The 102434-nt window shown below is 40.8% G+C and overlaps 5 protein-coding genes across 9 annotated transcripts; 3 read left to right on the top strand and 2 right to left on the bottom strand.

Moving 5' to 3' along the window:
- Window positions 1-10720: 10720 nt before the first annotated feature.
- CCDC152 (coiled-coil domain containing 152) lies at window positions 10721-23374 on the top strand. Its single transcript, XM_054283888.1, has 8 exons — window positions 10721-10807; window positions 11827-11932; window positions 18113-18181; window positions 19239-19303; window positions 20757-20859; window positions 21568-21695; window positions 22607-22693; window positions 23240-23374. The coding sequence occupies exons 1-8, from the start codon at window positions 10721-10723 to the stop codon at window positions 23360-23362; spliced, it is 768 nt and encodes a 255-aa protein (XP_054139863.1). The 3' UTR covers window positions 23363-23374.
- Window positions 23375-23422: 48 nt separating this feature from the next.
- Window positions 23423-30302, bottom strand: SELENOP (selenoprotein P). 2 transcript variants are annotated; one of them, XM_054283872.1, is made up of 5 exons: window positions 30202-30302; window positions 28458-28661; window positions 27070-27282; window positions 26109-26226; window positions 23423-25250 (listed from the first exon to the last, which is right to left on the bottom strand). In XM_054283872.1, the coding sequence occupies exons 2-5, from the start codon at window positions 28646-28648 to the stop codon at window positions 24588-24590; spliced, it is 1185 nt and encodes a 394-aa protein (XP_054139847.1). In that variant the 5' UTR covers window positions 28649-28661; window positions 30202-30302; the 3' UTR covers window positions 23423-24587. The 2 variants fall into 2 exon arrangements, with proteins under 2 accessions (XP_054139847.1, XP_054139856.1); XM_054283881.1 differs by having other exon boundaries at window positions 24606-25250.
- An 11385-nt stretch (window positions 30303-41687) lies between these two features.
- On the top strand, window positions 41688-57932 carry ZNF131 (zinc finger protein 131). 3 transcript variants are annotated; one of them, XM_054287659.1, is made up of 7 exons: window positions 41688-41768; window positions 45355-45493; window positions 46873-46974; window positions 47945-48089; window positions 49928-50616; window positions 54062-54192; window positions 56496-57932. In XM_054287659.1, the coding sequence occupies exons 2-7, from the start codon at window positions 45370-45372 to the stop codon at window positions 57156-57158; spliced, it is 1854 nt and encodes a 617-aa protein (XP_054143634.1). In that variant the 5' UTR covers window positions 41688-41768; window positions 45355-45369; the 3' UTR covers window positions 57159-57932. The 3 variants fall into 3 exon arrangements, with proteins under 3 accessions (XP_054143634.1, XP_054143642.1, XP_054143651.1); XM_054287667.1 differs by lacking the exon at window positions 41688-41768 and having other exon boundaries at window positions 42518-45493; window positions 49928-50291; window positions 50394-50616; XM_054287676.1 differs by lacking the exons at window positions 41688-41768; window positions 45355-45493; window positions 46873-46974; window positions 47945-48089 and having other exon boundaries at window positions 50213-50298; window positions 50394-50616.
- A 19677-nt stretch (window positions 57933-77609) lies between these two features.
- NIM1K (NIM1 serine/threonine protein kinase) lies at window positions 77610-87260 on the top strand. The gene is made up of 3 exons (XM_054286171.1): window positions 77610-77983; window positions 83667-83935; window positions 85856-87260. Exons 1-3 carry the CDS (start codon window positions 77692-77694, stop codon window positions 86603-86605), a joined length of 1311 nt encoding a protein of 436 aa, XP_054142146.1. The 5' UTR covers window positions 77610-77691; the 3' UTR covers window positions 86606-87260.
- A 979-nt stretch (window positions 87261-88239) lies between these two features.
- On the bottom strand, window positions 88240-99463 carry HMGCS1 (3-hydroxy-3-methylglutaryl-CoA synthase 1). Of its 2 annotated transcripts, none has more exons than XM_054287590.1 (10): window positions 99343-99463; window positions 94557-95014; window positions 94062-94187; window positions 93383-93547; window positions 92527-92695; window positions 92242-92412; window positions 91361-91467; window positions 90889-91014; window positions 90455-90618; window positions 88240-90057 (listed from the first exon to the last, which is right to left on the bottom strand). In XM_054287590.1, the coding sequence occupies exons 2-10, from the start codon at window positions 95002-95004 to the stop codon at window positions 89965-89967; spliced, it is 1569 nt and encodes a 522-aa protein (XP_054143565.1). In that variant the 5' UTR covers window positions 95005-95014; window positions 99343-99463; the 3' UTR covers window positions 88240-89964. The 2 variants fall into 2 exon arrangements, with proteins under 2 accessions (XP_054143565.1, XP_054143555.1); XM_054287580.1 differs by lacking the exon at window positions 99343-99463 and adding an exon at window positions 96207-96234.
- Between the last annotated feature and the right edge of the window lie 2971 nt (window positions 99464-102434).

Below are 102434 nucleotides of genomic sequence, written 5' to 3'. Positions count from 1 at the left end.
GTGAGGGGCTTGGAACACAAATCCTGTGAGGAACAACTGAGGGAGCTGGGGGTGTTCTGCCTGGAGAAAAGGAGACTCAGGGGTGACCTTATCACCATCTACAGCTCCCTGAAAGGTGGCTGTAGTCAGGCGGGGTTGGTCTCTTTCTCCAGGGAGCAACTGACAGAACCAGAGGACACAGTCTTAAACTGTGCCAAGGGAAATATAGGCTGGATGTAAGGAAAAAGTTTTTTATGGAAAGAGTGATAAAGTACTGGAATGGTCTGCCTGGGGAGGTGCTGGAGCCAACATCCCTGAATGTGTTTAAAAAAAGACTGGATGTGGCACTCGGTGGCATGGTTTACTTGAGGTGTTAGGGCGTGGGCTGGACTAAATGATCTTTAAGGTCTCTTCCAACCTAGACATTCTGTGAATTCTGTGGAAATGTTTGGAGCATGATATTATTTTATTACAGAAGAAATGCAAATTTGGGTGGTGGGACAAGAAGTAAACACTACAGAATCTTAGTTTTGCAATACAAATTTTTCAGTTTAACTCAGAATATCTATTTCACCAAGATGATGGAATTGGTAAGAATTTAACCAGCTTTTATAATCAATTAACTTTGAGATGCAAGTGGATATGTTCTCTCTTGGAACTGACTCTGTCTAAATGTAATTTAGCAGTACAAATTCTTCTTTCTGACTAATCATTATTAATTGCTACACAATCAGTGCTTTAACTGCCATAGAAACCATGCCCTCAGGCCACAGAGAAGCAAGATGTGGTCCAAATCCATTTCTGTGATTAGTACACTACTTAAACACTCTGGCATAACTGTATTGAGCGAGTGCTTCCTTATCTTCTCTAATCACGGCAATTAGAGTAGGTAACATGCAGAAGCAGAAGAGAAACTCTACCAGTGATGTCAGAGAAACAGGCACAGCAGAGAGGCTGCCAGCAGTCAGCATGATAAGCAGATGCAGTTATTAAAACCAATGCATCTAGTAAACTGGCACACTGTTTGACAGGTTTAATTTTTTTATCACTACAGTATTTTGTATTCATTTTGCATAATATAAGCTTCTTTAATATATGAAAATTAGCTGACTAATGAAACATTAGCTTCCTGCAATCAGTCTGAGCAAGCAGATCATCCCACATCATGTGGTAATTTGTGAGAAAACATAGGTGAACTCCCCCTTGACACTGGAAGAAACAAAAGTCTGCAGAATGCTTAGTGGGAGTAAAAGCAAAGTCAATGAGCTTATGCTTACAACTTTCTGTAGCTTCCCATCACAATGCTACAAATTATGGTCCCACTACTGTCCTTGGTCTGCTTTTGAGCTCATACTGAAGGAAATTAAATCTGTTACATAACAGACACCTGAGACCTAGACATTCCAGGAAACTGATTTGTCTCTTTATTTTTTAGTAGAAATTTCAACAGATTTTTCTTTTTAATTTCTATTTTTTCCCTTGAATACAAAACCTTACTAGAATATTATACTAGAAAGACATAAAGTATAGAACAATACAGTATCAGTTAACTTCCTCATACTAAAACTTTTCAGATCTATTTCCTAGCAGCTGTGTAGCATGTACTGTGCTACAGTCTCAAGTTACAGAAGAAATACCAACCTTGCCCTTCTGCATTAAAAACTCCTTCAGGAACTAATTCTGTGAGCCAACTAAATGTACTTTCCTTGGAAGAGTAAGTCTCAGGCTTGGAAATTTAGTAAAGACAACATGATGTCTAGCGAAAACTAGTGGTACCAAATTAGTTGGTCCAACCCTTCTTCAACAGACATCTGAGCACATCTGAGGTATAGTTGCTACCCAGAGATCATGATGAGCATCCTATCCTCCACCTGTGGCCTAGCTGTGTTGGGTTCCTTAAGCCAAGATTTTAACTATGTGGTGGAATTCCTTCTTTCTCACAGCATATTTTTTGGTGGAATGAAAAAGATTTATTGGTGCCCTGAAATGTCATGAAAATTTTAAGTCACATTTTCCAAATCAAACTACTGCTGGAACAATGTGCAACTGTCGACAAGCTCCTGTGTTAACTGCAATTAGATTTGTAAACCTACTGTGTTTGAAAATGCAAAATTTTATTTAGATAGGATTATACACTTTATAGTCACAGTCAGATACCAAGAACAGATTAGCCAAAGAATGACCTATTTTATTAAAAACTCCATGTCTCCAAAAGACACGTGGTCTCTTGATTTTATAGTATAAATAATGGCAAAATTGTGTCACCTCCTTTTGAACGTGGTTAGTATTAGTTAGCTGATTCCTACCAATCACCAATCGATCAATTACAAAAACCTTCTGAATTTACTTTGTTGAGGAATGTATTAAATGACTATTTAGAAGCAAGATGCATGCTTTCAGCTTGGCACTGAAATTGAGAAATAAATAGAAATAAAATAGACTTTAGTATGTCTTTACATTCCTGATTCCACAGGGAATGATGCAGTAAATTATGCACAAGTATTCCTTTCTCACAAGACTGCCCCCAACTGTTTAACTTCCACAGGAGAAGGACTAATAGTTAATGGAGGGAAAAGTAAGAAAACAAAGAAAATACTATCCAAATGGACAGCTTCAGATAGGATCAATAAGACAAGATTTGATAATTGCTGGAAAATATACTCCCTAACAAAACATCCTATGGTTACTGTTAGAGCATGGTGCTAACACTGAGATCACAGGTTTGATCCCTACATGGGGCATTCACTTTAGAGTTGGTGATTCCTCTCAGTCCCTTCCATCTCAGAATTTTCTGTGATTTCAGAGAAATGTATTTCAGATAATATGTTCCTTGCCAGACGTTTGCAGGGTTTAAGCACTCACTACCAACCTGGGCTTTTTTAGGTGTACAAGAAAAACTAGGTAAGAAATTCAACATTATTTTAAGAGAACAAGAGATCAAGAATTACAAATAAATTGTAAGAATATAATTGTTACATTTCTGCTTAAAATTGAAATTATAATAGTTTGACCCATCAGCATACAACAAAAACAGAAATCCAATGTAGATGGGAAAGCACAGAAATACATGTGAGCTTAATTAGAAAACCAGAAAGCAACACAATTTCTTCTCTTGAGTTTATTCTTTCTCTATTATTCTTCATCTCTGAGCTCCATCAGTCATCTTTGTTATATTCTATTTAAAGTGGATAGAATATCTGTTAAATGCTTCCAAGAAAAGACTGAGTTTTTGTAGGCTTGCACCATGGCTTGCAGGATAGAGTTTTGACACAGTTGGAATGCTGACATGGATGCAGTATAAAAAGTAAACAGTAATTTGCAAAGTGAAAATCTTCTGAGGATAAAATCATACTAATGACTTCAAGATTTTCAGCAAGATCAAGAATCTGGTTTTGCATAATTATATTGTCTATGGAAGTGCCTCCAAATGGATGATATTGATACACCAGGGAAGAATACTTGACCACTAAAGAACTCAGGGCACAAGAATAACTGAATATAGATAGACACTCTCTTCCCTGTAGCATAGATTAAACTTTTATTTTAACATAGTTAAATTATTTAGTCTAGGTATTTGATTTCTGTTTTGCCATAGATACTTACACATCCAGAGAAGCTGTTGCTGTCCCATCCCTGGAAGTCTTTAGGGCCAGGCTGGATGGAGTTCTGAGCAACCTGACCCAGCAAAAAGTGTCCCTGGCCACACCAGGGGGGTAGGAACTACAGTGCCTTTAAGGCCCCTTCCAACCCAGGCCATTCTATTATTCTGTGATCTATGAAAAAAAAAACCACGTCAGAAAAAGAACAACAAGCTCTGCTACAAATCAAAGCTTTCCCTCCTGCTTGGGTGATGGTTGAAACTTTTAAAACAAAAGCGTTGTTCTGACCAGCTAAATGACTGCAAAGGTCTAATGGCATACAAGGGGCTTTTTTTCCTCTTGGAAAAAGCACATACCAGTCTTCACAACAAAGCACTGGAACGGGCTACCTTCATTCCATATGACTAAGTACTTTATTATGAGTTATGCTGCAGATGAACACAGGCTATTCCAGAAAAAGACCTGTAGACAGCAAGATACAGTGAGATAGTTTTCCATCTGTAGTAATTTGGGAAGTTATTTCTCGAGGCAAAAAAAGCCATTTTATACTGAGCATGTAAAAGAGCTCACAAAGAAGATGGTTTCACAGATTCACAGAATGATACACATTTTAGGAGATTTCATTTGTCATTTAGCTAGTGTTTACTTTCTTTCTTTTTTTTTTTTTGTTCATATTACATCACACAACATTCCTGCTAAAATTGCAAGGTATGGGATTCATATAAGGAAGATAAGAAATTTACTGCTTACCAGTCTCAAGTTACAAAAATTGAAACTTTTAATCATATCAAAATCTCTAATGCTAAACCTTTTTTTTTTCAACTACCGAAGCTATAAAGCAGAGATTAGGTCATCCTTTGACAAGCAAAAGGACACCTGAAGAGAGGAAAAAAATACTTTGTGAACAGAAATTTCTGTTCTGTTTCTGAAGAAAATAACAGCTAGAACACATGCTGAAAGTAAGCAAATATTTTTTTCCCCCTTAAGACTCCCACACCAATACTTAGGTAACAAACATGAAATCAACATTTTTTCCTGAGGTGATTTTTATGGCTAGAGACACCGTTTTAGCAGGTATATTTGCTCATAGAAATAGATATATTTATTTATATACTTATGTATTTAAATGTGTTCTACTATATTACTATACTCAAGAATGTGGTGGGTTGACCCTGGCTGGATGACAGGTACCTACCAACGCTGCTCTATCACTCCCCTCTGCAACTGGACAGGGGGCGGAAAGTAAAACAGAAGGTTTATGAGTTGAAATAAAAACAGAGAGATCACTCACCAATTATCACGGGCAAAACAGACTTGACTTGGGGGAAACAGACTGAATTTATTACAAATCAAAACCAGGGCAGGATAATGAGAAATAAAACAAATCTTGAAAACACTTTCCACCCACACTTCCCTCCTTTCCCAGCTCTACTTGCTCCCCACCAGTGGTGCAGGGAGACAGGAATGGGGGTTATGGTCACATCACCACATGTTGTTCCTGCTGCTGCTCAAGGAGAGGAGTCCTTCCCCTACTGTAGCGTGGGGTCCCTCCCATGGGAGACAGCTCTCCATTAACTTCTCCAGTGTCAGTCCTTCCCATGAGCTGCAGTTCTTCATGAACTGCTCCACCATGGGTCCTTTTCCATGGGGGTCAGTCCTTCAAGAACAGCTTGCTCAAGCATGGGTCCCCCACAGGGTCACTGGTCCTCCCAAGCAAACCTGCCACACCATGCCAGGAGCTTGCTCCGGCATGGACTTCCCACAGGATCACAGCCTTCCCTTGGGCATCCTCCTGCTCTGGCACTGAGCCCCAAGGGCTGCAGGGGCACAGCTGCCTCACCAGGGTCTCAGCACGGGCTGCAGGGGAATCTGTTCCAGCACCTGAAGCACCTCCTGCCCCTCCTTCTGCACTAACCTTAGTTTCTGCAGAGCTGCTCCTCTCTCATATTCTCACTCCTCTCTTCTCTGAGCACAATTACAACTGCACAGTAACGTTTTTCCTTTTTAAATACATTATCACAGAGGTGGTTCTACTGTCTCTGATGGGATTGGCCTTGGCCAGCAGTGAGTCTGCCTCGGAACCAGTGGCACTGGCTCTGCCAGACATGGGGAAAGCTTCTGGCACCATCTCTAAGGACCCACTCCTGTAGCTCTCCCCACTCTTCCCCTGCTACCAAAACATGGTCATGCAAACTCAATACAAATAAACACGCATTTGTATGTATTTTGTGTATATTTCTGCTTTCATTGTTTGGAAAAATTTAAACATTTTGGAGAATGCAACAGAAATGGGTACTTACCAAATACCCTTTCTGACAGCTTTCATCTCCTAAACCAGAAAAACAAATCCTTTTGTCAAAAGGAATATAACATGTCAAACAGTACATTGATGCCCCAGATACATGAGAGTACAATTTATATTCCCATCATATTAAGCTACTCTGCAGTCTGACGCTAAAGTCAACGTAATACTCTGCCAAACACTGGGATGAGTGCTCTGGCAGTCTAGAGCAGGTTAAAACCTGTGCTATTCCTTCTGTGTGTTCTTCAGAAAAAGACAAAACAAGTAATTTTGTAAACTGCTTTGAATGTTGCAAAGTTTAACTCCGTGAAAGAATCTGACACATCCATTTGAGATGGCTAGGGTTGTACAGACGGCTGTATAAGACCATCAAAACAGCATGAAGATCACTAAAACACTGCTCAAGCCCACGCCTAGCCATGAGATTTTAAATGTACATAGACTGTGCTGTTTGTGAGAAACAATATGAAACAATGTCTTGTCACAGGTCCTTGGTGCAGCAGTTTCTCTTACAGGGATGCTCACAATGGCAATAAAAGGCATCAGTATTTTCCATACGTGTTAGAAACTCGCTGTATGTTGCAGTATGCATCATCAGCTACCTGCTGCTTTCCTGCCTCATACACATTGGATGTCAAACATTTTTTCAGTGACCACCAGATACTTGAACTGCCTTGTGTGAGAAGTTACTACCCTATAAAAGAACAAAAAAATTGAGAATGAACTCTAAATGAACTACAGATAAAAATCTCATCTTTTGGAAGCATGCAGTGTTAAACTGCTTATTTTAGCAGCAATATTTTAAAAGATAAAACAAAAGAATATTTGCTGACTGTTTAATCTTTTACAAGCTAAATGTTCTACCCTGGGCTTATAGACTTCATTCCATGTATTTCTGCGTCAAAATCTGTCAAACATTTTTCCCTCAATGTTTATTTTCTGCATTTTTGCCCAGTCTGTTCATAGTAATCACCTTCCCAGAAGTCAGATGACATATTTACATATGGGTCATTTAGCATAGCATTATCACAAATTTAACATGTGGATACTGAGTAACATTTTTGTTTAATTGTAAGAATAGGATTTTAGTCTTCACTTTCTGTCTTCCTATGAATGTAATCCATACAACAAAAATACAGCTAAATAACACAAAAACCAGTCTGTGCAATATGCTGTGGTTTACTGTGTGGTAAAATGCTCATTACTCAACAGTTTGGTGGGGTTTTCTCTCTTTAGTAACCGACAGTGGACTTTTTTTCTAGGTCTAGAGGAACATTAATTTCTGTGATTAATAATTTTGTTAACTTAATTAAAAAAATTTAATTCTAATTTTTTGAAAGTACCAAACCTTTTGAAAAATTTGTGCAATTTACAAGGACGATTGAAACTGTGAAAGAGGTTTTGTAAAAATTGGTATGTGAAGCAGGGAAAGTGAGCTAGAAAATGTGAGTAGCGTGTACCAAGTTCCCTGAGTACCTCTTTCTCTATTAATATCTGCCCATGACACACTTAGCACTGCGTCCTTTCCCCACTGATATGTCAGCTGCAGACCTTCTATCCATGAAAATTATTTTTATCAATTTGCCTAGTCAATGTCCCAGTGCACACAACCAACCCACAGATGTTCTGATAAAGCAGCTGCCTGTAAAAACAGCACGTGTGACTCTGACTGGTAGGTTGTTATTTCTCTGGGTGTTTGCAGGCACAAAAGGTTCTGCATGCACTCACATCTTCCGATTTGCACAGCAGACAGTTCTGATCATGGGGACAGCACCAAAACACATTCAAGATGTAACATCTTCCCACTCTATTACAGACAAAAACTGTTTATTGGAGAAAGCTATGCAGTATTTAGCATTTTGGACAAGAAGTTGATTTATACTCTAGAATCTCAGAAGATAAAGGTGTATGTCTCGATGCGTATGTCTTGAATACGGATACCTGGAGGGCTGTGGAGCCAAGAAAGGACAGCTGGTAATAACAGACAAGAATTGTTGGTAGCAACACAGCGTGAGAAAGAACAAGATGTGGCTGGAGAAGGCCTTGTCGAAGTAGCGCAGCACTTTCCAGGACAAAGTTGTTCCAGTTTCTGGAGCACAATCCAGCACAGTACAAATGCAGGAATGAGGCTAACAAATGGACATGGACTACAGGGGAGATGAAGACGACCCAAGCCTCGTTCCCTTCCCTTCCCTTCCCTTCCCTTCCCTTCCCTTCCCTTCCCTTCCCTTCCCTTCCCTTCTCCTTCCCTTCCCCTTCCCCTTCCCTTCCCTTCTCCTTCCCTTCCTTCCCCTTCCCCTTCCCCTTCCCCCTCCCCTTCCCCTTCCCCTTCCCCTTCCCTTCCCTTCCCTTCCCTTCCCTTCCCTTCCCTTCCCTTCCCTTCCCTTCCCTTCCCTTCCCTTCCCTTCCCTTCCCTTCCCTTCCCTCTTATCCCTTTAGCCCACTGCCATGTGCTTACAGAGTAGGTCAGGAGCTGACATACCACTTCACACTTTTGCAGACCCCCCTGACTTTTGTCGTTCTGTTCAACTACAAGCATTTATGAATCTCAGCTACTCCCTTCCGCTTAAGGGTGAAATGTCACATACTAGAATGCACCTTGGGCTCCAGGAATGCAATATAAAGCCTATTTTTGTAAAAAACCTAGGTCCATAAAGTAAATTAACAGCTAGCCAAGTGAGGACACATCCCCGTTTTAAGCGGGAGCCCCATCGCACCTGAGGGGACTCTGTAAACAGCGGAGGTCGGCCGAGCCCACCAGCGGGGCATGGGGGGATGGCTCGCCCCCTGCAGGGCCGGTAGTGGTACGCTCCGCGGCGGGGCGAGGTTTCCCGCCTTGGCGGGCGCGCGCGTTCCCCTCAGGTGCCTGAGGGGCCGCGGCGTAGGCGGGGACCGGGAGAGGACGGGGAGCGCTGACCAGCCTGCAACTGAATAATTCCTACATTCAGTTAATGTCTCTCTCTCTCTCTCCCTATATACATATGTTTTACTGCCATATGCAGCAAAAAAATGGAAAACTTGACTTTCAAAACGGGATCACCAGCTACAATAGTTTCAAAAGTGATACTGGGAAAGCATGGGTGGCAAGGGATCAAAGAGGCATTAAAGGAAGGTGTCACAGCAATCAAACCCACGATTTAAACCTGTAATTTTTTCCTCAGTGACATAAATACCGTTCAAAACAGGAGTGGGAGATTTGACAAAAATGCCTCTTGAAGACATAATGTGTAATAGTAATATGAACAAAAATAACAGTGATGAGTTTTCCTGCTGGAAAAAAATACAACATTAATAATACAACATCATTTTTAATTTACTGTTCCAGTTCAGCAGGAGTTTTGTACCCAGTGGTACTGTTGCCAAGTACTGAGCACATCCTGTCTCCGAGAAAACAAGTGATGCCATAGAATAAGGAAACACACAAACAAAACACGGCAGCTCCCTGAATTCTATCCGCTGTCTAAATGTCTAAACACAGTTTTAAAATTATAATGAAAAAAATGGCGATTGACAAACAAGATACTGCCCATGATAAGGATTGGAAAAGTCAAAGGACCGACATTCATAGTGTACATTTAGACCATCAACTAACAGAATATTAGGATGGGTAATTGTTTTAAAAATTTGAGTGTTCTGAATACATATTTTAAACCCCAACTTGACAAATAGTTGCATTGTAGTAAGCTGTAAGACACTAAGATTACTTATTAATTAAAAAACAAAACCCCCATTAATTTAACTAAGATGCATTAATTTTTCAAAGTTTCCTATATTCTGTTAATTTAAAACTGTTAATGGAAAAAAATGAGCTTTGGCTTATGAATTAGTTTTAGTCTCACTGAGGAAGGAGTGGGCACAAGGAAAAAGTATTAAACACACAGAACCAATATCTTACTGCTTTGTTCAAGAAGTTGCATATACACAAAAGCTTGTAAATATTGAATGATTAAGAAAATTACTCCGTTATGTAATTTTGGTTTCTGCTTAGTGTTGTGCATTTACCTATTTTTGCCTAACTGTACTGCAAGTATTTCTGTCTGGAAACTCATTCAGTTTCTGGGTAGTGAACACATTTTAACTTCTAGTTCATCTCTCTGATTGCAATTTTTTTGTTATTTGTAAAAAGGCTGTTCACACATTTCCACATAGAAGTGGTGATTTTGTTTGGACCACATGGTTTACTAGTAGATATTGGAATTTTTGTCTCATGGAGCCTGATGTTGAGAAATAGTTTGAATATTTTTAGAAGCATTCATGTTGTGCATTTCAGATCCATCTTGCAAATACATGTTGAAGATTCTGTAAGTAGAATTTACAAAAATAGGGGTTATGTTAAAAATCTGGAACTATATGGGTGCCTTTCAAAATACTGTCTTTTTATTCTGCAGCAAGGTTTATGTGCCTATCCCTGATTTGACACTTGTTGTTTATAAGAAAATATGTAAGTACCTTTAAACCTGAGTATCCAAGTATTAGAGCATCTACACAGATAAAAGATGCTGAATTAATATGTGCCCGGTGCATTATTCTGTCTATGGAAGTGAATCAGATTAACTTTTTTAATTACAGCAAAATTTCCAAATTCAGCCACAATATATCAGCTTGGCAGGTATTGTTTGGGCTTTCTGACATTCATTGTATTTCCCAGAAATGCAAGATCTTAAATAGGCTGAAGTTTATCTTCAATGCAAAAATAGTTTTGATTTTAAAAAAGAGTCTTCTTTGTTCTTCTTACATTTTTGCCTTAGATTTTATGTTGTGTGAATGATAAATATATTAATTTATAGACCTTTTTTTTACATATATCTAGTCATCATTTGATTATACGTTCCAGAAATAAATGAATCATAGTGATGAAGAAACTATGAAAAAAACCAGTATAGTGAACCTTGATAAGCTTTTATATGACTTCTCAGAGATAGAAAAAGTAAGTGAAAAAGGTAAAAAATGTTGAGACTGCCACCTATAATTATTGTGTGACATTTTCAAAAATTTGTTGAAAATGTTAAGTTGTATCAGATTACTGTTATGCCTTGCAATACGAACTTCCTTTGGAAAGCTCTTTGTATTGACTGTATCCTGGAGACATAGGAGTGGACTCTGAGTGAAATCTGAGAAGCCTTTGTTTCTGTGCTAGGATTTTAATCATCCAGAGGCCAAATTGGCTTTCTTAGGAAGACTCTGGAAGATGATGTTGAAGATTAACTGCATTGCACTGCTTTGATAGAATCACAAAATGGTTTGGGCTGGAAGGGACCTTATAGACCACCTAGTTCCAACCTCCCCTCGCTAGACCAGATGGTCTAATGCTGGGGTATCCTTTCAGAAGTTGTTCCTTGTCCTAGAAAAATGCCATTCCCTTATCAGGAGCACGAATTCCTACATTCCATATGCATTGATCTTCCTTTATCTTATGTGTGTGTCATTTCTCAAATGATTGACCCTCTGAGGAAAATCAGTACTGCGTTTCTTTTAGACTGATGTTGACCAGCTTTCTGCGGATTCCTGGTCAGCAAATCCATACTAGAGGTAGTATAAAAGGAGCACCTGAAATAAATTTAGCATTTCTCTTGGAATAAACTTATTATACCAGTTCCTATTCCCACGTATTGTTCAAGCTGTTGCTTTGCAAGAGTGTTGACAGCCTCATATGCCAAGCAGTAGAAAGAACCTTGCAGAGGATTGACCCAGACTCTGGGCTATATGACTGAGAGGAAAATAGTTTATAACTCATTATGTAAGTCAGCATTCTTAGTTCTGCAGGGTAAACTTGGAACAGTAAAGGATCTGAAGTCTAGTATCATTTTTCGCTATAAAGGAATATCCTGAATGGGAAATATTACAGGCTTGGACTGCAGTATTGTGGAATTGTTAAATTTTTTATTCACTTAAAACTCAAAACTTAAAACATGTTAATATAATGTTAGTCCCTCTCCAATTTTCTAGAAAATATCAGAAATCAATGATGCAAATAACCTACTGATTCATCAGCTGGAAAAATGTAACAGATTGCTAGCATTAAGCCAATCAAAGGAGGAATCAGTAAAAGAGGGTAAGTTACTTTATTAGATAGGTATGATTTTTTCATGTATTCAAGAAATTCTGAGAGATATTTCCATTATTTTCAGCCATAAAAATAATATGGGGAAAAAATGTGGAAAAAGCAGTAATGCCTAACCCTGAATGGTAATGAAATCCATCTCATAGTAAATACTAATATTTATATTAATATTATGAGGATTCAGACTGTTCAATGGATGCTAATAAAACTTCATTTACCATTTATAAGTGGGAATTACAAGTCTATAATCATAATGAAAAAGTTGTGAAACAAAGGAGGAATTACAGGGAAAACTATAGAATTAAGATTTGTTTTATTCTAGAACTGTTTTCAGATGAGTATTTGAAATGAGAAACAATATCTAGTGCTTAGCATGGGTTGTGGTTGCTTATTCTTCTGTAGTTTGTAAAGTAGCTGAAATGTGCATCTTTTGTGGGACTTCCATCTCTGGGAAGTCAGCCTGCTAAAAGTTGGGAAGCAAGGTAGGAATAAACTTAGTTTCAAACAGGAGGGAGATTGCCAGTCGGGTTTTATTTTAATCTTCACGAGGACTTGGATAATTTAGCATGATCAGAAATTGAGCAAGGAAACTGAGCTATTGAGTGAGTAAAGTTTGCTTATGATGATAAATCTCTTCAGATAGACCAAAAACTCATGGTACAAGATGACTGGGGAGATGGAGACCAGTAGCACCACAAATGGGAGACATTTTTTATAAACAATGGTTGATGTTAGTCGGTTGCTTTTCAGGAAAGAGGTCTTGGTGTCCTCTAAACAGTTCTCATAAAATATTTTTATTCTCTTAAAATATTTGTATTCTCTTAAAATATCAGTAGACAAAGAAGCAAACACTGTGGTAGGCAGGATGATGAAAAAAAAGAGAAATAAGCATTGTGACTCTGTAAGGTCTGTGATTTTTATGTCATGTTCTGGTCCACACATCTCAAGATAGACAATAGCACAACTAGAAAAGGTAACAGGGAAGGAGGCAAGGCTTGGTATTGCTAGGAGAGAGCAAGGTACAAGGAATCAGCAACTACTCCTGTAACAAAGACCATGGATGTAGGGGCTTAACCGTGCAAGGCTCACTCCCACTGTGCCCATGCAGGGCTGGCCCAGCAAGGACTACCACGGTCAGCCAAAAGTCTACATTAAAAAACAAGTCTGTACTGATGAGAGTGGCTCCGGAGGCTGAGTCAGAATGGAGTTCAGAAATGGTAACAAAGGCCAGACATGGCCCAAGGATCTCTACTTAGTCCCAAGTGAAGAGGCAGATCTGATGTCAAGCCAGAAAATCACTCCCTAGGTCATGACCAGGGTCTAGTGTGTGCCTGTCACACAACTGCTGCATAGGCCAAGGGCAAAAACCTCTGTTTACAAGCAGCTCCCATGGGAAGAAGGGATGGCTGTTTCTGAATCTGCTCCAGCCTTTTTTTCAATGTCGCCATCTATACTCTTTCTGAGATGGCCTTGTGTCCAGCCAAACACCCAGAAGGTGCATGGGGGAAAATGCACCTGGGGCTTTCACAAGTTTGGTCACAATTTTGGGACATTTGAGGGAAGACTCGTTGGCTGGGAATTTTTCAGCCAAGATAAAGAATAGAGCTGATATGACTCATAGCTGTAAAACTGTGAATGGCACAGAGAAAGTGATTACAGAATAGAATATTCATTTTCTAATGTAATAAAAAAAATAGATGGAAATAAAACTTGTATATTGATTTAAAGCTAACAAAAGGAGGAACTTTGCCACACATTACAAAATAAAGTTAAATCAGTTCCACAGAAGCCTGTGCATAACAGGAGTATATATTAATTTTTAAAAAATGGAAAAAAAATTAAAACCAACAAACTTTTAAACACAAAGACAGTATCTCTCATTGTACCCCTTCATTCTCTGTTTGGGAAGTTGAGAGGATGTACTAATGATAGCATTTATCTAGCTTTTTTTTCGTCTTTCCTGAATTATCTCATAGTGTGTATTGTGAAGTGGCATAGTGAAGTGGATGGAACTTTGGTTTGAGTCAGAAACACTAGTTTCTCTGTTAAGCACAAAAGTCAGACAGTGCAGGACAGTCACTCAGAAACAGAAGAGGCTTCTTTATTGATGAAGCTAGAAAGGAGTGGGTTGATATAAAACAATTTGTAAAAAAGGAAAGGAAAAGTTGGACAAAAAGAAGAAATAATTCTTACTATAGAACCTATGATATAAAGGGTAGCAGAGAAAATGAAAGAGACAACTTAGGAAACCAGAGCTGCTGGGATGACTGCAACAAGAGGAATGGACTGAAAACAGAGCAAAGTCAGAAGAGAGATTTGAGCTGTGTAAACAGTATTGCCTCACTTTCATGAGATAAGAGAGAAATTATTAGTTGAGATAGTTAACGCTGATATAACTGAAGAGAACAGGCTCTGGAGCTTCTTTTGAAACACAGGACGAAAAAAAGAAGCGTGGGTGGCAGAAGTCCAAGTAAAAATACCAGAGCAATCTGCCTGAAATATGAAGTAATGTTTCAGCAACAGGGATAGTCAGGAAAAAAAAAACCTTAACAATATTGAAGTCATAGGAATAGTGCCGATATAGACAGGAGACAGAACTGCTGTAAGACAAGGATCCTGATCAATGAGTAAGAGTAATTGCAGGGATATTAGTAGCATTGACAAAAAGAAGTGAAAAGCGGGAACTTGGAACAGTGTGAGACATCCAAGAGGTGATTCTGAAAGCTATTTGATGATAATGAAGTAAAATATGAGTAAGACACCAAAGAGATAGAATTTATTTAGAAATAAAGACAATTATCACAGCTGCTCTGTTAGGTTAAGCTCAGAAAGGTGGAGGAGTCTCCCCCACTGAAGCCATTCAAGAACCATCTGGGTGCAATCCTGTGCCATGTGCTCTGGGATGACCCTGCCTGAGCAGAGAGGTTGGGCTGGAAAACTCAGTAAGGACCCTTTCTGTGGTTCTGTGATTCTGTGAGTCTGTACTTACCAGTAAGGTAAACTATTAGATTAATGCACTTACCAATAAGGTAAACCCTTCAAATATCAGGATATGAAATGCTTGTAAGTTTATTGTTCTGAACTGTATTCAAGTAGAGTTTCAAAAAAATCTTGGACAGAAAATTGACATAAACTGTAGCAGAGACTATTACAGGAACCTTCAGGAAAACAGTTAACATTTTACTGGAGATGAGCAGAGCCTGTGAATAGTAGTGATGACATTAAGAGTGTTTCAAAAAGATGTGAAAGGCTGGTGTAGTGATTATAAATTAGTAAGTCTATAACATTTCTAAACTATTTTTATTTTTATTTTTGCAATTGATAGAAATGGTCTTTGCGCCTTTATTAAATTGACACTGACCCTTCAAAAAAGGTAATAGCATATGTGGTATTCAGAATCAGAGTAATAAAACTTTTGCATCTAATAGTTAAATTCTTTATAAAAACCTTTTGAAAGGTCAAAGCACTGTGGGATTAAAAGAGACACCGAATCCCCTTTAATATTGATGGGGTTATAGAGGGGTCCCCTGAAGCACTGGAGAGGCACAAGGAACCCAATACAGCATTGATACTTCCAATCTTTACTCTGGCAACAGTTGTCTGAACAGACTGTAGTAGTGAGAATGGCTTTTATAGAGTGATATTGCCAATTGTGGCTTGGAAAAAATATTTCTCCTAGCCTTATGTCCCAAGCTGTTTCCCAGAACCAACTCAGCCACAGCCCCTGAAGTATCTTTTGAAGAGTTGGTCCAAGGCAACAGATATTTCTTACAGCAGAGGAACAGGAAGAAAGAGGGCTGTGGAAGGATAGGGTGTTGTTCCACCTATCCTGAAGGGTTTGCGGCTACCACTGGTCATGGAATGAGGAAGTGAATTTTATCCTGGCTGAAGAACACACTGTTGTTTCTTTAAGCAACAACAAAATAGTATTTCACACCCCAAGAAATCTTCAACAAGTGAGACCATGGGGAGTCCTTGATATCATTGTCAAAAGTCTTTCCTAGAACTGTTCAAGGTAAAAGGAAATTGGAAATTCTGAAAAAAAAAGACAAAGGAAAAAAGAAAACACCTAAAAATCAAGGGAGAGGGCAGTGAAACACTTATATCCAGGATAACATGAAAAAAGAAAGGCAGATTGGCCTGCATGTACACTCTCTGAAAGGTCATAAATTAATCATTTTCTGTTGATACGTTCTTTGCTAAGAAAAGATGAGATTCAAGAAACCAGTTTTTGTTTTGCGTACTTAATTGCAGATTCATTTTAGATACAAGTCTGACATCTTTATTTTCTACTCTTAAACATTTTCTGTGGTGACTAAATAGACTCTTGTGATGCTACAGTTCTGAATTAAATTCTAATGTAGTTTTCTAAAAGAAAGCACATTTTTGTCTGAAATACTTAAGGAGGTTCTATTTAGCATCTTCAGGGTTGCGTATTTATTTATTTGGCATTTCTAAGGCGTTAAAGGAAAAAGTGGTTGATGTAATTACCCTATTAAAAAATCAATTATAAATACAGATGAACACTTATGCTGTTCAGTCTTTCTTTATGTAGGCAGTATTCCTTACAGGGAATAAGCTACACAGGATCCATAACAGAGGCTATGACAGTGATCTGCAAGGCTGCAAATATTAAGAAAAATTCTGCTTCTCTTCCTTAATGTAGGCAAGCAAAACTTGTTGGTTCCCAGAATTTTTTTTTCTTAATGTAGGCAAGCAAAACTTGTTGGTTCCCAGAATTTTTTTTTCCAGTCACAAAATTAAGTACATATGAGATTTGCAAAGATATATCCTTTAAAGATAAGAAAGACAAGCAGATATTCTTGGGACTGTACAAAAGAGTGGCTTACACTTAAAAAGTTGTGATTCTTTTTAAAGACTAGCTGCTGCTCTACTGTTGACTCAGATGTCTTTCCAAATTGTGCATGAATTACAAGCATCTGAGTTAATTTCCATACATTTTCAAATGGGAAGAAATTTGTAGTACAACTAGTTGGTACAGACGGGCATGCTGATCTCGTCATTCCGACTGTGAATAGGGTTTTTCCACAGTTGTTTTTGATCCGGCACAGGAACTGAGGGGCAGGCAATGTTTCTGTGCTGCTCGTGCTCCCTCTGCTGTGTTTTTTTGGAAACACGGAACGGAAAAAGGTATCTGGCTAACGTGCTGGGCTGCCTGAAAAGACTTGATGGAAGATTAGGCTGACGATCAGAAAGACTGAGCGGAAAACTGAACCTGTTTGCTGGGATCTTAGTTCATCTTCCTCACTTGTAATGTAGTCTTCAGCGATATGCTAGACAGTTTTCAAAAGAGCTTTGGTTTGATAAGATGAACAACTTATTTAGCAAACTTTTATGTGTTGTGGAAATGAAAAGCCATTTAGGAAACACAGGAAAGAGAAAGAGAAGTTTTAAAAGTAAGCAACCTCTGTTGTAGAACCTCTGCTGTTCTCAGTCTTTGACAGTTTTGTGACTACTGATAAACTTACAATGAACATAAAGGATAAAAGTCATATTAATGAAAACTAAATCCTGTATTACAGGAAGTACACATGGTGTTTGAATATTAAAAATTCAGTTTTAAAAATAAAATTATGAAATACAACTGTGTAAACTGATAGGAGCTTGCATATATAATTCTGTTGTATAAAATGAGATAATGGAACCATAGCACATATTCTGAATCTCTCAAAGCTTATGTTGAGCCATAAGATGAATGTTATATGCATCAAGAAAGGGGTAAAAAAGGGGTGAGAGACTGCAATGAGTGGATTCTCTTGGTCTTGTTGAAAAGAAAATTGGCAAGGAAATACTGTCAGGAAAGCAAGTCAGTTTCATTAAATACATCAAATTGCTGGAAGGCTGATATGGAAAACTTCTAGTATTGCCCAGAAAACAAAAAGATACTTGTTTTCTGACTAGAAACAAACATTTAATACTTTTATGAAATTGTTTGTATTGCTTCATAAAATTGATTTTAATCAATCATCAAACTAAAAGCTAAAATTAAGCAGTAACCACGTCATAATAATCTATCATCTCTACAGTCAGTAAAAAGACTTAGAGTAATATTTAAAGAAAATTGTTATAAAATATTTGATAAACTTTGTGAACAAAGTGTAAATTTGCAAAGACACTATTGAAAAATACTGGGTCTTTAATTTCTTTCAGAGTGCAGTGCTCTACAGAATGTGATAAAGGGTCTAACACAAACCATTGAAAACCAGTGTAACATGAAAGGTAAAGGCAAAAAATGCTATTTTATATATATGCTGTACTGTAATTTCGAATGAGCAGGCATTTAATTTTTTCATTTAACTTTATTGAATTTTTTCAGACACAGAAACTTACTGGCAGGCAAAGAGAAATAAAAAACAATTTCTTAAATCAATCGTGTGCAGTAATAAATGTCTATTGCCATTATTGCCATAGTTTACTTAGTAACTGCCTCCAGGAGGTTATTTTAATCAATTGTTGTGCTTTAAATTCATTGTAGCATAACACAGGCAATTTTACAAAAGGTGAGAAAGTATCAGTCAGCTGTTAGATTGTAGACTATTCAAGTGTTTATGCACAGTTTTTATCACTGTGTTAAGCCAGCATGTCTTAATTCTTAGTATATAATGTTATTAAATTTATTGCTGTTATCCACATTGACAACTATTGCTGTTATTGCTGTTATCCACATTGACTACTCATTTTTACTTGAAAAAAAAAGAGTGTTTGCTATATTTTTATACTACAGCTCAGCAACACACCATGAAGTTAATTTTATAACGATTATGCATTCAAGGCATATTAACTTATATAAATAAACCTCTAGCATTGGAAGTATACAGATATTTTAATACTTAAATTGATACTAATAATTTTTTTTAAATCTATTTTCTTTTAATTCTGTGTTTGCATAGTTTTCTGATTTTTGGGAAACAGGTACTTAAGAACTTGCATCTTCCCATTTGAATCTGTTGTAGCCATGATAATAGTCTTTTATTTTCTGAGTCAAAGAACTTTGCATTTAAATTTTCCTGAATGCATCATTTATTAGGAGACTAAAGAAAGTTCTAAGTAGTAATACCAAGTAAATTTTATGATTAAACCTAAACTATGATTTTTCTTGTTAAAAAAATGGAAACAGACAGTATGTGGTTCTGTAATGATGATTATGTCTACAAAAATAGTTCCTCAAAGTTCAGCAAAGTCAAAAAACACAAGTAATTTCCTTATTCCTCTTTCATGCTAAAGAAATTGTAAAAATGTACTTTGTAGTATACCATATTTGTTTTTGTTTATTTAGATGAAAATTATAGACTGAGGGGAACCATTCACATCTTGGAAGATAAATTAAAGACTTGTGAAGAGGTATGTCACAAATTATCATTCTTTAGGTAAAGGAATAACACTGCATCTCTATTATGCTGTACATCTTTTTGTTTAGTGTCTGCTATTGATACTCTTATTAGTGCTCTTCTGTTAATATTTTTCATGTGTGAAAAGAGAAGGATTGTTCTCATGACAGTATCCATGGGAGAAGGTGTTAGAAGAACTAAGAGGTCAAAATTCCTTGGTGCTGAATTTGGCTCAATTTAAGATGCACTCGGGGTTTATTAGCTGTATTTAGCTTTAAATTCAAATTCATCTTCATCATTCTAATCCCTTGCACTAAAAAAAAATTTCATGTGGGAGTAGGGTTTTCACATTGAAGATGTCTGGTTGCGCTGCCAGAGAATCAGACGTGCTCTGAATTTTGTCCTGTTTATTGAGGAATAAATATTACAAAGATTGTAAATCTCTATTTCTTATCTGTACCTCATAATAAATTCCATATATGTTCTCTGTATCTATGGCACTCATATTTGCAAAGGAGGTAAAACCAGCAGCACTAGTCATAGTTCTCTGTTTTCATAGTTCTCCGTGTGGAGAGTGCAGATGTGTTATCTGTTTAGGATCCGGAATCTCACTGCTGATTTCCTTTGCCTGTGTTTGTGCTATAAGTTAAACTTAAATATTAGTACCAGTAGAGCTATTATCTTGACTGTTCAAGTAAAAAATGAGTATTGCCTTCTGAAGGATGTGATAAACTATTATTTCATCCCTTAAACACATGTTAGCATAGTGGGACTTCCTGGTGTCATTCTGAAGGCACCTGACCACGTTCCCATATCCTGATCCCCAGTCAGTGTCTGCCTTGGTGAGTGTCCCCAGGCACTGTTCTGGTGAGTGGCCATCTTGTCAGAAGGCTGCAACAAGAGCTTTGGAGTCAGCACCTCAACAGTAGCAGCTACAGACAATTCCTTGAAAATTCTGGAGTCCCTACTGGAGTAAATTTATAACTGGCATCTTCAAACTTTGAACATCAGTGGCAGTAGCATCACTGCTGCTGGTGTCACTGATGTGTCTCCTGCTGCTGTGGAATTCTTTGTGCAAGCAATACTAACAAAACACACACTTGAATCATGCAATCCTTGAGTCAAAAACCCACAAAGGCGAAACTGTTGTCCCTTAACTAACATCATTGTGTCAGATCCTGTTCTCTGGAAGGGAATATTACCTCTCCATTTGCCTGTTCTCCTAAGAAGTACAGTTTCCAATTTTATATTAACAGATAGCTGTAATACAATGAAATCTGCTATGTTTTTAATCTGTGGACTCCAGCCAGACTGTGTAAGTAATTGGGCATTTAAATTTACAAGACTGAGGATAAAACAAATACTGAATTTTACAGTACTGTATATTTTTACATGATGGTTGTGCTTTGCAGAAGGCTAAGAGCACAGAAACTGAAAGATCTTTACAAAACATTTTACCTTCACAGGAGTATAAGGATCAAATTGAGAAACTCATGACAGAAATTAAAAACAAAGAGGAAGACCACAAATTAGAAATAACACAACTGAATTGCGATACAAGGAAAAAATGTAAGTTCTCTGAAGACTGAATGCTTTAGCAATGGGTAAAACATACTGTCACCTGTAGATGCTGTGTTTTGTCTAGGATAAATATGAGTTCCTCTTCTTGGTGGAAGCATGTGAAGGCTAGAAGTGGGCAGTGTTTAATACAATTTTATCTTCGATGAAGAGAGCAGACAGCGGTAATGAAGCAATAGTACAGCAACACGGGATGAGTAGAAACTCCCAGATAGTTAGAACAAATGCTGGGAATGTGGGCATAAAGATCAGAAGGAATGAAATTTTGAATTAAATGTCAACTGGAACCTTTGAACTGTAAGCTAGATTGCTGTTTGAATCTTCTATCTGTGTTCAGGAGAGTAGAACATTATTTTCACAAATAAATAGTACTTCAGTGAGGAAAAAACTGATTTATATGTTCATTTGCTCCATTAGAGATAAACTTAAAAAGTAGGATTTTTTTGGTCATCCATATGAAAACAAGGAAAGTTTTTGTAAATTATATGCCTTTATTAAAAGACACCATCTTACTGGTGTCTTTTTAAAAGGACAGTGTGGTTTTCATATAGTTTCAGTATGGTTTTTGCTTGAATTGTCTTCCACTGAAATGTTTACCTGATGTTCAGGAAAGTTTTTTAATTTGGAAAATGATGTTAATTTTTCATCTATATTATTTCATCTATTATAATAATAATTTTGGTGTTACTGTGTTACTAGTTGAAGTAAAAGAAATGGAGTATAGAGAAGAGAGAGAGAAAAAAGAACTGGAAATATTAGAGCTAACTAGACAGCTGAAAATTCAAAATGAAGAGAAGCAGAATGAAATAATTAAACTGCAGATAGAGGTATGCATTACAAAGCTGACTTAAAGATGAACTGGGCATTGGGTAAACTTCAAAGAGACTGTGCAGTGAAAAAATATTAATTAGTACTTAACAAAGTAATATGATGCAATCTAGAAAACTTAATTATTTATTGTGTTTATGAGAATCAGTGGCAGGTACTCCCTTCCACAATGGTAACTGACTCCTGCTCCGGAGTCAAGTTCCACCTACTATGTAGGGAGACTGAAGGTGGCTCTCTTCTTGTTCCAAATTAAATTACTTAGAAACAGTTTTAGATTTTGAGCTATTAAAAAATGCAACAATGTTTTCTGCTTAACTTTCTTGGTTTTAATTTCTGAATGGTGAGAATACATATATTTTAAAATAAAATTTAAAAAAAATTTCTAATCCTGCAGAGATTTAAGAGAGAGCGTTCAACATGTATTTCACTGCTCATATTTTAAAACACTCTCATTAAAGAAAGAATTAAGGAAATACGTCAAACCTTTCACACAACAAAAAAGAAATAAGATGTGGCAGTGTTCAGGCTGACTTGTCCTTGGAACATAAGAGAAGAATGATGGTTCTGAAGGATATTAGCACCTCCTGTAGATATGTGGCTGAGAAGCCTTCAATTTTATTCTTTTTTTCAGAAGCCTCTTTTTTATCTACATGGTTTTAGTTGATCATGTTTGTACTACTTTTGCAAAACTTTGAGGCTTTTTTTAAAGAAATACAGTTTGTAACTGCATTCTTTTTAAAATAAATATAAGCAGCCTTGTTTCTCTAGACTTAGTAGAAAGGCTTACTGCTACTACGCTCAGGTAAAAGAACGCAATTAATAAAAAGTGAAAATTATGCTTGACATATTTAATATACCTTCCCCTGCCCCCGTTCATTCTCACCGTTTTATCTTTGCCTGATTCTTTCAGTTCAACGCTAAATTAGCAAGAGCTCAGGATAAGACCACCAAGTCCTTTTCAGACACTTCAGTCTTGCCACAAAGTATCTATCGAAGGGTAGGTGCTTTCATAGGGTGCAGCACATAGATACTGTTCCAGGGTGTTTGAAACAGGAGTTCCCCGGGGTTTCTCCATGTGCTCTCTCCCACACGCCCCTCCCACCTCTACATAACTCAATTCATAGAATCATAGAATAATTTAAGATAGAAAAGGCTTTTAAGATCATCAGCTCCAACTGTCATGGCTCTTGACATACTGATCCTACCACAGGAAAGCAACAATGAAGAGCAACATGTGAGGTTGTTTTACTGCAGAATTGTTAACCTGGAAACTTAGATCTGACATCAGTGACACTGATACAATACTCTGCATATGCTTGGGGTTTGGGTTTTGTTTGTTGTTGTTTGTTTTTTTCTTTTTTGTAGGCTTAAAACTTTGGGATGGCAGAAAAACAGGATTCTGGGGAAATAGTTTTTGTAATTTTGTGATACAAAATACTGAGGAAAATATTCTTATTAAAATATATCTTACTTGCAGTAGCAAAGCAAATTACACAATTTTATGTGATGTTTAAGAATGAAGCCTTTGCCTGTACTTTTACAGAAGCTGCAGCATCTCCAGGAAGAGAAAAACAAGGAAATTGAAATTCTACGAAACACCATAAGAGATTTGGAGCAACGTCTTAATAAAGGTCAAGACCTGCCCTTCAAACGGAGGAGATTCTGACTAAATGACTTGAAGTATTTCAGTGTTTCAAATTCTGCATCTCAAAATAAAAACAAGATATGAAGAAAGTATGTTTTATTGAAAACACTCTTGTCAAACATTCCAAAGGCATGCATTCTGTATGTATTCAAAGCTACTCTCTTGCTAATCAGCATTCACAATAAAAAGGTTCAGGTTTTGTAGAAGTAGTAATTTCCCTATTAAACCATCATTAATTATGGTGTATGCTTTCATAGCAGTTTTCTTTTCATGAATATTCTCTTCTTCATCCAGGATCCTTCGAACAACTGAATTTACTTCCATTCAGTTAATCAAACATTAGGAATGCTAGGCTATAGACAGAGAAGTGATACAAGTTTAAGTGGTATATTATGTTAATTGATATGGATTGCTAATTGGTACAGATTTATCAAATTCAGCACTGTTATAAACCAAGATCAACATTACACCAAGATTAAACTTGTTTCATCCCACCTTCTTTTTGATTCTGACTCTCAGTTGTTGACACTATTTCTCACTTCAGGATGATCTAATTGATTCAGTAGGATTTTACATGCTGTAGCAGTATGTATTAATGGACACTCTTATTGTACCTAAGAGCCACAAAGCTCTCAGCTTTGTTAAAAAAGCTTTGTCAAAGTTAAGTATATCAATCTGTTACTTAAAAATAAAGCAGTTACTGTCTATATATTACATTTTTATGTGGAATTATTCTGTCACATTGCTTAGGAGTAAGTTTTACTTGTACATGATTTGTATCCCCAGGTTAGAAAAAAAAACAAACAAACTTCAAATCTATTGTCTTCCTAATGAAAAATGATTAAAGTATCTGTCTTGGTTTTCTTCTGTTCTTGATTGCAAAACATCAGACAGGAGCCCCTAGGTCATAGTTTATGCTCCTGTCCTCACAAATGCAAGCAGAATGTTAGAAGAGAAACAAGAAAGACAAATTAATCGAGAATGCAGACACCTTCCCAGTGGAACCGAAAAACAAACTAGGGGTCAACCAAATTCCTTTAGATCATGAAGATTTTCACTGATGGAATTAGACAGATATTCAATCATTCTAAGAGCGCTGCTCTAAAAATACCCTTCTTTGCAATTTACCCATACCTCTCAGCACAATTTTGAATTTGGGGCAATAAAAACACTTAATCTGTTCATTTTTCTGCTCTTGCAAGTATATTAACTGAGCTAGTGTGACTCCCTTTTTTCTGGAAGGTGCTTAGTTTGTTTTTCAGGATCAGTTCCTTGCCTTTTCCTGTCACTGTCAGGTGTCACTAGTTTCACTTGCTCCTGCTGGTGATGAATGTCAGGCAGCAGAGAGCAGACGGCACTGTCAAGACTCAGTGACATCCTCTGCTGCCAGCTGCCCGCGTCACCTGCAAGAATTTGGTAGCGCTCCGCGACACTGTCAGGTGACAGAATTCCCTAGCTCTTCAAACAGAAGGTGTCGACAATGACAGGATCAGCTACCAGAGGTAGAGTCTGATCCTGTCTGCCAATTTCAGGTTAACTGGTTTTTGCAGCTGTTTTTCCCTTTCTTTCGTAGTTTTTTATCTTGTGGAATTTCCACAATTTCTCCTGGAGGGGCAGTGTCTACGTGCTCCTGACTACCTGTCTGATCGTGTCTGTGACGGCCAAAAAGCCTGTGGCGCCAGGCGCTGTGAGGATGATGTCCATCAGTTTCAACAGCAGCCTGGTGGTTCTCGTGTTTGGGATCACGACTGCCCTGGTGATGGTGGCGGTGGTGGTGGCGGCGGTGGTGGTGTCCATGTCTGTGCGGGCTGGTCTGGGAATGCTGGTCTGTTGGCTCAGGTTCTATCTCTGACAGCTCTTCAACTGCTTTTTTAGTGATGTTTTCACAGACACCATCAATATCAGGTTCCTGCAAAACAGATGCTTGCATTAAATACAGGGCACTGAATTCAATTAAACTAGATGTAAAAGATTAACTGACATTTTTGCAGAGCATGAAAGACACTTTTAAGTTATTAGCGCTATTTTGCTGAACATATGAATATATAAGAAATAGCCTTGTGTTGTCACACCACTGTCAACTAGACAGGGCTTTTTAGCAATTATAACTCCAGTAATTGCTAATAACAATTATTCTTATCCTAGATCCTACATCTGACCTGTCTATGGTCTACATTTAGCTAGAACGCTGCGCAATGGGATCAAAAACTATTATTTTCGTTGAACTTTCATGAAGTATATACATTTCTTGATAATCTTTAAAAGTATTTCTGGTCTGGAATGAGTCACTAAAGAAAGCTACCCTTCTTTTATAGCAGTAACAATAATTTGTCACCTTGTATTATCACTTTTTTAAAATAACTCCTGTAGACTGTGTTTAAATGCAAACTACAATAAATAGTAACACAAACCAGCTAGAGTTTGATTCCTGCGTTTAAAAAAAATATGTACTTACCCATCCCACAAAATTAGAGTAGTTAATTGCTCACTACCTCTATAGCTCTACAAACAGAATTACTCTCCAAGATTGGATTACATTTCTGACAATTACTTGCATTTCTATCAAGGACAGGAATTCAGATAGGCAATCAGTCTATTCGAAATCAAATATAATTTGCTTAGAAAAATGCTTAGAAGCTATCTGTCAAGATGCATGAAATATGTAAATTCAAAATCATATATTTTTTGATTAAACACACTGAAATAATTTTTTAAATACCAATCAAATCCACTTTTCTATTATACACAGAATGAGACAAGAAAATACCATGTAAGAGCAGTTTCCACACTTGTTTTTGCAGTATGCAATCTTAATAGATTCTTCCACATATTGAAAATGCAGGAAGGAGTAGGGCATACCCAGATGATACACGAGACGGCCGCATCTAAGGAGAGAAAGGACTCTGTGGTTACAAATACCTACAACTAAATCTCTTTTCTTATGATCTCACTTTACTTGCACCAATCCACCCACAGTGTACAGTTCCACAAGGAGTGTTTCTGTTCCAGTTCACAGGCAAATCCAGTATCTCCCTTACAATGCTTGCCTGCTCAGCTGCACTGGCCAGGATGTGAAGCATCATTTCTGGCTGATGTGGTAGCTGCACTGCCAGAAGCCTTGTCCTAGAGTGGCACTAAAGACTGGCAGAGGTGCACTTGTTACAGACCCATTGGGATAATGAGAAGGGTTCTTTGCATAGTGGTCGCTGCACCCTAACCAGGTGTTTTTATGCAGCCTGACAGGTATTCTGACTGGGATGGACACTGCAGCGCACCTGCAAAGCAATTTTCTTCTCAAGTTTTAAGTTTTACCTAAAGTTTTGTCTAATTTTTCCTTATATCTACGTGGCATTTTCAACATCTCTCCTCAAAAAGTTTCCATGAGATAAAAGATTCTACTTTGACATGCATGGATGTAATGAAGTTAATATGAAAATAAATATGCTACAAAAAAATGAACATGTTACCAAATTTTTCACTCACTCATGTTCATCTAAATCCATGGCAATTATAAAGAAAAAAAATATTTATTCAAAAATTACTTATGTAAAAGCAGACTTTGCTTTTGTAACTTTGTTTTTCCAGTAAATACCACTTTACGTAGTTCAGCTTAGAAGCTGAGCATGATGTCTTTGTTTTTTGCATATCAATGACATGTTATAGAGATTTGCAAATCATTACTCATAATACATGCAAATATTTTCCCATGTTTGTCTGTAAGCACACACCTGTCATAGATAAGAAAGTCATCCTTGTTTCCATTTAAAGTAGTCCACACATCCTCTTGGTGCTCATCTTGCTGGTAGACAGTAATGTAGTCTGAAACACGTTCTTTAAGTAGGTGAAATTCCTTCCGGGATTGAGCTCCCTGATGGTTGACAACCACATACGAGATGTTGACCAATCCTTCATTCTCTAACTTTACTCGCAGGTCCTCCAAACTAGTGGGAATGTAAAGAAGCAAGACCATAAATCATTAGAGAATCATGAGATTTGACACAAAAGTTAATATGCTCCATCTTGCTTTTATTTGACCTGTATGATGTGGAGTTTCTTCCCTTTCAATTGTATTTTTCCTATGGAATTGCTCTAGAAAACTTTTATTTTTCAGCTATGAGAAACAGTCTAGAATGTGGAAGATTCTTCAGTTTTTTTCTAAAATGTAAGAACCGAACCCAGCTACTTTGAAAGCCAAACACAAAGCCCAGTGTTAACTTTGATGGAGCCACAGATGTTTTAAAATCAAATTCTTAATAAACTTGCAATGCCTATTATGATATGTAAGTGCAGCCTAGAGAAGCAAACTAAGGTGTTCTCTGTGACTAAAATCCAAATCTGAAACTGGCACTATGAATTTTTAAACCAAAATAATTTCACAATTCCTAAATGAATCAAAGATAAGAGCTTTATGCAATTCCTGTTTGGCTCAGCTTGAAATTATTTTATTGCTATTTTATGCATTGTTACTGTCATGATAGCTAATTATTTGCAAGGAGTAAGTTCTAGAAAATAGAGTACCCATGTCCCAGGTCTTGGATGAAAACCTAACACTGATGACTTCCTTGAATGCTTCATCAATTTTCTGATAGGACAGTATTTACCTTAGCTTATGGATTTTTTAAATATATATTGGATCTCTGAACATAGGCTGAAAAGCCACATGAAAAGCACATATTTTAGTTTATTTTTTTCCCTACAGGTTTTACATAAGAAATCAGTGATCACAAATCTCTCTATTTCAGGTGATCTAACAATGTTAAAGAATTGCGATATTTCTTGGCTTCATCATTTTTGCTGCATTAACCATCTGTTGCTGTTTCTGTTGGGTGTGCCTGTGGTTTGGGTTTCATTCATGTCAAGTTGATCATACTATTTATTATGTTGGAAAGCTAATTTGGAGAAGATGATCTGCCAGTCAGGAGTAGGTCAAGAGATAAAGGATCCTGCCCACTGGCACAGAACCCTTCTGCTGATAGTGAGCCAGGTCACTGGGTCACACATGCCAGCTGGGATGGTGGCATTTGGGGCAGCTAGAGTCCATCTGAGTGCGTCTGTGGCAGGGCACACGTAGCATTCTCAGCTGGATAACAAAAATCGGGACGAGACCCACGCTTACCTGGAAGCCTGCCGCAGGCACAATAATCAGCTGGCCTGGAGGAGAGCCACCACGGTCACCGAGCCTCTGGAGTTCCACATGGGGTCCTCCTCCCCAATACGCCATTCTGGGGCCTCCTGGCAGTTCTGGATCTCTGTCCCTCCTCCTGGGAGGAGACAGAGGGCCAGAACTAGCCCCAGATGTGCCCACATGGCTGGGCTTTACCTGACAAGAGACAAAACAAACAAAGTAAGGCCAATGCCTAAACAAAGTCCAAACTCTGAAATTCCCTTAAGAAAACAAGGCAGCATATTGGCTCCATTCAGAAAGAAAAGAAAAGAAAAGAAAAGAAAAGAAAAGAAAAGAAAAGAAAAGAAAAGAAAAGAAAAGAAAAGAAAAGAAAAGAGAAAAAAGAGAAAAGAGAAAAGAGAAAAGAGAAAAAAGAGAAAAGAGAAAAGAGAAAAGAAACAAACCCCTCTGAGAATAAATTTGAGTTCTTTGTTTACTGCTCAATTTCTTTGATTTTTCAGTAGAGCTCCTCTCTAATAGAGGCAGGTGTTTTTTCTTTCTGGTACTCGAAGGTTTTTGTGGGTTTTTTTGTTACTGTGTTTGAACAGCTACAAAGTAAACATTCAGAATAACTGGAATTTTTTTCAGCACTACTAATCTCTCTCTCTGTAATTTCTTTTTGACCATTTTTAACACTTCAGTGATTTTAAAGTGGCCTTGTTTCTTGTTTTTTTAAATAAATTGTAGCAAGCCTGTTTATGTCAGGAAGAATCTAGACCAGTTCACTCCAGTTACAGAAAATTCCACTGTCTTAAAAGTACATGCACCAACGGCGGATTTCAGTACACAGTAAGTGCTACAGAACATAGCAGAAAATAATAAAAAATACTTCAAAATATTTACAAGTCAGTCTGGAGTATCTGAATACCATTGAGAAAAAACTATGAAGAAGTCAGGCACCAGAAACAGGCACCGGAAACTGAATTTCAGGAGTCCTCAGATCTTATAAAATCTCATATCCATACTTAGTTCAGTTAATGTTTATGAAAATCAAAGCATATAAGAAATTCTATCATTATCTTTTCATTTTATTCCATTAACATCTCAGTTTTGGCTTAAACACATATTATCAAGAAATACTTAAAATTATAAAGTTGCTCCCCAACATGTCCTAGGTTGTGGAATTGTACAATTTCACCACTTACATCAAAGTCTGACCATAAAACAGTTTGGAAACAATAAATTCTGATTAATAATACATGTTTCATCCATCTTGTCATAGCCTAAAAGATTAATAATAATTGACATTTTGAAGCAAGAGTGATTTGTTGCTGCATTTGTGAAATCCAGCTGTGCCTGACAGTTCTTTCCTGACGTTCTAGGTAAAGTACTTTGAAGACTAAACTGTGGTCCAGTATATACCAACACAGCCTTTTTCCATTCTTTCCATGCATCAGGAAAGCAGCCTGCCCTTATATCCATTATGAACACATGAGACTCTCACGACATTTTTATATCCTTCCTTCCCTTTCCAGCAGCCTTCTGCAGCACTGGCATGCAGCGCCCAGCAACAGCTGTCTGCCCGGCAAGCTGCAGGGAAGCCATGTCCTGCCTTATACTTCTCTTCATATTTCAACTTTCAACTTAGTTTCCAATGGAAATTTCCACAGTCAGCCTTTTCAGCCAAAGAAACAAGCAAACACACTGCCAAATCTTAAGTCATGAAGCTCTTTCACAGCAAACCCAGCACACTTACCCTTTTCTCCTCCCCCTTCTTGGCAGCTCTGCCTGGCTCCGCTGCAGAAGGAAACAGTGTGGGGAAAAGGGCTGTGGTATTTATATGGCTCTTGTTTATCTCACTTTGCAGATACAGTTCAAAGTTCAGGGAGCCTTTTCTGAATGACCCTGCAAGCAAAGGAAACCCCTTGGGCAAAAAGGACCCAAAATATTTCTCCATTAACTAATCCCAAGTGGAAACCATTTCTTGTGTATAATAGTGAAGCATTTTTACTATCATGACTTTAAATATTTTGTTATGCAGTTTGTCAGTCACCCCAGCCAGCTGGTGGTAGTGGTACAGTCAGAGGAGGGGGAAGGGCCGAGGAGTTATTTTCTGAACACAGTGGTAACCACAGTGAGGGGGGGAAGGTACTTCTCTAATTACAAAAACGCTGAGCTAGCAGGTTTTTTCTCATGTGCTTTATCTGATATTTGCCTCAGAGAATGTTGTGCTCCATCTGAGGGCATGTGCATACTGAGCTCCTTTGGCCCAGCTCCTCTTGGTTATATCATTCTGCTTTCAAAATTTTCTCTGTAGAACCTCCCAGTTCTTCAGTTTTGTTGAAAGCTAGAGCCCAGAACTTCAGACATTTAATTCAATGTTGCTACACGAAAGCCATGAAGCTCTAGCTACTGGCAGTAGGTACTTGAGCCTCTATATTTCACTTTTATATTTTCTTAACCCCAGGATCACTGAGGTACCTATGGACATCCAGGTTAAACTGTTTCCCTCCTCTCTTTCCTTGGTGAGAGAATTATTTATGCATGATGTTTTACTTCAACAGCAGTTTGCTTTGCTTTGATTTCCTCCAATGTACATGTTACATGTGTTTATGGGGAAATCAGTGTTTAAAAAGGTGGTGTGCCCTCACAGTTCAAGGTGGTGAGATTGATACTGCTTAGATCTATGGCTTGAGGCCATCTTCTGCACAGATAAGCATTTTGCTTTAGGCTGGATGCGAGATAGGGAACTGCTGACCTCGGGGGTTTCTGCTGCAGAAGTCCTATGCACTTCTTTCCCACTGGTGAGTGGAAAGACAGAAATCTCTGAACTTCTGTTCAGTGGTCTTGCAAGACAGAATGCAGAAAACAGATAGACTTCATACTAGACCTGAAGTTCTTTTAAGAAGTGGAGTGTGCTTGTATTCCTTATATTGCTAGGGAAACACATCTTGTATTCTTTGCTGGGCTGGTACCAAACCCTCATATGTGCAGTAGTGCCCTTTACTGTTTCAATTGATAGACACTTTGCTCACCTCCTGCTTCAGGTGTTGAGGTTCATTCCCAGAGCTGATAAAATCCTGTAAGGTTGGCTGGAAGTATTTGGTGTGCACCACATCCACCAATTCTTGCATGAGCACAGAGGCAGCCAAAAAATGAAGCAGGTACAGCTCTGTTAACAGGGCTAATAAAAGTGATGCAGCTCACTGGTGACTGACAGTTGTTCTCTTGCCAATTACAGCAACACAGGTGGAGACACCCTCTAAGGAGGGTGTCTATTGCTCTAAGGAAGAGCAATACTCAATCTCTATCTCCATTTCCTTTTCTTTGTGGGGAGGATGTGGAGAAGGTTTGATTAACAAGTGCTGAACCTATAACCTATAGGTAATGCCACTGAGTGCTGCTGAGACATGCAGCTCACAAGTACTGAGGAACTCAGAGTTCAGGAATAGTAAACAGAGCTGAAGCAGCCATCATATAAAACAAGTACCTTGCTCTGGAAAGCACACTGAGGATGGAAATGGACAGTGGTCACTATGGAAAAGTTAGTATTTCCTGCCATACAGTGTGCAGAGACACCTGCAGACCCTCAGATGCCTTACTGAGAGATGAGAAGCACCTGTTGCTAGCAATTATCCCCATGACAATAAATACTGTATGTAGTATTATTTATTATTACATTTATTATAACCCTTATAATATTAAGATGACTTCAACTATATTCAAAGTGATAAGCCATAAGCATCTCACTTTTTAATATTCACCCTGCTTTAAATCATTGCTCTGCCTCAATAAATATTGAGGAAAAAAGTTCCTGCATCTTAAAGCTAGTGGTAGGAAATATTATAATCTTGGTTGTAGATTAAAATAGATGTAATTAATTTGGTTTAGAAATGTACAAACTAAATACATTTAAACTTCAGTCTGAAGCATTACTGTTTCTGAGAGGAAAAAAAATCTGCTTCCACAGGATGTTCTTAGGAACATAGATAAAGCTGTTAATAATTGTCAAATTTTTAAAAGTCTAGGAGTCTGATCATTCAATTTCTTACATTAATTCCCTTTCTGCTCATAGGCTTCTGTAGTCCTTTGTTGATAGATTGCAAAGAAACAATAATCTTAAATATTAATTTTTGCTTTCCACTGCAAATATTTTCTTAGTTGTTGAGTTTGGTCCAATATCACAGCAGGAGGCAAGTTATGAACTCTAATATGGACAAGTCCTCCATTTGGAACAATAATTTTTTTAATGATCATCCTGCTTCTATTCACTTTCTTTCTTCTTTGGGAGAGGCTAATAGTTCTGGTGGAAATAACAGTGCCCTTCCTTTCCTATTGAACATCAACTTTCCCATTTTCTGACATGTTCCAAACTTTTCAAACCATCAGAGCACAGAAGTATCATTTGTTGTTTCTGTTATCTAGATTGGTAATGTACATACTTCTAGGGAAGAGAAAAACCAAAAATACATAAAAAACCCCAACACAATGCCACAATTCCAAAGAACAAGGAATTGTGGCTGTCAGAATTCTGGTAATGCCTGCTGAGGAGATTTGTAACGCACAAATAATGCAAGAATGGGGGCAGAGCACAGATTCAGCATGAACCCTATTCTGAGGCCTTAGTCTTCAGTGCCTGTTTTGCTCTTGTGACTGAAGGATGTCATAAACACAGAATTCAAAGTCCACTTGCAAATCTTAATTGTTTACTGGTTCTTCTTGTCTTCTCTGACAACTGTGTCAGCTCAGGGTAGTTACTCATACTTTAGAGTGGAAAATATGGCAACAGCAGAAGGCTGTCATGTAATGCTTATAGATATATAAAGAAATTTCCATCAGTTTATGAGGAATAAACATGAATAAATGCTGTAAAATAAAGGGTCACTTAAGTGAAGGGCAAAAGATACACTGAAGTAAATCACAGCATAAGGTAACTAAATGCACACTTTTCAGAATTCAAAGGAAGGAACTAAAGCTGACATCCTCTGAGGTAGGCCTAAAGATTGCTTCAGTGAACAAAGGAATAGCTGATACATGCCATTGTCCACTTATAAATAAAATGAGACTTAAAGGATCCCTGATCTAGCAAAATGTTTGGGTTTTCTGCTTGGAAATTCCATTACAATAATGAAGTACCTTTCCCTGCTTGAATCTATCTGAAGCACACTGTAAGTAGGAAGGGAAACGTTTTACCAGATGTATCTTCAATCACAATAATTGCACAGATTACAGAGGCAAACAGACCCTAGCTGCTGAATAGCTACATCTGTTCTGAGCTCCTTACAGGCTCTGTTTACTTTCTGCATGTATCCTGCAATAATTCTATCCATCCACAAATTCTCCAAGTCACTGCAGTGAGCTTAAAACCAGTGGTCCTCTTATCATTTGAATGAAGTAAAAATTTGCTGATGGTACCCAAGAGGTGGTTTAGAAGATCACAGCTGTAGGAAATCTTCCACATTTTTGTATTTTTCCAGTATACTTAGTAATACTTTGCAGTCCTGTGATCTATAGAGGAAAATAGAAAATTCCTTCAGTTTGATGTGACTCTGCTGAGGCTCCTGGTGCCTGGCATAGTAAACCAAAAAGCAAATGTCATCATGCAGCGCCCAAAACAGGGTATGTGTCCAGATCTCATATCCCACACAATGATCCTCCTGCTATGGAATGATGCAGTTGCAGCAGGAATTTAGCAGGCAGCTGTAGGCTCTCCAATACAATTCACTGAGTGAACACATAATATGGTTAGGGATCTGGACCAATGAACACACAGAAAGTTTAAAAAACCTCTCTGTTACATTGCATTCAGACATTTCTCTTTACATTAACAGATCAGGTGTCCAAGAGTGTGTAACTGTAGAAGTACCATCAGCAATACATAAAATTCCTTTTAACTCTTTATACACAAAAAACCTCCTTAGGAGATGTGGAGGAAAATGATTCATCAGCTAAATCCACAGTGGTTCATTCTAGGTGACTACATTTAAACGCTTCTCACCAGAAATACCTGTTCAAGCAAGTTGTTGTTAATGATTTACAATAGGTCATGCAGGCACAGTTCACTGCACTGAACCCTAGCTGCAGAATGGAAGTTAAGGCAGCCCACTACATGGGATTCAGTGACCATGTACAGTCAGCCTGATGGGAAGTTCAAGACTTTTGCTTGTCTGTCCTTTGCTTATCTGTTGTGAAATGCACTAAAACTGAAGTGAAAACTGGTTCCAGCTAATGAACAAGAGATGTTTGTATATAAAAAAATTCATCTTTCAAGAACTGTTGAACTGTGATTAAAAAATGGATTATGTGGTTTTGGTTCAATTTTTCTTTGTGGCTCTGTGTTGCTCTCTTTTCCTGGTAATACAGAAGTGGTTATGAACATTATGGTCAGCAAGAGATGTTAGTAGTGTTTTTGGGCAGATTCAGATATCTGAGTGCAAGATGGAGACTGTCATACGTGGAATGAAATCTGACAAACTAAAATACTGATGGCTTCAAATACATTATATTGACAGTTGATTGCTGATGATACTTCTTTTCAAGTAGCAGGGCCAGAGGAGACCACAAAGATGCTGAGACGGCTGGAGCACCTCAGCAGCAAAGATATGCTGAAAGAGTTGGAGTGAAAAAGAGAAGGCTTCAGGGACATCTCACTGAGGTCTTTCAGTACCTAAAGGGGGCTGAAAAAAAAGAGAGAGAGGGACTTTTTACATGTGCAGGTAGTGACAGGGCAAGGGGCAATGGTTTAAAACTGAAAGAGTTTCAGTTAGATGGTAGCCTGACCTAATGAAAGTGGGCTGACTAGATGATTCTTATGGTCTCCTCCACCACAAAACCTTCTATAATACTGTGATTCTATTCCATACTCTAATATTATTGTAAATCATTAACAACAATTTAGCACTTCCAGAAGGTTTCCAAGCTTTTCCTATCTCATGAAAAGTTCACATTTTTGCTGGAAATTACAATTATTAACAAACATAAAGTTATTTTTGTGTATTTTGGCTGAAATATATGTAACAGAAGCCTTCAATCTTCTGATATTACAGCCCTGTATTTTACTTTCCAGAGATGCAGTTGTTGAAAGTAACAATGAAGGCAAAGTAAAATTTTGAATACAAAATATGACTTTTGTATAACATTGATAATGGGCCAACAAAGACACTATATCTGACGGATATTCTTTGACACTGGCAGTCTTCCTGTTCTCCTTACAGCTTTGGGTTCCCAGTCTTTGGAAAAGGCAAAATTAGAGTAGTAGATCTGCACTGTGTTCCACAAAAAAGGATGCAGAATGCAATGCAGAGGAAATAACTAAGTGTTTGAAACAAAGAGAAGTGAGAGAAGATTTGAGGACATTTTGTCTGAGGACATGTTTGGAAGTCACCTGCACAAGCCATCACACTACTACATATCACTACAAATAGCAAAGATATGGGAAAATCTGCCCTGCAAAATTCAAGCAGCCACTACTGGTTGTTTTTACAAAAGTACCACGATTTCTTAAGTTCACATGTATTTGGATGGACTTCTTGTTCTTGGCTCATCTGAGAATTCACACTGGACAGGCTTTGTATCATGTTGTCTAATTAAAGGCAGAAACAGCAACACCCACTTTTGCGTCTCCTCATCCCATTTCAAAAGCATTGGCTAAACCTGTGGAACTTGAAAGGTAAGTCCTGGTGCCATCAAGAAACAGCCGTCATAATGCCTCAATAGCTCTTCAGTCAGTGAGGCTTTGCATGGATGCTCATTTGTAAGGGCTCATCTAGAACTACAGCAGAGACGAGTCCCAGGTTGGCATTTTACTTTGGTAACCCCTCATCTCTACCTGGCCTCTAGTTTAATTTTTTAATGTCTGCCTCTTGGCAGGAAGGCGTTCATAATATTATTCACGTATGCCTTGTATTATTTACTAATTATTATTTATATATCATGGACATAACAGTCTTAAGGATTGTATTTATGGAGGTGTAGTACCCACCACAGAGCCCAGAGTCTGCATCCCACAGCTGTCTTTGACCATCAGCATTTCATCCACCCCATTAAACTGCAAGATGAAATTTTCTGATTTTTTTCTTGTCAGGGGAAAAAAACAAACAAAAAATCAAACCAAAAAACCCACCAAAAAAACCACAATATCAAAAAAACCCACCTAAGTAGGGTTTTTTTTCTGCTGATCCTGCATCATAATCCTTGCCAGATTTCCTGTACGAGCTTCAAAAAAAGGAAACAAAACATGACTGTGAAGTGAAAAAAAAATTGTAATGATTTAAGAATCATGGCAGTAAAGTTGCTGAACATTCTCTTCAGCTAACAGGCTTTCAGGAAGAGAGACCAGAAAACAAAATGCAAAAGTGATCCCATGACTGCACAAAGTAATAATTAACAATAAACACTCTTTAATTTTATTCCCCTTTTTGCAAAGGTTTCTTGCTCGTAAATGTTGTTGTTAACTTTTGTTAATTCCTTAACACAGCTGTCTGCCTACGTAAATTACAAAATACAAAACTAAAGGACAGTGAGGAATTTCAGTAGTCCTGAAGCCATGGTAGGACTTCAGTCTCCACTGTTCAGGCAAATCATTATGCAGTCAGCAGCTCAGGCGCTGTTTGAGGCGTACAGTGTGGATCATGTGTGATCCACATCAGGTGGATCATGGCCTTAAGAACTGAAGTGACACAACAGACAGAAGCTGGGTGGTCTTCCAGTAGCATGTGTGCTTTGGTAGCTGCTCAACCTGCAAGTCTAGAGAGCGAGTACTCACACAATAATCAGTGCAGTGCAGTCAATGTGACACAGAGCACACACTGTCTTGCACAGACAGAAGATGCACTTGATGGATGGAAGACTGTGCCAGAAATAAAAAGTTCTTGAAGGGAAAATATTCTTCTAGAAAACAGGAAGAATTCTAGGTTGCCCAGCTTTCCAACTTTTTATTGCTCTTAATCTTATCTTAATTGCATGTGGAATGACTCTCTGATTGTCTCCAGGTTCTGGAGTAAAGTTTATAGTGAACATTTTATGCCCCTATCAACCAAACATAATTTCTCACAGCAACAGTATGATTCATAGGTCTACATTTTTGTAGGAAGATTACCTGGCCTGAAAGAGGAGTAATAGAAAATGATCTGTTAATGTTTCTGCATGTATAATACATGGAAGTACAGTTGTGGGCTAGGTCAAAATTTTTTCTTACAATTTAGCTTTAACCCCTTCCAGACCCTGTAGATTTTCATGGATTGTGAGAGAGCTTGAAAAAAGCCACCACATTTCAAATCCTGATGCACTGTGACCACTGTTGCTTATGAAAAAAACCCCACAAAACAAAAATATTTTTGCAAATCAAGTTAAAGATTTTGCTGAGGAACATTTGGGTCATGTCTGAAGAGCTACTAACTAAATACATTAAATCTGTAGTAATAATGTCTGCATATGTTATTTCTACTCATGATGCACAATGCATTTCCATGAAAAAATTGCCCAGTTATATGTATTTTAATAATAAATACAGATAACTTTTTAACAGAGGTTTTCTTTAAGATGTTGTCCAGACAAATCCTGATGGAGACAAAGTCCACTGAATTTATATGATCTTCCAACACAACCCATTTTATATTTATATGTATGGTTCTATATTATGGGATTAAAATAAAAAAAATAGCTAAGTACTCTACAACTCATTTCTTTAGGCATGCTTCTTATAATCCTGCAGAATCCTACAGTTTATGAAACTGAGGGACAGTAAGTTGCTGGACTTGCTTCTTCCCCCAGACATTTAAAATTATACAAAAAAAATATTTAGATAAGAACTAGAATTCAACTACCATCGCCTGCAGGGTTCAACAGACACTGATCTTCCTGATTTCACCAGTCAGCTGCTCTTTCTAGGGTCACAAAAATATGAAACTTGTAAACAGTAGATAAGATTTGGCATGGAGCTTGTACGTCAGCAGATAATACTGAATAGACATAAATGCACATCCTGTCCCAGTTGGACATTTCCTCTGAAAATAGATAACGAAGGAACAGGCTGACATGTTTGTGTCACAGGACTAAGGTCTAAATATTTTTTGACATCAATCCACAATTCTACACATTACAGCTTTCAAGCATTGCATTTTGTAGTTACACTATAATTTTTACTTCCATTAACTCCTTACATCTTCCCTTTACTCTGGAATGAATAAAGAAATAAGGAGGATTAACAGAACAGCTCTCTGTCAGAAGCACAATCCACGTTTATTTTCCTTTAAAACTTTTTAAACAGACACTGATATTATTGCCCTCGGCATACCTATCAAAGGGGCCCCACAGAAATGTTTTCCTCTTGCATAACAGCACACATCTGGCTTGCTCTAGGCATGACAGCACAGCCTTCTCATGCACAGAACAAGTACGGTGCGAGGGAGACGTACTGACTCGCCTGATACGGAGATTTCTCGCAAATGATTGATAACACTACAAATGATTGATAACACAGGAATGAGCAGTTTATTTCGTAAGAATTTCTCTAATAGAAGAGACCAGTACAGGCCACATTGCAGCTACCTGTATTCTGCCAGGTGAATAATTTGGATTTGATGTGGGAGATCTGGGTGTGCCATGAGTGCACAAAGGAGCTTTCAAAACCATTTTTGGGAGCCAGTCAGAACTGTCCAGCAAGCTGGATGTAGGTCAGAGGCTGCCAGGTGGATGGCCCTGCACTAGATGAGCTAATGGTCCCTTTTGGCCTTCATATCACCTGCTTTTGGACAACAGTTATCTACTAAACGCTGCAAATAAGCAGGCCTCCTTGATTTCACATCTTCAGTTTATTAATTCCTACATTTCCTCAGACAAAGAGGTGTTTCCTTTATTAAAGAAGAGAAATATGCAATTCACAATTTTCTACGATTAATGTAGTACTCATTTTTGGCTGTTTGGTACTTACAGTTTCCCCTGGGAGAGGCTCACAATGCTCAGCCTGGACAGATGCTCTCAGCCCTGTTCAATGCAGCTGTGAGAGGCTGGAGCTAGAAGAGAACATCTACACTTCAGTAATTTTCCCAAACTCAGCTGAATTAATCGTGTATTAATTAAAATAACGTGGTATGCCCAGAAGATATACCACGTTATTCTAATTAATACAGGATTCTCTAGTGTCATTGAGGTGATTCTGGAAAAGGAAAAAAAAATAGGTAATTTTTGGGCATATAAATGGCTAATACAGATTGAACTAAAGCTATTGATCAAGATCCTTTAAAAGTTTGCTTAACATTCTCTTCCTTATGTAAATAAAATGTACTATAAACCAGGTAGTTTCCAGACTTACTAAAACTAATTTGCATTGTTTTGTAACATAGCTCTTGGAAATCTTGGAGGTAATACTGGCAAATGGCACACCCATCTCTGAGAGACGAAAAGGAGAACATAAGAGTTACAGCTTAGTCAGTGTAATTTTATACTTGAAAAGCTATTAGGACCAAGTATGAACTGTTCATTTAAAACCTTCAACCTAACCTCACAGTAAAACTAGATGGAGGAAGCCATGGGAAAAAAAGAAACACAGCGGAGAATGCCGTGAGAAAAAAAGTAAATGGTCAGAACAAACCATACATTAATCAAAAACAAGCAAGACACTAACACTGGAGAGGTAGAAGGTGCTGGGATGGAAAATTTTAATTCTTGTGTTGTACCCTGCTGCAGTGATAGATTTAGCAATATTTCTATTTGGATTATAAACTATCGGAGATACAGTTCTTCTACTAAAAATTAGATCTCTGCTAGTTTAAAACAAACCTTCATATATTTTTAAATGCAGGAGGCATCAATATTGCTTATCTACTGTTGTGTACCAGAAAACCAGAATGGGTGTGGCAGGCAACTCCTAGGCTGCAAATAACTGTCTGAGCAGACCTGCTGACAAGATCAATAGTACTGTTATGTTAACAAGGCCATTAAGCAATAAGCACCATGGGAAAGGGATGGAGTTCAAAAACAAATCAATTTTCAGAAATTAACATGGGCAAGCTAATTAGAGCCACTGCATGAGGCTGTTCTTGTCTTGTCAGCTTCAGCATGGAGGCTGTCAAAGGGATGATCGTGCAGTTCTGAAAAGTTAAATTATTATACTGGTTTATTTGGATGAGTAGATTTTCATCTCATGTAAGGACATGAAACATGGATGAGCAGGGGTCCCCTGAAGATTCCAGTGCAGAAAAGAAACGTGAGTTTCACATGGTCCGCGCTCAGGCAGGATGGCAGAGGGGCTGCTTGCAGCCAGGGCCGTGCACTTGCTGTCTCACTAAGGTGCCAAATAGCCCAGGAGCTGTGCTGAAGCTGCAAGGTGCTACCTGGGCCTTTCCTTCCTCAGCCGTGGGGACCTGGAGGGGCACAGCAGGATGCCACAGAGGCTTGCTGGGCAGTATTGCACTTCTGACTTTTCAGCTTTTGACACTGCTTCATGACACTCATTTTTGACACAGCTCAATCTGAATTATAAAGTAACATGGTGTTATGGAACTGCATGGAAGAGTGGCTGTGTAACAGAGTCAAGGGACGTGGGATGAAGGGAATCCTGTGGGTATGAGTCCGGTCTGTGAGGGTGTATGGGGCCCTAACACCAGCCCTTCAAAATGTTCTGCCATGCCAGACTAGGGAATGCACTGCAATGTAACTGCAAAGTGCATCTAGAAGAAGAGACACAGGCATTCTTCATCAAGAGGAACAGAGTTGAACAACAAAGGTGATCGAGAAGGGGCTGGAGAATCTCTGCTATGAGGACAGACTGAGGAAGCTGGGCCTGTTCAGCCTTGAAAAGAGATAACAGAGAGGGGACCCCATCAGTGTCTTTCAGTGTCTGCAGGGAGGGGACAGAGCAGGACCGGGCTCTGCTCGGTGCTGCCGAGCAAAAGGACAAGAGGCAAATGGCAGTGAGAGGTGCACAAGAAATTCCACCGGAACATTGGGAAGAACTCTACAGCACATGTGACCAAGTACTGGAACAGATTGCCCAGAGATTCTGTGGAGTCTCATTTGCACTCTGGATGATCCTGCTTGAGCAGGGAGGCTGGAATACATGACCCGCTCTGGTCCCCTCCAGCCCGACCCGTTCCGTCACTCAGTACACGGCGCACCACACAAATGCACTACAACTCCCGGTATGCCCCTGGCCGCCAGGCCCCGCCCCCGCCGCGCGCGCGCCCTGTCGCGTGGAAGGTGAGCGCGGGGCAGGCCGGGAATGCGAGTCGGGATTGGCCGGCGCGCGCCCCTTTTTCCAGCGTGCCGGGCAGCAGGAAGCGGCGGCGGTGGAGGGGGAAGCGGCGCGGCGAGGAGCTGCTCACGGTGAGTCCCCGGCGGAACCGCCTCCCCACCCCTCGGGGCGCCGCGTCGTCGGGCCGCGACCCGGCCGGGAATTGAAAAGGGATCGATTTAATGCGCGCTTTGATGACGTAATAAGGACTAACGAGGCGGCGGCGCTACCGCGCGCCAGGCTGGGGCCGGCAGCGGTCAGGTCCCCTCTCGGGGCGCCCCGCGGGACCCCCGTGCCTGCCGATGCCACCCGCACCGCGCCCGGCTCCCCTGTGCGCGGCGAGCCCTGGGCGCGGGCCAGGCCTTCCGCCTTCGCCCGCTCCGGGCACTCGGCGGGCGCTCATTGGCTTCTGCGCCCGGGGCGAGCGCTGCCCGCGCCTCGCGATTGGCGGGGGTCGCGCTGAATGACACCGTCGACCGCCAATGAGGCTGCGGGTGGCCGCGGGGCGCGCGGGCCGCAGCCCGCGGGAGGCGCGCGCGGGTGGCGGGAGCCCCGGGTGGGGCGGCCGGGGGTGGGGACGCCGCCTAGCGGGCGTTGTGCTCACGATCCCGGCGGGAGCGGCACCGATCCCGCGTCCGCGCTGCGGGGCGAGGGGCAGGATCGGAATCGGGGTTGTGCCTGCGCCATGCCTGAGCGTCGGTTTTGAGGAGAACGTGCGGCAGTGTGCATGAGGAATTCCTGCTTTGCACTGGCCGGCCCGCGGCTCCCCCTTTGCCAAGATGGCGGTGCTGTGGGCCGCCGCGTCGGCTCCTGCGGGTCACCAGAGCTGCCCCGGCGCCCACGCCTCTGGGACCCGTGTGCGCCAACCTAACGTCTGGTGCCCGGAGTCCGAGCAGCTCCTGCTGTAGCCCAGGAGAGCAGCAATAATAGCATGTTTCACTGGGGCGGATTTATAAAAGCAGCTCGGGGAATCATATGCGCATCACGTGAAATGCGTGCCGGGTTACAGGCTCATAAGGCTCAGGCCGTATTTCGATGAGTCTTTCAAGGAAATTGCACAGACAGTTGAAGCGGTCCACTCTCTGTCGCTCATCTGTGAGCCCACTCATAAGTCGGAATTTGGATCGCTTCTGTCCATATTCCTCGGCTGCTTTATTTTCCCAACTGTACTTTTCACACTTTTCTCCAAAGCAGTCACGCTCTTACTGAACATGTGCTGTTTTGTCAGGCCTTTTTGTGCAGTGTGACCGAGGTTTTCAAAATGAGAATGCTCAATGAATGCTGCAACAGCATTTAGATACGCAGTAAACTCACGTTTTTACTAGTTCTGTGTTAATTAATGAACTGCCTAACATAAATTGTATGTTTCTTACTATGTTTTGTAAGAATTCTGAGAAAGAAACTTTTTAAAAGTATCTTGTGTTTGCTAGGCTAAAGTTGCTCTATTATTTTGAGTTTTGGGGTGTTTCTTTTAAGATATCCCCACAGTCAGTTTAGAAGTAAAGCAAAAACTATGGGATATGAAAATCATGTGAGTTGGAGATCGAATTTTTGGTTTTAGCAATTATGCTTTCAATTGCAAGTCATCTGCCCTTTTATAATGTGTCAAAAATCGGCATGAGGAATTAAACTGTGAAGTATGTAGCTGACATCTTCCCACATGAGATTTTATGTGAAATACCAGATGGTGAAAGGAAGGCAGGAATTTCTGGTTGTCTGTCTTAGACCCACCGTTACAGATGAGGTGAAGAGAATGCAGCAGCAGCATTTCCCCTCCCTTCCACATCATCTTCCCTTGCAGACTGGGCTCCTCTGCCCACTTGAAGACACTGGCAGTTGTTTCCGGTGTGAAATACGGAATATGTAGAATTTTCTTAAGGAAGGATTTGCTTTGCTGTTTGATCTTTGTGTGCTGTCAAGCCTCTTCAGCTAGAAAGGAGATTTAATCCATGATATAGAGAGTGGCTGACAAGCTCTTAGTAACGTCCAGGTGTTAGAAAAACAAATTACTTGTGGGTAAAATGGCCTTCTTAAGCTTATGAAGCCATACTTCAGTGATCTCTGACCTAAGGCCAGGCTAACAAAGCCTGCGAAAATGGGTGTGTCCACTGATAGTGGACACAAAGGATCTGGAATTTAGAGGCTACAGGGACATGTAGCGAAAACCTCAAAATAAGGAGCAAACTAATAAAGCAAACTTAGCAATTGTGTTGGAATTGGCTCCAACTTGGTAACAGGTAATTCTAGCTGGGGAAGATTGCAGCAACCAACCCATGAAGCCTCCTGATCCCAAAGAAGAGGGAGGCTGAGCATGTGGACTAATTAGCACGGGAAGCAAGAAAATCATTAACCAGTAGAAAAGAGAATGCTAATTAATTACAGAACTATGCTACTTGTAACCAATGAACACTAATCCTTTTGCTTGCTAAAATGTATAATTAGCAAAAAGTTTTTATAGTTGGGTACTTGATTTGTGGAATTGCACGGGGCACCCAGGCTTGCGCAGCTCTGAAATCGCTAATCTGTGTCCCCTCGAATGTGTGTAGTTATTGCCTCTTTGCACACTAGGTAATGAATCTGACTTTTGTGGGCAGCGTTTCTGTGGTTGATAGCATAGCAGTAACAGGTAGGGCTGGACTTCCCTAAGTAGTTGCGTCTGCTCTACTTATTGTCTTGGCAAAACAACTTCTTCATGGGTGACTTTTTTCTGAGAGACAAGAAGTGTGTTTTGTGGTGTAAATAGGAACTCCGTAATTCTTATTTTCTGCAGCATTCAAAGTGTAAGCCACATTAGTGTGGGAGTTGAAAATGAGCATTGCTTCATGGATCTGAAATAATTTTGCCCGGAGGTAAATTTTTTTGTGAAAAATTTGTGAAGTGCTTTCGTTGAAGCACTTGGATGTTCTGCTGAGGTTCTTCTGCATATGGAGCAGACTACTGTCTCATCCACAGGCACCGAGTTCTGCTAGACCTCTCCAGGTCTGAGATCCTCTGCAACTCCCACCCCCAGCTATGTTCATTGTGTTAGTAAGGGAGGAAGGGCTGCCTCACTGCAAGCATTATACATCAAAAGGCTGGCAAAGAATATTTCGCTTTACAGAGGAAGAAGTGTAAGTAGGATGGATGAATAAGCTTGAGAGTAGATTAAATCCTTGGCAGTTGTCATGCACTCAGACAATAAAAATTGCTGCTGTATAATATCCCTATTATAGGAAGTAAACAACTTGTGTTTATGAGCTGCAAAGTGTGGCTTAAATAAAAGTTTAAAGATAAAGTTTAAAGAACTGTCTGTTAACCCATTGGATTGGTAGGATTGCAAGGACTGTATGAAGATTCTGAGATTATGCTGCAGTGGTGTTGAATGAGTAGCTGTGGAGATGTTGCATCCCTGTAGTATTTGCACTGAGGGTGGTGGATCCCTGCTGAATCTGTAGGATAAAGAAATACCCACTTTGGCTGTTTCTTCATGTGTCCAAATAAGAATATTCCACTTCTTTAACTCTGCCATTTCTACCTGTCAACTAACACTGGATAAAAAAGCAAGCAAGAAATTTTTTCCATTGGTTTTAAAATCCTGGCCAAGTGCTAGTTAGTTCACATTTGTATAATAACCTGACTCTGCACAGTATTTACTGACTGGCACAGTATTCTTTCTCTCATACTACATTTGTTTTGCAGACCAGGCCTTTTGCCATGGAAGCTGAGGAAACGATGGAATGTATCCAGGAATTCCCTGAGCACTATAAAGTTATTTTGGATAGGCTGAATGAACAACGTGAGCAGGACCAGTTTACAGATATCACTCTGATCGTCGATGGTATGTACAGGCCTGACAACTAGTTGGTATTGGAGAATTTTGAAAGCTGTGCTGGGATGCTCTTGGATTTTTCATGGTCACGTGTCAGATGGGGCTGTGAACCAATTCTTGGTTCTTTACCTGTGTGCAAGTTACTTGCAAAGTTTCATCATAGTGGTTAGTAATTTTGCTTCTGCTTTCCCAAACAAGAGACTAAAATGTTTTCAGATAGAAGCCCTCTTCAAAACTGCCGTGGTATATTTAATGTGCTAATGATTCCCAAAACATTGTTTAAATATTTTTCTGTGACTTGAGCTGTCTGACTGCATGCAGAAAACTTTTACAAATACTGTGTTTAAATAAAAAAAATCCTACACCTTGAAATAATATTTACTTCTCATAGCAGCTTCTCTGGTATCTGTCTACTATTTTAATGTTTTTAATGCACACTTTTAAAAGGGTAGAAGCACACACTTTTTGTACATGTTCCAAGAGCATAACAACTGTTTTAAAAGGATGATGAAGATACAAGTGCTTATTATTTCCTTAGAAAAGGTGGTATGTAGTAGATCATTTAAGTCTGCTTCATATTCCAAACATATTTTAGAATGGATGAACACTACAGGGAATATAGGCAGTGTCCACTAGGACAGATTTAGCTGAAGGAGTTGCACCTGATCTTTAAAAGGATAGCAGCAGCTCCCTTGAAGAAAAAGGATCATAGAGTCCAGATTAGAAGGAGGTAAGCAAATGAAGAAAAAAAAATATTCTTCAGGAACAGCCACGGTTTCACTGATAGTGCTTTTCCTGAATGTTTGCTCCTGCTCTGTCATTACCTAATCCATGTGTTGAACTCAGAGCTGGTTTTGTGTGCAGCTGTGTGGTTCTAATCTGTGTGGCTTCCTTTATCCCTGTACCACTGAGCCCCATGAATGTGCATGCCTCCACTGGGGAGAAGAAATACAGACTCTGGAAGACAGAATAGAGCAGAACCACTTTTGTTCTGTGGTGTTTATACTGGCGGTGGTAATAACATCTATCAGTTTGTAGGAGCAACAAAAACATGAGACATACAGAGCTGAGCCCAAGACATAGCAAGAAAAGTTTGCATAGAAATTTCCCTTAATTCATTTCTTAAATATCTGAAAAGAGTGAGTGAGGGAGTGAGTGAGTGATTTCTCCAGTGGTTGAGTTGCAGAGCTTTAGTGAGGTCAGCAATGTCAGCAAGGTTCTGTGTGAGAAGGGACAAGCCAGCTGCAGTACTATCTTATGTTACAAGGAGAATCACTCTGTATATGCTGCTGGAATAATGTTTACACTGGGTGGTCTTTTTTTCTGCATGTGCACTATGAAGGGAGGAAGGTGTTACCTTAAACCAAACTTTTTGTCTCCCTTTGCAGGTCATCATTTTAAAGCTCATAAGGCAGTTCTTGCTGCCTGTAGCCAGTTCTTCCACAAATTCTTCCAAGATTTCACTCAGGAGCCTCTGGTGGAGATTGAAGGTAATCTGACTTGTGCAAATGAAAGCATTCAGAATTGTGTGTTCAAGCTGGAAATTACTGTAGCATCCTGAGTAGAGGCTAGTGCATAGAATCATGGAATGTTTAGGGTTGAAGTGTAGAATGATAAGATCATCTAGGCCTAACCTCCCTTTCCATGGAAAGGCTTGCCTCCCACTAGACCAGGTTGGTCAAGGCCATATCCAGTCTGGCTTTGAACACTTGAACATGCTTGGCTATTGAAAGTTAACTTTCTAGATCTTAGTTCTTGAGTTGTTCTGAGACAGTTACCATCACTGGAAAGAAAACTCCCTGGAGAAAAATCAAAATGAGAACAGTATTAAATATATTGGAAAGGAAAATGTGAGATTATGTGGTGCTTTTTCCCTCCTTCTTTCCCCTTATACATGTCCAGTCTAGGTCAGGCAGACCCTTTATATGTTGTTAGGACTAGCAGTACTACACAAAAGCTTTCCCAGAGAAAAGCCATTCTGGTCAGCTGAAAAAGGCTCTCAGTGATGGCCAATGGCAAATGCCTTAGCTGGGATGCAAGAGCAGGGCAAACATGGGGTAATATTTATGTGATAGGCAGAGAGGAAATGAAATTCTTAGAGCAGCATTTCAGCCTCCAGGAATAGTATTTTTGTGTTTAAATCTATATATTACTGAAACAGCTTTTTGTCCATCTTATCATTCCTTTTATCTTTGTCATGGCAAAACTCCACAGTTGTTCCAGACTATGTTTCTCTAGTAGGTTTTTTTATTCCAACATGGGAGAGGTTGGAACTAGGGGATTATAAAGGTCTCTTCCAACCCAAACCATTCAGTGGAGCCATTTAAGGGTGTGACGTTTATGAAACCGGTGACTACAGTGCTGTTATCAAAATGGTGTGCAGGCAAGTGTGCAAGATTCATTGGGAAGATAAGGCTGCAGAATTGTTAAAGGTAACTTGTTTCTCTTGCCTGTACACAGGTGTAAGTAACATGGCATTTCGTCACCTAATTGAGTTCACCTATACAGCAAAGCTAATGGTACAAGGTGAGGAAGAAGCAAATGATGTTTGGAAAGCTGCAGAGTATCTACAGATGCTAGAAGCAATCAAAGCACTTGAAATCAGGTAAGCACATAAGCCTCTTTTTTCTTCCAGCACTGAAGGAGAGAGTCTCAATAAGGCTTGTGCAAGAGCTGACTGCCAGTATTTTGCAGTCCTGTTCCTTATACTGGAACCTCCTTAAGTTGTGTAGAGCCATATGTTCTACTGTAACATACATTTCAGAATTACACAGGGTAAAACAAGAATGTCACGTTCATTGGGCTAGAAGTCAATGACAAGTGACATGGCTTCTGCATGTTGCTGATGTTGTAGGGCTGTGATTGTGGTAGCTGATAGTTGGTCTCTGTGCTGTCTGATGGCCCACACCTGATTGACAGCTGGCTGTGCAGTGACAACATGTCTCTGGTAATCAGACAACATTAACAAGTTTGTGCTTGTTTTAATTTCATGGTGCTTGTTTTGTTTTGTGGTGTTTAGATTTCGTGTAGCTTTCTGCTCTTTCTGAGAGAATAAACTGTGATCTTACAAGCTCTTGCTGTAAAATTAACCTCTCAAACTTCTTGAATGAATGTAACAGTTTTATCTGGGTTCGATACTCAATCAAATGGTGCTGCAGCATCTGTTATCCAGTACCAGGAACTGTAATCCATGCCAAAATCTAGCTTTAAAAAAGTGGGTGTCAGTCCCATCATGCTGTTTTTTATCCCCTTTCTTCCATTTCACTTCCATAAAGTACTCTCATGTTCTCATTCCTTCTGCATGCTACCCTAGTTGCTTTTGGTATGTGATGCAGGAGCTCCTCGCAATGTGTCTGTGATCTGGTAGACATCAGAAATCCAGGCTATATGAAACTGGGTTTAGCTGCTCTGTGTTCCTGTGTATGAATAGACTAAGGTGCCATTTATAAGCTGTAGCCTGCATTACACGTTAGTTACACATCTGACAATATGACTTGGAGATACTGGGCAGAGTCTTGTCTCTTGTTACTAGAAAGCCTGGAAGTGACAGGGAGTGCATTACATGAAAGGATTCATCATGGTGCAGAAGAAGGGTAAAAGCACAGCTTACTCTAGTCAGTCTATTTGATGGGAAGATAGCCACTTATTTTTGAAACTGATGATCAGTAGTAAAACCTCCAGCACAGCAGTGCTGTGGATGACTTGAAAGCATTGACCCACTCAGCTGTGTCTCTGTTTGAGATGCTATGCCATCCCTGACATTTTGGAGGAAGGGGGGATTGTGTGTGCTTTATGCAGACAGAACAGCACAGAACTGAGGGTTGTGTTTAAGACCAGAAATTAAACTAGAATACTCCTTTCACATCTTTTTTTTAATGTTAGCTATTAGTAGTGTGCCTCCCTGAATTATGGGATATGTTAACGCTTGCGTGTATTAGCATCATGTGAAGTCACAGCTAAAGTATTTTCTCTAAGTACTGCTTGCAGTTGCACACAATCCAGAGGTGAATGGCATAGGAGGGACTTAAACCTTATTTCTGAGTAGGAAGGCCAAAGAATTCATTATTTTAGAGGAGTTTTCTTTCCAAGTAGAGAATTTCATAAATTTCTAGATAAGTCATTAGGTTAACTGCCTTTTCTTCTTCCTAGATGCTTTGTATCATTGAAGCAGAGCTATTTAGATTGAATACTTTAAAATATTTTATCAGCTTTAACAATGTTATTTTACTGCACTAAGGAGTGTAGATTAAGGACAAATTAGCTCCTGTAGCCAGTTCTTCCACAAATCAGATTATATGTCTGATGTGCACACAGATAATGTGGTCATCATTCAACTTCAAGAAACAACTCAGGGAGTGTTGGATGCAGAACCTAGATTACTAGACAGGAATTATTATGTCATTGTTAATTGATCTTAACCGTGTTTATGCAAATGTTTTTCAGGAACAAAGAAAATTCATCACCCTTAGAATCAAATGAAGCACAAGGTAAAAATAAACCAAAAAAGAGGAAGATTGCTGAAACCTCTAATGTTATCACAGAAACACTGCCATCTGCAGAATCAGAGCCTGTTGAAATTGAGGTGGAGATTGCTGAAGGGACGATGAAAGTGGAGGATGACAGCATTGAAACTCTTGAAGAAGTAGCTTCTGCAGAGCAATCCATAAAGTACATACAGACAACAGGTACATCAGATGAATCTGCTTTGGCTCTTTTGGCAGATATCACCAGCAAGTATCGTCAGGGAGAGAGAAAATGCCAGATGCAAGAAGAAGGTGATAGTGCAACTGACCCCTCGTGCAAACAGGTAGAAGGTATTGAAATTGTGGAACTTCAGCTGTCACACATGAACAGTTTATTCCACTGTGAGAAATGTAACCGTTCATTTAAATTGTTTTACCATTTTAAGGAACACATGAAAACACACTCTACTGAGAATTACAAATGTGACAGATGCAATAAAAGATACCTACGAGAGAGTGCTTTGAAACAGCACCTCACCTGTTACCACCTTGATGAAGGTGGTGCCAGCAAGAAGCAAAGACCTGGCAAGAAAATACATGTATGCCAGTACTGTGACAAGCAGTTTGACCATTTTGGGCATTTTAAAGAGCATCTTCGGAAGCACACAGGTAAGAACACTGCTGCAGTCCTGTGCTTGTGGCCTTCCTTCAAGTATTTTGGGCTTTTACATGTTTTGGGGAAATAGATAACATGCTGAAGAAAATCAATGAGTCATGAGTGCTAGGAATACTTGGCTTGGCTTCTAGCTATAACTAAAATGGTGGTATGTCTTTTTGTTTGTTCATTGATTTTTTTTTTTGTTTGTTTTCCATTGATGTTAGAAACTTAGGGGATTGAATTGATTAAAAATAGGCACCTAAAACCAGAAAGTAGTAAAGAAAGTTCTCTATCAAGTCTGTTAAATGTTAGAGATTTTTTTTTCAAAATACTCCCTTAAGTCATGTTCCTTTCCAGTCTAGAGAGTTTCTTTATCTAACAGAACTTCTGAGCAAATGCCTACATAAAACACCCTCAAAGAATTATGTCTTGTACCATCATGTTTAGAAAGTTTCACATTTGCTCTTGTCTCATCTGTGATTTGAATTTTCTTGGTTAATTATGCAAAACTGCTAAAACTGGCAAAACATTCCTAGTCATAATAGTACACTTTTTTTACTGTGAAATCTGCCTCTTTGAAATCTGGGTAGCAAAAATCTTTTGAGTACGAAGTGACTTGTGGTCCTTCCTTCTTCTTTTTAGTATAGGAGATTGCATCTTCATCTCACTGAAAAGTCAGCTGACTGAACAGACATTGAAAATGACACAGATAACTGAATGTAAAATATATGTCATCTTGATCTTGCAGATGTTTTTGTGTAATATGCCAGTCATGAGTCATAAGTAAAAGTTCATTGGAGGGTAGCAGCTCTATTTCTTTTGCAGCTTGTTATTGTTAAAGCCTTGTCATTAGAATGTCTTAATTTAATTAGAATGTATCTGTGTATGGGACTGCTGAGTATTAATATAGGGCAGTGTCCAGTCTATTCCCAATAGTCTCTTAAAACTTCCTTTTATAGACAAGCCTTGGGAAGTCCTTATTCCCTGTAAAGCAGGGAGTGTTTCTCCATTATAAGCAATTCAAATAGGTGCTAAAAAATCAGCAGTTAGAAAAAACTATTATCAAAAAATACTTAGCAAAAATCTATTTGGAAAAAAAATTGTGGCAGATAACCAGAGTAATCCAAACTATGTAATGTTTGTTGCTCTTGCAAAGAAAGTATTTTTGATTCAAACCAAGGGGTGCAAAATAGCATATCACAAGAGGTGCAAAATACTTACTAAATATGTATTGATCTAACAAGTATAATATATGGAATCTAATTACTTACAGTTTAACATTTTCAAAAGCCTTAAGCTTAAAATCAGAATGGATATCAGCATTTAACTGTGGTCTCCTAAGGAGAATGAAAAAGCTCCCATTCTGTTACATGCTTTCTAAATTCTGAGTTCTGTACAGCACTGGTTGAATGCTAAAATGAACTTGAAAGGCCTGTGAGAAAATGTCCTAAAATATTTTGTCCTGTTGTTCAATCACTATACCAGCAATTACACTGAAATAGCAGTGGGGCAGTAATTGGTTGATAAAATGGCTTGGGTTGGAAGGGACCTTACCTATCACTTAGTTTGAACCTCTTGGGCCATGGGCAGGGTACCTTCCACTAGACCAGGTTGCTGTGAGCCACATCCAGCCTGGCCTTGAACATTTCTCATAAAGAGGATAACCACAGCTTCTCTGGGAAACTTATTCCAGTGCATCACCACCCTCTGAGAAAATAATTTCTTCTGAATATCTAATCTAAACCTACTCTCTTTTGGCTTAAGGCCATTCCACCTTTGTGATTATAACTATTCTCTTAAAAGTCCCTTTCCAGCCTTCCTGTAGACTGCCTATAGGCACTGGAAGGTCCTCATAGACCTCCTTGAAGCCTTTTCTTCTTCAGGCTGAACAATCCCAAGGCTTTCAGCCTGTCTTCACAGTAGAGCTACCAGGAGGATCTGCTCCATGATTTTTAGGGCATGGAGGTGAGACTGACTGGCTTGTAGTTCCCCAGCTCTTCTTTATGTCCCTGTTTTGAAAGGGTTGTGCTTCTGCTTCTCCAGTCATCTTGAACTTCACCAGACTGCCACACCTCTAATTTTATGATAGTTGATTATCAACTTCCTTACCAGTTCTCTCAAGACCAGCAGATGCATCTCATCAGGTCCCATGGACTTCCTTTTTGTGTTTGAGTTTGTCCAAAAGCTTTTTGGTCATCCACGCCTGCTCTGTAGAATCACAGAATTACAGAATGGTTTACATTGGTAGGAACCTTGAAGATCATCTAGTTTCAAACCCGTCAACTAACCCATGATTTTTGACCTGCCACACTGAAGGCAGTTTAGCATCCTCTGCGTTTCTTGTACTATACTCACCAAATATGTAGCATTTTGTAACCATTGAGGGAAATGTTCCCACCATTTAACATCTTTTTGTAGCTTTCAGGTGTGTAAGTGACACTTCAGCTACTTGTGAATTTCTTTTGAAAAGCTAATTAGGAACTTGTAAATATTTCTGAAGATTGTTTTTCCACTGCAATGTCCAATAAGTATTGCATGCCTGAAAATGCATGCTTTTAAACTAGCTAGGATTGATCCTCATGGTTTCCCTGAAATGGCTCAGCCTCTTTTGGAGTTCATTATCTGTTTGTTTTAGTAGTGGTGTTGGTGGCAGTACCTATACAGGTTATTACAGCCTTTCAGAGGAAACACACTCTTCTAGGTTTTTTTGTAATTTAATTTGCTTGAATGTCATTGTGTTTGTGCATGGTGCAACATCCTTTGTTCATTACCACTTGATGACAGCATAGTACCTTGGATGATAAAAAGACCTACTTTCAGCTTCCCCTGCTGTTGTCCTTAGCTGGCTTCTATGTTTGACACCATGGTTGAAATGGCCAAACTGAGAGGAATTTTTATGTTGCTTGTGCCAATTTTATGTCCCCCTGTGCTTTCTGTTCCGTGTATTTTGGGATGCAGGGTTTTTTTGTTTTAGTATTGATGCATTGTTATTTCACAATCACTCTGTGCCAGCTTTGTTTTCTGGAGCTCAGTTTCAAGCATAAGCTGTTATTACTGAAAATAAAAGGTTGTACTATTTAAATTCTTCCTTTAATATGTCACTTTGTGTATTGACTTATGTTGATTCTTTAATTGTAACTATTATCAGATGAAAAGTGTGAAATAAAGTGTTTAAAATATTTTACCAGAATAGTAATATAATTTCCACAAATACCTTAAAAGCTACTGGTAATTGTTACGTTGGTTTTCTTCTAAATGAGACTTGGGAATCTACATCAGCTTTTTGCCCATTTATATTCAATTTTCATCTCTTTTTCTGCAGAATAATCCCGTTGGCCACATCTTTACAGTGCATTTATCAACCTAGATGAGAGAGAAAGAGAGGAAGAAGAGAGACCTGAAAGAAGACTGGGTGGTTTTATACACTTATACAAATCCTTGTATCTGTCTCAACAGGTGAAAAACCCTTTGAATGTCCAAACTGCCATGAACGTTTTGCTCGGAATAGCACACTGAAATGTCACCTGACAGCCTGTCAGTCTGGAGCTGGTGCTAAAAAGGGAAGAAAGAAGCTGTATGAATGTCAGGTGGGTAATGGAAATAGGTTAGGTGCCTCCCTCCTTCAAGGAGCATGGGAGGACTGAACAGGAGAGGCAATGAGAGTGCTTATGTCTCTAAGAGCTACTTCCGTAAAATAACATTGAATCACAGAATATGCTGGTTTGGAAGGGACTCACAAGGATTAAGTCCAACTTCCAGCCTTGCACAGGATACCCCAAGTCACACCCTGTGCCTGAGAGCATTTTCCAAACGCTTCTTGAGCTCTGTCAGGCTGGTGCTGTGAGCACTGCCCTGGGGAGCTGTTCCAGTGCCCAAACACCCTCTGGGTGAAGAACCTTTTTTTGATATCCAGCCTAACCTTCCCCTGGCTGGACTTCAGGCCATTCCCTCGGTCCTGTCACTGGTTACCAGAGAGAAGAGATCAGTGCCTGTCCCGACCCCTCTTCTAACGAGGAAGTTGTAGACAGAAGTGAGGTCTTAGGATCACATTCAACCACAATATGCAGATAAATCCTCACATCTAAGTATCTCCATTTAAAATTTGGAATACTGATGTGGAGCCTTACAATACTTAAAATTGTAGAGATTCTTCTGAGTAGGCTGCATTTTACATTTGCTTCTTTTTCAAGATTCTTGATACACTGACCTAGGCCTTTCCCACTTCTAAGCATGCTTCACAAAAAGTAAAGCCCAAAGTAAAGTCCAAAATGCAAATTATTGTTTAATTTCTTGTTCTGTTATTCTCTGTTTGATACAAAACATACTGATTTTGTCTGGAAAGTAATTCAAATTTATTATGGCAGTCTGTAGTATTTTTTAAGCAAAATAAATGCTGTAGAAATTGCTAGGGTACTTGGTCACTATATGTAACTGACGTCTGAAAAACTGTTGAGATAAATCTTACTTCACTTTTAAAGAGCTGATTCAAGTCATAACTCATTTTGTAAACTTCCTCATCCTCTTACAGATCTTGTGAATGTGGATTTGTGTCCCTTCAGCCTGCAGAAACTGCAGCAATTCTTGGATGAATTTTTAGTTTTTCTCTTTAGAACTAAATTTGAACAAATCTTTGTTCACTGAACAAAGATGAGAAAAAGTTGTGCTTTCTTAATGAGTCCTTTTGTGCTCTTCAGGTGTATGCCTTGAAAACTGAATTAGATTCTGTGTGACAAGAACAGTAATTGTGTGCCTGGGCATTGCTGATAGTCATTACCTTTATATATGACTAAGTAATTTTGAGTGCTTATCTATAATATTAGTATTTTAAAAACTGTATGTGTAATCTCCTTCTGAAATGTGAGCCTGGGGGAAAAATGTGTGGCAATAGTATTACAACCCCTTTTAGCTGACTTCAGCAAAATGGAGATACTTGTCTTGACTACACAGACCTGCTCTTGAGTTAATCCTGTTAGATACTCCCTCCATCACCTTTCTGTGCAGTTACTGAAAATTATGAAGAGTTAGAAGATCCTGTTTCAAAACTGTTTGTCAACAGTGAAGGGATGTTAATAAGAAGGGATGTTCTTGTTGCATTCTACAGCGAAACACATTTCCATGGACAGACTCCTGAGCCTGTGGGTGTTTTTACTCCAAGCCTGACTCCACCCCACTCTTCTGTCTCCTCTACCTGCATCTCTTTAATTTCTGCAGTCTGTGTGTTGTTTTCCAGCTATTTACCTCCAGTGCCAGCTGAAGAGAAGGGAGCTCATGTGCTTTGTGAAAACAGTATGTCTGATGTTGAGGCAGTACTTTTGGCTGGAAGAGAATGAGGGATGGAGTTTTAAAAGTTTTATCTGCTGAAAAAATTCAAGTGGGTTTTTTTTGAATCACAAAATGTGAGAGTTCAGCCTAGCCTGTTAAACCTCACGATGTCATCAGCAAGTGAAAGCTGATAAGGAAAAGTTGTTCAGTAGTACTGCATCTAGAATGTCAGTAAAACAACAGTCTGCATTACACTTTCAGTGCACCCTATTAATGCATAAATATTTTTAGACCCAAAACTCTAGTAGCAGACATGTATTGATTGGGGTATGATACTTACATGAATATCAGATGAGAAAACTTTCAAATGCTCTACTGACTTGTGAATTTTGTAGGTATCTTATGCATGCACAACTCAAAATAGATCACCATTCTTAAAAAAAGAATAAATAAATATCAAGTTTTCTGTTCATTTGAAGCTTTCTTGTCAGCTTTTACCTCTAAAATGTATAGTTTTTGAATCCAAGTAGCAAGAAGCTATACAATGTGAAGCCATGATCTCAGATAGGCACTGTATTTTGTGACATTCCTGTTGGCACTGTTTAACACACTGTATCTTTCGTTTCAGGTTTGTAACAGCGTATTTAACAGCTGGGATCAGTTCAAAGACCACTTGGTAATACACACTGGTGACAAACCCAACCACTGCACCTTATGTGATCTGTGGTTTATGCAAGGCAGTGAGCTGAGAAGGCATCTCAAAGAAATTCACAATATTTCAGAACTGTTAGTGACAGAAGAGGTTCTTCCAGTGGAAGCTATGGAAGCTGAACCAGTAACGTCAATGACTATAATAGAACAAGTTGAGCAAGTGCATGTCCTACCAGTAATTCAGGTACAAGTGGATCCTGCACAGGTAACTGTGGAACAGATGCACCAGGATCTCATACATGACAATCAAGTGAAAGGCACACAGATGGAGGAACTACAGGAACAGGTGCAGATTAGTTACCTGGAAGTTGAACACATTCAGACTGAACAAGGTGCTGAAGTTCATGTGGAGCAGTTACATGTCGAGCATGTAAATCAAATACAGATGGAAGAAGTACAGGCAGAACTTATAGATGGAACAGACCTTGAACAAGTAGAATATCAAAGTGTTGATCAAGGAGAAGCAGAAGAAAAGGATCATAATCAAGCAGATGAGGCAGATAAGGAACATCATGAACAAGCTGAAGACTTAAAAACACAACAGTTAGTGGATACACAAAATGCAAAAGTGGATGAGTAGGACACATAATGACACTGCAGTTTTAAGAATTAAATACCAAATTATTTTTGTTAACTTTTACATTGGTTTTTTGAACAGTCACTGGTCACCTTTCCAATATGCTGTCCATAAGGAGCTGGACAAGTGGACCAAAATTAGCTTCCTTCATGTAAAATTTAACTTCTCTTGTAAGTGAAAAATACTTCCCCATTCATGTAGTGCCATGAAACAGAAACTACCACAAGACATGGACAACTTTGTGAGATTTTTAGCAATGAACAGCTTGTATCATTGTATCATCACACCATTCCTGGGCTTATGTAAAAATAATTTCACCTCTTTTCCTCTTGCAGTAGAGGCAAAGTCTTATATAAATTTGCAGGATGTCTGTGGCAGGAGAGTCAGTAAAATCTGAGGGGTTCTGCTGTAAGTCGCAATTACGTACCTGTGAATTTTCGGATCTTAACTTTCAGGCTGGGCTAAAAGCACTGTTGCTGGAGGTCTCTGAGCACAAAAGTCCTGTGCCTTTTCAACACTGAATGGTTAAATTTCCACAAAGTTTCTAGAGTTTTTGAGAACTTGGTTCTGTGAAAGGCAGTGTAGGTAATGTTATAGTGCTTTATATTTTTGCTTGAAATTGCTGGTTACTGATTTTCTTTTTGCATTAAATTTAGAGGCGGGGGGCTGAGGGAGGGAAGAGACTTCACTTAGAGGCAGCAGGACATGCTAAATGGGACACTTAAAAATAGGAAGAACTTGCTATAGTCTGTGATAAACATGATTTGGAAAAAAGCTACAAGCTAAAAGCTTCTTTTATAAGTAATCATTTTTAAAATGAATATGTTTCAAACATAAACAGAGACTTGTCTATATGGTATCAGGTTCTTGGTTTTTTTTTTAATTAAATTCTGACACTTGACAAAAAGATGTGCTAAACATAAAAGTAAAAGCCATAGGTATGAGTGCTAAACTGTGGATTGAAAAGTAGAAATGTAAATAGTTTAATCAATATTAGAAAATAAAACAATACCAACCATTAAATGTTGCATTATTTGTTTCATCCAATATATTAGAAACAACTGAATGACTGGCAATTAAGTGCCAAGTTCCAGTGTTAAGGATCAATCTCATTTTTAATATGGTTAATAGCTTTTTATTGTAAAGTTAAAATCTTTTAGAAAATGCTTGTTTGGTCAAGGATGTTAAGAATGTCTTAATTACTGCTGGAGGTTAGAGGTGCTCCAAACTCCTGAAGAAATTTTTCTTTCAAAGCCTTAAATTAAGGGAAGAATTTTTGCAAGGACAGTCCCTACTCCTCTTCATAATACTATAGATCTTAGTTAAAATCAGGCTTTTCTATTCTATCTTCAAATGCTGAACTGTTTCCTGGTATTTGTGCTTTTATTTAGTTTCATTTAATATTATTGTGTTTCATCATAGCCTTTGAGAAATTGTTGCAAAAAAAACATGAATTGCAATTAAAATTTCAAACAATTTGATTAATGTAACTTGCATTTTTTTTTTTAATTATGTTTTGTGTTTTCTGAGATGCAAGTAATCTGTGACGAGATTCTGTGTAGGGGAAAGGATGTGGCCCAACGTTGATCATGAGAGTAAATTTTAGCTATTATATTTATACCTGGCTTCTGATAAGCAGTTTGTCTTCTGATAACATGGAGGGGACTGGCCTGTTTGGTTAGCTGCTGAGCTCTATACCTTTTAGGTATAAATGCATATAGACAAAGTCTGTCTCGGTGGAATTAAAGGAACAATCTGACTGTGCATGTGATCAACAAAACTAACTTTTGTGTAGTTTTTCAGTCGAGGGTAAATTGAACAATTCCATGCTACTGCCAGCAAGGCCGTGGTTAGTAAGCACAGCTGGGCTGTTTCTTGGTTCTGTTTCCTCTCCTCTTTCCAGCACAGTTCAGGGGATTTGCAGGAGAGGAGCGGTGCTCCGCGATTGTGCCCAGCGCGGTCTGTCCCGGCTGCCCGTGAGGCCGGGCGGCAGCCCGGTGTCCCCTCCTCATCCTGAGGGACACACAGGAAAGCTCTCCTCTAGAAATAACTCTGCTACAGACGCCGTTCCTCCTCCTCTGTAACTTCCTTCCAAGTGACTGAAGCCCAGATTCTTGCCAGAGCCGTCCTTCGTGCCCGTTCCCCACCAGCGGAGCCCGCTGGAGCAGGGAAGGTTGCGGAGCACCGGGAGCTCCCGCCGGTAGGCGGGGAAATGGCGCGGCCGCCGAGCACAGCAAATGGCGGCGCCGGGGGGGCCGAGGGCTGCGGCAGCAGCCCGGGCAGGGCCGGCGGAAGGCGGGCGGCTCTTCCCGCAGGGAGCTCAGCCAGGGGCCGGCGATGGAGCGTCCCCTCCAGGTTCCGCTTAGTGCCGCCGGAGGTGTTTAGGTAGCGTCAGTGATAGCGCGTCGCTGCTGTTTCAGCCTGTGTGTTGGTTTGGCTAGAGACGAAGTACACTGGCGGAGTGGAGTCATGGAGACACTCCAAACCCACCTGGACGCCTTGCTGTGTCACCTGACCCAGGTGATTTTGCCTTGGCAGGGGCTTGCGCTGGATCTCCAGACTCCCCTCAACCCTAGAAAATCTGCGGTTTTCTCCAAGAGGTTACTGGTGCAGCATGCCGCATCTTCCTAAAGCCGAGCTTCTGCAAACCCTCGGCACCATGAAGCTGTAGCTGGTGTGAGCTCCCCGGGTTCCAGCTGTTAATTAAATGCAGATTGTTTGAGGCATACGCTTGTTTTATCCGACACCCTCTCACACTTTGGGCTAACTGGAGCCTGAGGGGAAAAAAACCCGTTTTGATTCAAAGAAATTTCATCCTGTGTTTGACCTACAAAACCCACGACAAATCCCGTGGGAGGAGCAGAGACATGCTGCAGTGTTTTCTGGGTTGGGTGGTTAATTTGGACGGTGCTGTCGGTGTTCCTGCAACTTCATAGCAGGAGGAGGTGCGGTCCCTATCAGAGCAAACCTGTCCTTTCGGGACCTGCTCCTTTGAGGATGTAGTCTGGCATTTCAGTTCATCTACAACAAGTAGATTTGTTGACGTTATGGATGCACAGATGTTACAGCCTGTTTTGGTGGTCCCAGTTCAGAAAAACTAAAAACTGGTACTTGTCATCAGAAAGAGAAGAGTATTTGCTCATGTGTATATAAAAAAACCCATCTGCATTTAGAAAATCTAATTCAATCAAAAAGGGGTCCTACATTACTTTTTTTTTTTTCTTGCACTAAGTAATTTCTTTTAAAGCATTTTGTCAGATCTACAGCAGTTCCAGGGCCTGAGCAATCTCATGAATGGAAATAAGCAAATAATTTCATTGAGATTATTTATTTTTCCTGAATATGTTAATCATCTACTGTCTTTCATTCATTGATGGTTGTTTTCTAAATAGTGCCTTATCCAATAAATAGAGATGAGGACTTCAGGATTTTTGTCCTAGGCAGTCGGTTTGGGAGTTAGGAAATAAAATACCTTAACATGCCAGTTCTCCTATTCTTACAGTTGCTTGTTTGGGATCTTTTCAGAGTGTTATTTTAAAACTGCAGCTGTGGAGTGAGTGTTCAAAAAAGTGTCCAGTTGTGGAGTCCTTAGCTTTGCCAGATGGAAAAACAGTGATTTTGTGAACTAACGCAGGATCTACACTATTGCAAATGCAAATAACTCATCATAACACATTAAAATGTACTGATTCTGTTTTGAAGGCAATTAAATTGCACTGGCAGCTAATTGGTTTTCGTCATACTGCAACCACTTTACAATAAGCTGATCTATTGGCCCTTTGCTAAAAAAGATTTTTCTTTGGTTCCTGTAGGTTGAACTTCATGGAAGCCTTTTCTGGACTTTACCACTGAGAAAATGCTTTGAGGTGGGGCTGCCCCAAATTCCCACTCCACAATGTACTGACCCAAGGAAATGCAGAATTGAGACAGCTGTAGTGCTTTTTCTGGGGGAGGTACATGTGACAGAGATGCTTGTAAGATACACTTTTAGAAGTTACTCTTTGTGGGAGGATTTGGGGTTGTTGTCCTTTTTTGGGCCGGGTTATGCTGAGGTGGAAGAACACAGCCAAGGACAGCACATGATTTTGAAGCATACTGACAAGTGATGGGATTAGCTCCTCTACAACGGGAACATCACACAATTTCTTCATGGCCAGTTTTAGCTCCACTGTTCTTCCAAAGCCCTGGAAACTGGTGTGTTTGCTTCTCTTCCTGATATTTTCTGTGAGTTGGGAAATAAACATTAACCTTTGAAATTCTTGGCTAACACTAAGAAAATCCCCAGCATGGCTCTTCTGTGTGTTTGGAAGAAAATAGTTCCTTATGGATAGACAACTCTCTCTTAGGACACTTGGCAAATATTATTTAGTTCAGCCTCTAACTTACTGTGAAGTACCTAAACATTTTTTATTTTCCCTCTTTTAGAATTTTTTTTCAACAGACTAAATAATCCTGCAAGCAGGCAGTGATGGAACTGAAAATACTGTCCAGTTTTCTGACTTTCTCTCCTGAAGGATGAAACCAAAGACTCTTCTCATTGCAAGGAAAACAAGTTACCAAACTCCAAAATAGAAGTCAGTGTATCACTTGCTTGAAATATGAGAGGACTATGCCTAGTGTGGGAAGTACAGGGTAACACTCACTTTTTTTATGTTGCTAAAATAAACAGCAATTTATTCAGTGACCTGGAAAATTATTTGGAAATGACTAATACTTTCTAAGAAATTATGCTTTTCATATAGGCCTTTCATTGCTTGCAGCATTACTGCATCATATGAGCGTCTCTTCTGGTTGTGAATTGGTATTTTAAGATGCAGAGAGAGTTAGAGATTATACCAGTCTAGATATCTGCAATGAAATCATTGAAAGTATGACTGTGCTAGTGATAAATCTTGTTAGTGCTGCATGGAAACAGATCTGCTCTGTGCAAGGAGAATTACTGGGATACATTTTCTGCTGGTTGTCATGGGAATCATAAATCCATGCAGCTGTACAGCAGTACGTTAATCTGTGCTTGCAGTGTAATCCAGTTTCCAAATTAGGTCATCAGTTCTGAGCAGATTGATAACAGCTGGATTAAATGCTCTCCATTCACTCCACTGGAAATAGTGCCCAGAGTCCAGCCAATACACCTCTGATCTCAGAAAGACGCAGTGTTATACCATGGAGCAATTTCATGCTGTAATGGCTGTGCATGACTTGCCTCAGTGTCCCAAGCCCCATGTTTTTCAGGTGTTTATAATAAATAATGGTTCTCAGCCTGAATTATTATGTCATTTATGTTTTAGAGATTGTATCAGAAGTATAAGGACTCCTTAGTGTCTCATTAAGGTAGTCTGGTTATTACAGTGTGCAGCAATGCGTGCTGATACTATCATGACTTTTAAAGCTCCAATTGCAAAATAAGATTATGTTTAATCGGGAAGCAACTTAGAAAACACATTACCTGCAACACAATTGAGTAGTAGAGTGTGCTTAAAAACTCATCTGTCTTTGAACTAATCAGGACAACTACTAACTACTACTGACGTGACCTGATCCCTCTTTTAGTATTTTGCAATTTTTTTTTTTTTTTGCAATTACTATATTTTTACTTTTGCTGCATTTTCTGTAGCTTGCTGAAATGTACTTACGAACTTCAGAGTCTGAGAAAGTTCTCACAGAGTCAAGATGAGCAGGCTCAGTTCATATGTGCAAAGTGGCCTCTTGGAGAGGTTGTGTTTGTGTAAAATGACAGGCCTGTCCTCTACAGCAGGCCTGCAGATAGGGCAGTTTAGTTTTTTGGACAGCATCGTTGAAAAAAATCCATTTTTCTTTGTCTCAAAGGAGTTGATTGTACGGCCAATCTTCTCTGCCCTGCCAGGCTGTCGTGAATTGAGCTAATTGTGGGCTGAGAGGACCAGCATGAAACTGGGCTCATAATTATGGAAGGAGAATGTAACCATGCTTCTCATTTTCAGTTTCACTTTTGCACACAACAGAGTGGTGTCAGTTTGGGGTTTTCTCATTGGTTATGGGTTCCACAGAGTCCTCATTTAGGAGCTTGGTTTTCCAGAACTCAGGTTGAAGAGTCTGTTTCAGCTTGTGCCCAAGTCCAAAAATTATAGTGTAGGACTGAGCCTGGGGCTCTGCTCCTAAATAAAGTTCCACTTCTCTGCCCAAGCATGGCATAATTGCACCGAAGGAGAGCTGATCACTTAGTCTGTGTTTCATTCCCAGTGGCACATTTCTGTTAGCATTTAATGGGGAAGTCTTGCTTTACTTGCCCTCAGCAGCGGCAGGGTTGTTTAAGATGCCAGAAAGCATGCCACAAGGAGCACAGGGATTTCAGTTTTCCAGGGATGTTTAGCACTGCACAGCTGCAGCATCACACTGAATGCAGACATTTCAGACCTCTGTGCCTGCATGTGTTGTGTCCCTCTGCTTGGAAGGAAGCACATTCAGCATGGGCTTCTGTCACCTGTGCTGCTGCACTCGTCATTAAGAGCTTGTGTTTGTAACTGGAACTGCATTTCTGCAGGAGTCACCCAGAGGCTGCAGGGCTGCACCTGAGGCTGGGGGCATCCCTGACAGGTTGAAAAATGCTCAGGTTCTGCACGGATTAGATTTTGAACAAACATCAAAGGAAAGTAGTTCAGAAGTAGTATTAGTGCAAAGTGTCAGCTCTTTTGCAGGATATGAATGGCTAATTTTTATCTTAATTTGAGGTGTAATCAGCTCCGTTTGGAGATTTCTCTTGACAGTACTTCATTTGGAATTAAGATTGAAATAAAATACTTCTGAAAATCATTACTCCTGCAAAAAGCTGTCAATGTCTTTGTTCTTCTTCTTACTTGGGCTTTTGAGTTTTGGCTTTTTTTTTTTTAATTTCTCATGTTTTTGTGTCCCAACCCCCTTTTGGCTGCTTGATATCACTTGAAACAGCCGATAACCTTGCTAAGCAGAAAAAAATAAAATGCAATTTTCCCTTAATAATCAAAGAGCAGGAGCATCAGTACAAACTGGGTTTGGCCTTTTTCCCAGATGTGGATTATATCATCCTCTTTGCTGGTCCAATGACTGTTTGAGAACATGTTTAGTAGAAAAATAAAAGATTGAAGTTAAGAAATACCTGTAGCCCTACACATGACATGAAAATATAGACGTTAAGCAAAGTATATTGAATATTTATGGAGATATATATTAGAGTTGCTGAAGTTTCTGTACTTAGCAGAGCAAACACATTGACACTGAAGCTTCATTCTTGCTAAGTATCACATCACTTTTTTGAGGTGTCTTCCACAGAGCTGTGCCCATAAACCTGATGTTGAAAAATTATTTCTTAACTTTCCTTCACGTGAGGATGTGATAGTTCCGTACATAACTTGTGTGTTTGTAAATTGCTACATGGATCTGCATCACAGTCATTGAATTGCCTTCTCTCCAGCTTTCTAGAAATTTGCTTTAATGGTTTTTAATGCTTATGGGATAGTTCAGCAGTGACAGTACATTGAAAGACTGCATCTGAATTCCTTCTTCTGGGTTCAGGACCAGGATTCAAATACACCACTAAGGTCTGTGTAACTGTTCCACTCATGAGACTGTTTTTGAGAAGCTCTTTTGATGTGGGTTCTGTTGGTTTTGTTTGTTTTGTTTAAAAGCATACAGAACTTGTTTTGTCCAGATGTACCTGCTTCAGCTGGTAGACACTGAAATGACAATTGGTTGCAATACAATTCCCCAGAAATTTTATCCTTCAGAAGTGCTTTGTGAAGTATGGCAGCTTTAGGACAGGGAGTTCCCTTTTTTTGATTTTGGTCTCCACTAATCCTCCCAACAGTAAATATAGCATGGCGTGTGAAAGGGATTTCAGGGCTGTGAACAGAAGATGTCTGCCAAGGCCTCTGGAATTTTAAAGATTTTTTGCATGTATGTTCTATGTACAATTTGTACAGTCAAAGTTTACATCTGCTACTATGATTTTCATCTGTGTAAGACATTCTGCCCATAGAGGGATTGACAAATGCATTTCAGTACAGAAGCAACATGGACATGCGCAAAAGATGTCTGTTTTGTCTGATTCTTGGAGTGCAAACACTAGATCATCCAGTGAAACCGCTGAGGAAGGATGAAAAAATGCCTCTCTTAACAGCATTTTTTCTGTGTTCCTTTAATTACTAAGTTAGAAATCAGAATTAAAAGAAAGTCTTAATTACTTGGAAATAATAATTGCATGAAAACTCTATTAGAATTGGAATTCCCATGTGGGCTGAAGGAAGGGAACTCAGCCTCATCAAGCCATATGAGAAGTCCCTGTATAAATTTTTTTTCATCTGATTCAGTAGTATTGCAAAACTTTTTAAAACTCAGTACACTGTCTTACATTTAGTGCTGCAGTAAGAACGGCCAGAATTATCAAATGTATTGTTAAGATTCCTTTACATGATGAGAAATTCCATTGTTTGTACTCAAATAGAAAATGTGAACAGATCCCCTCTTCATCTGCAATGAGACTCCGTTGTTTTCATTACGTCCATCGGGCTAGCAGTTGTGGTCTAGCAGTCTTCAAGGTTCAATTTCACCTTTGTGGTCATCTGTGTGTGATTGTCTTAGGCGTACAGCAACAATTCACTGAAGCTGTTGGCTTAACTCCTTTACTTCTGTACAGTGAACTGTACATACAAGCAGGAATTTTTTTGTTACAAAAGAAAAATATGTAAAACATCTTAAAGGAGTATTAGAAGTATCATTATCAGGAGTAAAAAGCAGGAACTGTGACACTGTCTAGAGTGAATAATAAGTCTATATGCATGTCTGATTTACTTTTCATGGACAAGAAGAAAGCACAGCAAGGAGTGGTTGTCTTTTTGATTGGCTTTGGATTGGCAGTGCACACACATGGTGTGTATGTTCAGTTCTGTATCATGTCCATGAAAAATCATGAAATTCTATATTGAAAGTGCAAGAGGTGGAGGATATAGGCTTGATGTTGGTTCTGAATTGGGAGCAGGCTTTCAAATTAATGATATTCTGGTTTTTGTGTTGAACACATGACTCTACAGTGTTAAAGAATAGAATGGTGAGTAACTGTATCTTTGTCTTTAGAATGGTTAGGGGTGCCCCTAGGTTTAAAAATGAGCAACACTGAGAGATATGAGAGAAATATATGATGTTCTTTGACCCAGTTAACCAAATTATGCCAGCTCTGTGCTTTAGAGGGTATGAGAATAATCTCTTTCCAGCCCTGTTGAGCTCTGCATGGTGTCATCAGATTAAATGGTGTGATTAACTGGGTTAAGTACTAATTATATGAAGAGGATGCAAGAGATATGCATTTTCTTTCTTTTTCTCTGTCAGATAGTGCTGTGGCACTGAGAAATGCTGCTGCTGTGGAGAGACACGAGTAAATATTGTCAGTGAACATTTGGTCAGAGACCTTTGGAGGAATCAGAAAAAGCAGTTAATCTTTAAGCTGCAGTCTTAAGATCTTGGTGCCAGCAAAGCAGTTCTAGCTCTGGTACATCACCAGGTAATATTATACCAGGACAGTATTGTGTCTACTTTGAGATGCTTGCTGGAGAATTTCTTCAAATACACCTCTTTAGGGCTGCTCATGAGTCTGCTCCCTGGGAGGTTGCAGACTCTTAATGGAACTTATTTAGTAGATTGAGGATATAGGAGATCAAACAAGTCCCTTTTACCTGAAAATACAGCCATTACAACATTCACCTCTTTGCATGTCTTCATTTCCTGACCTGTTTCCTGCTATCACACTGTGGTGCTAAAATTATGTAATGTCATTTGTAAAATGCTGTGAGGAGTAACAAAATTTTGGTCTTGATGCTGCAGTTCCTCATTATGCATTTTTTTAATAATCAGGAAGATGGAAGAGTGTCCTTTCTCTGGAAAGAAATGTTGCCATTGTGAATTTGAGCTTGGGGTGAGACGCTCAGCACATGAGAACTTTGCCTTTTACTGCCAGAGGCCTTGACTGTCATCCTGACAGCAGGTGACATCCTGCCCATCACCTGACAAGTCAGGGTTTGTCCTGAGAGAATGGGACCTTCTGGATGGCCAGCTGTGCTTTTTTCAGATTTCAAGGCAATATAAGCATTTTGTGTTTTATCTTGCTGGCCTCCTGATGTTAGCCTGCTGGATTTGGAAAAAACTGAACAGACTGTTCCTCTCTGTCTCTTGTTCCTCTTGTCCGCTGTTCACAAAAGCTGTCCTAGAAACCTTAGCAGGTCTTATAACTTTATGTTTTTAAATGCACAATCACTTGAACAACTAGAGACACTCTGTGTGCCTTTAGTAGTATACAAAAGCATCATTATGGTATGAAAGCCTTTTTTTTCCTCAGTATGTTTGCCTGATGGCAAATAATTTCACGTACATACCACTTAAACAGCAGTTTCATTCTTAAGTCTCTTAACAAAACTCCCACTAAATAGATTTTATAGTTTAATTACGGTGATAAATTGAAAAGATTCAGTTGTGCTCAAGCAACTCGCACCACTAAAGTAGTATAGACTCTTATAATATTTTGACTCTATCAATTTTTTTTCTTTTTTATTTCTCTTTTCTCTTAAACACTAGTTGTGAACTAATTCAACTGATTGATTTCCTATTGTCCTTTCCCCCCCACTTCACCAAGTAAAGTGAAACTAGAGTTTTTTCCTTTGCATTGAGTTCTGCTAGACTCAGGCAGCTGCTTTTCCTAGAGCCGATAGAAGGCTGCTGGAAAGGGGTGTAGCATTAAGCAAATCCAGGAGAGATTAGTCAGAGAATGAAATGCTAGCAGCATTACATTGTTGTCTATTTAAAAATAGATTGCTATTTCAGAACTTTAGTCTAATAGAAATAGTTTATAAAGTCTTCTGCATATCTCTAGTCTCAGGTACATTTCTGGATTCTAATCTGAAATTCTCCTGCAGATTTCTTTAAGGAAAAGATTGAGGAAAGGTGAGAAACTGGAGTCTCTTACCTACAGACTCTTAAATAAACTTAGGATTTTGGATTGTGTTACATGTGTGGTGGTTGTCCACAGAACTGTGTTATGGGAGTGGATGCTTGCAGGGAAGATTATACCTGAAAGATATTCTAAAATTTGCTTATTTGCTTATTTGCTGTACTGTATGTACAGAATACCATGTATTCTGCATCTGTTTGCTTTCTGCTTCATTAGTGAATCTATGCTTCCTGAAAGCATGGAATGTAATTAGTATCTGTGTAGTACCATAAGGTTATATGTAATGATAGAGTTACATGTAATACCATGGATTTATTCTTAATTTCCATATTTGCAGATTTGTTAAAATCTCTTCCCTAAGCTTCAACATTGAGTGTGTTACTCATTACCATTTTAACAAAGTATCAACTGTTACTATCTTTTTACTCTGATTTGCTCTGTTTTTCTAAGGAAACAGTTTACACAACCCTTCCTTCTCACAGTAATAATAGTAGTGAGAGCAGCAGCAGTATTATTATTATTATTATTATTATTATTATTATTATTATTACTACTACTACTACTACTACTACTACTACTACTACTAATAATAATAATAATAATAATAATAATAATAATCTGACTTCCAGGACACATACTCAACAAATGTCTATAAGATTAGCTGATGAAATTAAATGCTAGCAAAATTTATTAACATTAATATTCATTAAATTCAGGAAAGTTTTTGCTGTTTGAATGTGAAATGAAAAGTAGCATGGGTTTTAGGGATTTGAGATGTAGCAGCTTTTTCACATGACTGTCTTTCAGTGGATCAGTAGTAAGGTCTGTATTTCTTGGAGCTCTGCAGTGCTCCTCTTCTGTCGTTTCCCAGGGTATTGATCTGTGCCTGCCCTCAAATACTGTGTGCTCTGCTGATCCTCTCAGCAGGAGAGATCAGTTGCCTAAATGTGCTGGCAGCTTCCTCAGCACACACTGCTGCACTTGGAAATTCAGTTTGAGACAGCATTATCAATTTTTCACTGCTCCAAAACCAGGTCAGTTAAAAAGGAAAAAAAAATCAGGCTTGTAAAGGAAGCCTAGGATCTAAGATGCATGTGAAGCATTAAGCTGCAATACTGAAGTTGAAGTCTCAAAAGAAGAGTAAAATCTAGAGTTGTGCTTCACCTTGTTAGGGTTAATATCCTTCACTTAGGATGTGCATTACACTGATGAAGCTGATAGAACATTTCCATCCACAGTGGGCTGTCTTGAGTGTTTTTTGCTGCCTTTGTACTGTTTCTCTAGATCCCAGTTTCAGAAATACCTATTCTGTTCTCAATCCAGTGGAAGAGGAATCTTTAGTGGGAGAGATGTCTTTGATATAGAGATTAGTGACTTACGACCTGTAGGATGTCAAATAAGATCAGATTTCTTCCTGCTAAGCTCCTTGCTGCATCTTGAAGATTTGCTATGCATTAACCATTTTCCAGAGATTAATCAAAGTTTCAGCAGCACTGGGGAGCTTGTGCTTATTCCCCTGCTCTGTGGCTCTGTGCCTGCAAGACTTGAGGAGGTCATATGGATGGCAAACCTGGTAGCAGTGCGCTGCAAAGGTTGTTCAGCATGGGGTACCCAAATAGAGTTCCAGAGGTGGGAGCTGGTGTGAAGGGCATGTGGTCTGCATGGGAAGGGGACCCCTTTAGTCTGAGAAGGTGGCACACACTCTTACATTACTAGGGAAATATGTCTGGGACTATTTTCCGTTTCCAGGTTGTTTTCTGGTGTATTCTAGATATTTCCAGTCTAATGGTAAGTGAGATGAGAAATGCAAATACCTGTCTTTCTACCTAGATTTTTTTTTCTCTAAAAGCTCAAGAAATTCTCAAAGCTGCAGTCACTTCAGGACATTTAAAATGGGCGGGGACAAAGAAGTTGCAACAACATTTTCAGGGGATAATTCTTCAGCAATTTTAAAACCAAGTCTTCATGATGCTGCCCTCCGGACACTTTTATGTGGGTATTATATTTCTACATCTATGTCTTCTGTTAGTGAGGAATGTAATTACTGTAATGCACTGTTTTCTTAATACTGATTCAGGGTAAATCTCAGATGTCTTAGAGATTACTCTGAAAAATTGGAGGCTCCAATCAGTATAAAGTATATTCCTAAGTGCAGTGTAGGGTTTATAAATTTTCAAGGAGGTCCCTGGAGAATTATACCAACTGCTTGTCTTCTGCCCATTTACATTGAAAAATTACCTTAAAATGCTTAACCCTTTATTACTCAGTACTTTTGAGTAGTGTATATAAAGTGATGCAACTAAATTTGATTACCTTGTAAGAGATAACTAGAGTTGTTTCTATTTGCTAAGTCCCAGCTACTAAGTGAGGGTAGTGAAAGAAAACTGTGATAGACAATATGAACCAGAAAATGTTCTGTATGGGAGCACAGTTTAGGTTTCTCTTCCTTGAAAATGACAGGGTGAGTTTATTGTAGGCTGTCTTAGCAAAGCATATCTGCCTAAATATGCAATCATTTTCTTGATGTAAGTGAAGACTGATTTCTTCAGTGATTTCAGCAGTGCTCTAAGTATTTCCCGTTTCTTACTTCGTGGACTATACCTTGCTTTATCTAGAGAATTTATTTTATTTTCACCAAAAAAGGAGTCAAACTAATATTTAGACAAATAACCAAGTTAGATGTAATTTTTTTCTGTTATTTAAAAGGCTAGTAAAGACTTTGTTGCATCTCTGTTGACTCAGAAACACATGCTTAATGGAAATTTATTTTATCTTGGAAGAACAATTCTGAGGCAAATTGATGTCATTTGCATTATATCTCAAAGAAGAAAATAAAATAGACTGGCCAGGCTAAAGCTTTGAAAGGGTAAATTTAATTTCAAACAGTCAGACTTCAAATTTATCCCTCCCATGTATTTCAAAGACCTGGGAAATCAATGGGTTCTACTAATAAGTTTTTTTTGTCTTTGTTTTTAATGCTATTTTCTGCACAATTCAAAGACTAATTAATTTTAATTCTCTTTCTAGCTGTTTTATCAGCAGTGTTGTGAAAGGATGAAAGGAGTTGCTCCTCTGCACCCCCCCACCTGATTTTAGTTTCTAGTTCACAAGTCTTAATGTACCCACTTAGTATGGTTTGTGTTATGTTGATTTTCTTTTTCGTATGCCCTGTACACTGCAGACAGTGGATTTGATGTGAGACTCCACCAGCTGGGCTGCGCCCAGCCTGTGTTGGCAGGGTTGTGTAAGCTCTGGCTGCTGAGGGCTCTGTGCAGCCTTCCCTCTTCTGCCAAGAGCTTATTCCAGCCTGTTGGCAGGTGACCCCCAGGGCAGGGAGCAGGTGAGTCTGTGCTGCACCCTGTCACCCGTGTCACATGAAGTGCCTGTCAGTGGCCCTGCACGACTCCTGAGCTGCTGCTGCTGCCACGCAGGCGTGGGCAGCCCCACAGGGTCAGCGTGTGCTTGTGCTGGCCCAGCCTGGGGTCCCACTGGGTATTTTTTTTTTTTTAATTTTTATTTATTCATGTTGTCGTAGCAATCCTGGACACAGAAGGGTTAGCTTGTTGAAGATCATGGCGAGATCTTTTAGAGGTCAACCACAAAAAAGGGCACACCAGTATTTTTTTTCTCTATTTCACATCTCTGGTCTTGGCAAGAAGGAAGTTGGACTAAATAAATGTGGGATGTTGCTTAGATTGACAGTTTTGTGCTACACTGACCCATGCTGAATACTACTCAGTCAGCAGGTCTGGCAAGGGGCTGGTCAGGTAAAAGCCTTGAGAGATCATGTTCCATCAGTTTCCAAGGAATTGGGTTTGTCTTTAGGGGTCCATCCCAGAATGACTGTGGGGTCAATCCAAAAGATGAAGGTTTCAGTCTTTCCACTGAGATTTTGGGACACTTGAGTAAGGATCCACCTCTATTTTGCTTCAGTATGAAGGACTCAGGCTTATTAAATTTCTAAATGGGCTGCAGAGTTCCCTGTCTTTTGCTCGAAGTTGCAATTGTAGAATTAAGTTGCCGGTTAGAGTTAGCATGTTCCAGTGTAGAGGGGGGTTTCTTGGCTATTTTTTCCCTTTTTATACCAGAATTTCTTGGGGGTTTTTTGTTTTTGTTTTTTTCTGATTACAGCATATAGAACAGGCATTTCATTGTGAGGAAGGAGTGTGTATAGCACAACTGTTTGTTATCTCTTCCTGCTTCCCTTGGCGCTCTGTTAGTAAGGTTTCACACAGAAGCCTTGAAAGTGTTTATGTTCCGTTTCAGCCAGGGCTGCTGCATATGTTAATGTTCCCTGAGTGGGAAAACAATGCCACATCCTTGGTAAAGAACAACAGGATCATTTCTATTGGTGAAGACCTTAAGATGATCGAGTGCAGTGTGTGATGGCTTGACAGTGCAATGAAGTGCTACCCGTGCCCCTACTCCAGCCTGGATTTACCCATAGCCTGTTGTGCCTTAGGGCTGTACCTGCTTCTAGTGGAGCCATATCTGTGAGCCACAGTCTCCTCAGGGCTATACCTACTGCAGCATAGGTTTATTCAGTCCTTTGAGGTGCACCTGCTCCAGCATGGCCTGCATGGGCCATAATTGCTCTCCAGAGGTGTACCTGCTGTGGCACAGTCACAAACACAGCCAGAGCCACTCTGGGAGGTACCACCATGCTTCCAGCATCCATGGGTCACAGTCTCTTTAGCTCGAGTTCACACTGGAGCTGCAGCCTGTCCAGTGCAGCACACAGAGCTGGCAGTGATGCCCTGGCTGTGGCTGTTATCAAAGCACTCCCAGGCACAGCAGGAAGCTGATAAGAATGATGTTCTTCATGTCTGGTTTTCATCAAACAATAACTGGCAAACTGAATGCTGTGCCCGCTAACAGGAGTAGTTTTGGGATGCATGGAAATGGGTGGCATGTGGGCCTGGGCAGATAGAGCAGGGAGTTTCTGGAGGTTCTCCATGGTCAGTGCCCTGTTAGTATTTTCTCCTATGTGAGCTGGGAACACAGAGGTCTGTGTTCATCCTGTAACCATGCTGTATTTTGCATTTTGAATACTTGGGTTTTGGGGTTTTTTTTAAAAATTCATGTGAAACTCTGAGGTGTATTTTATATAGTCATTCTGTTTTCTGGCATTCACAGAAATAAGACTGAGAGTGCTTCTCATGTAAAACAAAAAAAAAATGTGCCCAAGACAAACCTTGAACAGATGTTGACTTCCTTTGGCCACAGCAGCCATGCAGTCAATGTTACTTGAGCATAAGCACAGAAGCTGAGCTGTTACTTTCCCTGTGGAGTCTGTCTGCAGAGCAGCGCTTTTGTGTCACCTGTGGTCTATGCTACAGATATTGCAGGACTGTTCTGCTGGCCTCTAATCTTTTGTAAAAGATAGGTCTTCTATACAGAGGAGTATACCAAGTTTTTGATGTTTTCTTGCAACAGTTGAACATTCAAAGCTGTGACTAAAAAAATGGGCTTGATATTTTTTTAGCAGATGAGTTTAAAAAAAAAAAATATCCGTGCTATTTTAAATCAGTTTTGATCCAGAGCTGGTGCATGGTGCATATAATCTACTGAGCAGGAGACATGCTGTTCTTCAAGGAAATTTTAAAAAAATTGACTAATCCCCTACCCTAGGGAAATACCTTAAAAATCCCCATCTCCTCATACTAGACAGCAGAGAGGCTGAAAAGGGAACTCTAGTGAATGAGTTGCAATATCCAGTGACATCCTCATTAAAAACACCTGGTATTGTGACAGTTTGAGTGGGAGGAGACCTTCCAGTGTAACTTCCTTCACATTCACTCTAATAGGAGCTGCAGCAGTTTAAGCACTCAAAGTTGAGTGGATTTTTGCCTCTGAAAGACAGATTTAATGAGAGAGACCAATTTGCCAAACACAGTGCCATCAGAGAGCTCTGGTCTAGCTGTTTCTGTGCTTTCATGTGCTCCATTCTAAGCTTCTTAAAACCAGGTCACTTTTTATCTATCTGTCAAAATGGGATTTTAGGAACCAAACTCCCTGTACCAAATGATCTCTTTTTTGGTTTAATTCTTTTTCTCCTCATTCTGAACTTCCTTAGAGTTGTGATGTGGGGTTTAAACTGAGTCTGCAGGTGAAGCCTGAGGGTACTCAGCACTTCGTAGAATAGGAGGAGAATGTCAGTTTAAAAAACAAGGCTAAACAACATCAGTGTTAGGTCTTAAAGGATTAATACATTCGTTCACTGTCTTGTAATGTTTTTTATAGTGGTTTGCTTTTGGCTTTGATTTTCTTTTCATTGCTAATTTTATTTTTTAAAGTGATTATTTGGTCAGATAAATTTTTGTGAAGTTCTTCTCACTGGTCAGCCAGACTGGAGGAAAAAAAAATCATTCGTCTTTCATTGTGTTTGGATCACTCCTGACTTCCTTATTTTTCCCTTCTCTCTTAGAATTATTTTCTTTTACAGTCAGTGTCCTTTTGTATGACATCAGGATAGATTTTGCTGGGTTTGATTACAGGAAGGAATGTAGGCCACAAATAGATGGTAGATATACTGCTAGCACCAGGAATACTGAAATAAGCTCGTCTCAGAAGACAGGGAAAACCTAGCCAGCTGGCCAAGTGCCAGGAGGTTGCAGGGTTGGCAGTTACATGTCAAGCCTGAAAGGGAGATTAATGATAGGCAGTGCTCTGAAAAACAGCATGTTGAACCCCAGGAGCAAATTCAGGAAGAGCCATGTGCTGATGCCTCAGTGCAGTTTTGCCTTTCTCTTGGCTCCTCTGTCCCCACAAGGTTGTGGCATTCCCATGTGATTTGTCTCTGTGATCCACATCAACTGGGCTAGCTGCCTTCTGTGCCTTAATGGAATGTATTCAGGAGGGGCTTGTCTACACAAGTCTGTTTGAAGGAAACCCTTCTTGTTGCACAGTCAGCCTTTTCTGTACAGCCAGTTAACTGCAAGGGCACTGATAATTTTTGCAGAAGATGGTGGTAGTTCTGTGTTTCTTTTTTTGCAGGAGCAAAATTGTCCATACCTGCCACTCAGGAGGTTATAGCCGTAAGTTACAGCTATTCTTTGGTGGTGAGGATGTCACCACTCAACTAAAAAAACTTGATTAAATAATAGAGTTTGTACATGGCATGCCTGATACTGCTCATGGAGGTTTCCAGACTTTCTGCATGTACAACCTGTGCTGCTGTTCTCAAGGTCAAAGGGCAGAATGGGGCCAGAATTCTGCCCCTGAATTGCTGTGGAACTGTACAGCACACAAGTGACTTCCAAAAGCCCTGCTCTGTTAGAGTGTCACCCACCGTTAAAACTGTGAAATACAGTCAAGTTTCATATAAAGAGTTTTTTATTACCTAGAATACTTTTATGATTGTGATGTGAAACAGGTTAAAGCGGAAAACCTGTGGGTCAGAATTCTGACACTCCTGAAAGAAATTGTCCTTTTCCCAAATGGAGGAAAAACAGAGTGTAAGGTGTGGGGTTTGGGTTTTTTCTGTTTGCATGGGGATGGGGTGTCCTTCCACACAGATTTTTTTTTCTTCCAAGGTATAAAATAATAAAATTAGGGAGAGTATTTGGTGCTAAGAAAGAGTGGTTTGGTGAGAGAATACTGAAGGATTTTCTTATTTGTCACTTGGTCTCTTACCTAGTAACAGTATCAGGATCTAGCCATTAGCTGTATGCGCACATATAGTGTTTGTCAGGGGTTTCACTCTATTTAGCTCCAGAAAATAATATAATTATGCGTTTATTATTTTTAGTTTCTGTCAACAATGAAAAGGGCTCTTTCCTTCAAAAATGAGTAAGCCAAAAAGAGTTAACAAAGGCATTATGGAAGTAGTAAATTCTCCCTCTCTTCCAGTTACAACCTGCATCAGCCATTAAGTTTGCAGCACACACAGTAAGAAGTGTCCCTGGTTCAGAGAAGTGACAGAGAGAGTCACAGACTCTGAGGGAAAGCCAGGCTTTCTGCCTCACCCTGGAGCAGGTTTGTCTTCCTGCAACGTGGCTGCAGCACAGAGAGGTAAAGTGGCTTTCAAAATTTCTTCAGTGTGTCTCAAGGCAGGGAGCAGTGTCCCAGAGCATAGGTCAGTCACCTTGGCCTCTCTGTAGGAGCTGATGAGTGCCTCTGTGCCACTCAAGTTCCCATTTAATGAAACCATCACCAGCTGCTTTTTCTTTGCATTTAGGTCGTGCCTCTGACCTCTCTTCCTCTTGCTTACGAAGGAGATTGTGGGGTTTAGAGGGCAGCTCCACCTGGCAAATGCCACATGCCCTCTGCTAGTGTGGCACCTTAGGTGACTGTCTAGCTAAGCTTCAGGCAGTGAGTTACTGGTCTGACTCACTCCCCCTCAATCTGGTGCATCTGTCCTGGCAGTCGTGTATGCTGCAGGCTGGGAGCAGGGGAGGTGAGCGCTGCCACTGCCTGAGCTGTCTCAGCTCTCGTGCCCAGCTCACCACCCTCAGGCATGCAGCTGCAGGATCAGCACTTGCTGATCAACTCCTGGCTTTCAAGATTAAAAGAGAAAGGTAAAGAAGAAAAAATTGGTCTGCTGTTTTAAAGGTAAGTGGTTGCTTGTGTATTTAGGGTAAGTACTTCTGTGTCTGTGCTGCCAGAGTTAAACTGGTGAAATGGTACAGGTCATGCTGTCATTCAGTGAAGCTGTTATGTAAAGGTTTTAATTACTTTCTTCATCTGTCTGCTCAGGAACACCATGCGTCTGGCAAAATTTTGAGAAGGCTCAAGGCGTTAAAGAAAGCTCATCTAAATAAAGGAGGGTTAACGTGACATTGCAGTTACTTAATCCTGTATTGTCCTGCCATGTGACTGCAGGGATACTGAGGCGCAGCATTTCTTTTGCCTGGTGCACAGATTATGCTTTTCCTGTCATCTTCCAGAATCAGTTGCTTTGTTGAACACACCATGGGAAAGAAACAGAGGGGCAGCGTACTTTTTACAGCAAGGCTTCCACACACAGTGATATTTCCAAGGTACAGTGACAAGCTCACAGGCTGAAGAATGAATCAAAGGCAATCCCTACAGTCAGCTTTTGGACTTTTACCAGAATCAAGGAGAACGACGCTCTTAAGGTCAGCTATTCAAAATTAGCTAGAAGTTTCTCGGTTTATTCAGAGCAGTTAATCAGCTTTCTGTTTGACCTTTATCTATCAAGTTAGTTCTCAAAGGATCAAGCTAAAATCTGAATATTTGTGTCACATATTTTGCATGTGTCAAATGTACTGCATAGACAGCGAGCACCTTGCCACTTTCTTGCACAAAGTTTGCAGTTTTAATTGCAAAGCCTCTTTTACCTTGCAGCTGAAGATCCTCAGACACTAACTCTGTTAGTGAGGAATGGATGTTTTAGCTCTGATTTTGAACAGGACATGCAATATGTAGATGTGCCAGATTTGTTTTTGAACAAATTTCCAAACTAATCTTTGGACTTTCTGTAAGCTGCTATTTTATTTTTTTTTTTTTTTTGCTGCATTTGCCGCAGTGTCCATAATGTGCAGGGCTTGCATATTCATATAGAATTATTTCATTTAAACTTCTCAGGACATCTTGTTAAATGGGGAAGTGATCACCCTGTAGACTATGACAACAGGATATGTGAATGAAGGAAGTCTTGGAAAATACCGCTGTTCCAGGTGGCATCACGAGGACAGCAGAGACGATGATGGGCGCCCAGAGTGCCACGAAGGAGATGAAGAGGGCAAACAGCACAGGCTGACCCCATTTGAGAAACTGATGCAGGATATGTCTCATAATGAAAAGGTGGTGAAAGAATTAACACTGGGAAAGAGAATTGCCTTCTATCGAGTCAGAGGAGAAATAGGAAGTGGGAATTTCTCACAAGTGAAGCTTGGAATTCATTCCCTAACCAAAGGTAGGCGCCATTGCATGCTGAGTGACCTATATAAATGGCTTCCTATGGGAAGAAAGAGGCTCTATGAACCTTAAATACACATATAGAGTTTGTGTGTGTGTGTGTCTGTGTGTGTATGTGTGTGTGTTTTTAACATTTTTGAGTTAATCTATAGACAGGGTCACACATAAATCCTCAGGGCTGGATTCTGCTTTAAAGAAACTAGAAAGGTTTTCTCTACATGGCAGCTGTTACAGGTGTAGTTCGTCACTGCACTTCATGGAGTTAACACATCCTGTGGCTCAGACACTCCACACTTTGAAGTGTGGTATTGGGCCTCCCCTGCTGTAACCTTCCCTGTCCATCCACCCTCTTCCTTGCCCCAGCTCCTGGCCTGCCGGGATGCAGGTGATGAATGCCCAGGATAGCAGGTTAGGTATGCTCCTGCCTGCAGCCAGAGGCAGCAAGGCTTCCTTTGTTTCATCACAAATTTTACTAGTATGGACAAAATATTTTATTTGGCCATGGTAATTTTGGTGAGAAATGCCCACTTAACTGACTCATTTGCTGATGTCTCTTTACTGTAAAAAGCTAGGATGGGAGCTATAGGTGTGAGAGAAACTAGCTATAGGTGTGGGAGGAACAGGTGCAGGGGAACAAGCTCTGGTATCACCAAACTGGTGTTTGTGTTGAATTGTCAGTTAGTTTTATTGTTTTAGCTGCTGTCTAAAACAAAATCTACTATCTACTGCTTCTAGGAAGGACTGGAAGGGCTAGGTAACTGCAGTGGACACTTCAGTCATAGGTATAACTAAGAACTTGTCATCAGCTGTCCTGTTACATCTTCTGCCTTTGTCTGACAATAATAGAAATTGTTGTTTTCTGTCAGAGTGGCTAGTTTTCTCTGTATCTTTGTACACTACTATCTTGCTTTTCTTCTAAGAGTCTTTGCTTTTCAGTTTGATTGACTCTCCTTCCCTTCATCGTCTTACAGGTGAGAGAATGAGATATGCCCCAAAACTGTGTTATCTATTGTTATTTTTTTTCAGCCCAGATCTGAGAGGGGTGAAAGGTCACAATTATCCCTTGGGGGCAGTGGTTGTTACACTGGGAATCTAAGTGGAGAACCGATGGTACTTAATTTTTCACATTGAAGCCTGTCAACACCCAAGGGTTGCTTTAACTGGGTTTTGAGTTTTTGGTTATTCTTGTTTCAGAAAAGCATCTCTTTTCTACTTGGTTCACAAATTGTTTCCTCTTCTGTGATATTTCTTTTTCTTCCCGAGGTAACTGTTTTGTACTTACTGTTGGGAAAAATGCTGCTCCTGTACTGGGAACATAAGGAATGCTAATGAAAGGCAGTTAGAAATTTGATCTGGATTAACCCTTTGCTGAACTTACTTATGAAACAGGTTCCTTTAGTATCTAAACAGAGCTGGTTGAAAATTTTTGAACTTCAGTGAATACAGTAAGCTAAATACCAAAACCAAAACTGTACTTTTTCTTTTTCTGGAAGAGGTTATTTTTCAACAGAAATCTCTCAAATTATTTTTCTTTTGTTTGTCTATAACTTTTTGGTTAAAAGGGAGAAAGGAAGCTGATTATTGATGTTAAGTTTGCAACTCTCATGAGGAAAGAAGAATGAAAGATAAATGTTTTCTGACTCATTCTGCCTATGAGTTTATCTGTGTGAAATTATGTTTCTGTGCAGTATTAATGAGCGCTAGTCTTTTTTTTTTTTTTTTTTTTTTTTAAATCTGGTTATATAAATAAAAGGCTTCATCATTAATGCTGGTCTGGTCTCTGTAGAAGAAGGTGGTGTATGTGTCCGAGGGCTGTTCAGCTCTTCAGTTACTGCCAGTTTTAATATGGTCTCTCTCCTGTATCATCCTATATCAAAAGAGGAAACAGTTTTGGTTTTTTACAAAGATGAGCCTTTGTAAAAATTACATATGTTTTTCTCTTGCCTTTGTGATCTGTTGTAGCAGGACACATGATTTCTAGAGAGAGAGAGAGATGAAAAAACTTCAGGATCATACTGGATGGTGAGCCTTGTTTCCCTCACAAGGGCTGTCTTGGTTGTTTAGAAAACACAGAAAAAATCTTTAGGGCTGTGATGTGGATGCCATGTCCCATGGCTTGGACAGGTGCACTCTTCACTGGATAAAAAGCTGTCTGGCTAGCTGGAAATAGGGAGGGTGCTGAATGGAGCTATCCATCTGGAGCTAGTCACCAGCAGAGTTCCACAAGGCTCAGTACTGGGGACAGCCCTGATTAATGTCACTCAGTTTGCAGGTGACAGCACATCAGGTGGGAGTGTTGTTCTGCTGGAGGGCAGGGAGGCTCTGCAGAGGGATCTGGGCAGGCTGGGTCATGGCTGAGGCCAGTGGTGTGAGGTTCAACAAGGCCCAGTGCCAGGTCCTGCCCTTGGGTCACAACAGCCCCAGGCAGCTCCACAGGCTGGGGCAGAGTGGCTGGAAAGGACCTGGGGGTGCTGGTGACAGCAGCTGAACATGAGCCAGGCTGTGCCCAGGTGGCCAAGAAGGCCAATGGCATCCTGGCCTGGATCAGCAATGCTGTGGCCAGCAGGGCCAGGGCAGGGATTGTCCCCCTGTGCTGGGCCCTGCTGAGGCCACACCTCCAGTGCTGTGTCCAGGGCTGGGCCCTCACTGCAGGAAAGGCCCTGAGGGGCTGGAGAGAGTCCAGAGAAGGGCAATGGAGCTGGGGCAGGGTCTGGGGCACAAGTGCTGTGAGGAGCAGCTGAGGGAGCTGGGGGTGCTTGTCCTGAGGAAAAGGAGGCTCGGGGGGACCGTATCGCTCTCTACAGCTGCCTGACAGGAGGCTGTGGCCAGGTGGGGGTTGGCCTCTTCTCTCCCACGTAACAAGGGACAGAGTAAGAGGAAATGGCCTCAAATTGTACCAGGAGAGGTGTCACTCACCTGCAAACTGAGTGACATTAATCAGGGCTGTCCCCAGTACTGAGCCCTGTGGAACTCTAATAGTGACTAGCCCCAGATGGATATAACGCCATTCAGCACCACTCCCTATTCTCAGCTATTCCAGTTGTACCTTGTTGAACCAGGAAAGGTTGATGTTTCGATTGGACATTAGGAAAAATTTCTGTACCACAGGGGTGATCAGGCCTTGGAATGAATCCCTGTCGATACTTAAAAGACATGTAGATGTGCCATTTAGGGACAATGTTTAGTGGTGGGCCTGACAGGTTGGACTTCATGATCTTAGAGGTCTTTTCTGATTTATGTTTCTGTATATGTTGTGTTATTCAGGGGCTTTGCCCACTATATTAACCTGAATTTTGGCAGAGATTTGCTCCAGAAATTCATGGCGTTTCTTGCTAAGGACCGTTAAATTCCTAAGCCCTGTATAACTTTTATTTTACATGCCTTCCATCTGACAAAGGAAGTGTGATATCACAGCTGAATGGAAGCAATTACGGGCATACAAAATTTATAGCTAGTAAGAAGTCTGTCTAATGTGACACAAATTGCAAAAGCAGGAATGTCCAGGCACCCGGTTTGCCTTTTTTTTAAAGCAATTTTAACTTGGTTTTGTTTGTATATTTTTTCCTTCTGCCATCACATCATACACTATTTCTTCCTGAAATTGGTATTTCCCAACTTTTTCCTAGTTTTTATTACTAAGATTTTGTCTAGCACTTTTCAAACCTCATACACTGCATATAGTCAATCAAAATCTCTTCCAACTCTTTTTGTAATTATTTTGGTAAATAAGCTGCCTGCTAAAAATGTCCTGTTCAGCACAGCTGCTAAGCAAGAATAATAGAGGATTTGTAAACAAGCATTCTTTGAAAGCCGAAAGGAAGAGTTTAGAGAATAAAAGGAAGGTGTCAGGTTTCTTTGCATGGAATGCATTTGCAGCTGTAACGATATAGATTTAAAGGAGTTTGTCCTGATTTATGGTGGTGTTGCAGTAGGATCAAGCTCTTCAATTCAAAATCTTTTTTTCCTCTCCTCTTTCCTTTTAAAATGTAGCAGGAAGACTTACCAGGAGGAAAAGTAGAGCAAAAAGACAGGGGGAAAAATGAACCTAGAAGATTTTATTTTAAAAGCCCAAATGTCTCCACTGTGGATGGTTAAGACTGTAAATGTTGTAAGCATTTAGTTGTGCAAACATAACCTACTGCAAGCTGATGCTCCTTCCTCTGGGTTTGGGAGATCTATGTGCTTTCACTAGGTCAGCAGTCACTGTCAGTAGCTGCATTTCCTCCTGGTTCACCCAGCTCCACACAGGAGGTAGCTGCTTCTCTGAGGGGCTCTGCCTCAGCTCCGAGAGAAGCAGTGTGACCAGGATAACTGCCCTGAATTCAGCACAGACTCCTAAAAACAGGCACATCAAGGGATAATTCAGCACCTTCCACCACAAGAATCACATGTGCTTCAAGCATCTACTGCACTTCAGTAGGGAGATCAATTGATTTATGTATCACACTAAAAAATGTAAATATACCAAATATGGAGTTTTCTTGATCTGTACAGACACATGCATAAGTATCCTTAACATTCCTTTATATATGTTGAAATACTAAACTTGAGTTAAAACCTGATACTATTCGGTAAAAACTTGAATGGTTTTATACCTGAATATGTGTAAAAATGCAATAGCCTTCTCTCTCTTTTCTTACAGCAACAAGTGAACAATACCATTTTTCCTAATTTATTCCCATTTACTAGAGACCAAGGTGAAGTTTTTTTCTGAAAGATTTATTAAAAGTGATAAATTATTAAGAAATGTGTGATTGTTTGACTGAGATAGTCTTGAGGGGAAAAAAAAGCCAAAACTGAACAACCAAGAATCCCTTCTTCCTGGGAAAAAATAGTTGTTTTTATTGCTATGATCCATTTTAATTTTGCTGTCCTGACAAGCTATACAAAGCCACCATAAACCTGTTTTAACCAGACAAACCCTTCAAATACTGGCTGTGTTCAGAAGAGTAAAGACAAAAGCTGTAACCTACAGACTAAAACAGGAACATAAGGGCAACTGTGTTTTAACTATTCATATTGCTCTGAGCTACCCTGATGTGATGCAGCTGCAGATATATATATATATGTGTTTTGCTTTGGCTTCTCTGTGTAGGCTTTCAGAAACATGTAGTATTTAACAGCAGCTTTGCATTACCAGAGCAGTATGTGCCAGCTAGATTTGCTGTCTTACAGGATCCCTGTGACTTACTTGACTTCACTGCTCAGAATAAATAGCCAAAGCCTCTAAATTCCCCACAAGTTTTTCTGCCTGGTTGGAAACGGAGCACACAGATTTCACACCTCCATTAGTCTCCAAGTACCTGGCTCATGTGAGGAGCTCTGAGCTAGCAACAAAAGCACAGACTCTCTACCAGCAGTGAACACCAAAAGCAGATGCTGTACCTTCAGACATATATAAGCCTGTCACAGCAACGCACATCAAGGCAGCAGATGATTTGATCAGCCCTTGGAGTACTCTACCAGCCTTCAGTTACCCCAGCACTGTGTAGGTTGTTGTAGACAGAAAGGGGCAGGGCTTGTGTGAGAGACTGCAGGGCTTAGTAGGCCCCTGCAGCTTAGTTTATACTGATGAGGTGAAATTTTATTGCATTTCTACAACCAAGCATCATTGTATGTCAATGGTATCACCATTTTGTACCTGTTACATTAACAACATGGAAAAATGTTTTTCTTCTCAGAGAAAGTTGCAATTAAGATTTTGGACAAGACAAAGCTAGACCGGAAGACTCAACGTTTGCTGTCTCGTGAGATATCCAGCATGGAAAAGCTGCACCACCCAAATATCATCAGGCTGTATGAAGTGGTGGAGACACTCTCAAAACTGCACCTGGTGATGGAGTATGCAGGAGGTGGGGAGCTCTTCACTAAAATCAGTACAGAAGGAAAGCTGCTAGAAACAGAGTGTAAAATAATCTTCTCCCAGATTGTGTCTGCCGTGAAGCACATGGTAAGTTGCTCTTACACAGGCATGCTGCCTCTCTCTACTCTGAGCTCATTTTGTGGATATTTCTTTTGAATTTCAACAGTAGATTTACCCGAAATTTCAGGCCCACATTATTAAAAAGCAAAACAGCTAACAGCTATAGAAGAGCTGTTAAAGGTATCTGAGAGTTTTCATATCCACCTCAAGTTACTGCCTCTCTGTTGGCAGCTTTTGGGAGGAGACTGGGAACACCTGGTGGGTGGAATCACCCTTCTAGCACAAGTGTTCTGTTTGCTTTAATGTGCTGTGGGCATCAGTGAACAAAGCTTCGTTTCTTCCCTCCCTATTTCAAAACAAAGGATCAGTCGCTCTTCCGCTTCCAGAGAGGCTGGTTAGGTGTTGCAAACATCCGACTTGCTCATTAATGAATGTGTGAATCTGTCACTTAAACACAGTCAATTCCTACTCCTCACTTCGATGCAAGTCTGTGAGGTTAACGTCCAACGAATCACTTCTTGCCGAGTCTTCAATATATACATTGAAGATGATGCTGTTTGTGTAGAACCGAAAGCATCTTGTCAAGGCAGAAAAGGAGCAATTAAGTACTCCGGTACATCTCTAAATCTTGCAGAGTAATTACAGCTACTTCAAATAAATAAAAACACGGAGAACTGTCCTACAAGTCTGAGAAGCAGCATTCGTTAAAACTGGCTCAGGGTGCCCTCCGGTGGCTCCTGTCCTCCTTGCCACATAACAGCTTCTGGCGAAGTCAGAAACAAGGGTGATCCCAGGTCAGACGTCTGGGGATTGCATCGCACGCTACTCCTGGCTTACATAAACAGCATGCATTTCTTATTTATTTTGACGAAATTACTGTATGTGCTTTAAGTGGTGGATTAGCTTCAACGTTTTATCCAAAGGACAGGCACCCTGCAGCTATAGGAATTGAATTTGCATTTCAAAATTACACCACATTTATTTATTAGAATTAAACATAGACTATCAAGCTGGCCAACCTCTTCATTTGTACACAGAAACTTCTGCACATTTCACTTTTGCTAAGCCATCACATCCAGGCTACATAAATCCTTTCTCCTTGCTGCCAGTCCACAAGGACAGAGGATCCCTGGCAGTTACTGATGAAAGTTGAAATAGGATGCCAAAGAGTTTCTTTATTGCCTCCAGATACTGTATGATGTTACTCCAAAGGATAAGGCAGAGAGTGCTCATTCATTCCTTCTAGTTATTTCAGAGATGAAGCTAAACTCTTACTTAACCAAAGCAGGTATGTTATCACTAAGCAGAGCAAATTCATTTTGAGTACTGGCATTTCCAATGGGAAAAAAGTAGAAATTACAGTGTATGTATTATAGATTTCTAAAACTAGAACCCTACTAAACTTGGCTGTCCAGGAACATGAAGTACTCTGAAGCCCAGCTCTGTGGTCCTTTTCTCCTACCACCACCAGTTCCTCATAGGACATTAGATCACAGAATGTAATGACAGCAGATTTCTTATTTTATCTGTGACAATGTTCAATCAGTGAACTAAATGTTTAAATCTGTAAGTTGCATGTAGTAACTGCAAAAACAAGTGCCATGAACCCTAAAAAAATACAGATTTTGCACATGAATCTGTCTAGTCTTGCAGGATTAGTCACACTGCACTCACACATTCGTGAAAATAGTTGCTATTAGTTAACACATTGAGAGTGCTGTGTTTAAAAATCCCAGCATCCTTCTCCTCTCCCTACTCAACTGGTTTTCTATCCTTGGAGAATTGTTAAATTTGAGTCAAAATTTTAATTTTAATAATTGCAATACCAGTTTCAGAATTTGCCCAAGATAACTCGCTTTCTCCTTCAGGCTAATAAATGAATTAGAGGTAGCTATTGAGAACTTTCCTGGGAACAAACCAATACCAACTTTTCCTCTTCTTCCACAGCATGACAACAATATCATTCACCGAGACCTGAAAGCAGAAAATGTCTTCTATGCCAGTAACACCTGTGTTAAGGTGGGAGATTTTGGATTCAGCACAATAAGTAAAAGAGATGAAACTTTAAAAACTTTCTGTGGCTCTCCTCCTTATGCTGCTCCTGAACTCTTCCGAGATGAAAACTATATTGGCATCTATGTAGACATCTGGGCATTGGGAATCCTCTTATACTTCATGATGACAGGCAGCATGCCATTCCGGGCAGATACAGTAGGCAAACTGAAAAAGTGCATTCTTGAAGGGACATACACTTTGCCTCCCTGCCTCTCAGAAAACTGCCAGAAACTGATAAAAGGAGTCCTTCAGCCAGTACCAACCAAGAGATACTCTGTCAAACTGATTATGAACAGTGAATGGATGCAAGGAATACAGTTCCCCAAACCTTTACAGACATTTAAACTGGATCCAAAATATTTATCAGACATCAGTACACTAAAAGAAGAAGAAATTGAAGTGAAAAATATTCTGGAAGACCTCGGAATCACAGAAGAGCACATTCAGAACAACCGGGGAAGAGACGCGCGCAGCTCCATAACGGGAGTCTACAGAATCGTGTTGCACAGAGTACAGAAGAAAAGGGCACTTGAATCTGTTCCTATCATGTCCCAGCCAGATCCAAAAGAAGACAACTCAAGGAACGGAATCACTCCTTACAGTGGCTTTAAGCACACATCCAAGCTGTGTTCTATTTTATAAAATTGCACTGCAGGCTTTATGCTCAGCACATTTGACAAAGGGGATTATTCACTTATCCTTAAGCTTTAGTGTTCTTTTGTAATTTTTGAATAAACTAAAAATGCCTCATTTTCTTTGCATTTGTCAATTAACAGTGAAGCACTCAAAAACAGAGCTCTTGTGCATTTGTTTGACTCTTTCTCCATATACTTGGTATAGCCAGTGCAAGAACCCAGTGACTGAAAAGATCATGAGTGGAGGGGATCTTTTAATAAACACCATGCTACAGCACTTAACCCACTTGGGAGATTCTCTGCACAGGCACCTAACTGCTAACTTCTGAAAGCTGTACCTAAGCTCAATACAACTTCACCACTGCAAACTGGGACAGTTGCAGAAACTAAATTTAAGCAGAGACCAGACTAATCTAATCAATTGCAAATTCTTTTGAACTTCCTCATCAAATTTAACAAGTTAATTTTTAAAAAGCATTTTATTTCCTTTCAAGAAATATCAAAGCTGTTGTTGGCTGAGTTCCCAACTTGTCACGATTCCAGAAGACAAATCAGGATTCAGTACTTTAACCCTGTCTGTGTGGGTGCCTGACTGGTTGGGCTACCATCAGTTACCCTTCTGACACCTTCCACTGCTTGCATGATTCTGCCACTCTGGAACTGCTTGGACTCCACCTGCATTCCAATAAAGATTTAAGCATACTCCAAAACCCATGTAGTTTTAAGTTCTTGCCTTAGCCCTAGTTACCAGTAGCTGAATGCAAGCAGCAGCAAAATCTGCTTATATTCACTGAGCATTACAGGCTTGTCCTCACTCCTGCCATCCTGCTTTCGCAGCCAAAGCTTGCACAAAGCTGACTGTGGCACTTGATCACTGCAAGTTAAAAGCTGGACAGTCTGACAACTCCAGTTGTTCTGAGCATCACCAAAATGCAGATGCTCTGATTTTCAGCTTTAGTCATTTATTCTATGCTTAGTTCTTCAACAGCATCAACTCCAGTGCAAAGGACAAGTGTGGCAGCTGTTCTCTGAACAGGGACAGCTGACATGCCTAAGCTAAGAGACAGAACCTCTGAGTTTAGCTAAGGAAAGATACTCTACACAAGATGTACACAGGTACAGCTGGTGCTGTCACATTTAAAGGCAGGGTGCCTTATCTGTTACCACACTGATGAGACAACAATTTCACTTTAGAGGGAATAATTCATATAAATGAACAGTGGAATGAATCTGAAAGGCCACGCATGGGAAAACAACTCAGTGAGGCCCAGGTGTGTACAAAGCAAGAACCAAGCCTCCTTCACAGAATTTAGAATTTGAGGGTAAATAATATCAATTTTTATAAATCAGTAATTAATTCAACTTCATAAAATGGGTATTAATTCCTCCACTATAAACAGTTTCCATATAAAAGCATTTTAAATTATCTTGAAACATGGTCCTGATAAGATTGTTTTACACCAGCCTAAGCAATTCTTTTTTCCACTTCTGTAATGGAATTACTAAGAAGAAAGACGCAAAATGTCCACACACGTTGTGACCCCACAACTCTGGGTTTTTACCAGAGCCAGGTTCCTCTTTCCTGTTAAAGAAAACGAAATCCATCCTAAAAAACCAGTAAGTCAACACTACTCCAAGAGGTTTCAAATATCTCAAACTTTATTTTAATAAAGGATCAGCCTCACAGACCTGTGAGGCCTGTGCCAGTAGCTCACTTCTTGGCTTGTCCACTGCCAGCAATGGACTTTGTTCCATGACAGTTTGTATTACAGGTGCCAAGGTTAAGTTCCATGAGGGCAACCTAAACCAAAATACTTGCAAACACCATCATCATGCATTGCTCCATCATTTTCAGCAGAACAAACAGATTAGTATTCATCAATTTATAATAAACAACTATTTTACCAAGGCTTGACTGTACAAATACAGCAAGTTATCAAATTCTAGTGAGTGACAGGTAATACACACACTTCATTACACACACACAAAAAAATGTAATTAACAGAAATAAGTTTTTGCTACTTTATATTAGATAATGTAGTTTTGTCGAATTAGCAAAGAAATAAATTCAATGAAACTTCATTCTGTACATTAGCTCAACTTAAATATATATATATACATATGTATGTATATATATATATATATATATATATTACAAGCTTAAAAGGCTCATATCATAGTTCATTTCCAATCTGGGCTTTAAAAATCTACCAGAATGGACTCCCCATAACCACTGTAAATCTATCTACTGCTTGCAAAATAATAAAGCTAATAGCTTTAGCTTGCACGCTGGGGAAGGGGGGAAAAAAATAAAGGACTCCACTCATACAGTATTACCAATAGTGAGAAGGACCTCAAAGTAAAAAGCCAGATTCAAAGCTACAAAGAGTCTTTTGGAAAGTATTATATAAAGACAACTAGTAGGCTAGAGTTCCAGACAAATGATAAACATCACTCTCTCCTTTGTTTGCCAATTAAAACAGCGCCACAATAGCTCTAAATTTTATTTGAAAATTTTGCTGTCTTGGATATTCTACTAAACCATCTATTATGATGTCAAATCAATTATCCCCTTTCTTTAGAATAAAAAATTTACTACCTCCCTTCTTCTTCATCTTTCCTCCCAGTCTCCTGTGATTTAAAATGCAGGTATAAATCACATAAGATGTTAGGAGGAATTACATAGTAACTAACACAGTGAATCACAGAGTTTCTTCTAAGAAAACCACTTGTCAGCCTAGCCATTCTTGATCCAGTCACTTTGACAGGGAAGAGAGGCTCTATATCCAGCAATGAATGTTCTTGATTCTGTCCCTGTCCCAAAGCAATGGGGTGATGGGAGACAGACTAGGAGATGAAAGGGAAGGTGATAAAGTGAAAGAGAATTGCAGTATTCAGAAGGTTGACTGCTTATTGTCAAGGCACTGAGAACCCTAACATTAAAAGCTTGGACTATTTTGCACGCAGTTGAGTACTAGTAGAAGTTAACAGTGTAGGTTTCAAGTCATTTTACATGGAAGAGCAGGCAGAAGATTCCTTTTCTTTTTTTTCCTTTCTGTGTACGAAGACTTTGTAATAGACTACAGCTACTTTTCAGCAATTAAAAAAGTTCAGACATGTTAAGGAATCCCCACAGCACCTGGCAAGTCCTTCTATCTCCAATATACTCCTGATTTTAGTGTTCTGAAAATATTATAAAATCAGCACACCATATTATGATGATTTTTTTCAAGGAGCCTAAAGAGTTTTGTCATGCTCCAATTAAGTACTAGTGTACACTGAAACTTCAGTGCTACTGCAATCCTTTTTCTCTCTCTCTCACCCTGCCCTCACACCTCGTTTCTTTCCCCACCTCACAGAGGTATCTTAATGCTCCCCATTGGAAATGGCGACAGTAACGCCTTCAGATTCTGTTGTTGCAGGGATTCTTGGCACTTTCTTAGCAGGGCTTGGGATGTGCTAAGAAGAAGGGAAAAAAACCATTAAATACAGTTTTCTAGTTCACAGACATTAATACTTCATGGCTAGTCCAACTCTCAAACAACATTCATGCTACAATGGACGGCTTGGCCTTAAGTCAATCAAATTGGTCATGCTTCATGCAAACAGATCATGTGAGAAGAGCCAGTTTGTTCCTCTTTCATTCTTGTGCAATTTCGTTCTTTTTATGATGAAATGTACTTTTTAAAATCGCAGTTTCAACTTTTTACTTCTGGCTTGTATGTTACATGTGTTAACAAAGTATTCAATGTAACTCGTAAAACCACTTCCCCTTAACATACATGCACATGCTAAGACAAACATGTAAATGGTTCCACCATTTACATCAAACTTTAAAAGAGTGCCGAGTGTTCACCTCATGAACAATGCCTGGATGGACAACTCCAACTCTTGCTTCCAGAGGTCCATCACTCATGAGTGGGCGTCGGGCGTAAGTTCTCCTGTGTTTTTCATCCACACGCACAAGGTACCATGTTCCTTCAAAGAGATCCTCGACTGAACACTGCGGAATATAATTGGCTGCAAGAAAGGGAGGAACACATTGTTAGCTGTTTCCTGGTAAGAGTTTTACCCAACACAGTCTTTGCAGACTGGATGCACTGAGACAGAAAAAAACAAGCCACCATTTTTACTTTGGACATGCTGGGCATAATGAACACAAGCTACTTAGAAGCAGAAAGGGCTTGACATTTCCTTCATTCTGTGTCCTTATAATTTAAAGTTTGGCAGATTAAGTGATAAGCAATTTGCTCAAGGACTAGGAAGGACTGGTATTTATTAGGTTCTTACCCAAATGATGTGTTTCCTGTCTGAGCTTCATGTTTTCAGCAAAGACATCAGGTGCAATACATTTTCTTGAGTCAAGTCTTGTTTTGAGATCAGAAAGGCTGGCAGTTATTTTGTCCAGTGCAGAACCTGCAATATAGAACCATCCAGGTAGGGTAAAGTCAGTACTGAGAACTGCACACTGGTATGTGAATATTTCAAGCCCATTCAAAGTACTTTGCATTATATAATCTCAAGTATTAGTCATTTAAAATATTCCCAATTACCAACTTAAAACATTTAACAGAGTTTGAAGACCATTATTTATTTGTTCAAGGAGACACTGAAATACTCCCTGGAGCTGGACATTCCCAGTGTGGCACTGCTGTCATTAAGGCACTGCCCTGCAGGTTTCCTTATGCTAGTGGGTTGTGCAACAAGGCAGCAAGAGGGAGCTGAGCAAGAGAGGCAGATGACATCACCTCCAGTCACTCACCAGGAGTGGCATCCTGTGTGACCCTGATGGAGTACAGGGTAGCAGCAAAACCAGAGCCATATGAGAACACGCTGATTCTCTGTCCTGCAAGCTGCTCTGGGGAGTACCTGCAAATCATACCACAGCTTTTTAAAGTCAGAACTAAGACAAAGTTCCAGTTTTAAATGACTAGAAACTGCATCTAGCTTTGGAAAAGCAACCAGCAAATTACAGTGTCTGTAATACACATTTAGCATACTATGTACATAGTATTACATTTTAAAAACACAAATTCAAATACTGCTGTTATGTGCTGAGTTTGAAAGCTGCCTAGAGAAAAACATGCCCGAGAAATGCCCAAAATATGATGAAGGCAGACATATTTCATTCTTAAGCAAATTAAGGCCAAAAAAATAAACACATCTTGGAAGACAATGTCAGAATAAATAAAAAGAAAAGAAAACCCAGGAGGAGTGGTTTAATGTAAACTTAGTATGATTTTGTAAAAGGCTGTATTTGAAAAAAAAATTAAATAGTAATTTAATTGGCTTTACTTATTATAGTAAGAGAAGACATTCAGATTTTTTTTTCCACTTCAGGAATGTTTCTAGGGGAAGGAAGAGGGGGAAAGTTAGGGCTGAGAACAGACACTACCTTACAAATAAGATCCTGCTTTGCAAGGCAGTAAGCAGCTGTTTTGCATCAGCTTCTGACATGGACATTTTCAATCTATATGTCACTTGAACAGAATGTGTGTATAGAATTATGTTTTAACTTTAGTTTCTCTGCTTAAGGCAATCTTGTAGGGAAAGGTTTGCTAAATTACGCTTTTACAAAAGACTTTCTGAAAAAAGCCTTTTATGACCTTATTCATAAATAGCTTTTCCCAATTTTATGCTTACTGGGCTAGAAGAGAGGCAAGGCAACCGTAGACTGAAGGGGTATACATATTTCCATTCTGATTGGATACAAGTAATGAAGCTTTGGTTTTCTGATTGAAGAGCTCTGTACTAGCTTTCATAAAAGCTTTCTCCACATCTCTGTCGAAGTATGTATCTTCAAGTTTTATATCCCTATTCAAAAGAGAAAAAAAAAAGTTCAGAAACAGTTAATAAAATAGCAGAAAGTAAAAACACACCTTGGATGTATAACAGATTATCTGAATGAGACACAGCAGCCATTCTCACCTGAAGGCTTCCAGACCACTGAAAACACCATTTGCTGTTTCTGGGTTCTGGTCACTGAGAAAGTCATTCAGCAAGAGTCTAGCCACAGATTTCTGTACCAGTTTACAGTATGGAGAGTGGAAGATCATGAATCCAAAGTCATTCAAGGTGAAACGTCTGTCTGTCCCCTCTGGAAGTGGCAGAAGTGTTATGTTACAACCTCTGTTTAGTACTCACTTCAATTATGGAAATAAAGCAGGGAGCTGGCAGGACACCAGTCATCGTAACAGGTTGGCATAAATGAGACACAAACATGCAAGTAACACTAACCACTCCTGTCAAGTGCACTTAACACACTGTACTGCTTCTGTTTAAAATTTCTTTTTTTACCACCTTTTGCACCAGCTAACAATGTTTGCTCTTTCTCTAGAACAAAAAGCTATGTTGAACAGCATTTTGACGTAATAATCTACTTAATTTGCCTCTCTTCACACTTATGTGTTTTAATATAATTAAAGGAATTACTAAACATATTGGATTAAAAGAAAAAAAAATCAGTATAATTACAGAACATTTAAATATTAACCTAAGTTTCTTAAAAGTCTGGATGGAGATGGGTAATAGTATGCTTTTAACCAAGGCTTTATGTCTTACACCAACAATTGCCTGTAGAGATTGCTGCTTACAGACTGTCAGGAAATTAGCCATGCCAGAACAGAACTAAATAATTTCTTACAGCAGAAATATTTCAATCACTTCATAACATACAAACATGAAGAGACACAGACCAGCTTTTAGATCAGATACTGAAACTGCCTGCGTGGTACACCCTCAAGCATCTGCCAATCTTGCAGTACCACCGGGAGAGGCTACGCACCCTTCTGCCACTGGGCGTGGATTTTGTTGCGATAGACGGTGTAGCAGCGGTCCAAAGCACTGAGGTAGCACTGTATGGAGAGCTTGCCATCCACCACAGGATATTCAGAGACCATGTCTGGTTTATAGAAGTCATACGCGTGCTGCATGTGGGTTCCGCGCAACCCTGGTGGGCAGAAATCGACAGAAGTTGAAATTAGTTTATTCAGCTGCTTTGAGTCAATTGGGATGTGTCAGTTGGCACACATGGGAAAAGAAGCAGCTTTGGCCCCTGTTCAGCAGATTTTCATGGCACTTCTGGCCTTTTAAGATAAGGTTTCACACAGTCCTCAATAGCCTGTAAAGCAGAGTAGGACTGAGCATGACAAACACCTGCAATAAAGAATTGTCATATTGCCCTGGAAGTAGAATGTTGTTTTGTTCAGCTCTAGTATTAATCTATCAATTTTACTGGAGAATCCTCAAGGAAACAAACAAATAGGAGCACCTCTACTTGTTCCTCTCTGTGTCCTGTAACTGGACTCGGCTGAGTTAGCCCAGACAAGAAGAGATAAAGAGCAATTTTTGACATTAGTCAGAGTTGATCTGCTGCTTCAGCAAGGCACAAAAATCAGGGAAGAGGCTCCAGGCCAGATGCAGTAATCTGACCTGAGCAGTGTACGTTCTCCCACGGGACTCACCTCTCTCAAAAATCAGCGGTGCATTTGGGCCCACCAGCATTGCAACAGCACCAGCTCCCCCAGTGGGCCTGGCATTTCCAGAGGCATACACAGCAATGTCTCCAGCCACCACAAGGGCGTAGCGTCCTGGGAAAAACACACAGGGAAAATGAGGATAAGGAGCCACGAGTCTGGCACATCTTAACACCCATCAGCAATTTTTAGACTCTAGTTATTGAGGAGATGACACCAAGATTAAAGGGCTCTTCAATTTTGATTTTTCTCCCACATTTCAATTGGCAATCACCTGAATTTACAGAAGACCTCTACATTAGTAGCTATGTCATTATTCATGCTGTAACTGACGTGGCAAATACCCAGAGAATTTAAGAAAAAGACTTTAGAAGAGAAAAAGTTTACCCTCTGAATTTTATATGGTTAAACATGACCACTGTCATTGTGGGGCAGACTGATGTAAGGATGATGTAACTTTCCAGGAAAATACTGGTGACTTACCGTCCCAGGAACTGGATTCAATCCAATTAATAGCATTAAAAAGAGCAGCTGTGCCTCCATAGCATGCATTGGTGGTGTCAATTCCTTCTACATCTGTATTACCAGACTCTTCAAAAAGCTGCATCAGGACGGTCTTCACAGATTTTGATTTGTCAATTATGGTCTCTGTTCCAACTTCTAATCTCCCAATGCAATCATAGGAAAGGTTGTTCCTCTCCATGAGCTTCTGGACCACAGTCAAGCAGAGGGAATTGATATCCTCCCGGTCAGAGCAGAACCCCATCCTTGCCTGGCCCAGCCCAATGGTGTACTTCCCAGCATCCACACCATCGTACTTCTCCAGCTCTGTCTGGTCAACATACTGGGATGGAAAATATATTTCCAGTGCCACAATTCCCACATCTTTGGGCCAACAGGATTCAGCATTCACTGGAAGGGACCCAGGCATCGTGGCAGATCTTTAAGAAAAGAAAAGAAAACCACAAAGCCACGTGATTTACTCACATATACTTAGAGGAGCCTACTTTTAGTTCCTGTAATTGTAAGGAAAAGGATGTGTTGCATGTATTCTATGATGTCATTTGCAAAAGGCAAGCCTTTGCCTCTGGTGAAGCTTCAATATGAGCATACTGTAAACATCATTAGTTTAAAGAGGTTTTTTTTTTATTAAGTGAAAATACAGATTTCAGCCCTGGAGATGAACAGACATAGGTTAAACCCAAGCTGTCTTTCTGAAGCAAAACCATACACTTACCAAGTGTTAAGTGTTTGAGACATTAATATTCAATATCTTACTTCTGCTAATGTGCAAAGTCTCAATTTTGCATATAACCAAGCTAGAAACACTGGTTATTTTTATTAGCACTGCTAGTTGAAAACCCTTACTAGAAAATAACCATCTTAAGACAGGGCAGGATTCTTCAAAATAATTTTTATTTTTAAACAAAGTGACATACGTCACTTTGTTTTGTTCACACTTGCAAAAAGGCAGAATTATTTCTGTGTGGGTTGTTTTTTTTTTTGTTTGTTTGTTTCTGTTTTCAGCGGGGGTGTTGTTGTTCTTTTTGGTTTTTCTATTTGTTGCATATTCTATTCCGGCATTCCAGAACACTGGAACTCCTAGCACACTGCCTGGAGTACTTCAGGGCTGAGATGAACAGCGTTCTCCCTGATAGGCCGAGTTTCCTTATTCTAACCCCACAACTTTCCTGTCACCACACTTGGGGATTTACTATTCCCAAGGACACACTACACCCCATTACTTCAACCCTCCCTCAATTACACAGCCCGGCAACATCCTCCTCAGCTTACATCCCGACAGGGCACCCGTCCCTTCCGTGCCCAGCTCCAAGCTTCCAGAACCCAGGACCAGCTGCATAGAGGGCCAAAGAATGGCCCTACAGCGGACTGCGCGGTTTTAAGCAAAAGAACCAATTTCGCCTTGCTTGTGTCCCCTGCTGCCGCCCCCACCATCTCAAGGTTATCCAACACCCATCCTGGAGCCGCGGGAATGTGCGCACAGGGGCTCGCAGCGCGCCTCAGCCGCAGGTGGCGCCCAGCACCCCGCCGTACCCCCGCTGCCCCTCAGGCCGCCGTGCCGTGCCGTGCCCCAGCTGCCCCACCGCGCTCCCCACGGCGCCCGCCTCTTACACGCTGCGGAATCCCATGGCCGCCTCCTGCCGCGGGCAGGGCGCATGCGCGACGCGGGCAGTGCGCGTGCGTAGCAACCGCCACGCCCGCTCAGCGCCGGGACCGCGCGCTCGGCTCGGCCGGCGGGCACGGGCGACAGCTCCTTCAGGAAATAAACCCCAATTCGCCGGCACCCGAACCCCCGCTGTGGAGAGGCTTCCTGTGTGGTGTTGGCTGTGTTTGTTTTGTTGTTTTGGACAAGCCCTCGGCACATCGCTTTTGTTTCCAAAGTGGAGCGGTGCCGTGTCGCCTTATCTTGCTTTACCAAACAAAACCCCCCAAACAACCCACAAACTGAGCAAACCCGTAATTATTCCTGCCTCCTGTGAGCTGTCGGGCAGTATTTTGGGTTTGTTCTGGTACAGCAGAGGGCTGATGCTGTTTGCGGAGCGGCCATCGGCCAGGGCAGGGAGGGAGGGCGCTGGTGCAGCAGTGCCCGGAGCCGCGGGGAGTGTCCCTGCCCAGCACCGCCAACGAGTCACACACGGCTTGGGGACACGCAGCAGCGCTGGGGTCCGAAATCTGGCTCCAAGAGCTGTGCGCTATCCCAAATCTGCACAGGCCCTGCAGGAAGTCGCTTTTTGGCTCCCATATGAGTGCAGACATACTGCCCATAGAGAGATCCCAAGGTACCAGCTGGGAAAAGGGCTTTGGGCATCCAGCTCCCTTTCTGGCACAAAACACCTCATTTTATCAAAGAGGAAATTCCAGCTCATCAGTGTCTGGCAGCCACACCGAGGGTGAGCCATGTACCCAGAGTAGAGCTCACTGCTGCTCCAAGGGCCAGAAAGCTTAAACTTGGAGGCTGCAGAGAATCTCAAAAGGCCTAACTTTATTTAAGATTCATGGAATCTTAAATCATTTAATAACTTGAGTTGGAAGGGACCTTAGATAACATCTCATTCCAACCCCCCTGCCATGGGCTAGCACACCTTCCACTAGACCAGGCTGCTTAATGTATCCAGCCTGGCTTTAAACACTTGCAGGGACGGGGCATTCACAGCTCCCTCTGGGCAGCCCGTGCCAGTGCCTCACTACCTTCACCCTAAAGAATTTCCTCCCCATATCTCATCTAAATGTACTCTCAGTTTGGAACCATTCCCCCTTGTCCAGTCACTACACATTCCTGCAAGAAGCCCCTCTCCCTCTAATTTTTAATAAGCTCACTGTAAGTACTGAAAGGGTGCAGCGAGGTCTCCCTGAAGCCTGCATGGAGCATGTAATGGACTTGAGAAATAATGGGTGTAGGAGAATAGCAGCTTTTAACCAGGCAGTGAATTGTTGGGAAAATCAATATGCCAAAAGGAATTACATTATTGATGAGAGCTGATGAAAACAAGTGTTTTCTGTGCTTGCTCCTTGCAGAACTTTGAGATGCCAAAACTGGCATTCAAGTGATATTACTTGCTGCGGTTCTCTCATCAGAAAACTTTGTGTAGAACACAACTGAAGGGAGGGTGTTTCTTTTGTGTTCCCAGGCCCACCAAACACCAAGCTCGCCAGACACACCCACCAGGGCGGCAGTCTGGGCTGCCATGAGCAGCACTGCTCTGTAAGCATATTCTGACCACTAAAGGAAATGGGACCCATGACATCTCGAGTCAGTCAGTCATTACAGAAAAAAAAAATTTGTTTACTCAGTGTAAAACACAGTCTTTTGTCAACAGCAAACAACATCCTATCATTGAGTTTTTACTGAAAATGAAAACTTTCTCAGAAGTATCATTTGTTTTAAAATAACAAGAACCCAAAATGCTTCAGTTTATGGAAACTAGAAACACACTTTGTTTCGTGTCTCCTTATGATTCTGCTGGGAATGAACGAGAAGCATAAGCCAAGCCAATTCTTTCCGCTTTTGCTACCAGAACCATGCTTGCTTGTAACAACTGGTGGCGTTACTGTCTTTCTTAGGCATTTGAGCATACTGTGTCAATAATTTGACCGAGTTATTTTCTGCCTTAGTTTTTAATTCTAACGGAACACTTTACTCAAAGGCAGAAAATAAGCCCCGGCCTTGTTTGCTACAAGCGATGCCTTTGGCTCCGGAGGACCGGTGGGAGGGGCAGGGCCGGTGGCGGCCCCGGCTGCGACATCACCGCCTCGTCCCGCAGAGGCCAGCTAGTGACATTGGCGCGCACGACACCCGTGCCGCCACCAGAGGCCGCCAGACCGCGGCCACCTCCCCGCGGGACGCTCGGCTGCGGGCGCCGGGATGGGCCGGGACGGGCATGCCGCGGGATGCTCGCCCACCGCCGAGCGCCGGGATACAGGCAAACAGCGCAGATCCGCGGGGACGGAACTGGGGCGGAGCCGTGCGGCCCCACCCGCGCGGATGGCGGCACACCCGAGCACGGGGCTCCATCACAACACGGGTGGGTGCCGGGATGCCCACACCCTGCGGCAAACGCCGTAAGGAAAGAAGGCGGCGGCATCCCTCGGGGCAGCACCCGGCTGCCTCTGCCTGGGCACGGGGGTGGCGCGGGCAGGGAGGCACGCTCGGTCCACCTTTCCCGGCTTGGGAGGACGACGCTGTCGCGACATTGAGAGGCGGCTAAGGGACACACCGAAGGGTCCTCGGTTGCCTCCGAGACGGGTTTAGAGCCCGGCGGAGCCCCGCAGCAGCCGCTGAACCGCAGCTCACACAGCCGAGGGCCTCCACCGCGGGCAGGGCGGGAGGCGGCGGCCGGGACCCCCACTGCGGGATGCAGTTCCTTCGGGACGCACCTGGTTACCCGGGCAGTGAGCACGGCCCGCTGCATCGCCCGACGGGCCGTGATGCTCCGGACAGCCGCTGGCGCGGGATACGAGGTGACACCTAAGTTAGGACACCCTGACACATCTTTTTGGGGCGGTTTTCATCCTTTTTTTTTCCCCTTTCTTTTAATTTTTAATTTTTTTAAATTACCCCCACCGCCCCGGGGCCGCTCTACGGGCGTTCCTCCGAAGGCGCTGCATCCACAGGAAGCCGCTCCCAGCTATGCCGACCCGGCGTGCGGCTCCCCCTCCCAGCCCTGCCGCCCCTCGCGTGCTTCCCCCAGGCGGCTCCGCAGCCCTTCGCCCCCGGCCCGAGTGCCTCCGCGGCCCGAGCCGCGCTCACCCGTCGGAGGTGATGGCTCCCGGTGTCGTTCCCGATGTAGCTCCCGTTGTCGCTCCCGGTGTCGCTCCGCACGCACTCAAGACAGCACCGGCCTCTGGCGGGCGTGCGGCCCCTTTAAGCAGCTGCACCGCCCGCCACCCGGTGCGCGGCCTGAGCGGCAGGGCCGTCCACCAATCACAGCCACAGCCGCACCAGGTCCCGCCCCCCGCCCGGCGAGCGGCGGGCAGAGCGGGCGGGGGGAATGGCGTGAGAAAGTGACGCGGCGTGGGCAGAGGGCGGTGCGCCAATGGGGACGCGGCAGGGGCGGCGGGCGCCCAATGGGAGCCGTGCGCCGTGCGGGGACAGCCAATGGAGGCGCGCGGCCGACCGCGGGTGAGGGTAGGAAGGGCTCGGGCCGGGCGCGAGGCGGTTGCCTGGCAACGGGAGTGTCCGCGTGTCCCGGCCCGAGCCGCCCGCCCGGAGTGTCCCGGCCCGGGTCCCGGCCCCGGCGCATCCTGACCCCAGTGCATCCTGACCCCAGTGCATCCTGACCCCCGCGCATCCTGACCCCACTGCATCCTAACCCCCGCGCATCCTGACCCCAGTGCATCCTGACCCCAGTGCATCCTGACCCCAGTGCCTCCTGACCCCGGTGCATCCTGACCCTAGTGCATCCTCACCCCAGTGCATCCTCATCCCAGTGCATCCTCATCCCAGTGCATCCTGACCCCGGTGCATCCTCACTCCGGCGCATCGTGACCCCGGCGCATCCTGACCCCGGCGCATCCTGACCCCAGTGAATCCTGACCCCGGCGCATCCTGACCCCGGCCCATGCCGACCCCGGCCCATGCCGACCCCGTCTTGTCCCGGCTCCCGCCCGTCCAGCCGCCCAAGTGTCCCGGCCCCGGCGTCCCGACCCCAGAGTGCCCCAGCACCGGGGCTCGCACGGGGCTCTGCCAGCAGAATTGCTTCACACAGGATGTGATGGATGTCCTGTCCTGCCCTGCCCTGCCCTACCCTGGATCTTCCCGTAACATTTTAATTCGAGCTCGTTAAATCCTCCATGTGCCAAGCCGCACATCACGGGGTTACTGTCTGACAAATTGGCATTGTGTGGGTTCCTCCTGCCAGCCTGGCTTGCCTTTAGGCCATGCGATGATTTATTGTCACCTAATCCATTGCTGCACACCCCCGGAGAACTGGGAGAACAAACCTCTGCTGTAGATAGGAAGCAGCTTGACAAAAGTCAAACACAAATTTTGTACCCTGGGTAATTGGGTTGTAAACCACTGCTCAAATCAAGGAAATGCACTCCCTTGGCAGCCGTCAGGTTCTGTGAGATCTGGCTGCTGAAGCCAGCAGGAGACACCAGCCTGCTCACTTCACTCCACTCCAGGGTGTCAAACCACCATCTTAGGAGCAGGTAAAAACACTGCTAAGGAAATGGGAAAGCCATCATTGAAAGTGTGAGCTCCTATCCGGTTTGTTGAATCTGTTCTGCCATTGTCATGGGGAATCATCACAGATTTGTCACTTAACTATCTGTAGTGTGAGGATTGAGAAATACTACTGAGAAATCAAGAAAAGTTTTGCTTGCACATGCTACCCTGGAGTCTCCTGATCAGCTTGTGCCAGTCACTGTTACAAGCCAGTTCCATTTGTAATTCTGAAAAAAACATGTTGACAAAATGCAAATTCAGTAGGTGATGGTGTAGTTACATCATGTAGACACAGTTACCTCCTTTGCCTACAGACAAAAGGGACTTGTCAGGAAAGTTCGTCTTCTGTTCTGGGACTCTAAAACTTCATTTCCTTCTTTTCCATTCCTACCACAGGAAAAAAAAAACAAAACCAAACAAACAAAAAAAACCAAAACTTTCCCACCAAAACAAAGTCAAAACCAAACAGAACAAAAGCAAAACAAGAAACCTACAAAAAAATCAACCAAACAACCAACGCAAAAAAAACCCCAAACATACCCTCAAAACCACATAATATGAAAAAACAGAACCAGAGCTGTATTCTTGTTCTGGACATCAGAATGGGCTCCTAGTACCAGCCTCAGTATGCACTTGGTGACAAAATATTTCCTGCCACAGGGGTGCCTGGATTGCCCAGGCTTTCTGGAAGAGGTGCCGGGCAGCAGAGGTACCAGTCCCCTTCCCTGCTTCCTGGGGACTCGGCTGCCTGTGCTCCAGGCCAGCACTGGCTCCCACATCTCAGGCAGCCTGGGCTGGGGCTGCCCTGGAGAAGGTAGGCGGTGTGATGGAGCTGTGGGGAGCCTCCTTGACCACCTCTTCCCTTGCATTTGGGAACTGTATTCAAATTTGGGCCATTGCCAGAGGGACACCATGATTGTGCCTGTGCTGGTACAAGCCTTGCTGACCCTGATCCAGTGATTTGACTTTCCAGCTTCACCTCTGATCTACTCATCTCTACAGGCTTGTGTGAAAACCTGGGCTCTTGTTTGACCCTGTTTTGTCATCGCTGGCCCTGCTCTGCTTGTTTGTTTGGGCACTGTGAGAGCGTGCCCTTGGTGGGGTCGCTGGCCTGCCTGCTGCCTTGCCACGGCTCTGGCTACTCCTGGCAATGCAAACCTGGCTGCTCTCACTGCTCCTGGTGACGCAAGCCTGCCCACCTGGGAGCCTGCACTCAGGTGTGGGGGGGGCTCCTCCTAACAAATGTCTTGCTTGCTTTCAAAATGGCGATGTCAGAATTGGGTTCTGCAATTTTTTTTGGTGCATGTATAGTCAACACTAAATGAAGATCTTAAAAATGCAGATCTTCTACAGATGTCGTAAAGAAACCCTGCCAAAATTACTAAGATTAGCTTGGGGAGGTGATCCATGTTATTGCTTTCTTTCCCATAGTCTATGTATCTCTACTCTCTATTTAGAGATTTACCTGGTCTTTACATTGCTAAAAGCATTGGTTTTGTCTACTCAGGATGTTTATGGATCCAGATGCTAATTTAAATTTATATGAAGTCCAGACATCCTCCTCTTGCAGACTGGTTTGATGACTAATCCTTTATAGCCTAAGACCTAGAACCTACTTTTTCTTATTAATCAGTGCAATTTATTGTATAATTGTTGTCAATAGTGTTATTATT

Source organism: Melozone crissalis, unplaced genomic scaffold, assembly GCF_028551555.1.
Source record: "Melozone crissalis strain CALT ecotype California unplaced genomic scaffold, PUWL_Pcris_2 ptg000005l_1, whole genome shotgun sequence".
Lineage (NCBI taxonomy): Eukaryota > Metazoa > Chordata > Aves > Passeriformes > Passerellidae > Melozone > Melozone crissalis.
This window is presented reverse-complemented; position numbering and strand designations above follow the sequence as displayed.

Bases quoted from the DNA above. Each gene is read 5' to 3' on its own strand.
- CCDC152 (XM_054283888.1), top strand. From the start codon at position 10,721: ATGAATCATAGTGATGAAGAAACTATGAAAAAAACCAGTATAGTGAAC. The intron at 10,808-11,826 runs GTAAGTGAAAAA...CCAATTTTCTAG, and splicing joins ACTTCTCAGAGATAGAAAAA to AAAATATCAGAAATCAATGA. The intron at 11,933-18,112 runs GTAAGTTACTTT...AATTTCTTTCAG, and splicing joins GGAGGAATCAGTAAAAGAGG to AGTGCAGTGCTCTACAGAAT.
- NIM1K (XM_054286171.1), top strand. From the start codon at position 77,692: ATGACAACAGGATATGTGAATGAAGGAAGTCTTGGAAAATACCGCTGT. The intron at 77,984-83,666 runs GTAGGCGCCATT...TTTTCTTCTCAG, and splicing joins AATTCATTCCCTAACCAAAG to AGAAAGTTGCAATTAAGATT. The intron at 83,936-85,855 runs GTAAGTTGCTCT...CTTCTTCCACAG, and splicing joins TGTCTGCCGTGAAGCACATG to CATGACAACAATATCATTCA.
- ZNF131 (XM_054287659.1), top strand. From the start codon at position 45,370: ATGGAAGCTGAGGAAACGATGGAATGTATCCAGGAATTCCCTGAGCAC. The intron at 45,494-46,872 runs GTATGTACAGGC...CTCCCTTTGCAG, and splicing joins TATCACTCTGATCGTCGATG to GTCATCATTTTAAAGCTCAT. The intron at 50,617-54,061 runs GTAAGAACACTG...CTGTCTCAACAG, and splicing joins GCATCTTCGGAAGCACACAG to GTGAAAAACCCTTTGAATGT.
- HMGCS1 (XM_054287580.1), bottom strand. The intron at 92,696-93,382 runs GTGCGTAGCCTC...TGCCACTTCCAG, and splicing joins CCACGCCCAGTGGCAGAAGG to AGGGGACAGACAGACGTTTC. The intron at 91,468-92,241 runs GTAAGCATAAAA...TATGATTTGCAG, and splicing joins CTTGCCTCTCTTCTAGCCCA to GTACTCCCCAGAGCAGCTTG.